Source organism: Pinus tabuliformis, chromosome 4_1 (genome assembly GCF_031772625.1).
Source record: "Pinus tabuliformis cultivar Carrire ecotype Pingquan chromosome 4_1, CPIR1, whole genome shotgun sequence".
Lineage (NCBI taxonomy): Eukaryota > Viridiplantae > Streptophyta > Pinopsida > Pinales > Pinaceae > Pinus > Pinus tabuliformis.
The window spans coordinates 890,597,609-890,741,787 of record NC_142303.1 but is presented as its reverse complement, the minus strand read 5'-3'; positions in this window follow the sequence as shown (position 1 = coordinate 890,741,787).

Sequence of the window (144,179 nt, the reverse complement as noted above, 5' to 3'; positions counted from 1 at the left end):
TTTATATCCTACCTTCTGTTCATAAGAACTTATCTTTCACGGTCATCAAGTATTCCTCTTGCTGTTTATTGCCGATATTACTTTTCTTTGCATTTAGTGCTTGTGATGACTTGATTATGTTTTCTTGATGATGACTAAGTCTTGTTGATAACAACCAAACAAATTCTAAACATGAGCTAACTTCAGCCTTGATTTTGCACCAACTACTGATCTTCCCTATAGGAATTGCGCAATCCCCTATCAATAGAGGATGCACAAGCCCTTGATAATTTCAACTGAATAGTCCCTTGAGGATAAGAATAGCACAACCCTAATGATAGTAATTTAGTGAGAACACAAACTCTGCAATCTCTCCCTCAGAGTTAAGACTGCACAATCCACTGAGTTAGTAAATTGCACAATCCCTTATTGTTGGGAATTGTGCAGTTCCTTCTGCTAGTAAGACTATGCAGTTTCCCAGAGTAAGCTAATGTGAATCCCTAGAAGGTAGGGAGTGAAAAATAGTTGTTTTAAAAGTGGCACAAAGTTTCTATTTTTGATCTTAGGACAAGTGTCAATTTCTCCTCGATTTTAGGCATGCATGTCATAAACCCTAACTTAACCCTGTGGGGGCTAAATCTATATAATATATGCTCGTAGGGCTCATTTACACACTTGAAATTGGAGCTATAGCATTCCAAACGAGATTAAGGAGCTTTTGAATTGGTTTGTAGTGCTTTTCTGAGTAAGTTTCTCATGCATCGCTTTTTGTTTCTTATTTAGTCGCTTTTGTCACTTTTGTCTCTATGAGTGTTATTTTCCCCATTTCTTTTCATGGTGGTTGGAATTTGTATTATTATTATCTTGTAATTATTTATTTATTTTTTCGTTTGATGGTTCAATTTTTATAAGTGTTGCATCACCTTCTTTCTTTTTTGCCTACTAGCAGTTGCGGTTGTTGGGTCTTATTGTGCATGCATGTTTTTCCTTTTGCATGATCTCTTTCTGGTCCATGATGAATTTGAATGAGATTCACAGGAAAATTGTGCAAGTAAGAAAGAAGCATTTCCCAAATGACCTCACACACCCTGCTTTCATCAATACAGAAAGGGTGATTGTCATGGATACCAGAAAGAATCCTAAAACCATTATCACAACTAATTTGGCCTTTGCATGAGCTTCAAAGGAAAATACAAAATATTTGATGGCATAAAATAAACAAATGGAAAAATATTTGGAAGTCGCAAGAAAAAAATAGAACAACTCCAAGCGTAAATTTAGAAGTTCGCTCCCTAACATGTGTACTTGAACGAGCTTCAGGCGACTATATTTAGTGAAGTGCAAGCATTGGGAGACACTATGATGACTATTTATGAGGAGTTGGTCACGTGCATCAAGTAGTTGTCCCCTTGCATGATATGTAGAAGAAATTACGAGAGAATGAAAATGATATAAAGGTCATTCACATAGCTATCACTGTAGTTCATGGATGGGGAATGAAGTACAAAGGTGCATTTCCAGAATTGGTTAAGAATATAAGAAAATAATATGAGTTTAAGAAAGCTAAAGTTAGAATTTTTATACAAAGTAATAAACAACTTAACACTTTTCATAGTCAACATCTTATCTTCATATGCACGATTGTATAATAGTGTGGACTCCTTGTTAAAATCTCATAAGATCCCTTTAGTGGGGACATTGACAGAGGCAAAGGGAAGAAATGTATTCATGCTAAGTTTTAAAGTACTTGGACCAGTTGAAGTAGATTGCTACCAAAGAAGACCTGGAGATAAATATACACATCATGCGAAAGTATATTGGTAACCCTACTAAGATAAATTCTATGTTGTTCTTGTTAAAGAAGGAGACACAAACTAGTTCCAAAATTGTCTACCTAGATGCAGTGGAAGCTAGAGTCTACTTTCAAACTAATATTCTTGCAAAGTTTGAGGAGACCATCACATAGTACAAATCATGGCACCACTACCTAACTGAAGATCTACAAATTGAAACTGATGAGGTATAGTTTCCTCAAACTCAAGCTTGATATGTATAGTTTGTCTTATTAGGATCTACCCATTTTTGTATCATATGGGTTTTTGTAATATTGTATTTGAAATAAATATGTAAGTGGAAGTCCAAGTGTCAATTATGGGATATACAAATTCATAAGTTAAGAAAAGACAAAGGAAGACAAAGAGTCACGAGGGTAGCTCAAAGGTCACAAAGGGAGATGAAGATTCATCTCATTTGTTATAAATAAACCCTCATAACTCAAGCAAAGGGCTTGGAACCAAAGGCTTGGAAGATTTTTCTGTAGCCTTGGCCTCTCTAATTTAACATATAAGGAATATCATTCTTTGGAGAAGAAAGTGTTGGATTCATGTTCCACTATTGGGGCTAGTGTCTTGTCAATTATAATGGCATGTTTAGAAATTTCACTCTATAATAAAATCTTAGAGTCGACACAATTTCATGCATATATCATGAATGTAGTAAGACTATTCCTTTTATATCTGCCATATGTGTTGTTTCATTTATGCTCATGCTTATGAACTAATTCATTTTCTTTAGTATGAATCTTGTTGAATGTGTGTTTTTATGTTACTATGATTTTTATTATCTTGTTAACTATTTTGCAGGTTAACTAATGTTTCTCTTGTATTGCTTATGTGTCTCTTCTATGCTAGTACTATTACATGCTTCTAAGGGGCTCACTTCTTTCCCTTCGATGTGATGGAACCTTTCATGCATTACGTTTGATGCTTCACAAAGCTTCTACACTTATTTTGGCCAAATTTATGTTTATATCATTCTATGTGTTTATCACAGCCAAGGCACATCTTTGAATGACCACTTTGGCAACCAACCACTTTCTAGTTGGGGCTCCTACTCCAAACAATGTAGGGTCTAATTGGGACTCCACAACGGGAAGACCCTCTTCCCTGTTGGTAGCTTCCAACACCATAAACATGTTTTTGCAATAGAAGGAGGGCCAGATGATAAGGTAAGTCCATGAAGTATGTTTAAACCTTTCTTATCTTATAATGGCTTCTTCCCAAATATTAACCTCAACATATTTTTCTATAGTTGCAAATCTGAAAGTTCCCTTGGGGATAATTCATGACTTTTCGAATCTAAAATTTTGTAGTGAGTGTGGAACAACCATTCTTGAGCACACCTTCCACTTTATGGAAATTTTGACTTATCATGAAATTAATTGTGAGGATATTTCTTGCAGGTCATTTGTCCTTAATTTCAAAGCACATGTTAAACAATGGTGTTACACATTATTGATCTATAGCTGAATGTTAGTTTTTCTGTGCTAATTTCAACTTCAAATTTCTAAACAAATTCTTGTCAATTTCTTCATGTGCACATGTTCCCTTATGGTGTTTGTGAACAAAAACAGGTAAATTTTATCAAGTTTTGTGTTAGAATCATGAGAAAAATAGCATGAAAGACAAGTGTTGAACAATAAAAGTAAATGAACACCAAACCATCAAGAACTTGGGCCTTTATATTTGCTCAAAATGGAAAAAAGTATAGTTTACAATGCTCTACACCTCCTGAAATCTTCTTCAATGGACTCAGAGCGTCTAAAAACCCCAAGGATTACTCTTCAAGCTCTACAATTGGACTATAACTGATCTAGGCTTGGCCCCTCTCTTGGTGGCCCTTGGCTTCCTTAAACTTCAACCTGGAAAAATCACATACATAAGTGCCTCTCTGCCTCTACAACCTATGCCATTGTGTTCAGAATGTTGAAATTAACTAGGAACACCTTTTCCTGAGCTCAATTTGGTCGAAAAATGCTCCAGTTATGACTCAAACTATTTTTCCTTAGAAAACCTGCTCCAAAACTGGAGGAACTCCAGTTAAGCCCACTAAATCTAAAGAAACCTCTGAATTTGGTGGTATCATCAAAGCTTCCACCGAATTAAACTCAAGTTTAATTAATGTTAAACTGGGGATTAATTAAAAATTAATTATGGGTTAGCGCATTAAGCATGGTTCCATTAACCATTACCCCGACAGTCTTTATGGAGGCGGTCACATGCTTTACATTAAATGTTAGCGGTTGTTGTGTCACACTGTCCACATGAATTAACATTAACCATTTTTTAACCATGGGTTGGTGTGTTCACATCGAGAGGGCTAGCCCTCCTAACGCCAACTCTAACCATATTAAACCATAAATATGTGTGGAATGCTATAATGGTTAAGTAACATGTGATAGCAGAGATGGTTAAGTGATTTGGTCTGTGGAGAGGAGATCACGGGGTTGAACCCTAGTGCCTCCATAAAAAAATTTATGCACATCCTAGCCCATCCTTTGGGGAGGGACACTTGGCAGCCTCCGGGCTTGCCACTTGTCCCCTCCTCATTGGACCACCTTCAACCAATCAAAGCTTGCCAATGCACCACACTTGCAAACCAATAATAACTTGATACTTGTCATAACCTGGTTGAGAATTGACTAACGTTGATGCTTCCTAGTCAACTGCCACATTAGTAGTTCTGACTGTTGACTCTGCAGTGACAGGGCATTTTTTTTGCAAAATTTCTTTTGTTTGGAAAAGTGGTCAGCGGGCTCTATCTTCCTCATATGAACTCAGTTTTGAAAGAAATGAGTTGTGTTAGGATCATTTTGAGGAGATGGACACGGTCGTTCAGGTACTTTTATTTTTGAGCTAATTTTTGCCCCTAATCTAGATTCTGATCACTCCTTCCCACTAACAGGATTTTGGCCCACAAAAGATGGTTATCTGAAGAGAGCTGAATACTCTTCTCTTTCCCAAGTTCTATCAAATGATTATACTTGAAAAGTCTCCATGACAACCACTTGGATTCACTAACATGCCTTGCCTTGTAAATGGCTTGACACTTCAACCACTGTTCTCCTTTTGTTATAGACCCAATCTAACACTTGTTGGACACTTTCTGGTTGCAAAATACCTTTGATGTACCACATTGATCCCTCAGTGTTTGGAAAAATGATACAATCTGATAGCCTTCCCACTAATAATCTTGGCATCAACACATACAACGGTCTTCAATGGCTGCAAATTTTTGGCATATCGTCCACTTTCACTTCTTGCCTCTATCATCCTCCAGTTCAACATGCTACTCATGTCATGATTTGTGAATGAAGGCTAAGCATGAGAATATTGCTCAAGAATGGACCTTCCAAACCCTGCGACATCTTGTCACAAATACAACCATTAAATGGAAAAACACATTATGCAAGAAATGCAAAATGACGACCTCTTATTTTGCTCCTTCAAAGCAACAACTGTCACATCATGTAACATTGCCATGTACTCTTGCATCTTGGTGTACAAACCATCAACTAACACAAGTCGAAAAAACATCATCGACTAAACATAAGTCGACAAAACATACTTCTTCAAGCAATTGACTTGACTTGAGAGCCAAACATAAGAATGTACAACAACTTGATGATTATTTGCATAAACAACAAGAATTTCACCTCTCATGCAATAATCTGTTAACATCTCCCTTTCATCTTTGGAGATAAAATCAACTCTTCGAGGTCGATATGACATACATGTGACAACAATCGACACAAGTCGAAAATCATGCATGTATCCAAACATAATGAAACTAACAACAATTCCATTGTTCACACACATAAAAACTCTCATGTATGTGTACAATTCTTCAACTCTCCCTCAAGTTAAAACACAAGTACAATAAGCCCAAAAAGCATGTATGGGTACATAAAGAGCTGAATTGACAATTTTTCTACAAATGAAGTGAGTAACATACCCCACTTTCACACACCTTCATAGAAAAAATATGCAACATCAAGAATGCATTCAAAAGTAATGAATTCACATATAAATTTGTAACAACAAATTTCCTTCTTTGTTGAATTTAAGTGAGTCAAACAGAACTCCACTTTCAACATCTTGCATCATACAAGTTGTAGCATACTTTCAACAGAAATGTATTGCATTTAAATAACAATAAGTGCATCATCAAGGAAATGCATCAATCAGGAAATGCAAATCTTATTTGGTTAATAATTCTAACCATCTCTTTCCAAACCATTTCAATTGCACTTCTTTCAGCTGCACTTCATCATGTGTATCATCCTTACCCACATCAATTATGGAATCCTCTTTTCCATTCTTGCCAAACTCTCTTTCCACCTTCTTCAAATTTTGTGGATGACTTGTTGGATGCAAAGTCCAATAATTGTCTACAATATGACCTTGCTTATGGCAATGAGTGCAAAATAATTGCATCTTCTTTGCAACATGGTTTCCATTATCCAATGGACCTATGGTTTTTTGTCTCTTTTGTTTTGAAAGTTTTTTGTGTATGGCTATCCTCTTCCAACACCATGAAATATTATGGTTATTCAAACCACAAAAATAAGATGTAATACATCTCCTAATCTTATGTGAAGATTTACCATGTTTATCATAATCAAAAGAAACTTTATTAAAGGCAGATTTATACCTTGCACATTCACCTTTTTCGCCTTCTTGAGGAGGTGGATTTGATGATGTAGTGGCTCTCTTTGGAATGCCAACAATGGTTTCAATGTCCTTAGAGTTTTCATCATCCTCTTGTTTTCCATTTCCACTAGTTGCATGCTTATGAGCATATTCTTGCAAAGCGGGTATAAAACTTTTGCATTCCTCATGAACACAAACTTCGCAAGCTTGAGGTAATGAATATGTAATGAAATTCCTTCTTGGAACACCTTCATGTGCCTCCTTGGATTTGGAGTATTCTCCATCATGTTGTCCATAACCAAGACTTTCCTCAACAAGAATTGGCTCAACTATGCCTTGTGCATGTTTTCCTAACCCTTCACCTTCATAGCCCATCTTCATCAATAATTCAGACCCTATTCCTCTAGTGTGTCTTTCAAAAGCACCAAAACATTAATTTTGAGAGGAAATTGAAGATAAACTTGAATTGCATACCTCATTTTCATGCACATACTTGGTTAGGGTATCCTTGGCATCATGGAGTAAAATCTCCATCTCATGCATCTTTTCAAGAAGCTCTTGCTTCTCCTCCTTCATCGTCACCAACTGCTCTTGAAGTATAGTGTTTTCCTTCCTATCTTCATACAACTCTTGCACCATATCTCTCATGATGATAAACTCTTGAAACATCTCTTCATGAAAGAGTCTTGCTAAGGAAGATAAATTAGAAACATCACTTGTTGAAGCTACCATCACACTTGTAATGCATTAAAAGCTTCACAAATGTGAAACTATTAAAACCCTAATTGCACAAAACTCAAGAAATCAAGCAAATAACCTTTTAGTCTGATACCAAATTGCTCTGTAGCTGAATGTTAGTTTTGTTGTGCTAATTTCAACTTCAGATTTCTAAACAAATACTTGTCAATTGCTTCATGTGCATAAGTTCCCTTATGGTGTTTTTGAACAGAAACAGGTAAATTTTATCAAGTTTTATGTTAGAATCATGATCATAATAGCATGAAAGACAAGCGTTGAACAACAACAAGTAAATGAACACCAAACCATTAAGAACTTGGGCCTCTATATTTGCTCAAAACGGAAAAAAGTACAGTTTACAATGCTTTACACCTCCTAATATCTTCTTCAATGGACTTAGAGCATCCAAAAACCCCAAATATGACTCTCCAAGCTCTGCAATTGGACTACAATTGATCTAGGCTTGACCCCCTCTCCTGGTGGCCCTAGGCTTCCTTAAAATTCAACGTGGAAAAATCACATACAAAAGTGCTTCTTTGCCTTTGTACATATTCCATTGTGTTCAAAATGTCAAAATTAGCTAGGAACACCTTTTCCTGAGCTCAATTTGGTCAAAAAATGCTCCAGTTATGACTCAAACTATTTTTCCCTAGAAAACCTCCTCCAAAAATGGGGGAACTCTAGTTAAGCCCGCTAAATCTGGAGAAACCCCCGAATTTGGTGGTACCGCCAAAAATTCCGCCAAATTAAACTCAAATTTAATTAATGTTAAACTGGGAATTAATTAAAAATTAATTATGGGTTAGCACATGAAGCATAGTTCCATTAACCGTTATCCCAATGGTCTTTGTGGAGGATGTCACATGCTTTACATTAAATGTTAGCGGTTGTTGTGTCGTGCTATCTGTCGGAATTAACATTAACCCTTTTTAACCGTGGGTTGGTGTGTTCACATGGGAGGGCTGGCCCTCCTAACTACCAACTCTAACCATATTAAACCATAACTATGCGTGGAATGCTATAACGGTTAAGTAACATGTGATAGCGGAGATGGTTAAGTGCTTTGGTCTTTGGAGAGGAGGTCACGGGGTCAAACCGTAATGCCTCCATAAAAATTTTTATGTGCACCCTATCCTGTCCTTTGGGGAGGGACATGTGGCGACCTCCGGGCTTGCGACTTGTCCCCTCCTCATTGGATCACCTTCGACCAATTAAAGCTTGCCAACGCACCACACTTGCATACCAATAATAAGTTGATGCTTTTCATAACCTGATTAAGCGTTGACTGACGTTGACCCTTCCCAGTCACCTACCACGTCAGCAATATGGATTGCCGACTGTGCAGTGACTGGGCTTTTTTTGTGCAAAATTTCATCTATTTGGCAAAGTGGCCAGTGAGCTCTATCTTCCTCATACGAACTCCATTTTGAATGGAACAAGTTGCATTGGGATCATTTTGACGAGATGGACGTGGTCATTTAGGTTTTGAACGATTCTGAGCACTTTGAGTTTTGGGCTAATTTTTGCCCCTAATCTAGATTCCAATCAATTACCGACCACCTCTATTCATTCCTTCAAACATCTTGTCAAGGAGATTCATTATGCCTTTGAAAGGTATGCTTATGAAAGCATTTATAAGAAAATCATTCATCTCAAAAAAGAACCTGATGAATCTGTCGAAGATTTTCATGATCGTTTTGTTCATTTATGTTATGAGTTTTCTAAGGATGATATAGACTAGAATTGTATGAAAGAGAAATTTGAATATATTGTTTATATTTCTTTGAATCCATCTGAATCTAAATCCTTTGAAAGTCTCCTGAAATTTATTCATTATGGAGCTCTTAAATCTTCAAAAGGATGAAGTGTTGTTCCATGTGACTCTTCATATTCTTCTCATTCTTTGTGAAATCAAACAACTCCATGCACACAAGTTGAGGTTGGAGAACATGAAAGTCAATCCGTCGATCTAAAACCATCTCCTCCCTCCCATCATATTCAATATTTTAACTCAAGTTTTAATTTTGAATCTGATTTAGTCAGTGACATCATTTTCTCTCATTCTCCGTTAGTTATTTCCTTTGATCCTCATGAGTTTAAGTTATCACACTAATTAGTTAAACTGTTTTTTTTTTATTCTCAAGAGGATCACCTTCGAGATAGAGTTAGTGGAGACGAAGAACCTTGCAATATATTTTACAATGATTATGTGTGGGATTTGATTATGAATAAGAATTTTTGATTAAATATGATCCTTCATCTGATCTTTCAATTTTTTCTTCCCCTTTCACTCCTTGTATTGATCTTTTCACTGATTCCATCGCACTTGTCACATCTTTCGATGTTACAATTTTCAATGGTATTGAATTCTATTATAGTCAGGAATGACGGATGGTAAATTTTGAATCAAAGGAAAATGAGGAATAATTCACTCATTAAAATGTATCTCATTACTCGTCTTTTCGGAGTGAAGAAGCAGAGAATGGATCTTCATGTTTTCAATCAACCCCTCTCTTTGATTCATTAGATCATGATGCTTCCCTTATTTTTGAAAAATCAAATTCTGATCATGGTTGTCCTAATATATTCATTGATTCATCCAGTAATGACCATGTCTTTAACTATCGATTATTCCAAGCCATTGGTTTTTGATGATATACCTTTAGATACCTTAGAACCATGTCAAGGTGTCAAGATGCTTCAATTGACATTGCTGGTTATTTCAGGATCTTGCAATCTTGATGGTTGTTCCAAGCATGATCAGGTTGACAGTCTTCCTCAAAAGAACCCTCATGAGTTGATTGCAAAATTTGAAAGTAAACCTCAATATCCTTCATCTTCTTAGTGTGATCCCATTACTAAATGGTTGGAGAATCCTACTTGGCAAGCCCCTTTACTAAGAACAAGTTTTTATCTTTCTTCATTTTTTCCAAGATTGAAAGTCAAAATGGATGATTTGAGATGAGAGTCTGTCGCGATGTGCGTAAACATCATGATGCATCAACAAAATGTTTAGAACACCCTTTCTTGTTGTACTTTTATGCTCATGTTTTGTACCTTTAGATTCTTGAGCATCTTGCATTTAATCTTTCTTGCCATGTGCTTTTCTTGATCATCTTTCTTATTATTGATTCCCTCACCGATACAGATAAGGTAATGCTCTATTGGTTACACTGGAAATTTCATTTTATGTAAGTTTGGCCTATCCTTTGTTAGTTTAGGAGTAGGGTTAGTTTAGTTCAATTTTTTTTCTTTTCTTCTTTTTCTTTTGTTTTTCTCTTTCCTTTCAATTCCATCATAATAAGCATTGTATGAAATCATGTTCTACTTCTTAAATGAGCATGGAAACGTTTAAGAGGACATTATACAACTATCAATGTTGGGATTTCTATCTATTCCTTCTCTTTGCATGGGCTTTTTATCTTTTAGTTGATGATGATTAGACAAAAATACATTCTTTCTGGGAGAAATCCTTAGTGGATCTACGATGCTCGAAACTATAACTAGTACCCTCTTATTTTATCATATTTTTATGTTTGATCGGTTTTAACTTGTAAAATTATTTGAGTAGAGTAAGGAAGGGAGGAAATTTAAACAAGTGGACTATATTTCAGAGGTATGTAAATATCCTTCTCTGAAGGGAGAACCTCTTCTTCTCTCAATAAGTCAGGATCCCCCTTCCGCGGGCCTATGAAATAATAATTTTCGAAGCACAATTCTATAAAATAAATCAATAAAGTGTGAAAGAAGGAAATTCTTCCTGCCCAGGGAGGTGAAGCAAGCAACTTCGTTGGGGTATTGTCCAGGCTCACTAGTAGTGAAGTAATGATTTTGTTCATGAAGTGACTTTGCCAAGGTACTATACAGGCCTACTGGCAGCAGAGCAACACCAGAGATGAAAACTAAGATTCTGATAATCCTTTTCACTTACATATCTAAAGTACTCCTTATCCCCAATTGAAGTAACTGGGTTTTGACTTTCTTTTGTCAGTTTGTTTCCAATGAAGAGAATGAAGGAATGATATCTCTAACTTGAGCTAAGTAAAGAAGCTATCATAATCGACGAAATGGACAATATTTCTTGAAGAGCTAGACCTAGTTTACAAAGTTAGACACATACAAAGAGATAGAGCTCTACCAATGTGGCACCGTGTGTTGTAGCTGCTACACCCCCCCCTCCAAAGTTTTTCCTATGCCTTGATTTTGGAGCCTATCTTCTGTTCATAAGAACTTATCTTTCATGGTCTCAAGTATTCTTCTTGTTGTTTACTATCAATATTACTTTCACTTGCATGAAGTGATTGTGATGAATTAATTATGTTGTCTTGATGATGACTAAATCTTGCCAATGAAAACTAAACAACTTCTAAACACAAACTAACTTTCGCCTTTATCTTGCACCAACTGCCAATCTTCCCTCTAGGAATTGTGCAACCCCCTACTAATGGAGGCTACACAATCCCTTCAAGATTTGAACTACACAATACATTGATGATCAGAACCATGCAACCTTGAAGACAGACAATGACTGAGGATGTAAACTGTGAAATATCTCCCTTAGAGTCAAGACTACATAATGCACGGAGCCAGTAAACTGCACAATCCCTTGTTGCTGGGAATTACGTAGTTTCCCAGAGTAAGCTAATGTGCATCCCTAGAAAATAGGGAGTGCACAATCATTGTTTGAAAGGTTGCACAAAGTTTCTATTTTCGATCTTAGGATGTGTGTTGCTTTCTCCTTGATTTTAGGCATGCATGTCATAAACCCTAACCTAACCCTGTGTGGGCTAGATCTATATAATATATTTTTGTGTAGCTAATTTACACACTCGAAATTGGATCTCTATCCTTCCCCATGAGATCAAGGAGCTTTGGAATTGGTTTGTAACGCTTTTCCAGGTAAGTTTATCATACATTGCTTTTTGTTGCTTTTTATATTGATTTTGTCACTTTTATCTCTATGAGTGTTATTTTTCCCATTTATTTTCATGCTAGCTAGAATTTCTATTATTATTAGCTTCTACAAGTGTTTTTTCCGTCTAATGTTCAGTTTTTGTAAGTGTCACACCACCTTCTTGCTTTTCTTCGTACAAGAAGTTGTTGTTGTTGGGCCTTTTTATGCATGCAATTTTCCCCTTTTGAATGAACTTTTTTGGCCCATGATGTTGATCTATCTAACTTATCCTAAGGTTTATCTACACTTTTTCCTACCCCAACATCTTATCTTGAAGTTTTTTTTCTCTCTCTCTCCCGGGTAGAACTCCACAATCCTTGAGTAGTTGTTGCCTCTCCAACTACCCATTTCTCAACTCCAAGGCTCAAGCTCATTCCTTGACCTACAAGACTACCCAGTGCGTAATCATTGGCTTGCCTAGTTGTGCATTTCACAGTTCTCGACCTCAATCATCAGCCTTGGCCTTTGAGACTGCGCATTGCACAGTCCCTTCTCTCTCCTGCCCAGCTGAGACCACACATTGCATAGTCTCAAGCCTCAAACTCCATCCCTGCCTACTAATATTGTGAAATGCACAATTCCACTTTCCTAACTTACCCCCAAAACCCAACAACTGCGCGATCCTCTTCCTCAAATAATATGTTGCTGCTTTAAGTTTGATTCATGAATTGATCTGCTTAAGCTAACTTATTTTTCCATGAGTGCATCTTTTGGTTATAGGTACTGCAGGTTTTGAACTCATCTCTTTCTCATTAGTAGTGATCATGATTCTTCTTAAGGGACCAGCCTCAAAAGAAAAAATAGAGAGTAGTACCGATGAAGCGGTTGAGATCACCCCAACTACCATTCCTATTCTAGATGATACTCAACTCTTAATTGAAAAGGACTCAGATATTAAATGGCATATGGTCAAAGATGCATTCACACCTATGAAATTCAAGGCATATCTAGAGGAAAAAGAGGTGTACATTAACATCTAGAGGTCATGTTTTCACAAAGTTGTTTGCAGGTTCCTAGTCCTACCTTGTGCAGATGTCATTAAATGGATTATGAAACACTTGGATACTAAGATCATGACCCTCAGTAGTGTCTTTGGGTAGTAACTTACTTCCTAGTTATCCCATGATATTCACTTGATGTATCACTTTCCTAAGCTAGAGGGATGCATAGATTCACACTTCTATGTAGTCACCAACTATTTAAACACAAAGGTTGTTATCTATAAATGGGTAAAAGAGCCAGCTAAGTTTTGCTAGACATCCAGTAATGCTTATATGACTAGATCTATCAGAAAGGTGTTCCAGTACTTGATTGTCTTATGCTTCTAGATATATGGAAATACGAGTAGTAAAACCTTCTTTGAAGGACAGGTTCACATGTTGCATCAAAATATCAGCAAGGGGAATATATTTAACTGAATGGATATTTTGTTTCAATAGCTCAAGATTAATGTAAACAATGCAAATAACCCATCTATGGGAAATCAAGCTAAACTATAAATGTTTTCATACTTCTTGGATGGTATATGTGCTCAGAATGTTTTTACCAACTTCGACTAGAAATGGACACCCAAGGAGCCTCTTGTTCACATTCATTATAAAATTGTTTCAAAGTGAAGTTATAGAGGATTCATGGAAAAGACGGCTAATCACTTCCTCAATGTCTTGTACCAGATGATTTTTGAATAGGAACTCTCTTGCATGTTATGTGAGGTAATGGAATCAATATTAGAAGTTGTCGATTGGTTTTCCACACCAAATGGTACTTACCTTAGGGTGTTCGGCTATGAGAAACCATCACCTTTGTTATCGAGGTATGCCACATATAATTTGGTCATGCAAGAGGTTACATATCGTCTTGTCATAGGCTTATTAACAATATTACAGAGGAAAAAGAAACCACCCTAGCCTACTTTTCCTTTGCAGGTGGGATCCTATGAAATCAAAACCTAAAGGTTGCATAAGCTAAAGGAAAAGAGTTGGAGAAATTTAGGTTTGGCATGATGGAGTATCATCAGTATGATCCTAGAGGCATTTGCAAGGAGCATTGTGCCAAGTTTCATTTCAACATGCCATGTGGGACCTACTCTAGACCAAAGGAGGAGAAGATCAAGAAATGTTATAATTACTCTAGACCCTGCACATTAGGTATCTAGGAAGGTCGTTCTCATGTGACTCCAAAATATGACACTACTCCAGAAGCAAGGAAACTACAAAAGTGTAACCCAGTGTGCATTAAATATAAAAGGAAGGTTAATCATAGTCCAACATAGGAGTAAAGCCACAAGTTCAAAGTGGATCCAGTTATTCTGAAAGTGTCTATATAGAAGATGAAAAAAAGAGGAAGCAAAAGAAAGAATAGAAGAAGAGGCAGGAAGAAGAGAAAAAATGGAAGGAAGAATAGGAAGAAATGTGGATGCAAGAAGAATAATGAAAGAGGAAGGAGGAAGAAAAACAATGCTGAAGCAAATGGAGGAAGAAAGACAAAATCAATTACAGGAAGAAGAGAATAAACAAAAATAGGATCAAGAACTTTCCCAAGAGATTGAAGAGCTAATGGTTATTCAAGACATGGAGGTATAACAAGAGCAGTAGAATCAAGATGTTTATCTTATTCCCAATACATAATAAATCATCATTCAGTCTCCACCTCCTCCTACATATGGGAAATCTTTGGGTGATGAAGAAGAAATCACTCCTTTAGATGATAGCGCAGCCATGGATATTTGCAACTTGAATTTCAATGACCTTCAGAGGAAAATTGTGCAAGAAAGAAAGAAGCATTTCCCAAATGACCTCATGCACCCTGCTTTCATCAATACATAAAAGGTGATTGTCATGGATACCATAAATAATCTTGAAACCATTACCACAACTAATTTAGCATTTATAGGAGCTTCAAAGGAAAATACAAAATATCTGATGGAAGAAAATAAACAAATGGAACAGGATTTGGAAGCTGCGAGACAACATATAAAACAACTATAGGAAGAAACTCATAAGTTGGATCTTGGGCGTGTGCTTGAAAGATATTTAGGCGACTATATTTGGTTAAGTGCAACCGTTGGGAGACACTATGATGAATCGTTATGAGGAGTTGGTCACTGTGCATAAAGAAGTTGTCCCCTTGCATCATATGCAGAATAAATCATGGGAGAATGAAAAATACCTAAAGGTCATTCACGTAGCTATCACTACAATTCATGAATGGGGAATGAAGTACAGAGGTGCACTGCCATAATTGGTTAAGAAAACAAGACAAAAAGTTGAGTTAGGGAAAGCTAAAGTCAGAATGCTTATACAAAGTAGTAAACAACTCAACACTTTCACAGCCAACATCTTATTAACAGTGTGGACTCCCTCATAAAATCTCATAAGATCCCTTCAATCAGGACATTAATAGAGGAAAAGGGTAGAAATGCGATCAAGAAGGAAGTTTCAAAGTACTTGGACCAGCTGGAGCAAATTTCTACCAAAGAGGAACTAGATATCAATAGGCACATCATGCAAAAATATATTGATGGCCCTACTAAGATCAATACGATTTTTTTCTTATTAAAGAAGGAGACACAAACTAGTTCCAAATTTGTCTACCTAGATTCAATGGAAGCTAGAGTATGCTTTTAACCTAATATTATTGCAAAGTTTGAGGAGACCATCACACAATACAAATCATGGCACCACTGTGTGACCAAAGATCTACAAATTGAAGCTGATGAGCTAGAGTTTCCTCAAAACTCAATCTTGATATGTATAGTTTGTCTTATTAGGCTTGTCTTATGAGAATACCCATTTTTGTCTCATATGGGTTTTTGCAATATTGTATTTGAAATAAATATGTAAGTGGAAGTCCAAGTGTCAATTGTGGTATATGAAAATTCATTTGTTAGGAAAAGAAAAAGGAAGTCAAAGAGTTGTGAAGGTAGCTCAAGGTCATAAAGGGAGATGAAGAGTCAACTCATTTCTTGTAACTAAACCCTCATAACTCAAGAAAAGGGGTTGGAACCAAAGGCTTGGAAGCTTTGTTAGGAGACTTGGCGTCTCTAGTTTAGCATAGAAGGAATATCATTATTTGGATAAGCAAGTGTTGGCTTCATGTTCCACTATTGGGGTTAGTGTCTTGTCAATTGTAATTGCATGTCTGAAACTTTCACTCTATAATAAAATATCGGAGTGGGAACGTCTTCATGCATATGTCGTGAATGTAGTAACACTATTATTTTTATATTTTCAATAAGTGTTGTTTCATTTACGCTATTTCTTATGAACTAATTCATTTTCTTTAGTATGAATATTTTTATTGCGTGTTGTTATGTTATTATGATCATTGTTATCTTTTGAACTATTTTGTAGGTCAACTAATGATTCTCTTGTATTTCTCATGCATCTCTTCTAAGCTAGTATTATTACATGCTTCTAAGGGGCTCACTTATTTCCCTTCGATGTGATGGAACCTTTCATGAGTTATGTTTGATACTTCACAAAGCTTATACACTTGCTTTTACCAAATTTATGTTTATATCCCTCTATGCGTTTATCATAGCCAAGGCAACCTTTGAAACAAACACTTTGGCAACCGACCATTTTCCATTTAGGACTCCTACTCCAAATTGTGTGGGGTATAATTGGGACTTCACACTAGGGATACCCCCTTCCCTATTCATGGCTTCTAACACCATCAAAAGGACCCCAATGATGGGACACATTCGAGAGAAATGCTTCTTGTTATGGATAAAGGTATGGTTGAAGGTTTTCTCATTGCTCTTTGGAGGTTGATTTTTATGAACATTGTGTTTATGGGAAACATAATCGTGTGAGGTTCCCATTTGGTGCTATAAGAGAAAAATGGATTCTTGGAATTGATACATATCAATGTGTTTGGGCCTATACAAATTCAGTCACTAAGAGGATCTATGTATTATGTCTCCTTAATAGAATATTTCTTTAGGATGACATGGATGTATTTCATAAGGAAAATTTTTAGGTTTAAAATAAGTTCAAAGAGTTTAAATATCTTGTGGAAAACAAAAACTATAGGAAGATAAAGGTGTTGAGAATTCACTTCAGAGGTGAATTATGTAGTAAACAGCTTGAACAGTTCCATAAACAACATGGTATATTATTTCAAAGAAATACTACCTACACACCTCAACAAAATGGAGTTGTTAAAAGTATGAACATGACACTAATGGAAAAAAAAGAGCATGCTCAGTTGTGCAATACTAGCATAAGAATTCTGGGAGGAGGTCATTAACACTTCATGTTATCTAGTAAATATATATCCTTCATCAATGCTGGTCAATAAGACTCCACCTGAAGTATTGCTTGGTAAAATACCATCACTCGCACATCTAATTTTTTTTAGCTACGAGGCCTTGGTTCAAGTTCCCCAGTTGAAGAGGAAAAAGCTAGAAAATGAGACAATCAATGATAAGGATGTTATGAAAGGATATAATTTGTGGGATCTAATGACAAGGAAAACAACTTATATTCAAGACATGATATTTAGGGAAGTTGGGTGTACTTCCAAACTAAAGATGCTCCAAAGGAGGAATAACCACAAAATATGGTGTTCAACTTTAAGAATTGGGAAAGTGATTCAAATAAGTCAACTAAATCATATGAAGAGGTGGAACTATAGACTCTAGTCTTAATGAGGTATGGTTGAATAAGGAAGTAAGATGAAAGGTGTAGTCCACATGATGTTTGTTCTAATTTTATGTTATATTCCACTAATGATGATCCTAGGTCAGTCAAATAGGTAGTTGACTCAACATATGGTAGTCTATCGAAGAAGGGCATGGTCGCAGAAATGAAATCTTTGCACAAGAATGAAACATGGAGTTTAGTCCAATTTCCTAATGGAAAGAAACTCACTAGTTACAGGTAGGTATTTGAGAAGAAGTTTAACATAGAAAGTCAAGTCAGTAAGTACAATGCTTGACTAGTAGAGCAAGGTTATTCCCAAGTCAAGGGAGTCAAATTCGATGAGATATTTATCTCATATTGAAAAATTAACTTCCTTTAGGTCACTAATGTATTTGACTGCAACATATGGTAGAGAGATAGAGAAAATGGATGTGAAGACAACATTTTCACATGGGGACATAGAAGAAGAAATCTACATGAAACATCATGAAGGATTTTTGGTAAAGGGTAAGGGGGAGTTGGTCTATAAGCTGAAGAAGTCCCTTTATGATTTGAGGAAATGATCTAAGATGTGATACTGGAAGTTGGACACATACATCTAAGAATTGGGATTTGTGATAAGAAAAGTTGATCATTATGTGTATTCCAAGTTGGAGGGTGATTATTTCATATATGTAGTGTTGTATGTCAATGAGATCCTACTAGTTAGAAAAAACATTATGTTATCGGAGAGGTGAAGATGTTACTATCATCAAATTTTGATATGAAGGATCCTGGTGCTCAATAATTCATTCTAGTAAAGGATATGAAGAGAGATCAAGAAGTCAGAAAACTCTAGGTAAATCAAAAGGAGTATATTGAAATAATCCTAAAAAAATTAAACATGTAAGATTTCAAATTGGTGAAGGCACTTATTCATGTAGGGGTAATATGAAGTATGGAACAATGTATAAATACAAGAAGAAATAAGGTACATGGTATGTGTTCCCTATGCTAATCTTGTTGGTAGGATGTATGCAATGACATACACTTGACCAAACATTTAATATATAATGGGAGTATTGAGCGGCATACATATGAACAACTAAAAAAGAGGATTAGATGTATGTCAAGAGAGTATTTAGGTACTTGCGTAGAAAAATTAGTCATGAGATATTTCTGGAACTGATAGGGAAGAGGATGTATATGGTTTTGTCAATGCCAATTATGATAGTGATTTGGATCTAAGAAGGTCGACTAGCATGTATGAGTTCAAATTGCTCACTAGAGTTATCAACTAGATGAGTAAGTGGTAGTAAATCGTGGAACTATCAATCATGAAATTTGAATACATGGTAGCAACCTATGCAAGTAAGGAAGCATACTTGCTATAAGGGTTTTGTTCAAAGACTGGGTTAATATAAAAAGTGATAAGGATAGGTTGTGATAGTCATAGTGAAATCTTCTAGGAAAAGAACTTGACTTACCATTTGAAGATGAAGAATATTGATGTACAATACCATTTTATTAGGGATATGGTGGAAAACAAGAAAGTGCTTCGAGAGAAAGTTGACACTTTGGAAAATGTTGCAAATGCTTTAACAAAGCCTATGAGTGATGTGAATTTCTCTTGGTGTAGAGAGGAAATGGCCATTACTACCGTGGTTGACTAATGCAAATTATCTCTTATTCCTACAAAGAAGACAAAGATTTTGAGAATGTTAAGTTGTTATATTCTTTGTAGAGGAAGCTTAATTGAAAAGGGTGTATTCTGTCAGAAGTACTGACTAAACTTGTTGGCCGAGGTGGATCAACTAGGATGAAACTCAACTATCTAGTCAAGGGTTAACCGATTAGATTTTGAATCAACAATATGGTCAATTCGAGTTGATGGTCGATGAAGAAGTTGAAAAAAACCGATGGTTGATGGATCAATTAAAAGTAGCTATACTCAGTGATGTGCATGGTCAATGGAGACTAATGGCTGGATGATGATTGACTACAATAAAATTATGTCAGAAATTATTAGAATCTCAAGATTCCTAAGATATTACCCAATGAGATTTAACCTTCTATAACTTATTTGGGTGTTATTAATTAGGGTTTCTTACACAAGAATATGCCTATAAATAGAGCATGATGTAAGGCTATAATAATAGGATGAAATGAATTGATTAGTTGAGATCAAGTGATGTAATGAGTTCACTAGTCTTCATTGTGGACGAAGGTTTACATTCATTGTAATATAATTACATATTCGATGGAGAATATAATGATTTTTCCTTATCAAGGGTTTCCAAGATAAAATCTTGGAGTACTATGAATATCTGTATGTGTTTTCCAATGTCTATTTTTTTCTTTATTATTATTCTATAAAGGTTTATGGTAATTAAGTCTAGATTTTGTATATAGCTCAATTGACTCAAGTTTTAGTATAAGAGTGGTATAATTGGTCTCCAAGAACACAAGAAGTTGGTATCAAAGCATAATAGGACTAACAATAATATAGTCCTTAGATGTAATTAACTTTCAAGTGTATTTCCACAAATTGATATTGTAACATAGGCTTTTGTGATTAGGTGACAACAAATTTTTGAGTGCATGCCCTAAGTTGTTGTGATAACATAATCCTTGATGGGGCTAAGAGGCACTCTACAATCCATTATGTGGGAAATGTTGTAGTGAAGTAGTGTAACATTAAATACAAATAATAATAATAATAAAAATAATAAGTCTCTTCAATTCATCTTTTTTTTTTGTTTATATATATATATATTTCTTCGATTTAATTCAATTCAACTCAATTTCTTTTGGAAAATATTCTTAATATGCACATCACATTAAAAAATCATTAAATAATGATAATTTATATTTGTAAGTTCCAATTTCAACACTTCATGTTCAAATTTAGTTGATAACCATATAAAGGCTTAAAATGACACACACACACACACATAGATATATATTAAAATATTGATGATTCATATTCTTAACCATGATATTTTGGAACTTAATGTTTAAATTTAGTTAATAAACATATAAAGGCTTAATACTTGTAATCAACTCTCTTTCTATCTATATATGTAATCATTGCTATGCATATCACAATAAAAAGTTAATTATAAATAATTATAAAAGATGTCAAAGAAAATGTCATGCACATATATACGTAACTATATGTATTATGATGATATTAATAGAATTAAAAATAAGAATATTTCTATATATAGAGATGTGAAGTTTATATATAATATAAATAGTATTACAAAGAACCAACATATATACATCTTAACTCTAAATCTATGGTGTTGAGAAGGATCAAAGCTCTCGAGCTACAAACCTTTCTTGAAGTTTTTCACTCCAAAAGAATTTTGCATCTTAAGAGATTTGATCCCTCTTGATACTTGGTAGATCTAGGGTTAATATGGATCTATGTTGGTAGTGTTCCTAAGTTGAACTGTTAACATAGTCCCTAGAAGAAATTCTTGTTTTTGTTCACCTCCTTTGCTTTATGTTATATAATATCACCTAAAGAAAAAACAGTTTCAATGGAAATTCCCCAAGCTGATGAGATAACATAGTCCCCAACCACATATGACTTTTAAATGGAATTTTTTATGTCATTGTGATAACATCCTCCCTAGTCATTGTCTTTTGAGTGCGATTCCCTAACATACATGTGAAAGTATCCTCCATAGTAGTGAATAACTGAATGTAAGAACTAAGATTTATGTGATAGTGTACTCCCAAATTTTCAACTTCGTATTGCAAGTACCGAGGTGTTGTAGCCCAATTTGACCCTCTTTAATTTGGGCTATCTCTACAAATTATATTTCACTTGGACCCTCATCTCGTAATCATTAGACTTATTGTGTCTCATAAAACTCATCTTCACCATGTTAATATACTCCTTACTATTAGCCCCTACATCACTGATTTGAATTAAATAATCATAATCACAACCCCCTTAAATCAATACTTTAATTTTTTATCATATCAATTTTACTAAGTAGGTCTTCAATCATATATGAATTTGATTATTCTAAGGCCCTAACACTTAGGCTCATTAACTTTATCATCATCATCATATATATATCCTAACATTATTAAAATTTAATCCTAAAGCATCTCCATATAATATTATGTTATTATTATACCCCACAACACGCCATTTATCTAAAAAAATCAAACTCTATGGTGATTTTGTTATTTTTATTCCTACACTATAGGTTTGAGTCAAATTAAAATTATTCCTATTGAACCTAAAATGCTAATTTTAACTCCATAATCCATAAAATTATTTTCCTACAAAATTCATAAAACTTAAGTTTTAACATTTATTTAGAAAAGGGAAAATATGATAAAAGATACATTATAATAAAATATTTCTCAGAAACCTAATTAAAATATAGATATGATAACACATAGTTTAAATATATTCACATTTCTTTAAATAACATAATATATTACATATGTTATATGATACATATAAAATCATAGTATTATAATATACATTTATATAAAACCATAATCTTATTGATATAAATACAGGTCAAAATCATGTCAATTTTTATAAACTAAATTTACGTTCATACCCAATTTGAGATAAGACATGTAAGTGCAATTTAAATTATTTCGGGTCAAACAAAGTGTAAAAGTGGAGACAAGTTTTTTACCCAATGTAAAATTCCATCGTCGATCTCAACGCTTGATCATTCCCTGTTGGATCCCATCAGGATATTACAACTCTCTGTAATATCCTTTGAAATTCATATACTTTTGTAATGAGGTTTATAAAATAGGGTTGAAAGTTTTGGCTATGGATTCATTTTACTATTCGTTTTCTCTGAATTTGAAACATAAAATTCACTTACATGAAATACATTTTATATTTTAAGGTTTTTTTGGGGGTTTTATTGTAGAGTTGGGAGAAACGTTTATCAATATTCACTGAAGGAGATCAAATTAGAAAATAATAATAATTTCACATGAAACATAAGGTTGGATTTAACTTCCTCGTAAATGAATATTTGTTCAGTAGAAAAATATCTTATCAATCAAGTTTATAAATGAATAACTCCACGAAATCATTCAATAAAATGACAATGGAGATGGTCATAATTTTTATCAAGTGTGAATTTTTTTTAATTTTTGTATATTATCAAAATTATAGGATTATAAATTATAAATTAGTGTAAAAAGGAGATATAAGTCGAATTAATAACTTCATTAAAATTTAAACACCAACATATTTAAAAGGTTGGTTATATAACAAGAAATTTATTAACTAATTTTTGAAAGGGATAAAAGAAAGAACCAAAGTTTGTTTAGGAGCTTTGATGCAGGTGGTTGGCATTGTTATTTTGAAGACTGATGTTTTAATTTGAAGCAAAATCACAAAATGATCCTAACTTTCTCATCTTAATGGTGTGAGAATTCCTGTGTGTTTTCTCTTGTGATGCATTTATATTTTCTTTTTTCATTTATTGATTTATGTGAAATTTGATATCAATGGAATCTTCATGACATTGAGGCATTTAATCACTTAGATTTTCATTGTTTTAATATCTAGTTAGAAATATTTTTGAATACATGCTATTTAGAAGAAAATATTGGATACTTATTCATTTACTGTGTTTATATTAAACCATATTTGCATTCACATTATCGTATGGTTCATTGAATGCACTAAATGGGTACAATTTAAGTATCTGGCTAATTTTTCTTTTCTCATATTGTATTTTCTTTATTTTTCATTATGTTAATATCCAGTTAGAATATTCTTGAATGTGTGCTATTTGGAAGAAAATATTGGATATTTATTCATTTTTGTGTTTATATGTAATCATATTTGCATACACATTGTGATATGGTTAGTTGAATGCATTAAATGAGCATGTTTAAATTTCATGCTATTTTTTCCTTTCTTGTATTGTATTTCATTTATTTTCTTTTCTTTTAAATGTGTAACTAACTTGATATGTTTTTTTCTCATGAAGAGAGATTCAAATATGAGTTATTTATGAGTTTGAATTCAAACATCCTTCTTATAATATATGTCTCACCACATCGTCTTTCCTTTACAAATTTAAGAATTAACATGACCTACAACCAATTAAATGTTATTATCATTGTAAGACTTTTTATTCCTTCATAGATAATATCAAATACAAGGAATACCCCTAGTGTTTGGAGAAGGCCATTCATCAACCTAAAGTGAAGGGATCGTTTGATCCTCATTAGATGCCTTTATAATTGTTTCTTGTCTCCATAAATAATCTGAGGGACAACACAAAGTTGATATAATAACATCCTCCCAATAAACATTTTTGGGTTAAAGTCCTTAGGGTAAAGTTTTATTTAGTGTACAAGTCCAAAAATTGAAATCAGATTAGGGTGTAAGTGTGAATCAAGTTAGTGTCATAACATACACCCTTGTCATTGGATTTGGGGTGCAAGTCCCCTTATTGAATCTATATTTCAAGTGCAAGGCCCCAATATTATGTGATAACATCCTCCTTAGGGATAATAGGCTTTATGGTGCATATAAAGCCTTGAAGGTAATATGATAACATCCTCTTCAATAACCACTACATTTAGGGTGAAAGTCCTAGTAATCAAATAGGATCCTCCCAAATGCATAGTGCTAACTTTAGGGTGCAAGTTTTGATGTTGATGTAATAAGATCTCCCTCAACCACTTGATAATAGTGGGTACAATGTCTCAAGATGATGTGATAACATAGTTCTTACCAATAATTAGCTTTCTATTATTAGTCATTAGGTTTATGCGATGACCTTCCTCCCCAATAGTTAGATTTTTAGGTAAATTTCCTTTAGTTAATATGATGACATAGTCCATAACAACAACTAGATATGGGATGCATTGATGTGATAGGAAATTCCTTGATAATAAATGACTTTGGGATACAAATCCCAAGGTTTATGTGATTATATTGTCCCTAGACATTAGTTTTTTGGGTCAATATTATTGGTAATAGTGTGTAAGTGCCTAGGTCAATGATAACATCCTCCCCAATAATTAGGATTTAGGCTATAAGTCCCCAAGATGATGTGATAACATCATTCCCAACTATAAATTTTTAGCGATAAGTATTCATGTTTATGTCATAACAATTATCATAAGGAACTGGATTTGGTGTAAATATCCTCAAGTTGACATGATATTATGATCCATAACATCATCTAGATTTTTGGTGCAAATCCACAAGTTGATGTGATAGCATCCTCCCTAGTGGTTGACTTTCAAGGGAAAGTTTCTATATGAATTGAATATGTAGCACCCCTAGTCTTTCCTCCATAAATAATGTAATTGTAAGTAATTATGTTAATGATACTTGCATGGGAATGTAAATATAAATAGGTTAAATGACTTGGAATAATGGTAATTATATTTTAATAACAATTGATGAAGAGGTGGAGCCTTGGTACAAACCATGAGAAGCCATGAGAGGGTAAGGAAGCCAACAAAAGAGATTCATGGAATTAATCCTTTTTAATAAATTATTTGATTAAGACATATATTCATAAAGTCTAAGATTATTAACATTCCCAAGAAAATATCTAATGGGAAGGATATGGTAATAAATTCCATATTTATTAAAGTAGTGTTGAATTTGTAACTAGAGTCAATCCTCATAATGTAATATAAATATATCATTGATGTATTTATTATTATTATTATTATTATTATTATTGGTCAAAACATGTTCTTCATGCTTAAATAGTAAAAAAGAGTCAAGAAGTATTTATTATGAGGCAAAAGAAAATATATTTGAGTCATGTCCCATTTGGGAATTTGAAAGAAAAAAAAAATCAAATTTGATTTTTGTGGTATAAGCCCACAAGATCTTGAAGTCGGCCTCCCTTCAAACAAGTCAGCCCAGTCCTCTTAGAGACATCTATTTGACCTCCTGGAAAACTGTATATAAGAGGGTAGTTTGACCTACTTGGGAGATCATTCAAGCACACAACAAGAAGCATTTTTCTAAACCAATGAAGGAGAGAAGAAGCCTAATCAAAGGAGAAATATAAGCCAAAGAAAGTTGAAGAATATTCCTCTTGTTTTACTGAATATTTGAATATTAAATCTTGCACATGTGAGGTCTGATTTTTTTTGGATATGCCAAAATTTCTGAGGCACTACATGCATCTATTCCAGGTCCGAATTTTAGATTGTTGACTAGAATTAGAGTAGTTTGGCCTGCGTTGACTCTGATTATTAAAGAAGACTTGGAGGAGGGTTTTTCAAGGAATATTTATGGCAGAATTGGTCTAGGTATAGGTCTTGGTCTTGGTCTTGGATATCTCATTTTGATACAATTCTATAAGAGAGGGGCTGTTGTGTTTTCCCCATTGTGGGGTTTTTCCCCCTAGCTTGGAGCCTAATTTTGGTGTATTTTGTTCCTTTGTTTCTCTTGAAAGACTAAAAGTTTGTATAACTGCTTGATGAAGAACACATAAGAAGAAATGAGAATAGATTTAACATTCACAAGTAATTATCAAGAAGAGAAATCATGTATTGAACTTTATGCACCAGGTTTCTTAACATGGTATCAAAGCTAGGAACAAGGTCCAAATTCATCTCTGAAACTAATCTACGATTATGAAGGACATATTCACCAGAAGTTGAGTTTGTAAAATGACCTTTTATATGGTTGGCAGTAGAATTCCTATTGAATAAAAAAGACCTTGAACATACCCAAATGTTATTTAATTTATAAAAATTATGTTAGAAATTAAATAATTGAGAAATGGAACACATAAAATATTGTAGAAAAACAAACATGGAAAAATATAAAACAAGAGAGACACAAATATATGTGGTTCACCCAATTTGGGCTACGTCCATGGAGAAAGAACTAGTCCTTCCTTTTATAGTATCTAGCAAAATGAAGGGATGCAACCTACAACAAATTTGTTGTAACTTACTCTTCACTCTCACATAGTCTCATTTATTTTTCTTACACAAAATAATACATAATCACAATACAATTCATTCATATAAAATAAGGATTTCCTTCCAGGGAAAAAAACCCTAAATTAACATAATTTCTACCATCAAATCTTCTGCCTAATGAACAATCCAGATTGACTACAAAATTACAATATTGATCTTCTACCACCATCCCCCTTGCATCCCCCGAGCAGAACTAGTAAGGGAAATCCCCCCACACCCCCCCGTCAGGTGCTGGGATATAGTCACAGCTAAAACAAAAACCTCTTAATCAAGAAGATAACCAGGGTCCACACCTAACAATCTGCCATTTGGAGACTCATTATATCAACTCCATTGTTGCTTCACTTGCTGCACAATGCTTCCACTTGGACTTGGTTGTTTCTCATCTTCACCATCATACTTGAAAACTAATAGAAACTAAGTAGAAACTTAGTTTCTCCTTGGTTATAATCTTTTTTAACATACTTGCGGGATTTTTGCTAGTGTTTATCTTTTCCAGATTCAACTATCCATGTTCCAAAACTGACTGTATGAAATGGTACCTGAGATGTATATGTTTAGTATTAGAATTAAATATTGATTCCTTTGCAAGATGAATGTCACTTTGGTTTCATTGTATAACCTATTAATCTCTTGCTTCTTTCCCAATTCATCCATAAACCTTTGTAAACAAATCATTTCTTTACTAGCCTCTGTAGCAACAACATACTCCACTTCCATTGTTGAAAGTGTAATAATCCCTTACATTTTAGAAACCCAACTTATTCTTGTTCCATCTACATTAAACACATACCCTATGGTTATCCTCCTTTTATCTCTAACAGCTTCCATATATGCATCGACATATCCCTGTAGAATAGTGTTTGAACCTCAAAAACATAATGCTTAGTTAGTGTCACGTCTTAAATACTTAAGAATCCACTTCACTACCATCTAATGCTCATTTCTTGGATTTTTCATAGACATGCTCACAACACCCACTGCATGTGCAATATCAGGCCTTGCGCACACCATTGCATACATTAAGCTTCCAACTGTTGATGCATATGGAAATTCAGACATATAATCCATCTCATCTTGGGTCTTGGGACACATCTCCTTACTTAGTTTGAAATGGATAGCCAAAGGTGTACTAATTGGTTTTTCATTCTACATATTAAATCTTTCAAACACCTTTTCTATGTACTCACCCTAAGACAATGTTAATTTACAATTTTTCATGTCTCTAGTTATTCTCATACAAAGGATTTGCTTTGCATCACCAAAATCCTTCATTGCAAATGAATTAGCCAATTTTCCATTGAGTACATTTATTTCCTACATGTTAGACCCTGCAACAAGCATGTCATCTAAATACAATAGAAATATAATATAGCTGCAATAATTTGGCTTCTTAGTATGAATACAATGGTCAAAGTGGCATCTAGTGTAATTTTATTCAGACATAAACTTGTCCAATTTTAGATACCATTGCCTTGGAGCTTGCTTTAATCCGTACAAGCTCTTCTTCAAATTGCAAACTAATTTCTCCTTCCTTTTTACCTCATTGTTAGGTCCCTATACTACTAGTGTAAACCCTTATTGTTATTAGTGCAACCCCCTTATTATATTGTTGTGCCCATGTAGTCCCCATATTGTTATTATTGTGCCCAATAGAAGCCCATTATTATTATTGTTGTGCCCTTATATGATTATTGTTATGTCAGTTCTAATTATATTATGACCCCTTAGACTCCTATATATAGAAATGAGGTCTTGTCATTTGTATCATCCAACATTTGTTCATTTTTGTAATTTAAAGGAGGTTTCCCCCTTGAAGAGGCTGATTTCTAAGGCGTTGATGTTTATTTTCTATCTTTTTGTGAGCTGGTTTCATAACATTTGGTATCAAAGCTTTGGATTTTAGGGTTTCACTGCTCCAAACAGGCCATTGTGGCATTTTCAATATAATTTTTTTTCTACAAAGTTTTAGAAGCTAAAAAAAAACCCATTTGATCTGAAATCATTCTAAACCTCGGGTCCAAATTTCAGATCTTGTCTCACTATAGTTTCGGAGATATGATCTGAGGAAGTTAGGGTTTTTGCAAGCCCCAGAATTCCATCTCAAACAAGTCATCGTGACATGTTCTCTATAATTTATTTTCTATGAAGGTTTAGATCTGAAATTAAAACCCATTTGAGAAGAAATATTGGTGAAGCTTGAGCCCAACTTTTAGATCTTGTTTCGCTATATTTTCAAAGATACGGTCCAAGATATTTAGGGTTTTTGTAGATTCCCGAATTACATTCCAAACAGGTGAGATTGGGAAGATCGTCATAACTCTCTCTTTGAGCATAAGATTGAAATTTCATAAGAAGTTATAGAAATAGGAAGGACTGTACTTTTTTTTGTATTCGTTTAAGGTGTGAAGGTCCAAACAGTGACACATGGCAGGTCATACAAGTTCGCTCTCCTGAACCATTCTATAATCAGGTAATCATAGGAGTTTTGGCATAAATCTTTATTCAAGAATCCAATATTGATCAGACTGGTGCCATTGGAAAGAGGACACATAGGGCTACCATAGGATATAATTTTAGACCCTGGAGATCTGAAATTTCAGAGATAAAATGGATTCAATATCGAGATCCTAAAAGCACGAAAAAGAATGACTTGAATTAAGAAAATAGAACACCTAGTAATCAAAATTGGATGGATGATTTGAAAAATGCGATTGAAGCTAAGATAAATAGTTTTATCTATGCCATGGAAGCTGATATCGATGGTATGAAAGCATACTGGAAGAAAGACATGGAAGATTGAAGAAAGACATGGAAGGTTTGAAGGAAGGTGGGATAAAGCTGCTACAAGAAAGGCCTTCTAATGGCGAAAAGGTAGTAGAGGAAACTCATGATGAGAACAAAAGTAATATTAATCATGATTTCATAGAATCTAATGTTGGATTGAAGACCCAACATATTCCAAAGGTAGATATGAGGAATTTTGATGGCAAGGATCCCGTAACATGGATACTAAAGATGGAGAAATATTTTGATCTACATAATGTGAAAAACACACAAAAGGTATGAATTGCATCTTTATATTTAGAACCAAATTAGTGTGTATGGTATAGAAGAATTTGTTCTCATAAACAACTTGTCACTTGGTCAATTTTCACGGAGGAAACGATAGCACATTATGAGGATACAAAGAGAAACACATTCTTTAGCCAATTGATAAATATCAAACAAAAGGTTTCAATGGCAGAGCACTTTGAGGACTTCCAAAAATTGAATATAAGGGTAAATTATATTCCAGAGAAGCATAGGATTGAATTCTTCATAGGGAATTTAAATGATGACATCCAAAATGAGGTTCGCCTTTGGGAACCTAATTCATTGGAGAAGGCATATAGGTTGGCAAGAAAAATTAAAAGCAAAATTATGGCAACAAGGAAGCCTACCACTCATAACTATAAAGATAGAACTGTTGTTGCTCCTAGCCTTTCACCACCTACAAGGTTGACACCAAAACAATTGGAAGAAAAAAGAGCAAAAGGGCTTTGTTACAATTGTGATAGAAAATACACTAAAGGTCATAAGTGTGCTGAGAAGAAATTAATTTACATAGATGGGGAAGAGGATCAAGAAATGTTAAAAGAAGAGGATATACAACAAGAACCAACCCTAGAGAAAGAAGAAATGAATCTGATCATATCTTGTACTACATTGGCAGGAATTACAACTCCTCAAACTCTTAAGATAGAAGGACATATCAAGAATAAGAAGGTTCAAGCAGTGAAATATAAGGAAGAAAAGGATCAAGAAACATCAAATGAAAAGAATACTCACCAGGAACCAACCCCAGAGAAAGAAGAAATGAATTTGACCATATCTTGTAATGCATTGGCAGGAATTACCACTCCTCAAACTCTCAAGATAGAAGGACATATCAAGAAGAAAAAAGTTCAAGCAGTGAAAGATCACATCGAGCATCAACAACAAGTTCTCCAAATTTTAAAGGATAACCTCACTTTGGCGCAAAATCAAATGAAACAACATAAAGATCAACATCCCAGTGAAAGAAGTTTTGACATAGGCAACTGTGCATTTTTACGACTACAACCATACAAACAAATGTCCCTCAAGCAAGCTAACAAGGATAATAAATTATCACCAAAGTAATATGGTCCTTATAAAGTCTGCAAAATATTGGTACTATGGCATACAAATTGGAGCTTCCTACATCTTCCCAAGTGCCCCCAGTTTTCCATGTTTCATGCTTAAAGAAGGTTATAGGTGACAATGTCCTAGTTCAAACAATATTGTCGAAACTTGACGTGGAAGGAAAAATCATATTTGAACCTAAAGCAGTCATGGAAACAAGAACCCGACAGCTATGAAATCAATCAATTTCAGAGTATCTCATCAAGTGGAAGAACTTACCCACTAAAGATTCCACATGTGAGGACGAGAATTTTATAAAGAAGCATCCAAAATTACTTAAGCATTGAGGACAACACTTTTTGTAGGAGAGGGGCATGTTAGGTCCCTATACTATTAGTGTAAACCCTTATTGTTATTAGTGCAACCCCCTTATTGTATTATTGTGTCCATATAGTCCCCATGTTGTTATTATTGTACCCCATAGAAGCCCACTATTGTCATTGTTGTGCTCCAACAATGTTATTTTTATGTAGGCTATGATTGTATTGGGACCGCTTAGACTCCTATATATAGAAAGAAGGTCTTGTCATTTGTATCATCCAAGATTTGTTCATTTGTGTAATGTAAAGGAGGTTGCCCCCTCGAAGAGGCTGATTTGTAGCGTTGATCTATCTTTTTCTATCTTTTTGTGACTTGGTTTCATAACACATACCCTTGTAGCTACTCCATATAGATCTCTTCCTCCAAATCCCCATGGAGAAAGGTTGTCTTTACATTTAACTGTTCAAGATGCAAGTCATCTACTACCACTAGACTAAAAATAGTTCTGATTGAATCCATTTTAAAAATGGGAGAAAATATTTCATCAAAGTCTATACCTTTCTTGTGTGCAAACCCCTTCACAACAAGTCTAGCTTTATACCTCTTTTTCCCTCCATCTTCTTCCATTGTAAGCCCATTTATTCTGTAATGTTGTTTTTCCTATGGGAAACCTGACTAAGTCCCAAGTTTGGTTATGTACCAAGGATTCCATCTCCCTTTTCATGGCTTGTTCCCACTTCTTCCTGGCTTCTACCTACATTTCTTCTTCATATCCTTCTAGTTTACCAGAATCAGTGAACAATACATAGCATAATGAAGGAGAATATCATTCAAGGGGTCTACTTAACCTAGTAGATATTGTAACAACACTAGCAAAAGTTTGAGGTCTTTGTGGTTGTTGTTGTTTTTATTGATCATTATAATTTCCTGGCACCTTTGACTTTATGTTTCCTGTGATCTCATCAAGAACTGTGTATTCTTCGTTTTCTTTTTCCTGTTTCTTTGTCTACAACTAATCTTTGTACAAGACCCTTTCATTGAATACCACATCTCTACTCCTAATGATTTTATGGTTTTCATAATCATATAAGAAATAACCAAAGCCATTACCTACATATCCAATAAAGGTATACTTCTTTTATTTTGCCTCAAGATTTGTTTTGTTTTCTTTATTAATGTGGAAAAATGCTTCACAACCAAAAGTCTTTAGAAATGAATAGTTTACCTTCTTACATGTCCATGCCTTCTCTGGAATACCACCATCCAAGGAACTTGAAGGCCCTATTTTTATTTGATAAATAACATTATCGATAACATCTGCCCAAAATTGTAAGGGTAATCTTACATGTAATATCATACACCTTGCACACTCCATGATTGTCATGTTCATCCTTTTTTACACACCATTTACTTGTGGTATTCCTAGAATTGTCTTTTCTTTATTAATTCCATAATATGAAGAGTAGTTATACAACTCCTTGTTGTAGTATTCACCTCCATTATATGATCTGAGACACTTCAACTTATTTCCCATCTAATTATTTACCAAATCTTTCCATTTCTTAAAAGTATCAAATACATCAGATTTATTTCGAATATAATAAACCCAGGTTTTCATTGTTGAATCATCAATAAAAATAACATAATAGCTAGATACAACAAGAGATGACACCTGAGCAGGTCCCCATACATCTATATGCACAAGCTCTAATTTTTCACTCTTCTTTTCTTTGCCAGCTCTGAGAAATCTAACTCTCTTCTATTTTCCATAAACACAATTCTCACAAAAAATCCAAAACAACATGCTTAAAACCTGGCAATAAATTTCTTGAATGAAGCATCTGAATCCCCTTCTCACTCATGTGCCAAAACCTATGATGTCATAGTGTTGTGTCTTCTTTTGTGGAGGTTAAATCATTAACAAAATTGGAAATACCATTGCATAAATATAATGTAACAACATTTTCTCCTTTTGCTATTACCAGGCTCCTTCACCTCCCAACTACCCTATTAAAATTAGATTTTTCTTTAGATATGTAACATTCCTTACCTCCTTTAGTAGCCATTGGTTTCCATTTTTTTTATAGGTACCTTACTCATTCCAATAATTTTACAGGGTTTATCATCACCCAGATGAACCTATCCAAAACTCCTTGAACATAGTCATGAAAATGTTTCCTATTAGGTGTAGCATGAAATGAAGCCCCTGAATCTGCCACAAAGGAATTAATAATATTTTATAATGAAAGAACCAAAGAATCTTGCAACACATCACCTGTTACATTCAGTTCTTTCTTTTTCCCTTCAAGTCCATTTCCTTCTTTTCTCTTCTTAGATTTGCAGTCTTTCTTCAAATGTCCTCTCTTCCCACATTTCCAGCATACTATCCCCAATATGGATTTCGATATGCCTTTCCTTGACTTACTGCGATGTCCTGGGATCTTTCCTCTCTCTAGTTTTTTTCCCTTGTTTATGCAAACAAAAGCATCACTTGTTGTCTCACTTGAGATTTTCCAACAAATTTCCTTGCTAAGGATAACACCAACAACATCATCAAACATTAAAGTAGTAGATCCAAAGACAAAATTACTAATGGCCATGACTAATCCATTCCAACTTTCTGGGATTGAGCACAAAAACAAAAGAGCCCTAACTTCATCATCAAAATTTACCCCTACATAATTTAACTAATTGGTAACTGTGTTAAATTCATTTAAATGATCACCAACAAATCCACCTTCTGACATCTTCATATTAAATAAATTCTTTATAAGAAATACCTTGTTTGAGGCCAAGGGTTTTTCATGTACTTTGGCCAATGCCATCATTGGACCTTCATTGTTGTTTCCTTTGAAATGTTGAAGGCTGCCAACACTGCTAGGCATAACCATATTGTCTCTATTTTCTTTTTGTCGAGAATCTCACATTCTTCGTCCATCATACTTTTCAGCTTCTTTCTTTATCACTTAATGGTAGGTAAATATATTTCTGATACAAATAATCCTCTATTTTCATCTTCCATAGTTGGTAGTTTTTTCCATTGAATTTCTCAACCCTAAACCTACCATCTACTGCCATTGCTCCCAAAAAAACCAAGAACCCTTCTTTCTTGCAAGTTTATAATCCAAATAGACCTTTGAATATGATACCAGTTGTTAGAAATTAAATAACAAAGCAATGGAACACATAAAATATTGTAGAAAAACAAACACAAAAAAACATAAAACAAGAGAGACACAAATATACGTGGTTCACCTAATTTGGGCTATGTCCACAGAGAAACAACATGTACTTCCTTTTATATTATCCATCAAAATGAAGGGATGCAACCTACAACAAATTCATTATAACTACCTCTTCACTCTCACACAATCACCTCTATTTTTCTCACACAGAATAATACATAGTTGCAATACAATTCCCTCATATAAAATGATGGTTACCTTTTAAAACCATAATTAACATAACTTCTACCATAAGATATTCCACCTAATGAACGACCCAAATTGACAGCAAAATTACAATATTGATCTTCTGCACCCCCCGGCCCCTCCCCCACTCTAGACCCCCTTGGTTGCACTAATGGGGTGGCAAGCCCCTCCACACCCTCTATTGGGGATTGGGACCCAACCATGACCGAAAAAAAAAACCTCTGAATCAGGAGCTCCACAACCAAAACCAACATTATCTCTACCATAGGGGTCGAAATATATTTGTTGCAAGAGAAGGACCGAGGGTCCTAGATTGTTGCTATAGAACAGGCCGAGATTAAGAAAGTCTTAATTTTGAGCTTAATCTAATATGGTCCATGTTCCATGTTCATAGATAATTGTACCAATTGCCACATCTTCTACAGTGCAACAAAATTATTCTTCATACACTTCCCAACAATTAGTAGTATATCTACTCATCATTATCACTGCCAACCCAAACAATGTATCCTCAAGTATCAAGTTGTAGTGTATGTCAGCTTCTACTTCCAACTCCCTCTAAAGTCAATATTTATTGGATGAGACTTGGAGGAGGTTTTGACTTGGAATATTTGTGGAAGACTTGGTCTAGGTATTGGTCTTGGTCTTGGATATCTCATTCTTATTTGATTATATAAGACAAGGATTGTTAGGTTTTCCCCATTATGTGGTTTTTCCCTGATTTGGAGCCAAATTTTGGCATCTTTTGTTCCTTTGTTTTTCTTGAAAGATTGAACATTTGTATAATTGCTTGATGAAGAACACATAAGAAGTAATAAGAAGAGATTTAACATTCACAAGTAATTATCAAGAAGTGAAATCAAGTATTAAACTCTATGCACTTGGTTTCTCAACAAGTGGTTGGGTTGTATCCCAACCATCTCATCCAAATTATTGGCACATTTCTATTAAAAAAAAATTGGTGTCTGACCAAAACTTTTGATTTGACCATAATGGGAGGATCTGAAATGAAATACACCAAAGAAGAAACTCATAATTGAGATGAGCACTAGTAGGGGGTGCGAGCGATAGAGAAGAGAAGTCTTGTAAGAGACTAAAGAGTGTGTGAATACAAGAGCATGCACATAGGAGACTACCATGTGGAAAGGAAATAGATTGCATCGAGGTTTTGAAACACAACAAGCTATGTGAGACTATAATCCACTTGATTCATTCAAAGAGGTCAATGTTAGAGTCTTTAACTAGAGCTAGAGGATGAAAAATTGTTGAGGAATTTGTATGAATTAAGCATGAAAAGTACTAAGAAATGGGAAGTATTAAGGGATTGCTAGATTATATAAGGACTCTATTTGTGTTGTGCAAGCCCATGGTGGCCACACTATGAATGGAAATAGGCCCTCGCTCAATAGATTTAAAGATTATACACCGATTTCTGTGTGCGTGAAGGAGAATGGCCTTCATCCTTATACCACTAATAAGCTGAGAGAATTTTCCTCTAGTCTATGCTTGTTGTGTAGAACAACTAAGAAACTGCCCATAGTAGTTTGGAAAAATTTGGGCTTAATGGGATTTCAAGAGAACTAATGACTTTGACTAGATGAAGGATATTGGTCTTCATGACTCAACTCTATAATCGTATGTGAGAACTCCCTTTATGGCTTCTTGGTTTGGCTCAAGGGTGGCCAATTAAAAAATATAGAATAGATAGTTGAGCCAATGGTGAGGTAGAATGCGAATCACCCTTCATTATTTTCAGGGATCATTTAATCTTGATCGGAAAAGTGCTATCATATAATATAACTTAATTCATTTATTTATTAAAAATTACATAATTTTTATTAATGTGCAACTCTTCCATTATGGTGAATTCAATGCTACAAAAACATGTTAGATGTGTGATAGCTTATATCTTTAAATGATTATTATTTTTTTAATAAATGATGATGTAAAATATTAATTTATTTAATATAAATTTATACCGAAATAGATAGATATTTAAAAAAATTAGAAATTATAACCAAGTTTTTGAAATAAATTACAATAATAAAATATAAAAAATTGAAATATTTAGAAATAAATCAAATAATAAATAAGATGAATCTATTTTAAGTTGAAATCTCCTAACTAAATAGGAAAATAATTATACATTTTTCTTGTAAATAAAAAAATATTTATTAGTAATATATAATTTTATTTTTATTTTTAATTATTTTATATATTTAAATAATAAAATTAATATAAAAATATTTTAATTGATGTTTTTTAGTAGAAAGATATTTTATTTAAAAATAATATTAATATTTTTTTATCTTTAATGATATTGAATTTTTGGTTTATTTGGTTAGTTGCGAAAGGAATTGTATTCTTTTCATAATGAGGTATAAAATACACCTCTCAGCGTAATAATTTAATAATTATTAATAAAATATATTTTATTTTTCAATTATTAAAACTTGATATATAATTTATTATGTAATATTTGAATTATTAAAAGTAATATCTTTTCACTAACCAAAGTATAAATAATAAAATATAATTTTGTAAAATATTTAATTTTTAATGAAATTATTTATAGTTAAAAAAAAATTTGTTTTTTCATATTTTGGTTTTATTTAATGATATTTGTTTTATTAACTAATGATTTCTATATTATTTAAGATGTATTTTTAAATATATAAATATATTTTAAGTCTAGAAAATTCTTTACAATAGTATGATTATGTAGATTAAATCAAATTTATAATATCGTAATTTTTTATCAGATTTTAAACTTAATGGATAAGAAAATATATTTAAAAAATACCAAAGTTGGAAAATTAAAAAAAAAATCTAATTAATAATATTAAATCTCACATATTTTTAAAATAAAATAAAACTATATGATAATAATAAAATGATTAAAAATTAGTTGAATTCCCCCTGCCAAGTTTTTGGCCCTCTCTCATGAGGTGTGGGTTCAATTCTATTTGGGTCCATGCGAGCCAACCTGTGGCCCCTTCCCTTAGGAAAAACAAAAAATTGTAATTATGGATTCAATTCTACTTGGGTCCATGCATGTCAATGTCAATGTTATTTAACGTAAACAAGTCAAATTACATAAAATAAATTAATAAAACTAATGATTATCATTATTAAGTAAAATGTTTTTAGTTGCTCAAATTATATTTAAAATATAAAATTAATAAACTAGAAAACATATATATAATAAAAATAAAATAAAAAATTACACCTTAAAAAATTGATTTCTATACTTTATAAATCCAAAACTAAATAAATATAAACTAATTTATATATTTTATAAATTTTAATTTTAATAAAAAAAATTTCAATTTAATATATTTAAAAATAAAAATAAAATTATTAAACAATATTCTTAATCTCTATATTAAAATTAGTTAATAAACTAACTTTAACCACTTAAATTTATTGGAAATTAAAGATAAACATAATTTCTTTACAACGTGTTTTACTTTTAATAATATAAAATATAACTTTACTTTTAATGATTTCCTCATTTTTCAAAGCTTTTTCTTAGGTTTGTTTTTAAGTTAAATAAATTTGATATATTTCTACCATATTTATGTATACAAATAACATTATTGACCATATTTAATTTAACCTTATTTATTTTATAATTTTTATTAAATAGTAATATATCTATATAAATACGCACACGGAAAAACGTAATTTTATTATCAGAAAGATATAAAATTTCTTTTTTGTGATATATAGCTCACATGTCTTTAGAAAAAGGTCTAATAGTGGTAGATATTACATATGTAAGGATGAGCCTTTATAGAGATAATGACCCAAAGAGACCATATAAAAAGCTGCAAAGTCTAAAACACCCATAAATAATCTAGAGGAGAACCAAGTAGTACCCGAACATCCCAGAGAGCCCACATAGAAACAAAAGAGCCCAACAATGAGTGACCAACATTTAACAAACAAATGGACTATGAACAATCCTAAAAACACTGTAATATCGCACAAGCAACCCTAATAGCCAAAAAAGAAAGCCCATAGTCAGGCATAAAAAATAGAGCCGCAAGGCCTAGAAAAAACGAACAACATCCTTTATGCAAGAAACCACAGATAAATCAACAAAAGGTCCATAGTTTGCAGTAGCATTAAAATCTGGGTGGCGACATAAAGAAATCCAATCATAAACAAGTCTCAAAGCTAAAGGAGCACTTGTGATAGCTGAGGGGGGACCTTGGCGAGGCCACACAGACCCAAAACACCACAGAAAGGGCACCCATGAACTAGCATCGATGACAACACCAACAAAGAGAATGCCATGACATCACAATAAAATAAGGCACGAACTAGGGGTTGAGGTAGCTAGGGTTCTGACCGCCCCACCAATAGCTCCCTCATCTCCCTTCCAATTTTATGAATATATATTTACTAATATTTATAAATATATACAAATATATAGATAATATTATCAACATATTTAATATATAATAAATAAAATATAAAATATATTATAATTTAGTCACATTTAGTTTTGGGTGGAGTTGATAAACAAAGCAAAAGGGAGGTGATGATTTTCACCTCATGCTTCCCTCAAGAAATTGATGAGGGAAGTGTAGTGGCCACCCACGCTCATTATGGTTTACATGGGAGTCACATAGCTCATTACTTATCCATGATATAATGCGTTGTGAGATTAATGAAGGTCGAATAACCTAGAGAGAAGTTTTTGGGCACTCAATGTTTTGGGTTATGATGGTTTCAAATGGTTACAATCAATTGTTGATTTTGGAAATGATTATCTCCATTAGGCTTTACTCCTCCATCTCTATGTTTTTGGCTCAACAACTAGCTCTTCTTGCAATCTTTTCATATCTTTCTTCTCCCCTTTCTGAGCTTTTAGCCTTTTCACTAAGGAAATGACCAGGCCCTCCTAGCCTATCCTCCCCCACTTAGCCCATAAGATTCCTCTCAATCCCTGAAAGATGTTTTCACTCCATGCTCTCATCTTAATTAAATCTCAATTCTCCGTTGGTGAGTAGCTCAACCCATGCTAGTATCCAGAATAGGCAAAATCTAATCTCACTTCTTTAAAACAAAGGAAAATTTAGGTATTTGAGGTTCTAAGCTAGTCTTACACTGCTTTCTATGGTATAAAATTGTGGTTTTAGGATATATTCTCAGCTATGAAATATTATCATAGATCAAAGTTCTATTAGTAGTTACAAGGAGAAAGAAGCTTCATTTACCTTTTTGTTGGTCTCAATTTATTCTTCTTTTATGGAGGTGGATGAGGGGCTTGTAAATATTCTGGGCAATTTGTCTCTCCCCTCTTTGAGGTCATTGCTAGCTGAGACCATATGTGTGTATGGTATTAATTCTAGTTTTATTTATACTTCTCTGAGCTTGGGTCACTCTCCCCTGTCATATCTCTCATTCTCAAGCAACCTCAGGTGTAAGATAGGCCATTGACTATGTTATGGTTTTGAAGCGAATTTAGTGGATGTTGTAAATAATATATTGAAAGGAATTTACACATGAGAAATAACATTGTTTGGATAAGTGTATACATTACATGTAGAATTCCTTGGGTATGGCATGAAATGTAAGCCCTTGATGAAGGTTAAGATTATTATCACCTGTAAGGAACTAACATTTATGATGAGAGTCTCACATTTGAGAGACCTAGCTTCTCTATGAAGTAAGCTTGGAAAAAAAAATCCAATTGAAAATTTTTAGGATGTATCTCATGAGAACCATATTTTGTGATATAGGAGAAATGATGAATCTATACAATATGGATAAATAAAGGCTATGAAAGAAAAAACCTATGAACAAGGACACTATAGTGACATTGGAACCCTACGACATGTCTTGATTTCTATTATTAATAACATGTAAACTATGTTAGAGAAAGCCAAATGGATTCCTTCACTATAAGAATCTATGATCATTTTTGGTCTTCTTATGCAAGAAATCCTTGGTCAGATATATCATATAAGGAACTGTGTAGCAGAGAATATAATTATCTAAACCTAAAGGGTGAGTGATTGTAGGGAAAATGAGACTTGAATGAAATTGCCATGAAAACCTTTACGTCACACACTCATTGGTGTAGGGGTTTTACCAATGCAAGAAATGAGCTAAACTAGTTACCCTTGGAAGACTTGTGGAATGAAGGACATTCATACAAATAAGTATTGAGTTGAATTTGTCATTTGTTGAAATGCACGCTTCTTTGTGGAATTAGTATGTGCTATGGAGAAATTAATGGATGTATATGAAAATGGTCATAACACATGTTTATTTGGTTTTCTTATGTATGTACTAGATGGAATACCATAAGTATGGAATTGAATGGACTATGAAAACAAATTCCATTGCTAATGTAGAGGGAAAGAAAAAGGGCATGAAATATGATTCTCTTATGCAAGATCAATAGTGTTGATGTAGCTAAAAGGAAGTAGTCTAGATACTGCTACAACAATTAAAAGACATTTGGAATGGTGTGCTACTAAGGATAACACTTGCAATGGTGTGAACACCAGTACAATGTTACCTTAAGTGGGAGAGAATTATCACACCCCAAACCTTTAAGCCCCTATAAATTGTAATTAATTATATTAATTATGCCTTTATTATCATTAAATATAGATAGGTTAAAAGACCTAGAATAATTGTAATTATTTTTAATAACAATTGATGAGGGGTGGTGCCCTGATATTGATCCAAATGGATATTGGTGGCAACCCGCCTATTCCAATTGGACCCCCAACAATCAACTTTCCTTTTAGTTTCCTACTTCGACAAGTTTCTATTTTTGGGATTTTTTTGGGTCCTGAACTTTCAGAGCTGTTTTGAGGCCCTAAGCGACGTTTTTTGGGGAAATGGGCAAATGTCAATCAAACTCGAAAGTTTTTCCCTTGGATAATCCTTTCTAACAGGCTATAATATGCACCAAACATAGATTGTATGCCAAATTTACGACCTTGAGAAGTTGACGTTCCAACTAACCCCATCAGGTCCCATACCTTTTGGCACTTCATCCCATAGGGTTAGGTTTTTGAATGTTTAGGGTTTCTCAATGCTTCTTCATGATAAAAATGCATTGGAGCCTCATTGCAACACAATTTAGAAGGCATGTATCCATCAATATCTTCTTAGATATAAGATCCTATCACCCGAGCTAGTTTGTTTCCTTTCTGCATGTAAAAAGTTTTCAACATATGCTATTTAATAATTGAGGTTTTTTATGTGTTCAAGCTTCTGTGATCCATAATGAATTAAACAAAGTCTTTCAGTAGAAATCACATGAGAGAATTTTTTTGGCCGACACGTTTCAAACCAACAAATGTGGTTCATCATCAGGACCAGATGATGAACCACACTTGTTGGTTTGAAACGCGTCGGCCAAAACAATTCTCTCATGTGATTTCTACCGAAAGACTTTGTTTAATTGAAGTTTTGTTTCATTGTATCTCTATGTTTTTTTTCTTTAATCTATATTTCATTTCATTCCTTCATAAATTTGGATCAGATATGGACCATGAGAATCCATGAGAGAGGAGGGAGGTCAATAAAATTGATTTATGCAATTAACCCTTGCAATAAATTATTCGATTGAGCTAAATATTCATATAGTATGAGATTCTCAAATTTATGAGGAAGAAAATATAATGGGAATGATGTTGTAGTAAGTTACATATTTATGGAATTGGTTGGATTGTTCTGCAACTCTCCCATCCAAAGTATGGGGATAGTGTCTTAGGGGTGGTCATTTGAAAAGGATAAAATAAATAGTTAAGCCTATGGTGGGGTGGAACATGGGCCACCCTTTGTGAGATACAACCAACATTTGATCTTGATCAGATAAGTTCCCTTGTGGACATTAAACATATAATTCAATTCATAGTTAATGAAATGGAAAAATTGTTGATAAATTGTGTATATTTATGTGCTTTCCTCCCAAATGGATATTCTAGTCTATGTGATACATATTTATGATATGAAATGGTAAATTGGTTTTGAAGGTTGTGTAATATTCACATGTCTAGTTGTTGATGTATTAATGTTATCTTATGACATTTTCACATGATTTTGAGCATGGGATTGAGAGATACTTAGTCTTGGTTATTTTTAATGCTTATGGTTTTAAAAGGCATTTTTATAGTAAGATGTTATGGCTGAAAAGACAGGGGAGGTTAACCCTTTAGCCTATTGGAAAGTAGTGGATTCTTTGTCATGTAAGATCATTAGTGTCTCTCAACCAAGGGAGATTGGTCTACTCTAGATATATCATAGAAGATTTGGATATGTTGATTATCATTCTATGGTCCTATTAGCGATATGTAACTAGAAACAAGAGTGATAGCCTTTCTTATGAAGATAGGAATCAAAATATAGAGACTTCATAGAACATATGAGGAAAAAGTGTTAAAGAGTTCACTAAAGAAATTTTGAATAGGTTTTATAGAGAAAAACTTGCACGTGGAAAATATATCCCTCCCTTGAGTTCTCCCAGAACGCGAGGTAGATGGGGGGCGAAACACTATGCAAAAATATAGAAAGTTAAAGAAAACAATTAATCGAAGCATACAAAGAATTAGAAATTGATTTGTGTGTACCATTTTATCAATGGTTTTCCTATGATTTCCTTAGATGGCGCAAATCCTAACATCTGATATCTAGCTCCCATGACTCACTTCCTGCATGCAAGGAGATGGAAAATAGTCCCAAATACTCATGAGGAACCAACTATTAGAAACATGAAATTCCCAAGCTACTTGATATTATCAAATGAACATTAGCATATATGTGAATACTAAAGAATGAAACTATGAACGTAAGATGCATGAAATTAAAAAGAATAAATGGAGGGGGAACTACATAAATCAAGTATATTAATAAGATGAAAAATGCAATGCATGTATCAAATTTACCTTGATTAAGAAGAGGTATTCTCTAGCTCCTTGCCCTAGTACTTCCTTGAGTCTCTCTCTGAATTCCAATAACATAAACTTAATTTATTTCTTCCTCATCTTTCCCTTGTATGACCTTCATTATATAAATAAAGTATGGGATATTTTAGGATTAATAGATAAACCTAAAAGATTGATTGAAATGGATGAAGTTGAATTAGGAGGCTAATTCAAAGTGATGCACATGAAGCATGAGTTTGACCACATGTAGATTCTTTTAAGGATTATCAATTATGAAGGCTGAGAGGGTGGTCACCATTTGGTTGTGGTGCAACCCATGAATATCACATACTGCACGTGGCATAACCTGTGACTAATCATGCTCTTCTTGTGCTCAAAATTCAATTTGTCTAAGGGAAACATTGTGATGTTTCAATGACCTTTTGAGTGAATCATGAAAGGATCATAGGCGAGGTTTTTAAGGATCTAATATCATATAGATTGGATCATTATATTTTTTTCATCCATCTGAATGCATTTAGAGTGGAAAAATTATAGGAATCAACTCACGGGATCATTTTTACCGACAAGACCTAGTTTGGAAAACTGGGGTCTTAAACCTTCTAGGAGCATTTTGAGGCATCAACCAAATTTTTTTAGGGGTCAAAACTTTTCCAATTTAGCACAACACCATTTCATGCTATTCTAAACACAAATATCTTTCCAATGATGCAAGAAGTTTGCCAACCAAAGTATGTATGAAAAAGTTATGCCACTGAGAAGTTGACCTTTCTGTTTTCACACCTATAATTCGGGAGGATGCCACATCAGCCCCCATTATTCATGGAAAAGGGGATATCCACGTGTTTATGATGTAAAAGACTCCATAATAGTCTATATTGTAATTCTAGTTAAGAGTTAATATAGTCAAAATTAACCACTAGTAGGCTATCGGGCTATGTTATAATCAGGCCACTAGGAGGAAGAGACATTCCATTCTTTTGAGAGAATTTTGTTCCATAGCTGAGCAAAGATATCCAGGAGGGATAGGAGGTAGAACACATAGAGAGGATTTGTGCACTATAGTATCCCATGGGCCACAAGCCTTACTTCTTTATAACTGGAGCCATATTTCCAGACAGAGAAAGAGAGTGAAGCAAACTCACCTTCCAGCTAGGTTTTCTCTCAAAAGGGTTTCCCAGAGCATACTTTGTGTCTTCTGTGTGTGTGTGTGATCTTCATTTTCCGTTTTCTATTTTTCTACATAATTTCCATTCACATTCATCCACTAATTACAATTAAATCTACAGATCTTAATGTTTAATAAAACTGTAATAACCTAGAATCTCATGTTTTTTTAATATAATATTATTAGATATCTATTGTGACAAGCTGTATAATGGAATATCCACGGATAGTTTATGGATCATAATAGATGCCGCATAATATTTGATTTCAGAAGAGGACCTGATGGCTGAAATACATTATGAATAATATATCTATAGGTAGCACAAGGAAGGAACCAAGAGTCTAGAACCAGAGAGTACTTGCAACTGGTCATGCATCAATATAATATGTATCATCCCTAAGGGATGCATATCCATACTTAAAGGAATGAGAAAGCATGGTTTCAAAAAATTCATTGTGGATTTATAGAAAGAAGTGCCACATGATGCCTACAAATAATTACATGCTGGGACCATGAAAAAATTAGAGAAGGTGGTGATCATACCATGGATTGAATGGTACAATATGCATCATGAAGGTAGAAAGTGTGAGGATGTCTATGTAGTCTTCATAGAAAAAATCCATCACAACTTGGAGATTAAGGAATCCATAAGTGGTGAGTCTTGATGATGCCCCCAAGGTATTCATATTAACCTCAATGGTATGATACTGACCCATATGAATAGATGTGCTAAAGTCGAACATGGGTGAAATCATCGAATTATCTGTCAATGATGAAAATTATTAGCAAATGCAAGGGAGGATACTAACATGGAAGATGGATCGCAAGTTACTAAGTACAAGATAGTGAGTGTGAATGAATGATATGATGTCAAACACTCATAACATTGACCAATCAGGGGTCAACGAGAAAAAACACTATCATTTGTAATGAATCTTGCAATTGATATCTACAAATCCCAAGGTACTATCCATTTTCTAAACAAAATTCCTAGATAAATATTTTTTATCAATGGGAATATGTTTTTGAAAGGAGGGAATTGAGGTATGGTATGCTTCATTAATTGACACAAACCATGAAATAAAAGTGTTTGTGAAGGGATAGATTTTCAGTAATCAATTGTAACAGGGATGTCCGACATGGAATGTTAGTGAACAATAAGACGTCTAACACAGGTTTAACTTCCCTTGAAAAAATAACATGACATACAAATGACATGATATCAATACTAAAGAAAATGAATGACATAGTGTAGCAATGCGGGAGGCAAAGAAGCACTCTCCATAATGACTAGAAGGAAAACCAACAAGGAAGAGTAACGAGGCTCATGAAACATCTTTGAGGAAATAAATGACCCAATTATGAGATAGATGCAAACAAGTGCTATGTTCAAGAGTGACATGAATGACTACTACCTTGATATATAAAAATAAATGAGTGTTTCCCCCCAATATTTTTTATTTTTGGGCATAAGTTTCCTTCATGTGAGCACAAACAAGAGTTGGAAAGTAAGCTCGAACATGTCTTTTTCATTTGGTTTTAATAAGATCGAAAACAGATAAAAATATATTCAATTGTTTATTTTTCATGAGTTTTTAGAGGGTATGAAAAATTAATAAAATGAAGCTTGACGAAATATTTTTCATAATATTTTAACGAGCATGAAAAAGAGGTAAATTGAGGTTTGTTGGAGAGAACAAGTGGCATCGTGGAATGCATCGAATTACTAGGATGATGGGGCAAACATATATAGGATAAAGTTGGCAAACCTATACAGGATAAAGTCCAATATGGTACTAGCGAGGCAAGGCCACTCATCATGATGATTCTCTCCAAAAGTTGGAAACAAAGGCCAAAAAAGCAAGTGAAACTGCAAAGTTGGTAAGTAAGATGACAACAAATTGTAGTTGCAAAGTGAGCATCAGCGTTTGATCAATGCAAAGCTTACAAATAATAATGTATATGTGCTAGGAAATTATAAGGACATGGCCATAAAATATACGACAAAGATATATAAGGCTAAAAAATAATTCATGGAAAGTTTGTTACAGTTCTTGGTCCTATAGAAATATGTTACGACATGGACAATAATGAATGGAATAGTTGCTAGTCTAGGATGTCCATGGGGGTAGGATACTATTTATAACATGTAATTTGAAAGTAAGAGTGGAATATGTTGCAAATTAATGGGAGTGAACCTATGGCATGAATAGAGCAAGTGGCGGTTGATAATGCAAATAGCAAGTAAAACCTAGCACTATATGTTGGTGCATGAAACTATTGTGTGGTTTAGATAAGGTTGTGTTGATAGTGTTGGACCCGCCAACATGTCAGGGGATCTCCCCGGTAAGAAGTCCCAACTAGACCTCAGACCGTTTGGTGTAGGAGTCCCAACAAGTGGTCGTACGGCATCACCTTGGTCGCGGTTGCGCACAGAGGTAAGTATGATGTCCTTGTTGGTAGCAAGGGTGTGACATGCGCAACAAGCCGAGGAAGGTGCATGAATGGTTCTAACACACGGAAAGTGGGGTGAGTGCGCCCCTTGGAAACCTGTGGAAACACGCAGCTTGGAAGGGAACACATGAGAAAAGATGTATCACAAACTGGAAGGAAGGTGAACTAACAATCCAAAGTGATGGTTAAACCAACAATGCATCTCAACAAGATTCATACATGCATATACAGAAAGAGTCTATACATACATGTGTAAGCAAACAACTACATATATCATTAAAGTAACTAAGATAACTAAAATACAATAACAACATATGCATGAAACGTGTTGTCTTTGTTATATTAAGAAGTGAAAGTTCCAAACATATAGTACAACCATGACTAACCACTAGTCCCGATAACGGAACGTTACAGTCACTGATGCCTGCTCCTCCAAAGAGATGTACTAGTTCTACACTATGGAGAAGTCAAGGCTCGTTACAATACACTCCAATCTTTCTCTAAGATACTCCTATTGGAAGCTTGACTGCCCAAAATCCCTTACAATGAGTTATGAGGTTCTATAAATAGAAAAGGGTGGAGTGATCCTGGACATTCCCCTTTGTGCCTCTTCACCTACCCTCATGACTCTTCAACTAGTACATGACTATTAAATTCAACTATCGACACTTGGACTTTCACTTTACAAGATGTTACATACAATTTGCACATGTACCCATGTGAGACAAAATAAGCTTGAGCAAGCCATGCAAGCTATCACTAAGAATTAGAAAGTTGTGGGAAGACCAACTCTTCGACATCCTCATGATGATCGACGACGGCTAACTGATGCCAAGCTTGGTCGTCCATGATGGTGTCTGCGTGCTCAATGGTGACATCTTGTTGTAAGCGAACTCTTGCCTCCATTGCATCTGGGTACACTTATATGGCTCCTCTGTCCAACTCATCTGATAACATACGCGTCATATTCTTGAGTGCAGCTGGACCAACAACATACTGATGCATAGTGTCTATGCTAACCTTCAAGTGTGTGTTGGTGACTATATGCATCAACCTGTCGAAATACATGTTTAGCTCCGATCAAACATGGTTATTGTCTTCGCCTCAGTGAGTGTGCCAATGGGTGGCATTGCATGCGGGCGCATAATGACATCCGTGCTCCTAAACACCCTTGCATGAGATCGATGACACTACTCACCTTGCCTGCTCCGTGCTAGCTATTGGGCTCAATCTATAACCTACATGGGTGCAGTTTCATCAGTCTGTGCATGTTGCACCTCTTGTTATACCTATTCCTGCTGCAACTCATCTCTCGTCTGTGAAACTCCTATTTTTCCTTGAGTTGCCACTTCAGTACTTGAAACTCCTTCTATTTTTCTCTCTCTACCTTCACGTGATCTTCTTGTCATGTTGTCACCTCATAGCCCCAAAATTCAAAGCTTCTTTCATCACAAGTGGATCTGCTTGAACTTGTAACTTTTCTCCACCTCTGTGCTGTCAACAACCTTCCAATTGCATTTTCCACATGCAGGTGTGCTACATTTTTATGTTGTTAATGGTGTTGCTCATTGTGATGTTGCTACTATTTCATCTTGATATCCTTGTCCATGAACAGCTTGATGTCTTCATAGGTAGGCGATTTTATAGACACTTGATCGACTGCATCCCTAGTTTCGCTCTCAACGATGTCTTTGACTATGCTCTCCTGGAAGTTATTGTACTTGTGATGCTAAGAGGAAAATGAACACCTGTGATACCTGGAGACATATCAACACTCATGAAAAGAAATATGTCAGTTGAAAACCAAAAGAAACTCAAGGATCAACATGCCACATACTTGTGTGACTATCTGTGAAGATTGCGCAATTTTCATGGGGAGGCTGGGAGACTCACTGCAAAAGCTACGCGAGGCATAGTTCGGGTTGTCAGGAGGCTAAATGATTACTAAAACTGCATAATGCAAAGTCTACCCTAGCCTGCTAAGGACTGAAACAATGCAATGCACACTTTCAGTCAGTAGTGACAAGCAAACCAGCAAACTACATTGCGTAGTTTCTGGGGCCAACAAGGCACTGCCTCCCAGAATTGCACAATGCAATCCTGGAGGTCAGTGTTGGGCAAGCTTTGCGCAATTTCTAGAGGGAAGGCAGAGCCTTCACTTCCAGAAATGCGCAATGTTATCTGGGTAAGGCAAGGTCTGGGCTATTCAGCCCAGACCCGCCATTGGGTGACTGAAAACATGAGAAGTCTGAATGCATGGTGATACTGAGTGTAAACAAGAGTGAATGATCATGCATGCAAACAGTAAGTGCAGGATTCAAAGAATGGGAAAACATGCATGTGTGTGAAGCGAGTCGCAGCAATGACGACCCTTGGTGCAAAAAGAGTTTCATGCATGCGACAATGGTGAGTTGCAAACGAAAATTGAAACTGTGCTTCTACAAGCTAACATAATCAAAACGAAAAAAAGTGCTCATTGAAATCAAGCAGACAACACTTACACAAAGTGAAACACAGAAAGCGACAGAAACGTAGTGTAAGACATGAGAAGCAGAATCACGCTGAAACAGCTAAGTTGGAAGTGTCGAAGACTCCTGGATGTGATGTGGGATGCCAGAGCTGTAAGATCAATGTGAGGAATGAGCTTTGCAGTGTTCGGTTCATAAGATTTTATAAGATCGAGGTTACGACGCGCATGCCACAAATCTAGGAAGAAGCGACACTTGATGAGAAGTTTCTAAAATGATCTATGCATGTAACCTCCAGATGATAAAAATAGATCCCTCAAATGTAAGGATGCCTCTTTCATGCTACCTTTTTCTATTTCGGGAAAAACAACCTATGCATGAAAATTAGTTTTTCTCGGTCCCGGAGGGAACCGGTCAACCTGAAGGCACATGCATTAGTCTGTGAGCCTGGGATGAAAATTTTGTAGTTTCTGGGTTGAGTTGGGTTGGTTGTCCCTGAGGGATTACACAATTTCTAGGGTCAACAGGTGACTGTCTCCTAGAATTGCGCAATTTCTGGACTGAAATGCAGTGGCGGGCTAGATTGCACAGTTTTATAAAGGAGGACTAACTGATTGTTCTACGCAATTCTAGAGCCCAGTAGGTTTCCCAACTTATTTGTGCAATTTTTGGAGGGAAGGTTAGTTCCTCTCCAGAATTGCACAATTTTCTGGGGGAGTGTCTCAGCCAGCAAATAGTCTAAGTCTAGAATTCCAACCTGCGGGAGGGAGACAAACAAGCTGACATACATAGGCTGGCAGGCCACTGAAACTAAGTTGAAGCCTATGTACTTGACAATGTAATACATGTTGGTAAGGATGGTTGGTAGGGAGGATCCAAAACGAAGCTAAGGAAAAATTTTGGAGGGTGGTTATAGCCGCTACAACACTTGGCGACACACTGGTAGATCTCCAGCTCTCTGCATGGACCTTGTTCATGAAAAGCAAGTCTAACACCCTCGGAAGTATTGTTCAGTTCTCTGATCATCTTGGCTTCCACACTTGCTTGATTGTAATATGTAACATGCCAAGATCTTGATCTGTCGGCACACATTCCAAGCCAAGCCAACCTAGTTGTTTCAATTGGGATGAGAGGTATATTGGTGCACAAGCGATATGATCATCAGAGTTTTAGTTTCATCTCTGGTGTTGCTCCGCTGCCAGTAGGCCTCGACAGTACCCCAACGAAGTCACGTAGGAAAAATAGCATCGCTCCACTACCAGCGAGCCTGGTTAGTACCCCGATGGAGTTACTTGCATCACCTCTCTATGCAGGAAGTCTTCCTCTTCTTTTTCCTTATTCATTTTTCATTTTTGGAAAATTTTTCACATTTTCATTTTCATAACTGTGCATAGCACTTATTCATTTCAGAGGTGGAAGAGGGATCTCGACTTATTGAGAGCAGAAGAGGCTTTTCCTTTAGATAAGTAGTTTTCATATACTTCTAACATGCTTTTTAAGGTTTTCCCCCTCACGTTACTCTACTTGACTGAGCTGACAAGGGTTAACCCAAATCAACCGACTAGAGTAGGTGACACTAGTTAGCGCGCAAGCATTGTTTTTTCACCAAGGCTCACTTTGATCAGAGCATATTTTCCATTGATGTATCATGGAATGAAGACAAAAAGTTCTTCATACAGAGGCAAGGTGACTAATAACCAAGTATTGATAATTGCACAAGTCCTCTTGTACTTTACCCAGCTTGTTTCAAGAGTCGCACACAATTTCATGCGAAACTAACCTACAAACATAAACAAGAAAACAAATGACAAAACAAAGCAAAAGCATAAGTAAATGCGTAAGAAAAGCGAGTAAGAAAACAAGCAGGCAAACAAACAAACATGCAAAGTAAGAAGCAAATATTCATGCAAGAAAAAAAAACCAAAAGCGAACACTACCATTACTGCTAAGCTAATGGTGCATGGGTCTGCTTATGTAAAGTGATACTTCCAATGCAGCCACCGGTGCATTGGTGGACTCATGTTGGTGAAGGCATGGTTCGCAAATAGTACAACTATGTAAACTAGCAAACATGAAAGATATAACAGTGAAGTCAAACACACTCCAAGTTTAAATGTGTCCACAAAACATAAGTGAGTGCAAACGCGTGACATGCAATCTGTGGACTTACCTTGGTGTTGTGCTACACTGCGTGTAGACGTTAAGTGTACACATTCTCTTAACTATGACATGCAAACAAACATGAGAAAGGTAGACCACTTATCTTGCGCAAGTGTGCTTTCTGTGTAAGATTCCTTGAATGCATGAGCGATGGGATCGTGGATTTTGAGTGGAGGAAGTGAAATATGAGTGTTAGATTGATCTTCAGTGCATACAAATGAGTGATGAGGAGCATTGAGTGTTTGAACAATTTCCTGATCAGAAGTGAAACCAACCTCAGGACAGTGAGGGCCTGACATAATCATCAGCTCCGGCTGAAGTGCCTCGACAGTCTGAGGGGTTTCGACTTCGTCGACAGATAGATCATCATAGACCAATGCCTTAGACAAATTAACAATGATTGAATCAACATCGTGATCAGATGAAGAAATAGAGAGATCATGACAACCAAGATCAGAAATTTAGGATGTTTTTGGGTATCCTCATGATTTTATGAATCACACAGAGGGGTAGATGAGAAGAAAGAATGTTCACCCTCTGCATTTTCGGAAAAAGTAGATGAAGAATCAAGTGGATTTTCAAAGAATTATTTGTCCTCTCCATTGTCAGTTGATGGACTAACATCTGGTGTGTTCTACAAATGATAAAAAATGGGTGCATCCGTAGACGGAGATACACATGCGAAGTCAGGGATGGCAGAATCACCAAATATATCAGGGAAAAATGGAGGAGGCACAAACAGAAGGGAATTGTCCTTTAACGCGGGTTGATGTTTAGGCTCCCATTCATACTTTTCATGAATGATAACACTGGTTGGTTGTGCAACACTAACTCTGTCGATGGCTTCATCCTCGTTCAAAACAGGTGTAGAGTCTGGAATGGAAGAACACAAGATAGTGCAATCTGAAGGATCAACAGAACGTGAAGACGGAGGTTGAGGTAAGACATGCATGTGACAACCCATGGGCTTCACAACCAAATCTATGTGAAAATTGAGAGAAGTGATGTTGGGAGGATGTGACAGTTGAACAGATGCATGTGCATGTTCTCACACATCACTCTACAGTGGTGAAGCTATTTGATGAGGGGACGGTAGATAGTCACTTGTGAGAGCGACTGTGTTTGTTTGTGATTGTGCAGCTTCATCACCAAAGTATACTAAGAGGGGTTTCAAATTCAACTTCATCTTGGGATGGATTGATTTGTTAAGGCAATATTCAAATCTGTTCATGAGATACTGGAATTTCATCTAACTTTTCGGAGCTTCAAACATGAATAGACGGAAGCGCTCTGAAAAATCCATAGGTGATTCATACGGGGCCTTCCATTGCTTTCACATTTATCAAGTGCTTCAGGATCAAAATGGTGAAAAACAGATTCAATTAGATCGTTGAACTGCTTGAATGAGTGCACGAAGTTATGAGGCAGCGTGCCACACCATCGCAATGGGTGGTCACAAAGTGTGTGTGCGAGCAACGAATAAACCTCTGTTTCATTAAAATATTCCACGTTCTCCATTAGCACATGGAAGTCTTCTAAGTGTTTGGGCCAGGCCACCTCGCCTTCACCATCATATGTGATTCGTGACAAGTGATCCCAGAACTCCCTCTCAATGTGAAAGATATGTCCGTTGGACAAACATTTTAGAGGGTGAACTATAACAAACTCCATGATAGATGTATGAATATTCAAAACAGATTGTGAGGAACCAACATGTCATCTGTCCCTCCTTCTAGCGCCAAAATGTTGATGGTGTTGGACCTGCCAATATGTCAGGGAATCACCCCGGTAAGAAGTCCCAACTAGACCTCAGACCGTTTAGTGTAAGAATCCCATTAGTGAGTCGTATGGTATTGCCTTGACCGTGGCTGCGCATAGAGGTAAGTAGGATGTCCTTATTGGTAGCAAGGGTATGACATGCACATCAAGCCAAGGAGGGTGCATGAATGGTTCTAACACACGGAAAATGGGGTGAGTGCCCCCCTTGGAAACCTATGGAAACACGCAGCTTGGAAGGGAACTAACACAAGAAAAGTTGCATCACAAACTGGAAGGTAGGTGAACCAACAATCCAAAGTGGTGGTTAAACCAAAAACACATCTCAGCAAGATTCATACATGCATATACAGAAAGAGTCTACACAGACATGTGTAAGCAAAAACTACATATATCATTAAAGTAACCAAGATAACTGAAATACAATAACAACATATGCATGAAACGTGCTGGCTTTGTTATATTAAGAAGTGAAAGTTACAATCATATAGTACAACCATGACCAACCACTAGTCCCATCAATGGAACATTACAGTCACTGCCGCTTGCTCCTCAAAAGAGATTTACTAGCTCTTCACCATGGAGAAGTCAAGGCTCGTTACAATACACTCCAAGCTTTCTCTAATATACACCTATCAGAATCTTGGCTACCCAAAACCCTTACAATGAGTTATGAGGTTCTATAAATAGCAAAGGGTGGGGTGACCCTTGACATTCCCCTTTGTGATTCTTCACCTACCCTCATGACCTTCAACTACTACATGACTGTTACATTCAACTACAGACACTTGGAATTTCACTTTACAAGATGTTACATACAATCTGCACATGTACCCATGTGAGACAAAATAAGCTTGAGCAAGCCATGCAAGCTATCACTAAGAATCAGGCAGTTGTGGGAAGACCAACTCTTCGACATGCTTGCGATGATCAACGGTGTTGAAACGACACCAAGCTTGGTAGTCCGTGATGGTGTCTGCGCGCTCAATGGTGACATCCTGCTGTAAGCGAATTCTTTCATCCATTGCATCGGGTACACTGATATGGCTCCTCTATCCAACTCATATGATAACATGTGCATCATCATCTTGAGTGAAACTGGAGTAGAAACATACTAATGCATAGTGTCTACACTGACCTTCAAGTGTGCGCTGGTGACTATGCACATCAACCTGTCAAAATACATGTTCATCTCCGGTCGGACTTGGTTCTTGTCTTCACCTCGGTGAGTGTGCCAATGGGTGGGATCGCATATGAGCACATAATGACATCCATGCTTTTGAACACCCTTTTAGGCAATCGATGACACTGCTCACCCTTCCTACTCCATGCTAGCTGTTGGGCTGGGTCTATAACCTACATGGGCATAGTTTCATCAGTCTTTGCATGTTGCACCTCATGCCGTACTCGTTCCTGCTGCAACACCTTCTCTCATCTGTGCAACTCTTGTTCTTCCTTGAGTTGCCACTTCAACACCTACAACTCCTTCTCTTTTTCTCTCTCTTCCTTCGCGCGATCTTCTTGTCGCGATGTCACCTCATAGCCTCAGAATTCAAAGCTACTTTCATCACAAGTGGATCTGCTTGAACTTGCAACTTTTCTCTGCCTCTGTGTTGTTAACAACCTTCCTCTTGCATTTTCCACACGTAGGTTTACTACCTTCTGCTACTGGTGATGGTGCTGCGCGTTGTAATGTTGCTACCATTTCATCTGGATATCCTTGTCCATGAACAACTAGATGTCTTCATAGATAGGCAAGTGTATAGACACTTGATCGACTACATCCCCAATTGCGTTCTCAATAGTGCCTTTGACTCTTCTCTCCTAGAAGCTATTGTACCTATGCTACTGAGAGGCATACGAACACCTATGATACCTATAGACATAGAAACACTCATGACAAGCAATCTGACACTTGAAAACCAAAAAAAGCTGGAGGACCGAAATGCAACATACCTGTGTGACTGTCTATGAAGATTGTGTAATTTTCACCAGGAGGCTAGGAGATTGATTGCCAAAACTGTGCAAGGCACAGGCCGAGCTGTCGGGAGGTTGACTGACTACTGGAACTACGTAATGCATAGTCTAGCCTGGCCTACTAAGGACTGAAACTACGCAATGCGGAATTTCAATCAGCAGTGACAAGCAAACCAGCAAACTACATTACACAGGTTTTAGGGCCAACAAGGCACTGCCTCCCAGAATTGTGTAATGCAAGCCTGGAGGTCAACGTTGGGCCATACTTGTGTAATTTCTAGAGGGAAGGTAGAGCCTTCACTTCCATAAATGTGCAATGCTAGCTGAGCAAGGCAAGGTTTTGGCTAAGGCAGCCTAGACCCGCCGATTGGAGGATGAAAACATGAGAAGTCTTAATGCATGGTGATACTCAGTGTAAACAAGAGTGATTGGTCATGCATGCAAACAATAAGTGTAGGATTTAGAGAATGGGAAAACATGCATGTGTGTGAAGCGGGTCGCTGCAACGACAACTGTTGGTACAAAAAAAGTGTTATGCATGTGACAGCGGTGAGATGCAAACGAAAATTGAAACGGTGCTTCTACAAGCTAACATACATCAAAACGATAGCAAATGCTCATAGAAATCAAGCAGGCAACACTTAAACAAAGAGAAACACAAAAAGCGATAGAAATGTAGCGCAAGACATGAGAAGCAGACTCACTTTGAAACAACTAAGTTGAAAGTGCTAAATAATCCTAGATGTGATGTGGGATGTCAGAGTTGTAAGATTGATGTAATGAATGGGCTCTACAGTGTCTGGTTCATAAGATTTGATAACATCGAGGTTACGACGTGCATGCAACAAATCTAGGAAAAAACGACACTTGGCGAGAGGTTTCTAAATGATCTCTGCATGTAACCTCTAGCTTCTAAAAATAGATCCCTCAAATCTAGGGATGCCTCTTGGATGCTGCCTTTCACTATTTTGGCAAAAAAACCTATGCATGAAAATCAATTTTTCTCGGTCCCAAAGGAACCGATCAAACTGAAGGCACATCCATCAGTCTGCGAGCTTGGGATGAAAATTTGTACAATTTCTAGGATGAGCTAGTCTAGTTGTCCCTGAGGGATTGCACAATTTATGGGGTCAGTAGGCGACTATCTCCCAGAATTGTTCAATTTCTGTGTTGAGCTGTAGTGTCGGGCCAGATTGCGCAGTTTTATGAAGGAGGAGTACCTGACTGTTCTACGCAATTCTGGAGCCCAACAAGCTACCCAGATGATTGCGTTATTTCTAGAGGGAAGGCTGGTTCCCTGTTACACAGTAATTTGTCACCATTTGTCACCGTCCCTGTCACCCCTCTCCCGCACTTTGGAGGACTCATTCCAGGACCTGTGAGAAGTGACATAACTTGAAAACACTTGCATTATATTCCTCTAAGTATGGACTTCATATGCCCTGAAGACATCTCCTGCAGAATATCTTTAAAAAGTTCCCTTTTTCCATTAGCGCGGATCCACAGTGTATTACTCACGCCAATAGGGGAAATCCTCCAAAGAGGACGTGCTAGTTGGCGCTCTATCTCAGAGATATACTCGCGCCAACCGAGTTGGGAAAGCTTTTTAACAAATGCACACGCGAAGGTTCTTTCCTTTCGACTCATGAAGCTTTTTAAGGATAATGCCAATCCCATGGATGTCGTGATTAATCTTATCTCCCTTTCCTCTATCCATAATAGCTTTTTGAGGATAAACCCAATCCCATAGATGGTGTGATTGATCTTATCTCCTTCTCCTCCATCTATAAAAGCTTGTTCCGTTGCCTTTGACAAGCTAGTTTGAGCATAGGGAGAATTATACTTTCAGAAGTCTAAGAGATTGTTGTAAGAGTCTTCTTTGCATTCATAATCAAAGAGAGAGAGGCTTGTTCCCAATCCCAACAAGCTTTGCAAGGCATATGTAGTCCATACATAGAGGAATATAATGCAAGTGTTTTCAAGTTATGTCACTTCTCACAGGTCCCGGAATGAGTCCTCCAAAGTGCGGGAGAGGGGTGACAGGGACGGTGACAAATGGTGACAAATTACTGTGTAACATTCCCCTCCAGAATTGCACAATTTTCTGGGGGAGTGTCTTAGCCAGCAAATAGTCTAAGTCCAGAATGCCAACCTATGGGAGGGAGACAAACAATATGACATGGATAGGACAACAGGCCACTGAAACTCAGTTGAAGCATATGTACTTGACAGTGTAAGACATGCTGATAAGGATGGTTGGTAGGGAGGCTCCAAAACAAGGCTAAGGAAAAATTTGGAGGGTGGTTGTAACTGCTACAACAAGTTGAAAATGCAAGACCATATCTTACAAGAAAAATCGAAGGTGCTAGTAGCATGAGTTAGTTCTCATAGAAAATCTAAAAAAAATAACATTAAAACATGTGAGCCACAACTATTGGGGTAAAAAAGGGTAAAATTGGTCAGGTAAATGGGTCATTTTTTCTCATTGTGAGGTGTAGAAATAATGAAAACCCCCTAATGTGCCCAAAATTCATTTGTTGATTCTGGAAGATCTAGAGCATGATTGTTCCAAGTAAGAGAATAATCCCTTTTTATGTTTTTTATTCATTTAGTTTTTTATTTTAGTGCTAGTAAATAGTAGGGAAAACCTCGCAACAGTGGCCTTTGGGTGGTCATGATAACAATGTGGTAACAATCATGATCAATCATCCTTATCTCTTTTTGAGGGGTTACCGTGGCACGACTAGTTGTGATCATAATTGTCCAGATATGGTTACACTAGTGCTTAAGTGTTAGTTATGACCAATCACTGTTTTGAGGAAAGGTTTTTGGATTTTCACAAAGGAGCACTGCGTAGAAGGATATTTACTAGGAAAGTTAGCTAAGGGTTAATGTGTTGAATGAAAAAATAAGGAAAACCTTTAGTCTTAGGTTGGATTTTTCCCATGGTAATATTTACCACCCACAGTAAAAATAGGTTGTTTGTTGGCTTTGTGTTGAAATGTGTATATATATATATATATATATATATATATATGTAGATAGATATATACAACCATAATGTAAAATGTATACTTTTGTGTGCATGTGTGTATTTGATGATGTGTTTTGATGTTCTATAAGAGTTTCACGCTATAAAAGTGGATCTAGTAGGTTGGTTACCTGCAACTATGGAATGTGATGGAGACTTCACAATAATAATAAAAGATCTATTTTGAATGATTTTCTAGGTTCACCCATAATGTGATGAACTATCTATTTTATATTTTATGTTTATGTTGAATATAATGGATTTAATTCAAATAATAGGGGTATACCTAATATTTATGTTATGAATTACTAAGGTGTTGAATAAAGACTAATGACAAGTGTAGAATCCACCAATCGCCTTCATCATTGCATAATTGTCTAGGTTCATGCCGTCCCTAATATATGGTTTGGGTGAGACTTCACCTTCTTGCAATTAATGCCAAAAGGGCCAGTGTTTGAGGGGTTTTGTTGGCTAATTCACTCTAAACATAGGTCTTTCCTCTATGCACCAAAAAATGGTTCTATTTTTAGGACCATGATTTTCAATTGAAGGGCATGTGGAGGCTAACTAAGGAGGAAATACAATAGTGGATATAGATGAAGGAACGTGAATTTGTGGTGGTTACAAAGGTACATTTTCATAGATTTCCATGAAATTTTCTTCATTGTCCCGATTAATTTGGCTAAATTGTTGTAAAGGCTATAAGAGGAAGTCAGGAATTAGTGCCTGTGATATCGCATCATTGGAATCCTAGAATGATCTGAAGAATAAATTATGTAAACAAAAAGGTCTCATGTGTAGTAGATTTCTAGCTAAATAGTGTATTAGAGGGTTACATTATTGAATTTGTGATAGAAGGCACTTAATCATAAAGTGCAACCAAAAGGGAATTTTTCAAAGGACTGTGAGAAAAATTCTTGAGGTCACTATCTACCTAGATAAGGGCGCTATTGTGTGACAAGGGAGTGATGTCAATAGAATTTGATACCATGAGTGGTTTGATTTCTTTGCGTGTGATGGGGAGACTTGGGATGACCAGTGGATGGCATGAGGGAATAAAGGTGAGGGATATAGTAAAATGATTAAAAGAAATGATGGAATTAGGATGTCGAGACATCAGAGAGATAAAATCATAAAATATAAAAGAATGGTTAGACCATGTTATATAGAATTTTCACGATTGTGGACAAAGGTGAATTCTCTAGATCTAGTGGCCTAACCTAAAACAACAAAAGAAAAAAAGATTCAAGTTTTCCTTAGAGAAATTAGAGAATGGGAAAGAATCCTACCTAGAATCTATAACAAGCCTTCCTTTCCTCCTTGCTTATAAGATCCAACTCTAGCTTCGAGTGCTTTAATGAGAACCTTCATACATGACTAAAACAAGCAAATGAACCACAATCCATGTAGCATAATCTAAAATATCTATTCAATGAATCAACATGGCATTGAAATGCATGAGTGCAAACATAACAAAACAATATAGGAAAACAAGATACTTTTTGTACTGACAAATATAGTAGAAAATTTACAACCATAAATAAAATCTGACTTTGTAGATGTCTACCCAAGTTGACTTGTCCTTCCTTGTCATAATGCACACCTCAACATCAACCCTATTGCATGAATATGGAGACTCCTTTAGGTTCAAAGCAACAACATGAGGGCACTATCAATCGCCAAAATCCAATCCAAACCTTATGGGAGGAAATACATTTAGAGGACGAGTGTGGTAGTTTACGAATTCTTATCCAATTACCAATCTAGGCTTGAGATCCACATGTGATGGGAGGATGAACTCAAGGGATAAGAGATAAAGTCTCCAAGATAGGGTTCGAGCTTTGCATCCATGGTAAATAGTTAAAACTACCTTGGAAGATTTTGGAAGAGGAAGCTTCAGAGATATTTTTAATTTTTCCTGAATTTCTAGAATCAGTGCACCTGCAGATGGGATCAACATGTACTGACCAGTGTTGGTTCTTAGGTATGCAACATGCACTGAGTGCAGGTGGCCAAGCATGCAAGGTGTTTTAGGGCTAAAAACAATGTTTTTGGGATAATTTTCCTAGAAAATATGACTTTTTAGAGAAGTGATGCTTAGCGATTTGTGAAGGGATTATGAGAAAGTGTTCAAGGATGTTTAATTGATTTGATTTGTAGGCTTATTGAACAAATGTGAAAAAATGGCCTGTAAGAATTTTCCCCTAAAGTACAAATTCATAATCAGTGGCTGAGGACTTAAGTGCTTTACCTTGTGGCATGTCTAGGTCAATAACAATTGGTCGAGATCATCATCTTTTACAATAAATTTTTCATTACGATATCACTGTTGATGGAGGCATACCTGTGCTCTACATATAATCCAATATTACACATACAATGATCAAAACATCTCGTCAACTAATGACAAAGTGTGGACCCATGCTTGGATGATAGTTTGAATGACCATACCTATCATACTTTATGATTTTGTATGAATCCTAAAATGCAACCTAGATGGACGAAAATAGATATGGGGTCTTATATCTCATTCACATGATCCCCTGATGTACGAGTATAACTATGTGAATAAATGAGTTGAATTTGAACATGGTGGACACCATCTAATTACTAACTAATGATTTAAGTTGTTAACTGATGCAAGATAAACCACTGATGATGATAATGGCTCTCAACATATTATAGTACAATCTATGTGGTGTGAATGGATGAGTTGAAGTCGAACACCACAAAAAATCTTTTGGTCCAAGGCCCATGATGAAAACTTGCTGCCAAAAGCAAGGAAACTTTCCATTGATGTATGTTAGCTTCAATGTACAAAAGGGAGTTTCTAAGTCAACTTCCTAGATAATGAGCTGATGTCGACAGGAAGCAACCTATCACAAGAGGGACTTGATGTATCTCCCATTAATCAAACGGAATAGGTATCAATATTTGAGATGGAATAATGATGTGAAACTAGTTCAGGGATGGAAGACATGAATGAAGGCTTAAAGGTATTGCAGAAGATGTCAAATGAGAGACTTCTCTTGAAAATATCAATGACACTTAATGGAGTTGGTATGGTATGATGAACCAAAGAGACAAGAATATTTCCCAACCCAACAGTCACAGAGATGAAGTGAAAGAGTATCATGTTCAAGGGTGACTTGTTGCCAATAATAGGTCAAGTACCTTGTTTTCCCAATTTCCCCAACCATTTCTAGTCAGTACCTCTTTATTTTTGACAAGATTGAGGAGGATAACATATGTTTGATCTATAAGTTCATCCTTTGGATGAATCCATTTGAGTATTTTTAACAAAACCTGAGAAGGAGTAGTTTGGTATCATCATGTTTGATGAGTCCAACACTATTTGATGTTTTTATGAGTCCATCAATGGCATAACTCAGATCCTTTTTCATGTTTACAGAGTTTGAAAAGAGGAGAAAAATAAAACTCCAAAGGTTCCTTTTCATAAAATTGTCTATTGAGTCCAAAAAGGCATAAAACAATACTATGGAGAGCATCTTAGCAATGTTTGACTAAGCTATTACTTCTTCATAATAGTCTATCCCAGTTTGAAAAAGGGTTAAACTTATACTAGGCATATGTCTTTTCATTTACTTTAACGAGTTTGAAAAGACAAGTGCTTGGAAATCTTTTCATGTTTACGGAGTCTGAAAAGAGATGAAAGAGGACTCCAGCTAGAGGAACAAGTGGTATAAAGGGTAACAAATAGTTTTGGTCATGGTGGAACTACTCAAAATATACAAAGGTCAAGAAGCTAGCTAATAAGACCACTCATCACAGTGGTTCCATAGGAAATGGTAAAAAAACCAAGTGAAAGTGTATAGCAATCATGAGGGATAGGATGAGAATGGTTTCATTTTTACACAAGCTTGAAACATGTGGAAACTATTCTTGAGAGTGGCTTCATTTTTACATAAGCTTGAAATAAAGAAAAACTATGCTTGAAATAAGTTTGCATGCCCCCAACATAATGACTCAATTCTAGGCACATGCATCCCAAGCTTCATTTCATTCACCTAAGTAGACTACTGGTTACTAGGTGGATGGAATGAAGGTTTATTTATGATATTAAGTGCCAGAATAGACTAGGAATTTACGAGATCTAATCGAAGACTTGAATTGAAAGGGGATCTATTTCATTTTTTAATGAGCTTGACACAAGAAAAGAACTATGCTTATGACACCTTGTCTCATTTTTTAATGAGCTTGACACAAGAAAATGAACTTTGCTCATGACACCTTGTTTCATTTTTTAAGGAGCTTGACACAAGAAAAGGATCTCAAGGATCTCTGCTCCGGGAACCTTGTTTCATTTTCTAAGGAGCTTGACACAAGAAAAGTAACTCTACTCTAGGAACATTGTTTCATTTTTTAAAGTGCTTGAAACAAGAAAATGAACTCTGCTCCAAGATCTATGGTTATATTAATCATGGCTCCCAAGAGACCATGGCTTCCATGAGGCTCTCGTAATATGGGAGAACAATTTTTTGGAATTTTTGCATAGGAAGAAAGCACGATAGAAGAGGTTGGTAGAGTGCTACATAATGGAGCGAGAATTCAGTGTAGTAGTGAGGTAAGAGACAGATCTACATTAGAGCTTGAGATAGAAAAAAGGACAATGAGAAATATTAGAGAAGGAATAATAAGGTAGCACAATTGTGGAGATTGGAAAGTTAGTGATCATGAATAAGAGATCATCACTGATCACCTATGTGATGGAGTGCCACACCTAAAGGATAGTGATTGTGCATTGAAAAAGGAAGGAAAAGCAAGGAAGCCCTTAGTTAATATTAGAACGAGAAGAAATAGTGTATCCTAGTGACACCACTTAGGCCATATCTTATGTTCAACCCAAGACGCTTTGTACATCCCCAATATAAGAAGTAAGATCACCCAATAATTTGCTACAATTCGTTTCAGTTAGTGATGAGCGTAAGGATAAAATTAAATATAGTCAAGGTAGTGGAATTAGTCAAATAGGAGCAAAGGTACCATTGAATCAACCAAACGTATCACACCTAGAACTGCATAGAGCATGATGATGAATGTTGATTCCACTATGAGAATGTTGGTCTTTTATTGAGCAAGATCAGAGGACCCCGAACAACATCTTTTTGCCTATGAAGTAGTATGGACTGTTAAGCAAGTCCAAGACAAATGAACAAAGGTGGTGCAATTGGAAACCACCTTCATAGATCATGCATTAACCTAATATATGAAATATAAGGCTACTACACTAAGAAGGAAAGGTATATCATTGGGAGAAATTAGACAGGTGTTGCTAAAGGATTTCCAGAAACCAAAATTAGAATCAGAGTGTATCATAGAGATTAAGAAGATTAAACCGCATGTTGGTGAGATATTATGGGACTTTGAGTTTAGGCTTAAAGTTTTGTTAGGTTAGCTTTCATTTCCAATTCTATTTTTGCATCATAGAGAATGGTTTATTACATGTCTATTGCCACATATATGTATCCCGTTAACTCAATATAAGTTTTCTTCGTAGTTTGATGCTTTGGAAATTACCATGAAGTTGGAAGCATATCTTGTTAGTAGTGAAAGTACCACAAGGATGGCGTACATCCAGTCACATCTAGTAACCTTAACAATATAGTTGCGGTACCTACCAAAATGTAAGGAAAAACATGAACAATTTTGGTGTATGATGTAGGAAGGAAGGCCGTGATAGGAACAAATGCCCAATTGTGACAACATGCATGGCTATTGGAGTTGTGAATCCATTGGTGCAAGGTAGGGGACTAAGGTAGGAGGTTTGTAGAGTTTTTGGTCATATACCAACATCTTGTCATATGATGCAGGAGTATCAAAGCAAAGTAAAAAATCTATTCTTTGACCTTTGCATTGGGTTTAATGAGAGAGAACACTAACAATAAATATAAGGTATAAAATATATAAGGATATGAATCTAGAATGTCGATATATAACATACCCAAAGTATATAATTAAGGAAGAGGTCAAGGAATGTAGGGAAGTGGACAAGGATTTCAAGGTAGAGGAAAGGGAGGATTTGGAAGAGGTAGGGGCCTAATATTTTTTTAAAAAGTGGGAAACTAGGACATATTGTGAGGGATTTCCCTAACCCCTACACCACATGTACCTATTGTTAACAATTGGACCTTGATACCAAAAAATGGCCTCAACTTATTGTTAAATGGCAGGAGAAAAGGGGATAGAATGTGAAATGATAATTGCTAAAGTGTGGGCAGATAATTGAAAATTAAGAGAAAGTACACGCAGAGAAATGAGGACTAGAGCATATGCAAGTGGAAAAAGGAGCCAACCATACTAATGGGTAGGAAAAGCGACAGAGCCACCACCTAGTTTTTATCCATTAAAGGAAAAAGAAACACCTAAGGAAGCTACAATGGAGTATGTGGAACTAGTGAGGGATGGGTTTGTTATAGACAATTTTGTTCCTTGCAACATCAGTTATGAATTGTCAATAATCCAAGGGATCCAAAGTCCCTAAACATGATGTTCTTACCCCTAGAGGAACAAGGTCAGCAAACCAACAGCTCTCAGATCAGTTCTCCACCTAAAAACACTCAAAAACAAGCAATCCTGAAATCAAAGCAGGTGCTCCACTAGGCTTCTGCACTGAAACTCAACTCCTCCATGGTGTACCTGCGTTGCAAAGCAGTTAGAACAAAGGCCACCTGCGCTGAGCGAGATGGGACAAGTGGCACACTGAGTCATTGCTCTGGAATCTTCCAAAAATGACACTTGGATCAGGGATTTCGCCTTGTGATGAGTCAGAGGCTCTGTTTCTCCAAGTGGAAGCAAAGTTCTCCAAGTGGACTCAAGAACTGAAGATCAACTGAAGAGAGAGAGGACACAAGGCAGCTACACATCAGTTGCAAGCTGACTCATCCTTTCTCAATTCATCTATATATTGAGCTCTCTCCTATGAGCTCAGGGGGCTGGAATTTTGTGCAAAGTAATGATATGCTGTTGGTTTCACTATAGAAGCTATTGGGTGATTGCTTGAAGGAGGTGAAGAGGAGAAATTCTTTCTGCTGGGAGGTGTTGCTGGATTGGGGCCTTCAATGGTTGTAACTCTCTCAGAACTTTACTTCTTCATTAATAAAAGCTATTGAGGTTCTTCTATATGCACTTGTTTCAATGATATATTGTGATAATTGTATATTTGATTTATGCTAATCCTTGAATCAGTTATGATTGCATGCTTCTTGTAGTTTCCTTCTTTGTTATTTTGCAGGATCTCATTGTAGCTGGGCCAGCAAAAGAGCAAGGACCTAGCAGCAAGCAGCCGAAGAGAAGAGTTTGGATTCGACATTAAGCGCAAGGCAACGGTTAGTGCATTTCCTCATTCTCTCTTGCTTTCGTAAAGAAGTAAACCTTAAGTAGTTTTCTTTACAGTTGTTGCTGAGGTACTATCACCCTTAGAGTGGGATAGGGTCATCCGAATCGGATACTTTTCCCTACAACAAACTGGCGACTCCGCTGGGGATCGTATCTGTTTGATTGTTTGTAGTATTTTGCTATTCATTTCCTGAACAAAAGAGTACCAAATCGAAAAGCTTTTGACTATATCAAAAGCGAAGTAGAGGGCAGCTACTCTAGCTCATTTCTGAGCTTGTTCATGATTTGAAGAGCTGATCTACAAGGATCCTTGTAAGCTCTTAGTGATAGCTTTTCATCTTCCTTGTCATCCCTTAGTGTGTACTTGACTGATAGCTTCTGATTTGAGCAAAAACTGTGAATTTTTGAGAAAATTGTGACCCGGAAACTGTGAAAACGCAACTTTCGTTTTCCAAAGCAGGTAGTACACAGGCTACCTGCTTTGCAACGCAGGTCCCGAAGGGGCTACCTGCGCTGAGAGCCAGACTGGCTGTGCAGCACCTGCGTTGGCCCAATTTTGCCTTATGCATGTGGGGTTTCCTCCCTTTTTCTTGCTTGTTTTCACTATAGATTTTGCAGCCAGTTACCAGTCTTGTACCTGTTCTGAAACCAACCTTACTTGCCATCATTCCGCCTCTGTTATATAACGAAATTGTACTTGTTCTTTTGTATTTCTTACATCATTTACAATTTCCCATAACGAAAGTGAACTAGTCTTGCTTTGGCCTCTTAGATCTGAACCTGTGTTAGGCATTTTGCTGGTCTAAAGAGTTAGCTTGTTTGCTGTCCATAGCTGATTAGTATTTTTACTTTCATCATTACGGTTTGATTTCATGTATTTCCAGTGATTAAACAAGTAAATCTTAAGGTGTCTTTTGATTTTGGACAAGCTTGTTTGTTTTCGCTTTAAATCGAAATCAAAGTTATATAACAACTTTCTTTTTGTAATACATCAACATTAAGAAAGGGAAAAGAAAATTCATGCATTGTGCATTTTGCATTTGACTGTTTGCATGCTGATTTAGGAAATTTTGCATTAGTGTGTGCTCTATGATCTGTGTGAAAAGATTTGCCTTTCTTCTCCTCAGTAGTTAAGATTTTCAAAGTTGAAAGATTGAAAAGTTTGCTTCTCATCTTAGACTGCATTCAGGAATTTGTTACATACATCTCGTGGTGATCCTTAAAGGCAAACTGCTAAGCAAGATCAACATTAAAATAAATTCAATTTACATAACAACGCTTTGTAACATAACGCAAACACATAGAGGTCTAGGTAGAGACGTGTTCCGGCGTCGTTAAACGTAGTGACTGTCGATCTCTACGAAGGTGGGTGATTCCTCCTGAGAGTCGGTGGCACTAATACGGACTTGTGCTCCCACGTACCGTCGCGTATATATTGGGAGACCCCTATAGGAACAAAGCCTTTATCCCTAGGAAGCCGTGTCGGCCGCCCTACTGATCGCGATGCAGTGAACACAGCATTCACGAATATCGACCACCCGTACCGTAAAACGTATTCTGTGGTTTCGCGAAAAGTTTGGCACACCCTCTGCCTAGAACTCCAGAGCAGTTTCTTTTGGCCTTTTTCAAACTCTATAACTGAAAAAGTCCATCCGAGCATTTGTCACTTCGGGCTCGTTAAAACATCGAAGGGGACTAGAGTCATCTTTAGCTTTTTCTCGACTCTTAAAACATGAAAAAGCAAAGTTGTGTCTAAAGCGTCGTTAATAAAATTTATTTTAAACGGAACATAATCACCTCTTATTCCCGCGTTGATCTTTCAGTTGAAAAGTATGGAGCCCACCAACCAAGGAAGTCACCTTGGTGGAAGTCCCAGTCCCTTCTCCTCTTGGGGAGATGTTGGTGCGCCCCATATGGCCACATTGTCACTTCCAGGATTGACAATTGGCCTACCTGTATGGCTCTTTTCAACTAATGTAGTTCAGACCACCGCAAATCCTGAGCAGTCGAATCAACAGTCAGACCAGTCTAGAGCTGCCCACCAGCCTTCCACTTCTTACAATTCTTCCTCTGATCCTTCATCTTCACAAGGTAGAGCCGGCAGAAGTCAGCCTCCCATGGAGAAGAAGGAAAAGAAGAAGAGAGAAAAGAAGCAGAAGGGGCCTATGGCGAAGGCGACTGGGGGCAAGCAAAAGACATCTGACAAAAATCCACACACTGCACCGACCGGGCCTAAATCTCCATGTGTCATTTGCAAAGGGACCCACTTCCACCGTGATTGTCCTTTTATTCCCCGGATACTAAGGGACTGGTCCCCCAGGTTGCACAATCCGGTAGCATCAACCTCTGGTAGTCATGTTGATTGCAGTCCGTCAACTAGCGAGAGTGAAGGACGAAAAGGGAGACCAAGATCACCCTGCATGCTGTGTGAAGGCGATCACGCCATCCACCGTTGTCCATTCTTAGATGAGGCAAAGAGAGTTTTGGAAGATCGTCCGGTTTCACCGTTACGACTTCCTCCTGGATACCAAAAACTCGCGCCAAGTCCCTCGATAGTTGAAAATCCAGCTGGCCCGCTCAAGTGGTCAGCTGAAGTGTCAGTCATTGAGAATGAACCTGCTGAATCTAGACCAGACGAAAGTCTAAAGGTCGATACGGCAGTTGACCCGGTTCTTCCTTCAGAGGTTTCATCCTCAAATGACACCGTCGTTGAAGATTCATCTTCAAATGACACCCTCACTGAAGAGAATAAGGATGACACCGTCCAGATTCTTTTCATCAACACAGACTCTGATGAGCATCAGGGCAATGCGCCCATTCCTTTATCGCAGGAAGGAACATCGTCAGGGTCGTATCCGGCCGTGTATTCGGTCCCACCACCAAGCAACCTGGTTGTGTCCTTTGATTGGAACCAACTAGGCAAGCCCCGGTTACCAGCCAATATACCATTCAGAATCATTGTCCAAATCTATAGGATGGTAATGGCTGGAACTATCATTGATGAAGGGGCATCTATGAGTATCCTTTCCTCTATTGCTTGGAAAGCACTGGGTTCCCCGGCGCTTTTACCTGAGATGAGAAATCTATCAGGTTTTGATAAAGGAACCAGTCGCCCTTTAGGGATCCTCCCCAATGTTCCGATTACATTGAGGAAGAAGACAGTTCATATGAACGTCATGGTCATCCAAGGACCCTTGGATTATAACCTACTCCTTGGACGAGACTATATATATTGCATGGGAGCTATAGTCTCCTCACTCTTTAGAGTAATGTGTTTTCCACACGAAGGAAAGATGGTCAAGCTCGTAGACCAACTTTCATTTCCAGGATCTCGCATCGCAAATAGTCAAATACCAACCCTAAACGGCTTATTCACTCAAGAAATGCCTCCACCCCCGGTTCTACTTCCCGATGAATGCGAGTGATTCGGAAGAAAGAACTGGGACCCAGGGGGCATGCACCCTGGCCTGCCTTGGGCAGAGGAAACCTTGGGTATAAAGTTAATTTCCGCAGAAGAATATGACTAGTCCGTACCCCGTCCGGCATGGAAGGGAGGGTTGTTCTAGAATAAGATTCTTTTGTCAAAGTTATGAGAGTGGGATAATCTGTTTCTCGCTCCCCTTGTCTAGATAATTAGGATACCGAGGAAGGGGACCATTTGCGGTAGCAAGTAGTAACCATCTTTGAAGACAAGCCTCACCCATTAAAACATATGTTTTGAAGGATAAGTAGGGGCAGCCTCCAAAGAAAGAGATTCTATTGCTGCAACAAGTGGTCACCATCTTTAGTAACCTAATGGTAGACATCGCCGGGAAAAAGAGTTTAGTTTGCGGCAGCAAACAAAACCATTTTTCGGATAATAAGTAAGAGGCAAACCTCCCTCCGTAACACCAATGTTTTATCTGTGGTGTCCTTCTCTTGCGATCTTGCGAAAATATAAAAGTGAACTGACGAGAAGACAAGTACCGTCGGCACCGAAAAATAACGAGAAGACAAGTATCGTTAAAAATATAGCAAGACGACAAGTAGCTGTGAACATCCAAAGAAAAACAAAGGTGAGACAGAAGAGGGGTAGCCTTGAAATTATACTTTATACCTGGGGGCATGCAAACCTTTTGGAGTGCAAGCACGGGACGACTATTTATTTTTTAAATTTTTAGGTCCTCCCTTTAAACCTGTAGGTCTAACCCTTTAAACTCGTAGGATTAGCCATTTCCAGCTTGCATAAAGAAAGGGTGTGGGGCAAAAGTCAAAACTTGCCAAATTGGAGTAACTTGTGAGGTATAGCTCCTTAAATATGACTACCTCGCATGAGGCGTTCCTTGTATCATGACTGGTATAATTGAGCAAGGTTTGGTCGCATTCAAGCTCATTAAAAAATGAATCCATCATCGAGCAGTTTTAGCACACAGTTCATGCTCGTTAAAAAATAAACGCAAGATCCGAGCAGTTTTAGCACATAGTTCATGCTCGTTAAAAAATAAACATAAGTTGTGAGCAATCTTCCCCTAGAGTTCAAGCTCACCCAGAAAAAATGAACCGGTAAATAACCTTGGTAAATGTAACCTTTGACAGCCATATTAAAACCCTTGGTCGTGTTCTTGCAGTCTCACCTCCATCCGTTCATTTGGCCAATCGTTCATCTCCATATGATTGTTTACCCATTTTGAGGAACAGCTGCGAAGAGTGATTTCACTAAGCCATCCTTGTGACACTGCCGTGATTGGAATATTCCAACCTGTACCTGGAATCTGCTGCTGCCCTGTTCATCACTCGTTCCTCGAAAGACGAGTCGTCTTTAAGCTCTTTTCACTGACTCGTAAAATATGAAAATATTGCCGATTTTTGGCCTTCCAGCTCGTTAAAGCGACCGGAAAGCTATCCCTCCTCTAGATTTTAATCTTTTTGGACCTGAGGGATTATTGCACAAAAAGATCGAGCGCTTGTTTTGTTCGGCTCGTTAAAGCAATCGAAAATTCATCCCTTCTGTATTGTTTTATACTTTTTCGGACTTAAGGGATTAGATGACGAAAAAGGAATTTTGGAGTTGACTTTATGTACCTTTTCAGACTCTCTAAAAATGAAAAGGACCGAGTTATCCTTGTCGTTAGACTCGTTAAATTCATTAAATAGCGACAAAATTGTCTTTAGACGAGAACGAGTTTCCCTATCGCTAGGCTCGTTAAAACATAGCGATGGGCTTGCCCGAAGGGCAGGTTATAGAACAAGCATATGTTATCCTCCTCAAGCTTGACAAAAATAAAGAGGTACTGGTCAGCAATGACTGGGGAAAAATTGGGAGAACCTCACAGCTTTAATGGTAGCAAGTCGCTCTTGAACATGACACTTTGTCCTCCGTATCACATCGGGTTGGGTTGTTTCATTCACCGGTCTCATCACCATGGTCCTCGCCACACCATCCACATTTGGGGTAATGCTACCGATCCATCACATCAGTGTCGTTATATGTTCAAGAGATGTTGTTCTGCAAAGAGTCAACCGTGTCCCATCCACTGCCATACATTATCCTTCATCCATTTCATGACCGCCACCCTGAATCATACATCACAGTTTGTTTTCACCTCATCACAATCACTAGCTCCATTCCGTGTCACTGATGTGGGATTCATTAAGGCCCTCCTTTGACAGATCGCTCCTTGTCGACATCAGCTCATTATCCAAGGAGTTGATCTAGGAACACCCCCTTCAGTACTTTGAAGCTTGCATGCCTCAATGGCAAGTTTCTCACTTCCGGCGACAGGTATACATCAATGACCTTCGACCAGAGGATTTTGCATGGTGGTCGACGCCAAGTCCTTTATTCCCACCATGTGAATTGTACTGCTGTACCTTGAGGGTCATCATCCTTATCGGTGATTCCTCTCGCGCTTGTTAACGGTTTACATCATTGACCGGTAATCAAGCGATGTCTTTCCATGTTCGACTTCAAGAAATTCTCACATGGATCGACTTGTACATCGAGTGAAGATCGGAAGAGATTGAAGACCCCGGATCTAGTTTCATCCATCCGGGCTGCAATATATATTCAGGATATAAAGACATTTGATGTGTACATCATTGCAGCAGATGATCATCCTTCTCAAAGGATGATAATTTCAGCAGAAAATTATCAGTCTACCATCAGACGATCGTCTGTTCTATGTACCAAAATGAATTTATAAAGCTGAGCATGGGAATGCCCGCCTCAGCTAGATCATGAAAAAGTATGAAAAATAATGTATTGTATTGTATCTTATTACAGGACACTTCTCAGCAGATTGAATGAACTTCGGATCCTCCTAATAAAGCATTTCACCCGATAAACGACCTCATACTTTAGGGGGCATCTGTTATAGACAATTTTGTGCCTTGCAACATCAGGTATGAATTGTCAATAATCCAAGGGATCCAAAGTCCCTAAACATGATGTTCTTACCCCTAGAGGAACAAGGTCAGCAAACCAACAGCTCTCAGATCAGTTCTCCACCTAAAAACACTCAAAAACAAGCAATCCTGAAATCAAAGCAGGTGCTCCACTAGGCTTCTGCGCTGAAACTCAACTCCTCCATGGTGTACCTGCGTTGCAAAGCAGGTAGAACAAAGGCCACCTGCACTGAGCGAGATGGGACAAGTGGTACACTGAGTCATTGCTCTGGAATCTTCCAAAAATGACACTTGGATCAGGGATTTCGCCTTGTGATGAGTCAGAGGCTCTGTTTCTCCAAGTGGAAGCAAAGTTCTCCAAGTGGACTCAAGAACTGAAGATCAACTGAAGAGAGAGAGGACACAAGGCAGCTACACATCAGTTGCAAGCTGACTCATCCTTTCTCAATTCATCTATATATTGAGCTCTATCCTATGAGCTCAGGGGGCTGGAATTTTGTGCAAAGTAATGATATGCTGTTGGTTTCACTATAGAAGCTATTGGGTGATTGCTTGAAGGAGGTGAAGAGGAGAAATTCTTTCTGCTGGGAGGTGTTGCTGGATTGGGGCCTTCAATGGTTGTAACTCTCTCAGAACTTTACTTCTTCATTAATAAAAGCTATTGAGGTTCTTCTATATGCACTTCTTTCAATGATATATTGTGATAATTGTATATTTGATTTATGCTAATCCTTGAATCAGTTATGATTGCATGCTTCTTGTAGTTTCCTTTGTTATTTTGCAGGATCTCATTGTAGCCGGGCCAGCAAAAGAGCAAGGAGCTAGGAGCAAGCAGCCGAAGAGAAGAGTTTGGATTCGACATTAAGCGCAAGGCAACGGTTAGTGCATTTCCTCATTCTCTCTTGCTTTCGTAAAGAAGTAAACCTTAAGTAGTTTTCTTTACAGTTGTTGCTGAGGTACTATCACCCTTAGAGTGGGATAGGGTCATCCGAATCAGATACTTTTCCCTACAACAGGGTTCAATGCAGTAGATATTAATAACATTTACAACATGACTACATGTGGGGATGACTATGTTAATCCAACTTTTGATGGGGTGTTAAGTTGGAAAAGTGTTGATTCATACACATAGATTTAGATGAAGCACTTGAAAACTGACATCATAGGTGGCATGAAGTATCCATAATAATATGCATTGATATTACCTGTGTAGTGCACTAGATTAGAGAAAAGGTATGTGATCCCTCGAAGTATGATATAATGATGGATGTATGTGCCTTTGTGAAATAATTTGAGTTAGAGGTACCAAATCAAATCAGATTTCTAGCCATAGATGTAGTTCTAAAAATGACTCCTACATGATGCTGGGTTGCAAACTCAGCAAGGTGCATATATTTATTTCAAATCGCGCATAGAATATAGGAAGGAGAATGCAGTGAAATTTCACAAACTTGAAAAAGTGGGAGCCAGGTATTAGGCACTAACAGATGAAATAACTAGGAAGGAAGGAAAGTAAATAAATGTTGAAAAATGTGAGTATCAATAAAAAATCAAAATCCACTTCAATAATGATCGGTCATATGCAATTTAATGACAAAATCCTTGGCGATTGGTGGATAGAGTAGAAGAAACCATTGTAAGGACCTTCACTAAGGAAGAATCAATCTAGAGGACTAAATGTGAAAGGATATTAGATCACATTTTACATATTTGCAATTATGACAACCAAAAAATCACACGATAAGGCAAGGGCGCATAAATGGTTTAACCATCATTAGAGAAACTCATCTTTCATATGACATTTGAAGAGCAAAGAAAGATTCAAAGCTGTGAAACAAACCCCAGTTGTAGTTCCAAAAGTCATGATAGTTACAAGAGGAGGATCCTCTACCCCAACACAGAAAGCAAGGACAAAGACACTAGGGGTTCCTTCGACCCCTACACAAACAACAACAACAAAAACAACATAACTAACATCAATTTAGCCAATAATAGGGAAGTTTCTGAGAGTATATATACCACCAATAAAAACCACCACACCACTAATACATCTCAATAAGGACACTAAGTATCAAATGGTGATACCTTTGATTCTTCCTATGGTGATCTTTGAGGGGAATATGATCATTGTGGTGGAAAACATAAAGTATTATAACCATGATATAAGGGACACAAAGAAATTTCTAGAGCTTGCATTGGACAATCACCTCCAGACAATCACGAGTCCACATGACTCGGTCATCTCAGTTGATCCAAAGGAATGGGTCTATGACCTGAAACAATAGGATATCCTAAACTTGTTAGAAATCTCGTATTTTGGAAGAAGCACAAAAAATAATATATGTGTGAAATATTTATTAAGATGTGTCCATTGAGGATTCCTATGGTTAGATAAATCGGTGTCCATTAACAACAACATTATTGCTAGGATTATAGGGTTTCCTATAGTAGGAGAAGACTGATAATTGTGCTTCATGGACAAAGGAAGAGAAAAAGAACTCTCCGAGGAAGCCAAGGTGAAGTATGGCACATACAGGGGTGTGTTTTGATTTGATATTTCAAGTATAAATGAAGATGAAGTTAGGTTTGCGACACAAGTGAAGGCATGTAAGTTACTACAAAAATGTTGTAAGGATCATGTTCCTACAAGTGTAATAGTGATAGTAGCAAAGTATCCAATAGGAGTTCAAATGAGTTAGGCCATGTTTTTACTTAACCAAACTTTAATTAATTATCAAGAAGCACAAGATAAAAATGTAGAGTTCCACCATTGCATCGCTCCTAATGTCAATCGCACTCACCACATGGAGGGAATGGAAGGAGATGTAGTTCCCAAATATGAAGGAAAATCCATTCATAGTGCTTCGATATCCCTCCTTATGGCATACTATAAAAAAAGAATAAAAAAATACAACAATATCATATTTTATGCATACAAGGAAGTGGTCCAGAAAATAATAGAAATTGTCCTGCACATATCACCCTAGATCTTTGAAGTATATAGTAGGATTACATTCTTTAAAGCAACCCTGCACTTCATGAGTATACGACCACAAAGGGATTCAACAAAGCAATGGTTATCGAGTCATTATAGGCTAAATAAGGCCAACTTTAGAAATATAATTAATGATTGGGACGTAGAGTGGAAGGTCTTAGTGATATAAGGAGAGGAACCAAAAAACATAAAGGTAGCATGGAATAGTTAGTTCACGAGTCTGGATAGTTAGTTCATGAGTCTACACAATAGACATTCATGAAGAAGATACTACATAGGTTGGAGAAAAGAGGAAGCATAAGAAGACAAAATAAGAAGGGACCTCATGTGCACGACAAAAATGAAAATCAACTAATCCAATAGATACTCAGGTCTAGTGGTTGACTAAGGATGAATTACAAAAAATTGGGAACCAGGTGAAAGAAAACACTGAAGAAGTATTAGAAAAAGTCGATGAGAATCAAGAATAACTGGGCCAACTATGAAAACTATTTGAATCTAGCAGACTGAGTACAAAGTAGCTGGGAGGGATGGAGCATAAAACAACACAAAGTGCCCCAGTATAATGACAGTTGGAACAATCACACTCATCAACAATATCATGATAATGTTGTGCTCTTCAAATATCACTAAGGATGATGATATTTCCTTTTGCGGAGATGCAAAAACAAGTAGAATATTTAAGCCATGTAGAATTTATTTTGTCATAGTTGTCATAGGACAACCTTAGTCAGTTACAATGTTGTATTTCCAAAGAGATATAACTATGCTTAGAAATAATAACAATAGAATTGGCACAGTTGTCAACAACATATAATGCATTGAAGGAAGAGAAAATGTAATCGTTGACAAAGAAAGAACAAGTAGAATAGAGAGAACAAAAGCTAAGAAAAGAAGTTGAGGAGGTCTTTAAAAACCTCCCAAAAGCACCGATGGATATAGACACACTGGTATAAGGGAAAGGAAAAAAGATTAGATAGGCCATATTGGGCCTTAAGGACAAACTTGTAGAGCTTGAATCGCAGACGAATCCAACTACTATACGTGAAGTGCGGGAGTGATAAGAAAAGGAACATTTAGTCACATTGACTGTCGAACAACTAAAATAATTAGATGAAGAATGCAACAAGATGTATGAGAAAGGCCTACGAATATGGAAAATGTTGATGGAAAGTAAAGAACTAAAAGAAGCAGTGCAAAAATTTCAAGTTGCACAAGAGAAAATAGAAAAACTCACAAGTAATTTAATTACTCTACCACTAAATGAGCGAAGAAAAATAATGATGGAGAGTGCGTAGCTGACAAAAAAAATCAATTAGATGAGAGAAGATCAATAGATGTTAGAACAAAATAATGAAAATGTGTAGGAAGAGACAGTACAAGTCATAGATAAGATTGAATCCATGCATCAATTGATCAAGCAATTAGTCCAAGAAAACGTATAAAAGTTGAAGACCCCCATGACAATTGAGGTAGTATATCCTATTCTAGGGAAAGCAAAGGAAGCAAAGAAAAAGGTCACTACAATCAAGTAAACATTGTGTTATGAAACCAGCTCAAGAAAAGATAGAAAAGACAGATCAACGCCTTAGAATTCAGCCTCTTCGAGGGGGCAACCTCCTTTACATTACATAAATGAACAATTCTTGGATGATACAAATGACAAAACTTCCTTTCTATATATAGGAGTCTAAGGAGTCACAATATAATCCAGCCGACCTAACAATAATAATATAAAGCCACAAAAATAACAATAGAGGGATTCTATGGGGCACAGAAATAACAATATGGGGGTAATAGGGGCACAACAATATAAATAAGGGGTATAACTACAATAGTAATGGGGTAATCACTAGTATTATAGGGACCCAACATGCCCCTCTCCTTCCAATAAGTGTTGTCCTCAACGCTTGAGTAGTTCTGGATACTTCTGCATAAAATTCTCATCCTCCCATGTGGAATCTTCAGCGGATAAGTTCTTCCACTTGATAACATACTCTGAAATTGATCGATTTCGTAGCTGTCGAGTTCTTGTTTCTGTGACTGCTTCCGGTTCCAATATAATTTTTCCTTCCTCATCAAGTTCTGGCAATATTGTTTGAATTGGGAGCTTGTCACCTATAACCTTCTTTAAACATGAAACATGGAAGACTGGGTGCAATCGAGAAGCTGCAGGAAGCTCCAATTTGTATGCCATAGTACCAATCTTTTGCAACACCTTGTACGGACCATAATACTTTGGTGATAATTTATTATCCTTCTTAGCTTGCTTTAGGGACATTTTCTTATATGGTTGTAGCCGTAGGAATACCCAATCACCTACATCAAAACTTCTTTCACTGCGATGTTGATCTGCCTGTTGTTTCATTCTATTTTGTGCCAACACGAGGTTACCCTTTAAGAGTTGGAGGACTTGTTGTTGATGTTCGATGTGATGTTCCACTTCCTGAACCTTAGAATTTTCTCTTAAATATGATGTGATGGATGGTGGTTGATACCCATAAAGTGCCATAAATGGGGTCATTTTTGTTGCTGTATGGAAGGAAGTGTTATACCACCATTCAGCCAGAGGCAACCATTTGACCCATTGTGTCTGTTTATCAGATACAAAGAAACAAAGATATCCTTCCAAACATTTGTTTACTATCTCAGTTTGCCCATCAGATTGAGGATGATAAGATGAGCTATGAGCTAACTGAGTACCAAGACAAGAAAATAATTCCGTCCAAAAATTTCCAGTGAAAATGGGATCTCTGTCACTTACAATAATCTTTGGGTTTCCATGTAGCTTTTGAACTGTTTCCATAAATGCAGGAGAAACTGTACTGGCTTTAAATGGATGTGATAATGCACAAAAGTGTGCATACTTGGTAAGTCTGTCAACTACCACCATGATGACACTCTTTCCCTCAGACTTGGGTAAACCTGTGATAAAATCCATTGAAACCTCCTCCCAACGTTGGCTTGGAATGGATAAAGGTTGTAATAGACCCGGTGTCTTAATTGTTTCAACTTTATTTTGCTGGCAAACCAAACATTCCGCCACAAACTTTTGAATATCTGATTTAAGGCCATCCCAAAAAAATTCCTTCTTAACCCTGTGGTAAGTTTTTAAAAATCCTGAGTGCCCTCCTAAGGGAGAAGTGTGCAATTCCATAAGAATATTTTGTTTTAGCTGGGACTTCTTACAAAGGTATGAGCAATCTTTGTACCATAACGAATCATTTTGCCAGCTAAATGTATCAGGAGTACTGGAATCTTGTTGTAGCTTTCGAATAAGTGCCCATACTTCTTCGTCATTCTTCCATTCCTCCCTTGCTTCGTTTATCCAATCTGGTTGGATAATAGAAATGGCACACAACAATGCTTCCACATCCTCATCCTTTCTTGAGAGTGCATCTGCCACCACATTTTGCTTCCCTTTTTTGTAGATGATTTCAAAGTCATAACCCAACATCTTTGTGACCCACTTTTGTTGCTCTTCAGAGGATAATCTTTGTTCTAAAAAGTATTTAAGGCTATCATGATCAGTTTTTACCTTGAAGTGTCTTCCCATTAGGTAGGGTCGCCATTTCTTAAGTGCATAGAGTATTGCCAACATTTCCTTCTCATAAATAGCTTTGCTTAAAAACTTTCCCTTGATTGGACGACTTTCAAAAGCAATGGGTCTTTCATCTTGCATTAGAACAGCACCAATTCCATTTCCTGAAGCATCACATTCCACAATAAAGGTTTTTGTGAAGTCCGGTGTAGCTAAGACCGGTGCTTGGCACATTGCCTCTTTAAGATGTTCAAAGGCCTTTGTTGCTTTCGGAGTCCATGAAAATGAATCTTTCTTCAATAATGTTGTTAGAGGTGCTGCTATTCTCCCATAATTCTTAACAAACTTGCGATAATACCCTGTAACCCAAGAAATCCTCGCAGATGCTTTATGGATGTGGGGATTTTCCATTCCTTAATGGCTTTAATTTTGCTAAGGTCTACCTTAACTCCTTCATGAGATACAATATGACCCAAATATTCCACCTCCTGGACTCCAAAGAAACATTTGGATCTTTTTGCATATAATTGTTTCTCCTCCAATAGTTGTAGCACCCTGTCAACATGTTCAACATGATCCTTCCAAGACTTGTTGTAGATTAGTATATCATCAAAAAATACTAACACAAATTTTCTAAGGAATGGTTTGAAAATTGAATTCATCAAACCTTGAAATGTTGAAGGTGCATTGGTAAGGCCAAAAGGCATGACCAAAAATTCATAATGACCCTCACGAGTTCTAAATGTCGTTTTTGGAATGTCTTCAATCTTCATTCTGATTTGATGATATCCCGAACGAAGATCCAACTTGGTGAAGTAAATTGATCCATGCAATTCATCCAGTAATTCATCAATAACAGGAATGGGGAACTTATCTTTAATAGTGAGCTTGTTGAGCTCCCTATAATCTGGACACATGCGCCATGATCCATCCTTCTTGTGCACCAATACTACTGGAGCTGAGAAAGAACTTTGACTCGGTTGAATTATACCAGCCTCTAGCATTTCTGCAACCATACGTTCAATTTCACTTTTTTGGACATAGGGATATCTGTACGGCCTGATGTTTGGAGGAACACTTCCTGGAATCAGATGAATAGCATGATCATGATCACGCATAGGTGGGAGACCTTGGGAATCTCAAATACCTTGGAATGATTGTCCAAGACTTTTTGGAGATCTGGAGAAATAGATGATTCCAATGTGGAAACATCTAGCGAGCATAATTGTGCAATTACACCTCTTTGCTCCTTTTTTAGAAGCTTTGTCATACCATTAGAGCTGATTATCTTTCCTGGTTTCCCTTGCAATACCCCTTAATTCAACTTCCTTTCCTTCCGTAGAAAATTTGATGAAAAGTTCTTGAAAATTAAAAGCTATTGTACCCAAGGATTGTAGCCATTGGACTCCTAGTACAACATCCGCACCTCCCATTGGAATGGAAAGCATTGGGCTAGTCAATACATATTCTCCCATGGATAGCTTGATATTATGGCACTTTCCAGAGCAATTTATTGTTCCTCCATTTGCAATCATCACTTGACACTCTGGTGCTGGATATAGGAAGCAATTCAATTCTTTTGCTACCCTACAATGAATAAAATTGTGGGTGCTTCCTGAATCAATCAACACTATTACCTTTTTCTTCTTGATTTGTCCTTCTATCTTGATGGTTTGAGGAGTGGTAATTCCCGCCAATGCATTACAAGATATGGTCGGATTTATTTGTTCTTCATCTAAGCTTTGTTCCTGGAGTATATCTTCTTCTTTTGACCTTTCTTGCTCCTTTTCTTCTTCCTCTTCACAATCTATGTAGAATAATTTCTTCTCAGCACACTTATGACCTTTAGTGTATTTGCTATCACAATTGTAACAAAGCCCTTTTGCTCTTTTTTCTTCCAATTGTTGTGGTGTCAACCTTATAGGTTTTGGAAGACTAGGGGCAACAACACTTCCATCTTTATAGTTGTGAGTGGTATGCTTCCTGGTTGCCATAATTTTGCTTTCCATTTTTCTTGCTAACTTGAATGCCTTCTCTAATGAATCGGTTCCCAAAGGCGAACATCATGTTGGATATTATCCTTTAAAGACCCTATGAACACATCAATCCTATGCTCCTCTGGAATATCTTTTACCCTTATGTTCAATTTTTGGAACTCCTCAATGTGCTCCATTACTGAACCCTTTTGTTTGAGACTTATCAATTGGCTAAAAAAAGTGTTGCTTTTTGTATCTTCATAATGTGTTATCAATTCTTTCGTAAAAATTGCCCAAGTGATAAATTGTTTACGAGAGCAAAGCCATTGATACCATACAAACTGATTTGGTTCCAAATATACAGTTGCCATACGTACCTTTTGTGCATTTTGCACATTATTGAGATCGAAGAATTGCTCCATCTGTAATATCCATGTAGCGGGATCCTTGCCATCAAACTTCCTCATATCGATTTTTGGAATATGGTGATTCTTCGATCCAACATTAGCGTCTATGGAATCATGATTAACATTTCTTTTGTTCTCATCATGAGTTTCCTTTACTACCTTTTCACCATTAGTGACCCTTTCTTGTAGCAACTTCTTCGATTCTTCCATATCTGTCTTCAAATCTATCTTCAAATTTGCCATGTCTCTATTCAAATCTGTCTTCGAATCATCCATCTTAGCTTCCATGCCCTTTATCTTAGATTCCACGCCACTTATCTTAGCTTCTGTTAGCTTTTGTGAGCGTGACATTTGTTGCAATTGTTTTTGTAATTTTGATATATCATGTAGCATTTCTTCTTCTTCTTCATGAGTCATGCTAGAGCTTTCAGGTTCCTTACTATGTGTTTGCATTTTCTTTCCTTGGGGCATCAGTTACCGATAATAATGCTTTACTATGCCCTTTGAATTCCGTTAAACCAAGCTTACACAAAAATTTAAAAAAAACTACACACCTTTTTTCACTTTATAGAAGCCTGATATTGAATCTGATGTATCTCTGTAATTTCGGATCATCCAGTTCTGAAACTGCTACCTGTAGTAGCCTTCTGTGTCCTCTTTCCAATTCCACAAGTCTGAGCCAATTTGGATTCTCCAAGGAAGCGTTATGTGAAATCTCCCACAGTGACTTGCTTTTAGACTAGTTCAGTAGAGCGAACTTGTACGACGTGCCACGAGTCACTGTATCAACCTTTGAATCTGAAACACACATACAAGAAACTACAGTCCATCCTCTTTCTTTACCTTTTTACGAAATTTCAATCCGATCCTCAGAGAGAGAGTTATGACGATTTTCCCCAGGTCACCTGTTTTGAATGTAATTCAGGAGTCTGCAAAAAGGCCAACTTCCTCAGATCATATCTCCGAAAATATCGCGCGAAAAGCTCTGAAATTCTGACCCAAGGTTCAGCGCCAATTCTTCTCAAATGGGTTTTTTTTTGCGAGTTCTGAAACGTCATAGAAAAAAAGTTATAGCAAAAATTCCACGATGACCTTTTTGGAGCAGCGAAACCCTAGAATCCAAAGCTCTGATACCAAATGTTATGAAACCAGCTCAAGAAAAGATAGAAAAGATAGATCAACGCCTTAGAATTCAGCCTCTCCGAGGGGGCAACCTCCTTTACATTACATAAATGAACAATTCTTGGATGATACAAATGACAAAACCTCCTTTCTATATATAGATGTCTAAGGAGTCACAATATAATCCAGCCGACCTAACAATAATAATATAAAGCCACAAAAATAACAATAGAGGGATTCTATGGGGCACAGAAATAACAATATGGGGGTAATAGGGGCACAACAATATAAATAAGGGGTATAACTACAATAGTAATAGGGTAATCACTAGTATTATAGGGACCCAACACATTGGCAACATTCATCACAATAGAAAAGAAAACAATGCCCTCAGTCAAACAACAAAAGGACTAAGTGGCTTGATATGAGCCATAGGTGAGTGTTGGGGCCCTGTTGGAGCAACATTTTGAGGAAATGTTTTAGGATTTTCACAGAGGAGCACTACGAAAAGGATATCGCTCAAGAAACTAGGCTAAGGGCTAGCACTTGAAATGTGGAAATAGAGAAAGTCGTTAGGATTAGGTTGTGGGTTTTTGTGGATGGTAATAGTTACCACCCATAGTAAAAATAGGATGTTTGGTAGCTTTGTGCCCAAATGTAAATCTATAAATAGATAAAGTTGTGATGTAAAATATAGACTTGCATGCATCCGTGTGTGATTTTTGATGTTTTGTAAGAGTTTCACACTATAACAGTGGATCGATTAGGCTGTTCATTAGGGGACTTTTGAGGTCTAAAATGGGCCTCTTAAGGAAATTATAAAATAATAGTGGAAATAATAAAATAAGATTAGATTACATCATCAAATTTTAGAGGGAAAAAAGAAAAAGCTATTTTTTCGACTCATATTTTTAACTTATCTCCCTATGGGGTTACTCAAATTTCAAGCGACAACACTCATTGGATGAAAAATTTGATTCCTCATCCAAGGAGTACCCATGTTGCATACTTTCGATGGACCATACTACATGAAAAATGAGAAATACATGAAAAACATGATTGCAATCACGTTTTTTCCTATATTTCTCATTTTTTGTGGAGCAAAGTCCATCAAAAGTGTGCAATATGGGTACTCCTTGGATGAGGAATTAAATTTTGCATCCAACGAGTACTACTGATCGAAATTTGAGTAAAACCTTAGAGAGATAAGTTGAAAATACGAGTTGAAAAAGTAGTTTTATTATTTTATTATTTTATAATCTTTTTACTTTCTTACTCCAAAAATGGTGAATCATCCCCCATGGTTGACATCATCATTTTGAATCCTATTAGTTCTTATAAAGTTTATTTTGGTTTATACATTTTTCTTAGGAGGCCCATTTTAGACCTCAAAATTCCCCTAATGGAACAACACAACAATGGAATGTAATGGAGACTTCAAAATAATAATAAAATATATGTTTTGGACAACTTTCTATGTCCATGCATAATGTGATGAACTATATGTTTTCTATTTTATGTTTCTATTAAGTATAATGGATTTAATGTTTAGAGTAGGGGAATACCTGATTTTTCTATTATGAATGACTAAGGTGTTGAATCAAGACTAATGGCAAGTGTAGAATATAGATCTCCTTCATCATTATAGAACTATCCAAGTTCCTATAGTTCCTCATATATTCCTTGGGTGAGACTTCACCTACTTGTAGGTGATAACAAAAGGGACAATGCCTAAGGGTTTTTTTTGGCTAATTCACTCTAAACCTAGGTTTTCCCTCTACACTCCAACAACCACTTTGTTATGAACTCTAAGTAAACAAATAGAATTTTTTATTATTATGATGAAATAATGTTTGATGTGTGTTATGTTTTATAGGACTAGATTTACATCATGATTGTATGGAAGGAATGATAAGATGAGATGGAGGATATGGCTATGGTGCATGATGATGCTACCAATGATGTGATCCACAAATGTGAGATACTAAAGTACTTCATGTCATAGAACATGCATGCACAACTAGTGTTGTTCATGAGGCTGGTTGACATGTGGGTGTTAGGTGAGCAACTTTTTTGATGTGCAAGGCCATGCGTTGACTTTTAAGAGGGAACATATATAATTTGTGATCACATTGTTTAGTCATGGTGTTATACCCTCGCTGGTAGGAGGAAGCGGGGGGATATATAGATGAGTATGCTAAACAACATTTCTAGTGGGGTTCCAAAAAACTAACAATATACTCCATATATCCCAAGTAGAGGATCTGACTCTGTGAATAATATTATTCACCATCACTTGAGTTGTAGGCAATATGGCCCCTCACTTAGCCTTAAAGGGAAATATCCGGTTAGTTCAAGAGTGTTTAAGCCCAACAATATTCAACTAGAGCACAACTATGGAAACAAACATAAGTTATCAATTTACCATGTGTAAGACAGGTTGCTTAAACAGTTTGGATACAAGACAATTTTACTGTCATTTTTATATAGTGAGTACTAGTTATGGTATTTTGAGTCTCATATCCTTTTACAAGGCTTAGAGAGCGATGAATGAGGTGATGGAAAGATTTGATGACTTAGCTAGGTGGTGGGGCCCTTTTACAAGCATTTGGTTCCAACTTGTTTGATTTTATGAGGAGAAGATTGTCATGGTGGAGGACTATGCTTGTGTCAGACTAACTTGTGTCATGATCCAAAGTTGGTTGTTCCCAAGGAAGATGAATGACATGATCATTATGAGACACCAACTATATATATATATATATATATATATTGTGTTTTGAGTGATATATGGTTTTTTTTATGCAAGAGTGATAATCATGATGTGTGTATCAAAAATGTGGCATAAACTCACGCAATAACGACATCCCGATGGCATCGTAGTGTAAAATATGATGAGGTAGAGGAGGAAAGTGACATGGAGGAAGGACCAGAGCTATGAGAGGTTCATTAGAACTTGGAAGGGCTAACCATGGAGGTGAACCCCATGTATATGGGTGATATTGTGGTGCATCTATAACACCATACTATAGGGGTATTGGGTCAGTTTAATCGAATCCTCAAGCGAGTGGTTGGGCCTATACTTTTCTATCATGTGCATATAACTCCACAAGAGGAGTATATGTAGTGATAATGTGATGCATTGCTAAGTGCCTTGCGATATGTATCAACCTAAGTGCCCAATTTTGAAACTTGCATCTATTTTGTTGTTTTTCGCTATGCAAAAGCTCATATATATAGTGATATTTTTGGTGTTCAGATATATAAAATGTTTGTTCTTATGTACATATGTATGTATGTTACATTTGGTGTTCATTGTTGTGTTGAAGATGTTCCAAATGCTAATGAAGAACATAATTAGCTAAAGAGTCTAATGGTGCATTAGATTCTTGTGGAAGATGTTCATATCTAACAAACTAAAAAAAACGTTCAATTAGGAATACCCTAAGATATTTTTGGTATAGGAAGGTGTTGCGGGTGAAGTAGGCAATCATAATTTGTGATGCCATGAGTTGAGAATTGATTTGTACAACCAATCAATGGATTCCAAGAGAAAGGGCTTTAGTGAGGAGTTCTATGACAATGTTATACTATGCAACATTATTAGTTGCATCTATGAGATAGAATCCTCCTAAATCAAAAAGTGAGTCAATAGTTTTGAAGATAATCTAAGAAGTTGTGACCAAATATCAAGAACTATGGCTAGCACCATCCTTGTATCCTACTTAAAAATGGATGTATGATGACATATCGATAAAAAAATACCATAATAAGAAATTATCCAAAAAATATGGAGGCTAGAAAAGGAATAAGGAAAGTACAATAAAACACATACTCTGCAGAGCATCATGTAGCCAAATACCTTTAACATAATACCTTTTTAGATAGTGCCCATTGCGGGGCTCGAAAAGAGGACTGCCATCAATATATCTTACATCATGTGCCCCCTTTTGGAGTACTTGTTTGATGATGTAAGGTCCACTATAGAGGGATTATAGCCTACGATCTCCTTACTTTTCATAGTCTTAACCATAGATCAAAACCATATCGCCTTTTGAAAAAATATGAGGTTCAAAGAACTTATGGTAGTGTGATTAGATGCATTTCTTATGAGCTTTATTTGCAAGTGTAATATTGTAGCAAGTCTCATCAAGGTGCGATAGGTATAAAAAGAATTCCTACTTTGAGAAGGTGTCAGGTAGAAGTTGAAAAACTAATCAAAGGATGGTATATTGCATTCAACTGGTAGTACGACTTTGACTCCAAAAACTAGTTTGAAAGGTGTGATCCTAGTGGATGCCTTAACAAATGTCTAATATTCCTAAAGTGTAGAAAAGAGCTTGATGTGCTAGTTCATTTTGTGATCCCCCACTAATTTATGATTCACATTTCTGAGGACACAATTGATGGCCTTAATATGTCCATTACCCTAGGGGTACTAGGGTGTTGAGTTCTCCTAACAAAAACCCAGGTTGGTATTGAGTTTAGTTAACATCATATTTTTAGAGAATGATATGGTGATCTATGATGATATATTTGGGTATGCAAAAGCATGTGATGATGTGGTTGAATACAAAAGTGTGGAAATGGCTCCATTATTGTAAAAGATTGGTAGGATTTGGCACATATCATAAGGAAGTTAGTGGCTACAACGATGTAGTGATGAGCACGGGAAGATGGTGGTTGACATGTGATGAAATTATATCCCCATTTGGAAAAGGGGTTGTTGGTAACCATGAGGTGAAGATGGGATGGGTGGGAGTCCATATTCTTGGAGAAGATTTGTTAGGGATAGGACTTATATGATGTGTTCATAAATTATTTGAATATGGATGGTCATAAGTAGTTGGAGCATAAGATATTTTGTGAAATGGCAAGCCCAAATACATGAATTCCATACATCCCTATGTGATATTGATTAAGAATTTTCTTGGCATAGAAATGAGTGAGCAAACAACGAAGGATATAATAAAATATACAATGTTGTAAAATTTCATCAACTATTATGTAATGTTTGGGATTATGGTGTAATTGATGATGTTCATCATAAACAAAAGGAGTTGGTGTACGCCGGGCCTAAAGGTGGATAAGGAGGTCACCATACCAAGAATCATATGAATCAATGAGGAATCATGACTCATCCACTAACATGTCATCAGCCATGGGTTCATCATTGACTTGAGGGAATTTTGACAATGACTTAAGTTAAATTATTAAAGGATTGAAATTCCTTTTTAATATTTACCTCCAAAAACTTATTTCCCAATTAGATAACACATTGTTGAGAAGTGCAACAAGAAAGCCTCAATTTGAGTTTGCCTTGGTCAAATTGAGAAAATTCAAATTTCCACATCAGCACACAGCTTGGATGCAGTTAACATGTGTGACATCATTCTTGTCACTCAGTTAGCTCAGTAAATTCGAGTTAGAGGGGTTGGAGTTCAATTAAGCATGTGTGATTGCTAAATTTTAGTAATCTAGTTATGTTATATCTAGTTGAGTTCAGCTAAAATAGTTCTACCAGTTGGAGGAATTAGTGGAAGGTCAGTTGTGCATTGGGACATCTTTCTAACTCAGTGATCATCTAGTTAACTAATCAATCAACCTAAAATAACTAGTGCATTCAAAGAATTTGAGTTCCAAACTATGATGGAGATTCCAAGGAAGTGTAACAAGCAGTTGTAAATGAGTTTGAGTGTACAAGTGTTGCATTCAGTCAAATGATCAAACCTTGTGAATTACACAATCAATTGAAGGAAAATTCCTAAAACAATAGAGGCTAATTCTCTAGGAATTGTGCAAGGAAATATGGGCTCAAGCAGAGGTAGAAATCAACTAAGTCTAGGTCAGAGCTTCTCATTGAGTAGAGAGATATATTATTCACTTGCAAGTTGTGCTCAGAGGAGGAAAGAAATTTTAATACATCTTTATTCATCTGATTAATGCAAAGATTCTTGAGAGGTTTTTCCTAGTTGGGTTCCCCTAGAAAAAATATTGTGCATGTGTGTTATTTCTTATTGCATATCTTAGATTGTTGTTCTAAATTGTGATTTGAATTCTGCATATCAGTAGAGTAGAATTGTGTCTACTGATTTAGATTAAATTTCTTGAGCGGATGAAATTCTATCGCTAAATTTCTACATGGTATTAGAGCAAGAATTTGGAAGTTGTTCCTTAGGAGGTTCGAATTTACAGCTTCAGCGTAGGAGGATCTCTTCAGAGTTGGGAAAATTACCTTCAATAAATTGAGATTAGAGTATGCCTTGGAATGCAACTAAAAATTCATTACATGGAAGGATTTTATGAAGGCAGTGCTTGATGACAACAAATTGCTAGCATATGTCAAGACAGAACTTTACAAAACTAGGATCATCTAATGCCCAAAACCTAGCTCAATGTTAGAAAGATGTAGCCAAGGAGAGGGAGTGTGAGACCACATTATCTTAGAGGGAGTGCGAGACCACATTATCTTAAATATCCATGGGCAAGAAACTCCTTTCACAATGTGGAAGGAACTAATAGAGCTGTTCGAGAATAACAATGATCATAGAAAATTGGCCCTGAAAGAAAAACTTCGAAACATCAAGATGCAAAAGAATGATACTACTCCACAATATCTCAATAGATTTACCCAAGTTCGTGATGAGCTTGGAGGGGTTGTTGTGAATGTTGCAGAAGATGACCTAGTGAGCCTAACTCTTCTAAGACTTCCCAAGAGTTGGCATAGCTACGAGGACTCGGTGAATGGGAGGGAGAAATTACTGAATTTGGAATGCTAGTTGTCCGATTTGGTTCAAGAGGAGATCAGGCGGAATACCAGAGATGGAACATCATCCAAGGGAGAGGATGAAGAAAATTTTACATTGGTTGGAAAGGGAAAGAAGGGAAACGGGAAGATATCTCAAACCAAACCAAAATCTAGCCAAGGGGGAAAGAATCGAGACTTGTTCAAAATAAAATGCTTCAATTGTCATGAATCCAAGCACTATGCTACAAAGTGTCCACACAAAAAGTTTGGCAAGAAGAACCCAAGAGGAGCAATAAGCGAGGCATTGGTTTCATAGTTTGAGCTAGACTTCACCCTTATTGCATGCATGACCAACATTGTGATGGGGAGTGTGTGATACTTGGACTCTGGTGCCTCATTCCATATGACGAGGTGTAGAGTTTTTGATGACTTGTAGGAGAAATATTCTTAGATGCATATTGAGCTTGGGAACGATGGAAGGTACAGTGCTATCAAGATTGGTATATTAACCTTTAAGAGGGAGTCGAGGTCCCCTATTCACCTCAAAGATGTCATGTTTATTCCAGGCCGAAAAAGAATATCACCTATGTAATATTTTTATAATACCAGGTTATGATGTAATCTTCAACAAAGGGAAAGCATTTTGGAGACACATAGCCACTAGACAAGTGAATAATATCGAGGTTCGGGTGAAGAACCTGTACAATTTTGATGTGGAATATTGTGTTGCATTAAGAAGTAAGGAAGAGAAATTGTAAGCCACAATGTTAGTGAAATTTGGCATATAATATTTTTCCATTTACATCACGATGCCCTAAAAATTATGCAACAAATAACCATTGGCCTCCCTAAAGGAGAACTAGAGTAGCAAGATGTCTATAAAGGTTGCACCTTGGGGGAGTATGTGAAATCCACATTCCATGAATGATACAACAAAGCAAATGTAGTCTTGGAAAGATTCCACTCTGATGTTTGTGGACCTTTCTCAACAGGCTCCACTGCCAGACACAAATATTTTGTTATTTTTATTGATGATTTTTCAAGGAAGTGTTTGATATTATTCATGCAAAATAAGGATGACACATTTTTAAAGTTTATATAATTCAAGGCACTAGTTGAGAAAGAGATCAGAAATAATGTGAAGGATCTTATGAGAGAAAATGGAGGTGAGTATTTTTCGAATGAATTCAAGGCATTATGTGCAAAAGAAGGCATTTGAAGAGAGCTAATAGCACCCCACAACCCATTGCATAATGGGGTAGCTGAGAGAAAGGATCATAGCATTGTTGGAGTTGTGAGAGCTATGCTACATGACCAAGGCCTACCACTACATTTGTGGATAGAGGCATGTAACACAACAGTCTACTTATAGAATCGAAGTCCTCATCGGATTCTTGGTATGATTACACCATAGGAGAATTTTTTGGGGAGAAAGCTAGATGTGTCTCACATAAAAAAAATTGGAGCCTCTATTTACTTCCATGTATCCAAATATTCAAGGAAGAAGCTTGAGCCGACAATAGAGTTGGGAGTTTTTGTGGGTTACACTGAAACTCCACAGATTACTATGTTTACTTACCTTCCCTTAGAATGGCAGTTATGTGAAGGGATGTAAAGTTTGATGAGGAGAAAGTGATGCAATGCTCTCTTAAGATGGAGCTTCATATCCCACTAGAAGATGAGCCTTTGACTCCAAAGGAGGAGCCTCAGGAAGTTGTGGAGCAGCCACAAATATAGGAGTAGAGTGTGGGGAGATCTACTTAAGCATAACCATCTAGAGAAGGCAGAAAAAAAACCATGGAAGATGGTAGATTAATGCAGGATGTAAGGGAGTGCTATAGGCCATTTTGTAACATCCAATTGATAGACATCCTAATGAGATCAATAAACATTCTATTCCCCCTTGTCATCATCTTGCACAAATCCCTAAGCATGCCTCTTTCATTCCCCCTATTGTTTTCCTGAAACTACATCATCTGAGCCAATTTGAGGACCAACGATCCTTGGCCTATTGTTGGAAAACGTTCACCTATAGGTTGCTCCATATTGGCTTGCATTGATCACCTACAAGATACTCCCCTTTTACACCTACATTGGTTCTAGAAATTCAGAAAAAAGAGAGAAATTCTAGAAGCTTCCTCTTCCAAAAGCTTTCAGAATTTGTTACAACCATTTACCTCAAATAAAACATTTGGATCCTATCGTACCATACTTTGGAGTTTCCATCCCTTATCCTTTGATCCCATCCTCCCATCAAAGGTGGATCTAAAACCTTAGACTGGTAATTGGATAAGAATTCCCAACTTACCCCACTTCTCTATATATTTACAACCTTCCATATGCAAGGAATTGGATTTTGGAGAGTGATTCTACCCTTATGTTTTTGTGTTGATATGTTTTGTTTCATGCATTTAGGGTGATTAGAGGTGAACGTTGTGACAAGGAAAGGACAAGTCAACCTTGGAGGAGCTCTTCTACAAGATCAACATCTATTTATGGTTATAACTCCTTCCACTTATATTAATGCAAAGAATTATTTTTTTCCTATATGAAATGTTGGTATTTGATGAATTTAAATACCATTTTGATCTATTGAATAGAGTATATAGATGATATTGCATAGGTCACATAGTTTCTTGGCTTGTGTTATCTGACTATGCAATTTCTAATTTTGGCAATTGAAACTGGAATTGGAAAATTCAAGCTAAAGAAGGAGTGAAGCACGCAATAGATTCTAGGTAGGATTCATTATGTCATCTATTTACTTTATGGAAAGCACTAGGTTCCTTGTTTCTTTGTTGTTCTATGTTAGCGACCAAACCTAGTGGAGATATTTTTTTATGCAATCATAAATCCCGTATAACAAATTGGTGACTCAACTGGGGAACGGTGTATTCCCTTGGTGGTTCCTTTTTCCATTGTGTTTGATTACCTCTTTGATAGACCTTTGTTGCTTTACCCAACCAAGAAAAGACATAGGAATTCATTTCATTGAGTCTCTTTTTTATTTTTTGTGTCAAAATACTCTATCCCTAGACCAACGCTCCCCGAGTGTCTCAGCCAAAGTGTTGCACCTCACCTGGGCCCACTATGTACAAGTGTTTCAAAGCACTCGTGCCTCTTCTACACTAGTGTTAGCCCCTGTTTTTACACAAAACTTGCCCTTTTCTTGAGTATCTCTTTGATCAACCTACCTCCAGATGACCTTCCTTGAGTCTTGAGTGCCTTGTGGTCTCTCTAAAGCCTCCATTTGGTTTGCATTTGTGTTTATTTCCTTTGGTAAGATTTGGTTTTGATTTTTTTTGTTCTTATCCTTTGGTCTCTTGCAAAATGATTTTGTTTAGTCATTGGTCACTTGGATGAATTTTTGTTTCAATCCTCATTCTGGAAAATTGCATTTGAATAAGTGATTAAACATTTGCATCTTAGTTTTCCTCATTTTGAAAATTAAGTGTTTTGAAAAGAAAAATATTTGCATTTGCATCTAGGGTTTTTTTGTGTGAAATTGGAATTCCCTAGTGTGAAATTGTGTGTTTTTTCTTTCATTTTTGCAAAACAAATTCCCCCTCAATCGTCAAGGGGTGGGGGGTGGGGGGGTGATTGTTTATGAGTGCTAATCACCTTTGAGTGTCACCTCTTTTGATTTTTGAAAATTTCACCCAATTTTAGTTTGAGTCCTCTACTAAGGAAGTCTCAGATTACGTTTGATTTCATTGGAATCCTCTTGTGTTTGCTTTGAGGAATTCTCTTGCATAGATTACATTTGCATAGTTAGAATTCTCATTTTCGCAGTAGGAAAGGAAATTGTGTATAGGTTACATTTGCATAGTTTTCAGGGGAATCACGCATAGATTACATTTCATGGTTTGGTATCTTTTAAAGCTTTGAATTGAATGGAAATAGTGAAATTGAAATATCTAGTTAGGAAGCTCTTGTTTGTTGCATATTTGATTGTTGCATAAATGTTTTCACCTCTTCCCTAAACTAGATAGCTTTCATCAAAATTGAAAAGTGTTATTTTTCTCATATTGGTTGCATCATAGGTGTGTTCAGATGACATCAAATTTTGAGCCCTGGAATTGAAATCTAATTCAAGATAAACTTTAAAATTCGCCTCAATTAACCTAAGGAGCATTTGGAACTTAACACAAACACCTATAGGTCTAGGCTAGAGATGTGTTCCAACGTCGTCAAACATAGGAGATGTCATTATGTTCCAGCGTTACATCTCGAGGGTGATATCCCATTCCATGTATGTGTATAGAATCATACTCCGCATACCTTCGGGTATATTGGATGGCGCTCCATGCATGAAAATTATATGGGAACACTCTCATCGAATGGTTACACATCAGACAATACTACTACAGACTGCACTACCATGTACCGTTGAGTATATTTTGGTATTCCCCTATAGGTTGCTATCCATCCATAGGTAGCTGATTCAACCGCCTTGTATACCGTGATAAATCGAACACAACATTCAGGGAGATTGATTGCATGTACATTAAGTCCTTGGTTTGCCAAGGTGTATATTGCATTTCATGGTTGATTGGTAAAAATTTATGCCTTGTTACCTGTTTTTTATCGTGTCTTTAATTTCTAAAATAAATTAATTGACCGTCGAACAACATCCTCCCCATGGAACAACTCCTTAGTGGATCCTGGGTTGAGACTAATGGCAATAGTTCTGAAGTCTACCAATCAAGGGAACCCCTATGGTAGGAATCCTGGTCCTTTTCCTTCTTTTTAAAATATCGGTGCTCCTTATATGGAAACATTGTCCTTTTCCAGATTTACCATTAGTTTTCCAGTTTGGTTATTTTTGACTCCTATGGTTCTAAATGTCCAAACTACTTCTCAACTGAGTTCTCCTCCACTTGAAAAATATCAACCTCATGTTGATCCTAAAGTTTGCCCTTTTCCTTCTTCACCTATTGTTTCTTCGCCTAGTGAAAGTCTTGATTCTAGTAACCAGGAAGCTAAGAAGAAGAAGAAGCAAAATAAGTAGAGGTCAACCAAGCAACCATTGCTACAGACGAAACTAGTATGGACAAATATTCCAATCAGCCCCATAAAGTTAGATTCCCTTTCATGTTTTGTAAGCATAACCACCTTCTTTTATATTTTTATGGTATTCCCAAGGTATCAGAAGTGCGGTCCACGAGCTCACATCGACCTTTGTCATCAGCTTCTGGAGATCATGATAGTGACAAAACCTCAACTAGCGATAGTAAGGTCCATGGGAAAAAGGGTAAATTCAAGTTTCCTTATAAGTTATGTGAAGGGAATCATCCTATTCACCTTTGTACTTATATGGATGAAGCCTCAAAAGTGTTGGAAAACCTTACATCTTCTTAGCCACGACTTTGGACTGGTTACCAGAAGCTTTCTCCTAATCCTCCTCTAGTTGATGAAGTGATTGATCAGAATCCAAATCTAGTCAATCTTGCTCTCTCTGAACATGAATCCCATGAGTCTGTTCCCGTCCAACCATTGGTTGAGAAAATAATTGACTCAATTCCACCTTCATTTGAACATACCTTTTCTGTAGAGAGTGAACTTCATACTGCTCAGGTTCTTCTTGTTTCTTCAGATTCCAATGAAGTAGGGGCAGTTCTACCATTCCCATGGCATTATCTCCAAGTAGTATGGTTGATTCCTTTGATTAGAGTGTACTGGAGATATATAGTCTTCCACCTTACGTGCCCTTCCAGATCATAGTACAGTCTTATAATTTGGTCGTACCTAGCACAAATGTAGATGAAGGCGCATCTATTAGTATTCAGTCGTCAACTACTTGGCAAGCTTTAGGTTCTCCACAACTTGTGCTCATTACCCAAAATTTGTTGGCTTTTAACAAAGGAACTAGTCAACCATTAGGGATCCTTCCTTAGTTACCTATTACTTTGGGATGAAAGTTTTTCTATATCAATGTGATGGTAGTCCAAGGCCCTTTGGATTTTAATTTTCTCCTTGGGCGTGACTATGTTTATTTCATGGGAGCTCTTGTCTCTTCACTCTTTCGTATGATGTGTTTCCCGCATGAAGGAAGAATCATTACCATTGACCAACTTGTGTTCATTTCTCCTAATCTTATTCCAATCAACCATATTGCCTAAATGGTCCTATATGCAAGTGGTATCTCCCCCACCATAAATTAATTATGTGGAAACCTGTTCCATGCTTGCGTGTACTGATAATCGAATAGGTGATATAGTACATCATTTACTGGGGGCTTTAGAGTCTAAACTGTCCATTGGATCCCTTGATATATATTCCTTCTAGAGTGTTGTTCTCCCATCTAATTGAAGCCTCTTGGAAGTCATGGCCTTTGGGGGTCATGATCAAGGCACTGGAGAAAATTTCCTTAACTTATGTAAAGCTTGTTAAAAAATGAAACAAGTTTCTTGGAGTAGAGCTCCTAGCCTTGTGTCAAGCTTGTTAAAAAATGAATAAATGTCCTTAGAGAAGATTTCCCTTTATTGTGTCAAGCTCCTTAAAAAATGAAACAAGGTCCCTAGAGCAAAGTTCCTTTTCTTGTGTCAAGATCCTTAAAAAATTTAACAAGGTCCATTGAGTAGAGTTCCTTTTCTTGTGTCAAGCTTGTTAAAAAATGAAACAAGCTCTTATGAGGATAGTTCTTTTGATATGTCTTATCCTCCACAATGTCCCAAGGTTGAGAAAGGAGATCGATGGAGGTAACCTCAAACCACTTAGGGTTCAGCAGCTAGCCCTACTAAACCAGAGAGGGATCTCTCTATGAGCTCACAACCAATGATGACTGGAGTGGGAAAATATGTTAGGCTAGTTATTACAACACTAGGGTTTTGCAGATTTAGGGTTTGCTGGATCAGAGGTACAAATCAGGGAACTAGGTCAGGTCTTCAAAGGTTCAGTTGCATGAGATATAAAGGAGCAAGGTAGGCATGCTTTTGTGATAGCTTAGGAGTTGGTCGATGTAGTGTAGGGTTGAATAGGTAAGAAAATCAAGATGATCATGTGAACCATGAATTCATCTATCAGAAGACTGAGCACATAAAATGAGATTCCTAACAAAACAGAGCTTAATTACAAGAATTTTGTTTAATACCTCTTAGGAAAATCATTGAAAAGCATAGATATGGAAAGGAAACTAATTTATCATTCATATAAATTTTTAATAGGAGAAAAACAATACCACAAACTCACACCACAAGAATTCCTGAATAATAGCTGCAACTTGGCCTTTGATTTCTTGTAAAAATATGATGAACTATAAGCTACAAGGTTTCCATACTCTAATTTCCAGCCTTTTTTTTGACTCAATGAGGGATACATATAGGTGTTAAACAACTTTTACCACTCTCAGGGGTTGAATCCCTCAGTGTAGGAACCGATCACAATAATATCTCCAACAAGACCTAATGACTAGGGAGGTTAACAAACTCTACTAAAAATAGAAAAATTGATACATTTGACTTTTAACCACCATTAATGATGATGAATCTACATTAAAATGAATCTAACAAGACAAATTTACCATCATTACATTAATTCAACTCACAAAATGAGGATTTACATCATAAAAAACAAGTTTAACTGAAGAAAACTCGAAATTTGGAGTATCAGGAAAAAGTGTAGCACCACCTGCAAAAGCGCAACGCCACCTACAAAATCGCAGCGCCATCAAGCATAAGCACAATGCCATCAGGCGTAAGCACATCACCAACTTTGAGGAGGTTTTTGAAGGCCTTCCACTGCTCCAAATTCAGCTCTGAATATACCAATGGAAATCTTGGGATGTCTAGTTGTCATTAGATACCTCAAGAAAGAAAAATGGACACTCCAAGACCAATAAAAACTCATTCTCCCACAACTACTTCAAAGGCACAACGCCTAGTCTAGAAAGGTGGCAAAGAGTGGTTTTTTGACCTATTTTTGGGCATTTTTTCCCAACATGTTTGCTGATAAGACACAAAAATTAGATACCTGGAATGTATAGGTCATTATCTATCCATCTATATAAATTTTTTGGCATTTGGATGTCTGAGGAAAAAGCACAATGCCAAGGTGCTGCGCTTATAGCATATAGTAGTGAGACATTTCAAAAGTCCAAAAAAAATTCAAATTTTGCTCAAGATTTTTGCAAACATAGGGTTCAAAGGCAGAGAAATATATCACTAACCATAATGGTTTTTTCGGAACTGAGAGAGGTTTTTCTTATTTATCATCCTATGAACAAAAAAATCCTCCATTTTTCAAAAATACGTTCCCATTTGTTCAGAATCCAAGTTTTAAGTTGGTCACTAAAAACGCATCGCCATCTGGGAAAAGCGCAATGCCAACTTGGAGGAGAGATTTGACTACCTTCCTGTGCTCCAAATTTTTATCTGAAGGTACCATTGGAAATATTAGGATGTCTAGTACACAATAGAGTCATCAAGACACCTAAAAATTCAATCTCCCAAGACTACTCCAGAAGTGCAGCAACTCTCCTGTAGCAACTATATTTTTGGCATTTTTCCCAAATAATAATACCTGTGTATAAACTGAAGGAGGTTTTTGTTATTTATTCTATTATTTCCAGTCTATTATTGACAAAAAACCCTTTCACTTTTGTCAAATTCATCTTCCTTACTTCAGAAACCAATTTTGAAGTAAGATTGTCCCTATATGTGGCAAATGATTTGTCTCTTGGAATGATTTCTTGAGAAATGGTGAAGACATGATCTCATGTGCTAAAGTGGGATCATACCTATTGATCTGACCTCCCTTATTCCTCTTCTACTCAGTAGTCTCTGACTCCATAGTAAACCCTAGCTCAATGGGAGGGGAAATTAGGGTTTAGTGTAGGGAAAAATAGGGGATTTGGGCAGTTTTAGAAATGAAGGGAGATGAAAGGGTTAGGGGGCTTCTAAATTTTTAGGAAAAATTGGGGAGGTAGGGATGGATTTTAGGAAGTGGGGGAAAGTGGAATTTCAGGAAAATCATGAGGGGAAGGGGTCCAAAATGTCAAAACACAATCCTAGCCTAAGAAAATATAGTCTAGGCTAGGATTTGTGGGAAAATGATGATTTTGAGGGATAGGAGTGAGGGAAAATGTCTATGGAGGTATATGGAAGGTGGGGGAGGGTAATTGAGCTTATTTTTGAGGGTTTTTCTCAATAATTCCACCAAAGAGACTATGAAACCAAGCAAACCCTAGGAGAGGGAAATTTGATCTTTCCAAGCATGAACTGATGGTGGCAAGGAATCACTTGTGTGAGAGTGAAACTGAGTTTTCTTTATGGAAAGATGTCTTATAAAATTGGAATAAGCAAATGAGAAACTCTTTTTGGTCTTTATAGCTTGGAAATCAATTTTCTCCTTTGGTGATGTAGTGGCCCCACCATGTCCTTTCACATTTTGATTTGATTTGCTAATGAACTGCAACCTTAGAATTTTTTTGCATATATTACATCTTGATGAAGATAAAAACACACTTTAGAAACCTTTATTGAAGATTTTTCACTATTACTACTCCTTCAAAAGATGACTTTGATGGTGAAATGACCCATTTTCATGATTTTGACCCTATGACCTAATGATGACACAACATGGAAGAATGAATGATGACCATGATGACCATGATACTCTTTCAAAAAGGAATGACCTAACCATGTTGATGTTTGTTGACCATGAAGGATGAAAGGGGTAGTAATAAACCTAGAAAACTAACCAGTGACCAAATTTTTATTGAAAACCTATTTGAAACCATAAAAATTTGACCTAGGACCCTAACAAAAACTTTAAAAGAGAATAATTTGATCACTGGTGACTGACAAGACTGATAGACACTAACACTATGTAAACCTTGTTAAAAAATGAAATAGGTTCCTATGAGCATTGTTATTTTCCTATGTCAAGCTCGTTAAAAAATAAAACAAATCCCCTTTCAATTTGAGTCTTTGATTATATCTCGTAAATTCCCAGTCGATTATTTCACTTGATCTCATAAATGAACCTTCATTCCATCCACCTGTTAGTACCCAGTAGTCTACTTAGGTGCATGAAATGAAGCTTGGGGGGCATGTACCTCGAATTGAATCATTATGTTGGGGGCATGCAAACTTATTCCAAGCATATTTTTTCTCTGTTTCAAGCTTGTGTAAAAATGAAACCAATTTCAAGCAAAGTTTCTCATGTTTTGAGCTTCTATAAAAATGAAACCATTCCTATTTTATCTCTCATGATTTCCATTTTTTATTAACCTATTTTTTCCAGATGAGCCTTGTTTTTTTCATTCCATCGTCACCATCTGCTTGGCCGATCATACACTTTCCCTTGGTTTTTTTTACCCTTTCCTGAGTAACAACTATTATGAGTGATCTTGTTAGCCTGCCTCTTGACCTCTACATGTTTTGAGAATTTCCATCATGATCGGAACCAATTGCCACCCTCTATACCACTCATTCCTCCATGAGGATTCCTCTTTCAGCTCTTTTCAAACTCCCAAAATATGAAAATATCATCAAGCACTGGCCTTTTTGAACTCTTAAAAGTAAATGAAAAGACATCTAGTCAGTATAAGTTTAACCCTTTTATGAACTGAGACAGACTATCTACGAAAAATGAATACCTTAGTTGAAAATGGATAAGAGGTTCTCTTGAGTATTTTTTTCTACCTTTTCAGACTTGAGAGACTATCTACAAAAAAGAACATATGGAGTTTTATTTTCGGCTCTTTTTCAAACTCTCTAAACATGAAAAATATGTCAAGTTTTACCTTCATTAGACTTGTTAAAACATCAAACAACGATGGACTTGTTGAACATGACAAGGCCGAACCTCTCCTTCTTAGGGTTCATTAAATATACTTTGAGGGATTCATCTGAAGGGTGAACTTACAGATCAAGCATATGTTATCCTCCTCAAGCTTGTTAAAAAATAAAGAGGTACTGACCAGTATGGTTGGGAAAATTGGGAAAATAGGGTGTTCCATTTGCTAATGGTAGTGAGCCACTCTTTAACACAACACTCTTTCACTTCATCTCAATGGTTGTTGGGCTGGGTAATATGCTGGTCTTTTGGTATCATACCATTTTCAAAGCCTCCATTTCGGTTTTGGGTCAATGATGCCAACTCCATTCAATGTCATCGGTGTGTTCAAGAGAAGTCATTCAATTAATATCTGTGACAATACTCTTAATCCTTTATTCCATGTTTGCCTTTCCTGATCCAATTCCATATCAACATCATTTTGTCTCATTCATGATACCCATTTTGTGTTGTTGATGGGGGATATATCAAGGCCCTCCTGCGATGGGTCACTTCTTGTGGACATCAAGACATTACCCATGAAGTTGACTTAGAAACAATTACTTGGTACCTTGGTGCTTCCATACATCAATGGAAAGTTTCCTCACTCTCGGCGATAGGTTTACATCAATGGCCTTTGACCAAAAGACTTTGTGTGGTGTTCGACATCAAATCATTTATTCACACCATACAAATTGTACTATAGTACCTTGAGAGCCATTAACATCATCGATGGTTTCTCTCACATTTGTTAATGAATTACATCATCAGTCGGTAATCAGATGGTGTCTACCATGTTCGACCTCATCTCATTGATTCACATGGTTAGACTTGTACGTTGGTTGGTCATGTGAAGGAGATAGAAGACCCCAAATCTAGTTTCATCCATCCGGGCTGTGATTTTAGGAGTTATACAAAGATCACAATGTATGATGGCCATGATCATACAGACAATCATCCAGTCATGGGTCCACCAATTGTCATCTATTTACACATATTTTTATCATTGTACATGCTATGTTAGCTAATGTGTTGAGTATGGGTATGCCTCCCTCGACAATAAAGATGTCATGATGAAAATGTATTGTAACAGATGAAGCTCATCGATTTTTCTTGATCCCGACTTGTCACAAGTTAAAGCACATCAGTCATCAGTCACCATTTCTACCTTTTCACATTAGGGGGAATTATGTTATAGGCCATTTTATCACATTCGATTTATAGACCTCATAATGGGATCAATAAACATCCTATTCCCCCTTGTCATCATCTTGCACAAATCCCTAAGCATGCCTCTTGCATTCCCCACAGTTTTTACCTGAAAATGCATCATCTAAGCCAGTTTTAGGACCAATGCTCCCTAGCCTATTATTGGACAACATTCACCTACACGTTGTGCCACTGTGGCTTGCATTGATCACCTACAGGTTGCTCCCCTTTTCACCTGTGTTGGTTCTAGAAATTCGGGAAAAATAGAGAAATTATGGAAGCTTCCTCTTCTAGAAGCTTCCAGAATTTGTTAAAAGCATTTATCTTAGATAAAACATTCTTATCCTATCCTACCCTAATTTGGATTTTACATCCCTTTTCCTTTGATCCCATCCTCCCATCAAAGGTAGATTCAAAACCTTATATTGGTAATTGGATATGAATTCCCAACTTACCCCACTTCTCCATATATTTACAGCCTTTTATATGCAAAGGGTTGGCTTTTGGAGAGTGATTCTACCCTTATGTTATTTTTGTGAGAGGTTTCATTTCATGCATTTAGGGTGATTGTAAGTGCACATTGTGACAAGGAAAGGACAAGTCAGCCTTGGAGAATCTCTTCTACAATATCAACATCTATTTATGGTTGTTTTGTAGCATCCACAACCACCCTCCAAAATTTTTCCTTAGCTTCTTTTTGGAACCTCCTTACCAACCTTTTCACAGTAGCATGTCTTGCTTCATTAAGTACACAAGATTCAGTGATTTTCTTGTAGAAAGACCGCTTGTCCATCAAATCTTGTTGCATTCCCCTCACAGGTTGCTTCTTCGGACTTGGCCCAACTGTAAGTTGAGCATCTACCTTAAGAAATTGCACAATTTTGTCTGACAACCTGCTAGGATCTATAATTGTGAAAATCTACCAGTCAAGCTTCATCTAGAAAATTGCACAATTCCTCCCAGCAAGGTTGCTCATCCTAGGAATCGCGCAATCCTAGGTAGCAATTAGCTTCCACCCAAAAATTGCGCAAATTTCTTAGGCAGCCAGCCCAACTCCCTCTTAGAAATGCACATTTTTTCCCAACAGTTGAGAAAGCTCTTGCATGTGCAATTGGTTTGACTGATTCAACCCGAGACCAAGGAAACTTGACTTGCATGCATAGGCTGCTTTTTCCAGGAATAGAAAAAGCAACGTGAAAAAAGAATACCTAGATTTTAGGGAGTTATTTTTAGTAGCTAGTGGTTACATGCAAAGTTCGTTTTAGAATCTTTCCTCCAAGTGTCACTTTTTCCTAGATTTATGGCATGTGCATCATGAGGTTCAAACTTATTTATTCGACACTTCAGAGCTCATTTCTTCACATTGAACTTGGAGATTTGACATCCCACAACACATCCAGGACTTCGAGATATCCAACTCAGCTATTCACAGTAAGTGGTCTCAACTTGTCTTTTGCAACATTTTTGTCGCTTTTTGTGTTTTTGCTTGTGTGAGTCTTGTTTGCTTGATTTCTTTGAATGCTTGCTGTCGTTTACATGCATACTAGCTTGTACTAGCATTGTTTTAGTTTTCATTAGCATCTCACTGTTTTCGCCTACATGAAACTGTTTTTCACGAACGGTCGCCGATTTAGCGACCTGCTTCACCCACATGCATGATGTTCCATTTTATGAATCGTTCATTTATTATTTTCATGCACGATCGTTTGCTTCTTCTTACACTTAGTATCACCATGCATTCACAATCAAATTTTCTTTCAATTTCCCATTAGCGGGTCTAGGCAGCCTTGGCCCAGACTCTGCCTCACCAAGATAGCATTGCACAATCCTAAGAAGGGAGGCTTTTTCCTCTTCTCAGGAAATGCCCATTTCTACCCAAGATTTGTCCTCCAATCTTGCATTGTGAAATTTTAAGGGACAGTGATTGCTAGCCTAGAAAAATGTGCAATGCAGTCACTCGGCCTACAACCATTTCCAGCTAAAATTGTGCATTGCGTAATTCCATCATCCAGTCAGCTAGCCTCAATTGTTCATTGTGCAATTCCAGCAGTCAGTCAGCCTCCTCAGACAACCCAGACTACCTTTTGCATAGTTCTAGCATCCAGTCAGCAAGCCTCCCCCAAGAAATTGTGTAATCCTTGCCTATCAATCCCTAGGTATGTTGCATGTCTTTCCTCGAGTTTGATTTGGTTTTCGCTAACAGATTTCTTTCCATGCATGTCACTTTTTCTCCAGATCTAGCAAGTATTCATCCGCCTCTTTGCAGTTCAAGATCAATGGCCTCCAAGAGAGTAGGATCAAAAGACACTGATCAAAGTGCAATTGGAGTAGTAGTTGAGCGAGTGTCTACAAGTATACCAATCTATGAAGATACCAAGCTGATTCCAGACAAGGACATCAAGCTGAAATGGCAAGAGGTCAATGATGCATTTGCAGCCACATTTTGGGAAGACCTCAAAGATTGCCAGGTGTATGAGAACATCCACAAGTCCGACTTGTACCAAATTGCAGGTAAATACCCCTCGTTCCCATTCACAGACATGATACATTGGATCATCTCGCACAATGATCCTGAGATGATGACATTGAGCAGTGTCAGTGGGGTGGAGATCGCTACCTTCAGGGCACAATATTATGATGAGATGTATTAGATGGTGAAGCCTGTGACCATCATGGAGACACCCTTCAGCGTACCCATCAGCAATGCCAACTCCAGAGACATTTTTAAGAACTGGGTGAAGGAGCCGGCTAAATTTAGGATGACACCCAACTAGGTCTACAAGATGAAGATACTGCAGAAGGAGTATGAATACTTGGTCACCTTTTCATGCCGCCTGTATGGCCAAGAAAGCACGGAAACCTTGCCACAGAATTGGGTGATCGCACTGGACCAATTGGCTAGAGAGGGAAAAGCATGTAATTGGTCCAGCATTTTGGCTCATCAGCTGAAGGAACAGGTAAGAAGGGCTCGACAGCCACCCAAAAGTATGCAAGCAAAAATCTACATGTCTGCCTACATCTTGGATGCAATCTGTGCCCGATAGGAGTTCCCGGGCTTGAAGTGTGTATGGACACCGGCGGAGACTATTGTGAACACTTATTGTAAGATGTTGTCTGAATGCAACTTCAGAGTTATCACATGGTTGTCCGATCATTTTGTCACCCCGATTTACAAGATGATATTTGAGCAGGATCCACCCTGCATGCCGGAGGCAACAATGGAGGCACTGATAGATATTGTTGATTGGTATGCCTCACCATCTAGCACCTTCATATGGATGTACAGTGCGGAGAAGCCTCTGCATGTTCTACCGAAGTTTTCCTTGTACATACTCGTCATGCAAGAGGTAGCATATCACATCTCGGCAAGATTGACAGTTAGGTTGCACCAAAAGAAGAATGCACCTTGGCCCACTCTTCCGATGCGCATTGGGTTATATGAGATCCAGAGTTTCAAGCATGCAAATGTCAAAGTAGAGTAGATGAAGAATTATCCATTCAACCTCTGAAGTTACAATCTGTATGACCCGCATAGTATTGTGAAAGATCACTCCGTGAGAATACAGTTCAACTGGATCCACGGGACATGTCATTGGGCGGAGGAGGACCCATGGAGATATTTTTACAAATCCTCCAAACTCAATGAACTGGTCAGATTCATTGTGGAATGGTTAGTGAAGCAACATGAAGCAGCATCTCGGAGAGCACCAGAAGCAGCAAGAGCAGTAGAGGTGAACGTACCAGTGCGCGAAAAGGGCAAGAGGAAGATTGTCAATCACATGGAGGAAGAGAAAAGCTGTAAGTTATGAGCAGATCCAATTATGGAGAAATAAGTTATGGCTATAGAGGTGAAGAGGAAACATCATGATAAGCGAAACGCGCAAAGGCAGAGAGAGGAACAAAGAATGGAGGAAACAGAGAAGGAGTTGCATGAGTTGAAGGAGCAACTCTGGAAGGAACATGAACTACGTAGACAGGAGAAGGAAGCGCAACAAGAACAGGTACAGCAGGGGGCACAACATGTGTAGACGGATGAAACAACGCCCATACAGGTAGTGGATTCATTAGAATAGCTGGCATCAGGCAAACAGGGTGAGCCATCAAAGGAGCAGGACTTTGCTCAGGAGATAGAGCAAGAACTTGAACATATGGATACGGATATGGAGTGGTAGGGATTAGAGCAAGACACCGACCTCATGCCTCACGACCAAGAGGTCGACCCACCAGGTTCACTGCATCCATAACACAAGCAAGTCCTAAGTGACCAAGGAGACACTGAGATCCTTGGAGATCAACCAAAAGGAGAGATGCACAACATCCCATTCAATGAGTCTCAACATAGAGTTGTGAAATGTCCTAGAGTGTCGACTCTAGAAGATCACACATCTCCTGTGTAGTATGAGGAACAAGTGATCATGTTTGACATGCACAAACATCTAGCAACATTGGCCGATGATACCAAAGCTTACGCCGAAGCCACTAGCTCGAGTGTTCGCTTTCTGATAGCTGAGAACGAGCGAATGGCGAAGGAACTATAAACGGCCAAGAAGGGAGGAGAATTGGTTACAGCATCTACCCGAGCAGACTTGAAGAAGGAAATACTAGATGAAGTGTTGTCCCTTGACACAGTCATGCAGGCATTGTATTCCAAGTTTGGTACCATGCATAAGGCAATTGTCCATCTCAATGGATGGCAACATCGATGTGCTAGAAGAGAACATATCTTGTTGAACGTGCATACTGTTGTTGATTACATGAAAACATGGACAATGAGATACAAGGGAGCCCTGCTTCACTTGCCTAAGATGATGAAGCCCATAGTGGTCGTGTTGAAGGCATGCATCCGAAGTCAGATCCTAAACTATGAAGAGCTCCTGTAACTCATTACTAGTCTACAGGCTTCCCATGCACATATATTTAAGAGTATGGATGTTATGGTGTGCGCACATGCGATCCCATCTTTTGGGACTCTCACATTGGCGTTGAAAAAGGAATAGGTCCGACTAGAGCTTGACTCGTACTTTGACGAGTTGATGTGCATAGCCACCAGCCCATACTTGCCCATCAATGCAGACATCATGCACAAGTATGTTGGTTGTTCATTTGCGCTGAAGACAGTGATGCACATGCTATCATATAAGTTGGAAAGAGTAGCCCCAGAAGTGTACTCAGATTCTATGGAGGCAAGAGTTAGGTTCCAGAAAGATGTCACCTTGGAGTACATAGACACCATCGCAGACTACCGATCTTGGCATCAATATGCTATTGTCGATCATCGCTAGGATGTTGAAGAGTTGGACTTCCCACGGTTGTCCGAGTCATAGTGATGTCTTGCATGGATTGCTCAAGCCATTTGTCTCACATGGGTACATGTGAATTGTAATGTAACATCTTGTCAATTGTAAGCTCAAGTGTCAATAGTTGGATGTAATAATCATAGAGTAGATGAAGAGTCATGAGGGTAGATGAACTGTCACAAAGGGGAATGTCAAGGGCCACCCCACCATTTGCTATAAATAGTCCCTCATAACTGGTTGTAGAGGATTTTGGTTATCCAATCTTCAATAGGACTATCTTAGAGAAAGCCTGGACAATATTGTAACATGCCTTGGCTTCTCCACTTCGTAGAGCTAGTATATCTCTTTGGAAGAGCAGGCGCTGTACATGGATGTATTGTATGACTGGAACTTACACTTATTAATATTATTAATAACAGAGCCATGTTTTCATGCATATGTTGTTATTGTAGTTGGACTATTCTGGTCGCTATAGCAATGTATGTTATTTAACTGATGCATTTGTGTATGAACTATTTTGTATGCAATTGTATGAATCTTGTTGCAGATGTGCTGTTGGTTTGACCATCACTTTGGATTGCTCGCTATCTTGTTTTCCAATTGGTGATGCATCTTTGCTTGTGTGTTCTCTTATAAGTCAAGTACTATTGCAAGTTTCCAAGGGGTGCACTCACCTCACTCCCCATGTGTTAGAACCTCTCATTCACCCTCCTTGACTCGCCGCAATTGTCACACCCTTGCTAACAACAGGGACATCTTACTTGCCTCTATGCGAAATCACAGTCAAGTCATTACCATACGACCCACTACTGGGACTCCTACACCAAATGGTCTAAGGTCTAATTGGTACTTCTTACCAGGGAGATCCCCTGACATGTTGGCAGGTCCAGCACCATAAATAGGTTGTAAACTCCTTCCATTTATATTAATGCAAAGAATTCTTTTTTTCCTATATGCAATGTTTTTATTTCATGTATTTAAATACCATGTTGATCTATTGAATAGATTATCTAGATGATATTGCATAGGTCTCGTAGTTTCTTGGCTTGTGTTATCTGACTGTGCAGGTTCTAATTTTGGAAATCAGAGTTGGAATTGGAAGAATCAAGCTAAAGAAAGAGTGAAGAGCGTGACAAATTCCAGGTAGGCTTCATTCTATCATATATTTACTTTAAGGAAAGCATTGGGTTCCTTGTTTCTCTATTGTTCTAGGTTAACATATTTTGGTATAACATATTCGATCTATTATTCCTTGTTTCTCTATTCTATATTATTCTATTCTTCTTGGGAAATGTGTTATAGGCCAAAAGTGAAGTGGATGAGAACCTCTATCATATTTTGGTATAAGGTAAATTTCTTATAATTTTTTTGTATGTTGATGATTTAATATTAATGGGTGATGATGAGTTGATCAACTCGTGCAAGGAGGACCTTGCAAGGGAATTTGAGATGAAGGACATGTGTTTCATGCACTACTTCCTTGCGTTGGAATTATCGAAAGGAGATGGGGATTCGTTTGTGCCTCAAGGAAAGTATTCTAATGAGATACTATAGAGATTCTACATGGATATGTGTAAACCCATGGAGACACCTCTATCGACCAATTAGACGAAGGAGACTACCACTTCAAGTGAAGAGGTGGGTGCGACCATTTATTAACAGTTAGTGGGTTCACTGACGTATCTTGTGAACACACGACTAGATATGTGCTATGTAGTCAATTAGCTGAGCCAAGCTATGGCTAATCCAACCAAATTATATTGGAAGGAAACTAAGGATGTTTTAAGGTACCTCACATATGGATTATGGTATAGATGGATAGAGGGAGTGAAGCTATGTGGCTTCACAGATGTTGCATTGGATAAGGATTCCATCCAACCTAAAGAGTACACCAAGTGGAATTTTTAGTGTTGGGTCCACAATAGTTTCCTAGTACAGCAGGAAGCAGCTATCTATGGCGCTCAACTTGGCAAAAGCATAATACATGGCGACAAGTCAAGCAACATGTGAGGCAATCTCGATGAGAAAGATACATGTAGGATTGTTTGGTCAGATGATGGATCCAACTATGATCTATTGTAATAATCAGAGTTTCATTAATCTCTCTAAGAATCATGTATTTCATGATTGATCCAAAAATTTATATATCTAGTATCATAATATACGAAATTGTGTGCAGATGCGGATAATGTTGCTACAATACATTCTAATAAAGGAACAAGATGATAACATCTTGACAAAGGCTTTGTTAAGAGGGAAGTTTGGGTTCCATAAGTGCATGATACGGGTGGTTGATAATACCTTTCTTTCTAAAAGAGAGTGTTGATAAGTGTAGCAAGAAAGTCTCAATTTGACTTTGCCTTGTTTAAATTGAGAAAGTTTGAATTTCCACATCAGCAGACAACTTGGATGCAGTTAACTTGTGTGACATGGCTCTTGTAACTCAGTTAGCTCAGTAAATTTCAGTTAGAGGGCTTGTATTTTAGTTAAGCACGTGTGATTTCTAAATTTTAGTAATCTAGTTTAGTTATATCCAGTTGAGTTTAGTTAAACTAGTTCTAACAGTTGAAGGAACTAGTGGAAGGTTAGTTGTGCAATGGGACAATAGTCTAACTGAACGATCATCCAGTTAACTAATCAATCAACCTAAGATAACTAGTGCATGCAGAGAATTCGAGTTCTCAGATGTTGTGGAGATTCCAGGGCAGTGTAACAAGAAGTTGTAGACTAGTTTGAGTGTACAAATGTTGTATGCAGTCAAGTGATCAAACCTTGGGAATTGTGTAATCAATTGGAGGAAAATTCCTAAAAAAATAGTGGTTAATTCTTTAGGAATTGCGCAACGAAGTAGGGGATCAAGAAGAGGTAGAAATTAATTAATTATGGGTCAGATATTCTCATTGAGTAGAGAGATATCTTATTCACTTGCAGGTTGTGCTTAGAGCGGGCAAGCAATTGTAATATAGCTCTATTCATCTGATTAATGAAAAGAGGCTTGAGGGGTTTTTTCTCAGTTGGGTTCCCCTGGAAAAAATATTTTGCATGTTTGTTATTTATTATTTCATGTCTGAGATTGTTGTCATAAATTATGAATTTAATTCCACATATTAATAGTGTATAATTGTGTTGCTTGATTTAGATTAAAATTTCTTGAGTAGTTTAAATTCTATCACCAAATTTCTACACACATTGGGTTTAAGTTTTCAATTATTATTGTTTTACACATGAATATGTAATGATAGAGATGTTGGATAGCATTAATAACTACCAAGGCTAGCTTATCGACATGGATGTATCAGAGATTTGGCCTAATGAGGCCTTTGTTGAGGTAGTATATGTTGTTTTTGTATTGTGAATCATCTTCGTAAATAAACATCATGCCGATAGTAGAGGAAGATGCAAATAGGGACCATAAGAAGTCATGGGTATAGTCCAGAGGGCTGAAAATAGGTATTGAGACAAAAGATTTCTTGAGTGCATCAAATAATCATTTATTTTGGTCATGCTAGATAAAAGGGACATCTTTCTTTAGGAGACCTGTGAAACCTTTCATGTTTTATATGTAATTGTATTGGAAAATGTAGCTAGTTTCATTCTTCATAATTTTAAATGTACTGAAATCATTTTGTATATCTTATGTTACAAGAAAGAGTAGAAAGAAAAACATTATTTTTAAGCATGGGTTTCATGCTCTATTTTGATGGCCTTCTAGGTAAAGCATGTTCTTCATGCTCCTAGGGTTTTTCATGTCAAAATAATATTTTTTCTTGAGTCAAGAGAGTCATTATTATTTGTATAAAACCCTATCGGGTAAGTGGTAACATGTAAAATATATTGATTTTGACTCTAGAAAATCCTAAAAATCTCCAAGCACAAGTCGACCTAGGAAATCAGAAGTTGTTCTAAAAGAAGGAATTCAAACTGCTATAATTAGAAGCAACATTAACCTCATTTGATCACCTATTCAATCTCTCATCAAGAAGTTAAATCTGAATCAAGAAGCATCAAGGAAGGAAGATGAAGGTTTAGAAGGAAAGAAGAGCTCACGAAGAAAGAATACATTTTGTTTTTGGGCCTTGTTATCTCACACATGTGAAATTTAGGGTTTTTGTAGCTTCAAAGAAGGTTGAAAATTGCAAGAAGACAAATTGCAGATCCAAGTTGTAGGAGAGTCGAATACTCTGATTTGGTAGAGTTTAAATTTGGAGATATTGACTTGTTTGAAGGAAGACTTCTTGAAGAGTTGAGACGTGCTAGAATTAGGGTCTTCTACAGCTACTACAAGGTCGAAGTTGAAGATGGAAGCTAGTTGGAGCTGAATTGATCTTTGATATCTAACCTAGTTGGAAGGGCTTCTTGGAGGGCTGAATTTGTGCTTGGAGTAGCACTTGGTCTAGGATTTGGGTCTTGGTTTTCTCATTTGAAGCAAATTCTATAAGAAGAGAAAATATTTTATGGGTTTTCCCCTTGGAGGGGTTGTTCCATGGCTTGGAGCCTAATTTCTATGTCCATTGTATTTACTATTTTTGTTCCTAATAATTTTTTGATGTAAAGATCTAACAAAGAAACATAAGAAGATAAATAAATTTCACAAGCAATTATTAATGATAATGAGGAAATGAATTAATATTTTCCCTATTGCATTCTCCAACATGCTATCAGAGCTAAGGTGAACAAGTGAAGGCAATTGAAGGATAATTTTGAAAGGTCTGTCAAGGGGAATTATTTGTAGAAGGACACAGGGAAAAAGGAAAGAAGACCCATTAATATAGAAGGATGTTTACTACATCAAGAATACCTCACCATCAAGCTCTCATTGAAGGAACGAAGGACAAGTAGTTGTTGAATATTATCTAGTATATCATCTTGAAAAATAAGGAAGAAACAAGGAGTCTTATGTTAGGATATTCCGACACATAGGAAATAGTTAAGTATAACTTGGTCTAGTGTAGAGTTAGGTAAAGTGTTTTTCTTTACTATGTACTTTTGTGACTTACAATCTGGCTGTCACGATATGTAGTGATCTGAAGGTTCATTCTCTCATCGGTATTACCGACACTTGAACTGTGGCTTAACACTCGATTGGTCCATGATCTCTATTTAAAGAGCATGGAGGGTCATTTGTAGTGTAACCATTCATGAGAGAAGTTTATGTAAATTTTCATTCTTTTATTAATAAATTGCCTGAAGTGGCCGCATTAGCTCAGGCTGTGGATTGTTTCCCTCTTTGAGGGTTTTAACCACATCAAGAATACTAGTGTATTGATTTGTGATCTATTTGTGAGTGGTGTCCTTTGGTGTTCTGTCTGAGGAACTCACCCTGTAAATTCCTACATGGTATCAGAGCTATTTGAGGGTTGCATCTATTGGTGATCCAAATTTAAAGCCGGTAGAACTGCATCCGACTGTGGTTTCCTAGATCTACTGTTTTTGACTGCTCTCGGGCCGAGAACACTGCTCTATTGTGTTAGGAGCATCTATTCCAGTGAGGATCCCCTTTCATTTCACACGAGAAGGTTTTCGGTAGCCCTAGCTACGTCATTTTTAAGATCTAGAGGTATACAGTGTTCATTTGCAGTTTTTAGTTATTTTCTCTCTATTTATTTCAGTTTATTTATCTCTTTGTTCTTTATTACCGAATCTATACCTCTCATTTTTGTGTATGCTCTTTTCCCCATGACTCTGTGCGATATGGGCAAATTAGAAACAGAAAGGAAGGATTTTTCTCATGCGTATGCTCTTTTCCGTTATCTCGAGAAATTAGAAACATTGAGGAATTTTTAGTTTCCGGGTAAAGCTAAATTCAAACCATAAGGGTTTTTGTTTTTGTTTTTGTTTGTTTTTTTTTTTGGGTTTTGTGGTTTTTGTTTTGCAGACAAAAAAAGAGCTACACCCCAAAGCTTCAATGACTAAAAAAAAAAAAAAAACCTTCCTCTTTTCCAAGAATTACTAACCTTTTAAACTAGCTCACTTGATCCAAAGTTACTTTATGAAAATAGAGGTCTTGGGTTCAAGTCTTTATTTTTGTTGAGTTAATTTTTCAAAAAGCACATGTAGCTTATGTTTTAAAGTTACTTTATGTAAAAGTGTTCTCACCCATTATAAAAAGTGAGTCACTTATAATTCTAAAGTCTCTTTATCTTTTATTTAAGTTACAATTTAGTGGGTAGCTCATAAAGTACCATTGTAAAAGTGACTTTCACTTATTTATAAAAGTGAGTCACATAATTTTTTTTTAAAAGTGAGCTAATTAGATTTATGTTTGGCGGGGGGGTTTAAATATAACATTATCATTCATTTTCACACATTCACGCACTTCATCAACATCTTCAACAACTTTTCTTCAAAAAGCCATAACTTCTTCATCCGGAAGCCGTTTTCAGAGCCGTTTTTTTTTAATCAGCCTAATTTTTCAAGATCTTTCCATTAGAACACTTAGTTTCAGCATCTACAGCTTCAGTTTATGTTAAAATAGAAATTCCATGCCAAGTTATTCTTGACAGCACCAACTACTTCCAATGGTGGTCCTACATTGTGGATTTACTTAGAAGTAATGGTCTTTACAAAATAGCCTCAAGCCAAGAAACCAAACCTCAAGATGAAGATAAGGCAGCCAAATGGAAAAATAGGCAAGATCAAGCACGTGAGTTGATAGGGATGTATATTTCTCTAGATCCTAGATTCCATATCGCAAAACTTGATACTCCTAATGAAGCAATGAAACAACTCACTAAAGTTTTTTGAATTAAAAATGAAATTAGAGCCCATCAACTTGAAAATGAGTTGCTTACATTGGACCTCAATAATTTTTCTTCCATTGAAGATTTTTTTTCCAAGTTCAAGACCCTTAGACTTCTCTTGGAAGGTGTTAAGGTTAAGAAATAAGATGGTAGCCTTATCTATTCCATTCTTACTAAGTTGGGACCAACATACTCTGTGTTTGTTTCCACCTTCCATTCTATTAGACAAGCCTTTATTTCTCAAGGACAAGACTACAAGTCCCCCTCTTTTGATGCCTTTTGTGATTCTTTAATAAGAGAACAAGAAAAGCTCTTATATCTTGGTCTTCTTAATCTTGGAAACTCTTTCAAGAAAGCCTTAGCCGCCCAGCAGCAACCAAATTCAAAGAATCCTAAGAAGCAGTATCCTAAAAAGAATGGTCCTAAACCAAACAAGGGTCCTAAGCAATTTTAGCTTCAAAATGAAAAATCATTTCAACAAAATGATGAGGAAAATAAAAACAAAGGGAATAAGACTAATAGACATTGCCACTTTTGTAATTGAAATGGCCACTTATAATCCAAATGCTTTAAAAAGATGGAAGCCTTGGAAGTAGCAATGAAGAAGCATAACATCCATTTGGAGCACTCTTCTACTTCAACTTCATCTTCAGGAATAACACTTTTTGCATGTGGTTGTCAAGCATGTCAGTCCGGTTATGCACTAAATGTATCTTCTTCTTCTCATTCTCATGAGTGGCTCATTGATTATGGAGCTTCTTATCACATGGCCAAAAACAAAGCCATGTTTTCTTATTTAAATGATTGTAACACCAAAAATATATATGTTGGTGATGATAGATCTCTTAGTGTTGTAGGGACTGGAACTGTTCATCTAGATAATGGTCAATTTAATGATGTATTATGTGTTCCAAGTTTATCCTGCAACCTTCTATCTGTATATCAGATAACTCATTCAAGTGAAGGTAAAATCATTGAATTTTCACCTCACGATGTTGTAATTAAGGACCTAAGAGATCCTAGACAGATTTTAGCTACTGGCATTGTTGATGATTCTACAAGGTTGTATAAGTTTAACAACTTTGGCTCATCAAATCTTCCCTCAGTATTTGTTGCTCATAATGATGAAGTGAGCAAACTTTGACATGAGTGATTTGGGCACTTAAACTATTGCTCCCTTCAGAATCTATGTAAAGAAAATATGGTGACAGGTCTTCCAATGGTATCTTGCAGAGATGGTGTTTTTTCCGGATGTGTACTTGGAAAACATCACCAGGATAGTTTTGAAAAACGTACCTCTTGGCACGCCTCAGCCTCTTTACAGCTTGTTGCATAGTGATTTATGTGGTCCACTTCTAGTTGTTTCATTCTCTCGCTACAAGTATTTCTTAACTTTCATTGATGATTTCTCTAAACGCACTTGGGTATACTTCTTAAAACTCAAGAGTGAAGTATTTAACATGTTCTTGGCCTTTAAGGCCTTTGTTGAAAAAAAATCTGGACATCAAATTCTTAAGCTAAGATCTGATAATGGTGGAGAATATGTTAACAACAAATTCATCAACTTTTTCACTGAGAATGGAATTCAAATGCAACACACTGCTCCATACACGCCACAACAAAATGGTGTAGCTGAAAGGAAGAATCGCACCTTAAAGGAAATGGTTAATAATTGTATGCTTCAATCTAGATGACTTAGTCTTAATTTTTGGGTAGAAGCAATTAACTGTGCAAATTTAAAGAATATCACCCCAGAAGAAGCATGGAGCTCAATTAAACCATATGTAAGTTACTTTTGTGTTTTTGGAAGTGAAGCATGGGCCCATATTCTAGATGAGAAACATAAAACTTTAGAACATAAGAGTGAAAAATGCATTTTTGTTGGATATTCTAAAGATGTCAAAGGATATAGACTTATTCCACTTAAGTCCAAAAATTTTATCATTAGAAGAGATGTAAAGTTTGCTGAAAATATATTGGACTATGAGCCTTGTTCGGCGGATGTGCCACCTCCCTCTATCCCTTCTACTTCTGAAAATATTTCTTCTTCAAATGATAACAGTGAGGATGACAATCCTCCCCCACCTTCTCAGGATCCTCCTTCAGCTCCTCAACTTCAAAAATGGGTCTGTGCTACTCGAGGTGCAGCAGGTGCTCTTGTGAGTGATCCTGCAGATCAACGATGTACACGTTCTCAGTTCAATAGAGCCTCTTCTTTACTGGCTCAAGCTTCAGCGAATTATGATCCTGACACCTTTGTAGAAGCTTCAGGCCATCCAGATTAGGACACAACTATGAATGAATAATATCGTTCATTATTGGCAAATGATACATGAGATTTTGTTCCTCTTCCAAAAGGACGAAAACTTATTAGATGCAAATGGGTTTATAGAACCAAGTATGGACCAGATGGAAAAGTTGATAAACATAAAGCTTGTCTTGTTGCTAAGGGTTTTTCACAAGTTGAAGGCATTGACTATAATGAAACCTTCTCCCTCGTTACCAAAATGAACTCTATCCGCCTTGTTCTTTCCCTTGCTGCCTCTTTCAAATGGGAAGTCCATCATATGGATGTTAAATCTATCTTCTTTCATGGGGACTTGCATGCATAAATCTATATGGAACAACCTACTGTTAGGTCCCTATAATACTAGTGATTACCCCATTACTATTGTAGTTGTATCCCTTATTAATATTTTTGTGCCCCTATTATCCCCATATTGTTATTACTGTGCCCCATAAAATCCCTCTATTGTTATTTTTGTGGCTTTATATTATTATTGTTAGGTCAGTTGGGTTATATTGTGACTCCTTAAAATACTATATAAGAAAGGAGGTTTTGTCATTTGAATCATCCAAGAATTGTTCATTTGTTTAATGTAAAGGAGGTTTCCCCCTCGAAGAGGCTGAATTCTAAGGTGTTGATCTATCTTTTCTATCTTTTTGTGAGCTGGTTTCATAACATTTGGTATCAGAGCTTTGGATTTTAGGATTTCGCTACTCCAAATAGGTCAATGTGGCATTTTCGCTATAACTTTTTTCCTGTGACTTTTCAAAAGCTAAAAAAAACACCCATTTGAGACAAAATCACACTGAACCTCAGTTCTGAATTTCAGAGCTTTTCGCACTATATTTGCGAAGATATGATCTAAGGAAGTTGGTCTTTTTGCAAACTCCTAAATTACATTCCAAACAAGTGACCTGGGGAAAATCGTCATAACTTTCTCTCTGAGCATCAGATTGAAATTTCGTATGAAGGTACAAAAAGAGGATGGACTGTAGTTTCTTGTATATATTTTTCAGAGCCAAAGGTCGAAATAGTGATTCATGGCACGTCGTACAAGTTCACTCTACTGAACTAGTCTATAATGAGGTCATTGTGGGAGATCTGGCATAACTCTTCCCTGGAGAATCCAATTTGGATAAGACTGGTGGCATTGGAAAGAGGACGCAGAGGGCTACTGCAGGTTGTATTTTCAAAATTGGATGATCCGAAATTACAGAGATACATCAAATTCAATATCAAGCTCCTACAAAGTGAAAAAAGGTGTGTAGTTTTTATTTTATTTTTGCATAAGCTTGGTTTGAAAAATTAGTTTGAAGGAATTCAAAAAGGGCATAGTAAAGCATTATTATCGGTAATTGATGTCCCGAGGAAAGAAAATGCAAACACCTAGTAAGCAACCTGAAATCTCTAGCATGACTCATGAAGAAGAGGAAGAACTGCAACATGATATATCAAAATTATGAGACTAAGTGCAACAAGTGTCACTTGCACAAAAAGCAACGGAATCTAAGATGGATGGTTTAAAGCAAGATGTAGAAGCTAAGATGGATGGTTTAAAGAAAGGCATAGAAGCTAAGACGGATTGTTTAAAGAAAGGCGTAGAAGCTAAGATGAATGACGTGGAAGCTAAGATGGATGATTTGAAGATAGATTTGAAGACAGATTTGAAGACGGGCATGGAAGATTTGAAGACAGATTTGAAGGCAGATTTGACAAAGTTTCTACAAGAAATGCTTACTAATGGTGAAAGGGTAGTAAAGGAAACTCGTGATGAGAACAAAAGAAATGTTAATCATGATTTCATAGACTCTAATGTTGGCCCGAAGACCCACCATATTCCAAAAATCGATATGAGGAAGTTTGATGGCAAGGATCCCGCAACATGGATATTACAGATGGAGCAATTTTTCGATCTCAATAATGTGCAAAACACACAAAAGGTACGTATTGCAACTTTATATTTGGAACCAAATCAGTTTGTATGGTATCAATGGCTTTGTTCTCGTAAACAAATTATCACTTGGGAAATTTTTACGGAAGAATTGACAGCACATTATGAGGATAAAAAAAGCAACACTTTTTTTAGCCAATTGATAAGTCTCAAACAAAAGGGTTCAATAATGGAAAACATTGAGGAGTTCCAAAAATTGAACATAATAACCAACATGATGTTTTCCTTTGGGAACCTTATTCATTAGGGAAGGCATTCAGGTTAGCAAGAAAAATGGAAAGCAAAATTATGGCAACCTAGAAGCATACCACTCACAACTATAAAGATGGAAGTGTTGTTGCCCCTAGTCTTCCACAACCTATAAGGTTGACACCACAACAATTGGAAGAAAAAAGAGCAAAAGGGCTTTGTTATAGTTGTGATAGAAAATACACTAAAGGTCATAAGTGTGCTGAGAAGAAAATATTCTACATATATTGTGAAGAGGAAAAAGAAAAGGAGCAAGAAATGTCAAAATAAGAGGATATACTCCAGGAATAAAGCCTAGATAAAGAAGAAATGAATCCGACCATATCTTGTAATGCATTGGCCACTCCTCAAACCATCAAGATAGAAGGACAAATCAAGAAGAAAAAGGTAATAATGTTGATTGATTTAGGAAGTACCCACAATTTTATTCATTGTAAGATAGCAAAAGAATTGAATTGCTTCCTATATCCAGCACCAAAGTGTCAAGTGATGGTTGCAAATGGAGGAACGATAAATTGCTCTAGAAAGTGCCATAATATCAAGCTATCCATGGGAGAATATGTATTGACTAGCCCAATGTTTTCCATTACAATGGGAGGTGCTGATGTTGTACTAAGAGTCCAATGGCTACAATCCTTAGGTACAATAGCTTTTAATTTTCAAGAACTTTTCATGAAATTTTCTGCGGAAGGAAAGGAAGTTGTATTAAAGGGTATTGCAAGGAAACGGGGAAAGATAATCAAATCTAACGGTATGACAAAGCTTCTAAAAAAGGAACAAAGAGGTGTAATTGCACAATTATGTTCGCTAGATGTTTCCACATCGGAATCCTCTAATTCTCTAGATCTCCAAAAAGTCTTAGACAATCATTCCAAGGTATTTGAGACTTCCAAAGGTCTCCCACCTATTCGTGATCATGATCATGCTATTCATTTGATTCCAAGAAGTGTTCCTCCAAACATCAAGCCGTATAGATATCCATATGCCCAAAAGAGTGAAATTGAACGTATGGTTGCAAAAATGCTAGAGGCTGGTATAATTCAACCTAGTCAAAGTTCTTTCTCTGCTCCATTGGTATTGGTGCACAAGAATGATGAATCATGGTGCATGTGTCCGGATTATAGGGAGCTCAACAAGCTCACTATTAAAGATAAGTTTCCCATTCCTGTCATTGATGAATTACTGGATGAATTGCATGGATCAATTTACTTCACCAAGTTGGATCTTCATTCAGGATATCATCTAATCAGAATGAAGACTGAAGACATTCTGTAAACAACATTTAGAACTCATGAGGGTCATTATGAATTTTTGGTCATGCCTTTTGGCCTTACCAATGCACCTTCTACATTTCAAGGTTTCATGAATTCCATTTTCAAACCCTTCCTTAGAAAATTTGTGTTAGTATTTTTTGATGATATACTAATCTACAACAAGACTTGGAAGGATCATGTTGAACATGTTGACAGGGTGCTACAACTATTGGATGAGAAACAATTATATGCAAAAGGATCCAAATGTTTCTTTGGAGTACAAGAGGTGGAATATCTAGGTCATATTTTATCTCATGAAGGAGTTAACGTATACCCTAGCAAAATTAAAGCCATTAAGGAATGTAAAATCCCCACATCCATAAAGCATCTACGAGGATTTCTCGGGTTAACAGGGTATTATCACAAGTTTGTTAAGAATTATGGGAGAATAGCAGCACCTCTAACAACATTATTGAAGAAAGATGCATTTTCATGGACTTCAGAAGCAACAAAGGCCTTCGAACATCTTAAAGAGGCAATGTGCCAAGCACCGGCCTTAGCTACACTGGACTTCACAAAACCCTTTATTGTGGAATGTGATGCTTTAGGAAATGGAATTGGTGTTGTTTTAATGCAAGATGAAAGACCCATTGCTTTTGAAAGTCGGCCAATCAAGGGAAAGTTTTACAAAAAGCTATTTATGAGAAGGAAATGTTGGCAATACTACATGCACTTAAGAAATGGTGACCCTACCTAATGGGAAGACACTTCAAGGTAAAAATGGATCATGATAGCCTAAATTGATTTTTAGAACAAAGATTATCCTCCGAAGAGCAACAAAAGTGGGTCACAAAGATGTTGGGTTATGACTTTGAAATCATCTACAAAAAAGGGAAGCAAAATGTGGTGGCAAATGTATTCTCAAGAAAGGATGAGGATGTGGAAGCATTGTTGTGCACCATTTCTATTATCCAACCAGATTGGATAAACGAAGCAAGGGAGGAATGGAAGAATGATGAAGAAGTGTGGGCACTTATTCGAAATTTACAACAAGATTCCAGTACATCTGATACATTTAGCTAGCAAAATGATTCATTATGGTACAAAGATCGCTTATACCTTTGTAAGAATTCCCAACTCAAACAAAGGATTCTTATGGAATTGCACACTTCTCCCTTAGGAGGGCACTCAGGATTTTAAAAAACTTACCACATGGTTAAGAAGGAATTTTTTTGGGATAGCCTTAAATCAGATATTCAAAAGTTTGTGGCGGAATGTTTGGTTTGCCAACAAAATAAAGTTGAAACAATTAAGACCCCAGGTCTATTACAACCTTTATCCATTCCAAGCCAATGTTGGGAGGAGGTTTCAATGGATTTTATCACAGGTTTACCCAAGTCTGAGGGAAAGAGTGTCATCATGGTGGTAGTTAACAAACTTACTAAGTATGCACACTTTTGTGCATTATCACATCCATTTAAAGCCAATATAGTTTCTACTGCATTTATGGAAACAATTCAAAAGCTACATGGAAACCCAAAGATTATTGTAAGTGATAGAGATCCCATTTTCACTGGAAATTTTTGGACAGAATTATTTTCTTGTCTTGGTACTTAGTTAGCTCATAGTTCATCTTATCATCCTCGATCTAATGGGCAAACTAAGATAGTAAAAAAATGTTTGGAATGATATCTTCATTGCTTTGTATCTGATAAACAGATACAATGGGTCAAATGGTTGCCTCTGGCTGAATGGTGGTATAACACTTCCTTCCATACAGCAACAAAAATGACCCCATTTATGGCAGTTTATGGATATCAGCCAACATCCATCACATCATATTTAAGAGAAAATTGTAAGGTTCAAGCGGTGGAACATCACATCGAACATCAACAACAAGTCCTCCAACTCTTAAAGGATAACCTCATGTTGGCACAGAATAGAATGAAACAACAGGCAGATCAACATCGCAGCGAAAGAAGTTTTGATGTAGGTGATCGGGTATTCCTATGGCTACAACCATATAAACAAATGTCCCTCAAGCAAGCTAAGAAGGATAATAAATTATCACCAAAGTATTATGGTCTGTACAAGGTGTTGCAAAATATTGGTACTATGGCATACAAATTGGAGCTCCCTGCAGCTTCTCGAGTGCACCCAATTTTCCATGTTTCATGTTTAAAGAAGATTATAGGTGACAAGCTCCCAGTTCAAACAATATTGCTAGAAATTAACGAGGAAGGAAAAATTATATTGGAATCGAAAGCAATCATAGAAACAAGAACTCGACAGCTACGAAATCAATCAATTTTAGAGTATCTCATAAAGTGGAAGAACTTATCTGCTGAAGATTCCACATGGGAGGATGAGAATTTTATATAGAAGAATCCAAAACTACTCAAGCGTTGAGGACAACACTTTTTTGAAGGATAGGGGCATGTTAGGTCCCTATAATACTAGTGATTACCCCATTACTATTGTAGTTGTATCCCTTATTAATATTGTTGTGCCCCTATTGTCCCCATATTGTTATTACTGTGCCCCATAGAATCCCTCTATTGTTATTTTTGTGGCTTTATACTATTATTGTTAGGTCGGCTGGGTTATATTGTTGTAGAGCTTTGAAATTACACCTCTCCTACACATTTTCCCAGACTTTTTCCCCTCACCAGCACTCCATAAGCTATCAGAGATCATTACATATTGATTCTAAAAGAGCATTTAAGTGGTTTTCTGACTATGTTTTTGTGTTTGCTGTTTGAACTAGATTTTGCTCATTAGCTGCAGAATCCAGTCACTTTCTGCAGTTGATTCAACTTTCCACAGTTGTTTTTGTTAAACTCTAGGTTGTAGGTGTCATCAGGAAAAACAAGCCACATGGGCAAGTTAGAAATGACTTGGACATGGATCAGGTCCTATTGGTTCAGTCGAATTCATCAAGGGAAGCTGTGGTCAACGGTGATCAAATGGTGGTCCAACGTAAGAGTCCTACGACAACCAGACTCTGTTTTCAAACATGTGAAGGATTCTAAAGGATGTGTGGCCATTCCTAAATCTCTGGGTTCATGTTGCCACTTGTAGACTGCCCCACGATGCGAATCCAACAGCCACAGTTGATAGATTTAATGGTCTCGGCAACCATTACGCTAAATCCATGGACTTTGTCTTTTACGTGTCTCTTGTTCACGTAGTTTTACAAGAAAACAGTTATGTAACCTTTGTTATAAATAACGTGTTTCTATAACGCATAGAGTTAGTCTTTTGTTAATGTAATTTTGCTATCCAAAGTTCACTGTGCCGTGACACTAGTTTTATTGTTATAATTGTGTTTTGAAATATATGAGAAGACTCTGTTTCTACATGATTGCGTGAACGTAATTTTGGATTGATAGCCTGTTGATCAAGGCTGTGTAGAGGGCCCTTGTACGCTGATGTTTCGTTCCCCTTGTTGCTGTAAAGTTTTATGCATTGGTTTCTTATTTCCATTGCATATATTCCATAGTTGTCCACCTGTGTATATTTCAATTGTTATGGTATTTCACTTCTATTCATGATTTTACAAGTTTGTATGACACTGATAAGTGCATGTATGTTTCAGGATAGAGTAGGCAGCCCGGGCATCTGCATATAATTTTCACAATGACTAGTAACATGGGATTAATTCTCTGCTGGCTTTGCTTTTCTTAGTTTTTTTTTTTTAATTCCAGTTCTGATTTGTTGATTTCAGTCTTGTTCATTTTCTTTGTTAGAAATCAACTTGCTCGTGTCATTGACGATTACCTTCGAAAGCCATAGCTAGACTAACTAGCGAGGAATTAGATTATGAATGTTGTGAATTGATTTTAGTTTTACTTTTCTGCAATTAGATATCAGATTGCTCATGTCATTAACGATTACCTCCGAAAGCCATAGCTAGACTAACTGGCGAGGAATAGGATTATGAATGTTGTGATTTGATTTAGTTTTACTTTTCTGCAATTAGATATCAGATTGCTCATGTTATTGACGATTATCTCCGAAAGCCATAGCTAGACTAACTGGCAAGAGGTCGAACTATGAATGATGTAATTTGATTTTAGTTTTACTTTCTTTGCAATTTTTTATTTCTTTGAGTGCAGTAGCTTAAATCACTTTTCTGTATTTAGACAACAACAGAGATAATAGTTTCATGATGAGTAGTTCATTATTTACTTGTTTTAAATAGCAGCACATTTTCCATTCTTGTTCAAGCATTACTGTCATCACTAGTATATTCTAAGATCTTCTGAAGTGTTAAGTGTTGGAAACCATTATAGAGGACATAATTGCCTAAAATCCATATCCATGCTTGCCTTCTAAAGACTCGGGAATAGCCATTCACATTAGGAGGTAAACGAAGATAAAAACCCCCCAAAAACAAAATAGAAATTGAAAAATGACAAAATATAAGAAAGAGGCTATCTTGCACATATAGTGCACCACACTTCATCAGTTTATGACTCCTGGATTGATAATTAATGTAGCAATTTAGGACACACTAAATTGACCAAACATTTTGGCATCGTTGCTGGGGAAGTGTAACTAGGTATCCAATCTCTTCTAAAAGAAAAGAAGGGGAAATTGATAACTTCTTGAAGTATGCTCTCCTCTTGCACCTAGTGTGATCTGGAGGATCAGAAAAGAGAGTTGTTAGTTCAATAATTTCTTGATTATGCTCTGTTCTTGCACCTAGTGTGACCTGGAAGATCAGAAAGAGAATTATTAGTGCGAATTGAAAAAAAAAAAAATGACATGCATAGAGCAAGAGATTCTAGGGGAAGGTTTATAGCTAGGGCCAAAAGTTCGATTTTCACAACTCCAGCTACTTCAAGGCATAGAAAAGATACACCTCCATCATCTCCGACTCACACTCCCAGCCTTAGGATTCCTGGAATTCAAGGGGCAACAGTTGAATTAGGAGACTCTCCCACACTATCCATCAAATCTGTCCTAGGAGAAGAACCTTTCTTCATTTTTACAGGGGAACACATTGTAATCAAAGAAGTAGAATCACCTGAAGAAGAGGAGGGAGAAATTCTTCCTCGTTCGCCAATAATAGAAGAAGCAGAGGACTCTGAGAACTCTGAGGAAACTATCATGATAGAGGAAGTAGTAAATGGATTTGGAGGAGGGGGTAGAGGTAGAGGTAGAGGAGGAGGAAACAATGGAGGAGGTAGAGGTAACAATGGGGGAAATAGGGATGGAGATAACTCATTTGGATTCCCAATAGCCGATGAGGAGACCCATACAACCATGAAAAACATTTCACCATCTGTCCTCCCAAACTTTTATGGGTTGCGAAGTGAGGGTCCTGAAACATTTCTATTTGAGTTTGAAGTCTTGTGTCGAACCTATGACTATATGGAAGACTCTCAAAAACTCAAACTGTTTCCTTCAACATTGAAAGGAGCTGCTTTGAAATGGTTCATGGGATTAGTTACCCAATCTATTAGGACTTGGAATGATATGAAACAAACATTTTTGGATAGATACATGGATTATTGCATGCCCACCAATCATAAGGATGAGGTATTCAAGATGATGCAAAAAGAAGATGAAAACTTGGAGGATTTACTTAAAAGATTTCAATACAAATTAAAGAGAGTAAAAATGAGAAATTTAGATGAGGAAACCTTGAAAGCCCTTCTATTAAAAGCCATTAGAGATGAATGGATAGATATTTTAAACATGATGGGGAAGGGAGATATTTCTCAACTTCCACTCCATGACATAGCAGAACTATGTGTCCATCTCTCCAGGGGAAAATCTAAAACTGGAAAAGGGCCTAGAGATCCTTCTCTTATTAGAGCAAACAAATATGCAACTGGATTAGTAAGTAGGGCAGAGATTGGCAATATGCTTGATGAGTTCAAAACTGATATTCTAGGGAGCCTTAGTGAACAACTAGACACCCTTAAAATAAAAAACAAGCAGAAAGCAGAAGCCGAAGCCTTAGCCATCTTTTGTCCAAAATGTAGAAAGAAACATGATTTAATGGAATGTCCCTTGGATGCAAAAGTTGTAGAGACATGTGTGATTTGCTCAGAAAGCCATGAGACCAAGGATTGTCCTTCAATTCCTGGGCTCAAAACTGTCTTTCAGGAAGATCCAAATTCAATAGAATCCATTTGTTTTGTTTCAAGAAGACCATGGCAGGGGCCAAAAAATCAAGGATTTAACAATCCTATGAACTTTCAGCTTCCACCAAATTGGAATTCATGGCAACAAGCTTGTCCCCAATCTCAAAATCCATACCAATCATGGGCACAAGGGATGCAAAATACTTATGGGAGATTTGCTCAATTTTATCAATATCCTCCATCTTTTCAAAATCAACAAAATCCACAAATTCCAAATCAAAACCCACAACTTTCATTACCATTTCCGCAACAAAAACCTTCTCAACAAAATCCAAATTCTCAACTCTTGCTTCCATTTCAACAAAACACAAACCAACTACCAGCCCAGCCATTGCCAAATCCAAATAACAAAAATCCTCAGAATGCTTACATGGTAGAAGGACAACAATTTCCTACCTAGATGATTGTTCCTCTCAACAATGTACAACTCAGGTCTAGTAGAGTTTCAGAAAAACCTTTTATAGATGTTCAAAAGCAAGATACCTCTAAGGAGGATTCTCTTAAAGCCAATAAAGGTTTTGAGGAAGCATCTCTTCATAACCCAAACATTCAGAAAGAAAAAGAAAAAGAGTCAACCCACACAACTCCTGTAGTTGAGCAACCCACATCTTCATCCACACCTCCTTTCCCTGAAAGATTACAAATTGACAAAGGGGTGGAAAAAAAAATCTTGTTGCCTGACTATGATTTCCTAGATGAATTAAAAAATGTCTGTATCAAGATTCCCTTGCTACATGCCATTAAAGAGATTCCTATTCTAGCAAAAACAATAAAGGAGTTGATTCTCAAAAGACCATGAAGGAAACCAAGAGATACAAGAAGAATCCACCTGCTAGGAAAAATTGCAGATATCATGATGGGAAAAATTACCATGCAGAAATATGTAGATCCAGGAAGTCCAGTTGTCAAGACATATATAAATGGGATAGAAATTCCAAATACTTTGATTGACTTAGGGGCTTCTATCAACATTATGAGTAGATAGACTATGGAACAGCTTAAACTTCCTAATCTTCTTTTTACACCTACCTTACTACAACTTCCAGATAGATCAATAATCAAACCAGATGGTGTATTAGAAGATATTTCAGTCTCCTTAGATTCTTGGGAATATCCAGTAGATTTCATGATTTTGACTCCCAAGAGTAATTTAGGAGGGCATCCACTCATCTTAGGAAGACCTTGGCTAGCCACAGCTGATGCTTTCATTAGTTGTAGATCTGGAGATATGTACATTTCTAATGGTAGTTCGACAAAGAAATTCAATTTGTATCCTCCAGCAAAAGCAGTTACAGAAGTAGGAGACAATGAATGGGTCAATGATGAAGACAGTCTACAACCTGTCTTTCCATTTCTGAAATTAGTGAAGATAGTCAAATTCTGAACACATTAGAAAATTTTGGAACATCTTCAGAATATGATCACACACAATTTCAGTTAGACTTTGACATTGAGTATTTATCATCAAGACAAATGTCTCTTTACTCTATGGAAGAGTTTGGTAGTTCTACCATTGAGATTTTTCCAGGTAAAACATTGAATATCAACAAAAATTTGGAAAAATCACAACAAGAAGAGCTAACCAAAATCTTGCAAAAACATTCTACTGCATTTGCATGGGAGTATACTGATATGAAAGGTATTGATCCTAAGACTTGCATCCATCATATCTATATTGAGGAAAACAGTAAACCAATCAGACAACCTCAGAGAAGGATGAATCCAAATCTTAGGGAGATAGTGAAAGAAGAGCTCCAAAAACTACTCAATGTAAACTTCATTTATCCAATTTTAGATAGCTGATGGGTTTCTCCTTTGGCTATAGTACCCAAAAAGAATGGTAAATGGAGGGTATGCATTGATTACAGGGAATTGAACGAAGCAACTTTGAAGGATCACTTTCCTTTGCCATTTATCGATCAAGTATTAGATACATTAGCAGGCAAAAAGTACTTTTCATTTCTGGATGGTTTTAGTGGTTATAATCAAATTCAGGTAGCACCTGAGGATCAGGATAAGACCACATTTACCTGTCCATGGGGAACTTTTTCTTATCAAGTGCTTCCTTTTGGATTATGTAATGCACCTGCGACATTCCAAAGAGCAATACTAGGAATTTTTTCTGATCTAATCCATGACTGTGTAGAGGTTTATATGGACGATTTTACAGTTTATGGTGATTCATTTGAAGAGGCATTAGAAAATTTGGAAAAAGTCCTTATAATATGTAAAGAGACAAACCTTTCGTTAAGCCATGAAAAATTCTTTATGATGTTTACTGAAGGTATTGTTTTAGGACATCATATTTCAGGGGATGGGATTAAAGTTGATAGATCAAAAGGTGAAGTCATCTCCAAATTGCCTATTCCAAATTGTCAAAAAGATGTTAGAAGTTTTCTAGGATTTACTGGATACTATAGAAGATTTACAGAAAACTTCACCCAAATAACCTCTCCACTCTTCAAACTGCTTACAAAAGACTGTGAATTCAAATGGGATCCTGATTGTCAATCAACATTTGAAACTTTGAAAACAAGAATATCTGAAGCGCCTATCTTGAGAGGACCAAATTGGAAACTTCCTTTCCATATTTCTACAGATGCTTCAGATACAACTTTAGGAGTTGTGTTGGGTCAAAAAGATTTAGTTCCTTATGCCATTTACTATACCAGTAAAAATTTGACTCCCACTAAGTTGAACTATACTGTAACTGAAAAAGAGTTCTTAGCTGTTGTTCATGCAATCAATAAGTTTAGACATTATATAACAGGCTATGAAACTTTTATTCATACTGATCATTCTGCAATTAGATATCTAATGAAAAAACTTGTTTCTAATGGCAGAGTTACAAGGTGGCTCCTACTTTTACAAGAATTCAATATTACTGTGTTAGATAGACCAGGGAAACAAAATACAGTAGCTGATTTCTTGTCTAGGATCAAAACACTAAAGAGGATTCTCCGGCAGAGGATAAGTTTCTTGATGAATATTTATTTGCAGTAACTACTAAGACCCCTTGGTATGCAGATATAGCCAACTATTCAGTTACAGCGAAACTACCTCCACATTTATTTCCTGGTGAAAGAAGAAATATTATTCAGGAGAGTTCAAAATATTCATGGATTTCTAATGAATTGTTTAAAACAGGGCCAGATCTTGTGATCAGAAGATGTGTTAGGGAAGATGAAATGCCTGATATTATTAAAGCATGTCATGATGAACCATGCGGTGGACATTTTGCTGACAAAAGGACAGCCTATAAAATCCTCTCTTTAGGATATCATTGGTCATCCCTCTTCAAAGATGCAAAACAATATGTCAAAAGGTGTGACAGCTGCCAAAGAGTAGGGAAACCTAACATTTCAAATGAAATGCCATTACAGCCACAGGTACTCATCAAACCCTTTGAAAAATGGGCTTTAGATTTCATTGGACCTATTAACCCACCATCTAAACAAAGAAAGTATATATTGGTATGTACTGATTATGTCACTAAATGGGTAGAAGCCAAAGCATTATTTTCTGCTACTGAAAATTCAGTTGTTAGTTTTCTTTATGATGATATTTTTACTCGCTTTGGTGTTCCAAGAGAAATTGTGACATATTAGGGAAGTCAATTCACATCCAACCTGGTGGAGAAGCTGATGGAAGAATACAAAATCAAGCACAGAAAATCTACTCCTTACCATCCGCAAGCAAATGGTTAAGTGGAGTCTACAAACAAAGTTATTGAAGGCATCATCACCAAAACTGTTCATCTACACGGAAGAGATTGGGCAGAAAGGCTTCCTGAAGCCTTGTGGGCCTACAGAACTACATGCAGAAATACAACAAGAGATTCTCCCTATGAACTTGTTTATGGGAAAGAAGTCCAGCTCCCCATTGAGTTCCAAGTCAAAACTTTCAAGATGGCAGTTCAGTTCGGAATGGATCTATTAGAAGCCCAAAGGCATAGAATGGAGCAGTTGAATGAGCTAGATGAGATCAGACAAGAGGAAATCCTAAGAACTGATCTAGTTCAATATCAAAGAGCTAAGTGGCATGAGAAATACATCAAGAAGAAAAAGTTTCAAGAAGGAGATTGGGCATTGATATTTGATTCCAAGTTTAAATATTTTAAAGGAAAATTTTAGACTCATTGGCTTGGGCCATATGAGATTGACAGAATCTTTAGCAATGGAGCAGTAAGAATCAAAACCATTGATGAACATCAAACTCCTGTTATTGTGAATGGCCACAGATTAAAGATCTATCATAAGCCACTCTCAAAAGAGGAATTTGTCAAAATATTTCAAGATAGTTCTGCAATAAGGTTGGCAAAGAAGAATCCTTCTTCTCCACCAACCTAGCCTTTGTTCTTTTCTGTAGAAAATAAATAAATAAATAAAAATAAAAAATAAAAAATTTGTATAAGCCTGAAAACCAATCGCTGATTGGCAGTCTTATACAGAAAATACAGGGCAAGAATCAGGAACTCCTGACCCCCTATATTTTCCAAAAAAAAAAAAAATCTCCTCTCATTGTATTCATAGTTTCATGACATCTCACTTCACTTCATTTCACCTCATTTCACTTCACTTCAGTTCATTTTCATTTCATCATCTCATTCCGCCAATAAAATTCCTTTTATGACCATTTTCATTCATTCAGTCATCATTTATCCATCTCCATTCATTCATATGATTACTGTGTCAGTTTCCGCAGCTGAACCCAGTTTCCGTAGCTGAACCCAGTTTCCGTAGCCAGAGGCTGATTCCGTAGCCATCACTCTGGTTTTCAACACTGACAGTCAGATGTTAGTTAAGTGATCATGAAAATCAAATGTAGGTATTACCCAGCACATATTTTGAAGATAAGAGGCACCTAAAAGCGTCAACAAGGAGCAGCTGATCAAAGGTTAATGGACGAAAAGTGGCAAAAATTCCAAGGTATGAGTAAGATTTATTTCAAATAGCATCTAGAGCACATTTGATATAGTTTTGAAACCACGGCTCCATTATATGCAATGATTGGAATTGATAGCGCATAATCGTTCCACGACCTATGATTCCTCCACGAACCTTGTATTTATTTTTCAAACGGCCTTATGATCAAGCCTCCAGATTTAAATCGTGTTTGGTTATACTTTGAAACTCCACTTGTAATTATGGGGACATGGTTGATTTGATCACGGCTCTTCTCTGCCGCACAAATTCCATAGCCATTTCTTGAGCATGTTTACGTCTACTTCGTAGATATCCAGTTTAAAACTCTACCGGGCTCACTTTACTTCCCTACTGTTCTATTGAAGTCACGTTTGCATTCCTACCCTGTTCACATAAGCCTCTGCTCCACTGCATAAACTCACTCCCGCTACTTGTTCACTATTTTCCATCTACAGTCACTAGTTTTTCTCCATAAATCTTGTCCATTTCACGCTAACCCAGTCATCTCACTTCCGTTCATCCAATACCCATGTAGATGTGTTTAAAACAGGAGGAAAGAATGGGTCCTCTATTGAGAGTAGAACCAGAAGGGCCCAAATTTATGGAAGGATATTCGCAAGTGAAAAGCATGCTAAGGAAGGCCTGATGGTTACAATTTATTCAGAAATTCAGAGGCTACAACAAGGAAGTTACAAAGACTTTTGTGAGGTCCTTTGACGACGTAGAAGTGGATGTTGGAGACCTTAAATTCACAATCACAGAGGTGTCCATGGCAGCTGCAACTGAACTCCCACAGGAGGGAGAACGGTGGTTCAAAAATAAGAGCTTTGATGAGAGAGCATGGAGGGTTATCCTACGAAATCCAGGTATGGATGTAACCATATTTAATCGAGGAATCCCTGTCTCTACTTTACAAGAAAAATGGGCTAGTTTACTATTAATAATCCAGAAATTCATTACCTGTGAGGGACAATTTGAGTCAATGTGCATGTACCACACCTGGTTGCCGATGAATTTTCTAGAAAACCAAACTCTTAATTTTCCCTATTTCTTGCTAAATAGCCTGAAGAGAATGTCCATCACCGTCCAAAAGAATATGGGGGACGTAGAACCCCTCTTGTATCACCACGACCTTGTGAAAATCTTGATTGAAAGACAATTAAAGGAAAAGAAGGATACCTGGGAGCATTTTTTAGTTAGAAATTTCTTTACAGATCCACAAGAAACCCCTAAAAGCAGTACATCAAGGAGAAGCAAAAGAAATAAAACAAGTGATAGAATTCAGGACACTCCTACTAACATAGTTGAAGAAACTAGTAGGGAAGAAAAAATGTCTGAAAGTAGGAAGGAAAAGACTGAGGGTAAGAAGCCAAGAAAATCAAAAAGGAAAAGAAATATTGAGGCTGTCCATCAAACCCCAAAACCTTCCTCAGAAGAGGACCACAAAATAATGTCTGAAAGACTAGTTTACCTTCAAGAACAGTTAGCTGCAGCAAAGAAGAAAGGGAAAGAAAAACAGAGTGGGGAGAAAGAGGATACTAGCCCACAAAATTTAAGGAGAAGTTCCAGACTAAAAGGGAAATGGAGGAAAATACAAATTTAGGGGCCCCCCTTTATTGATTTAGGAGGGGAAACACCGGAACAACCTTCAGCAATCCCTCCTGGCCATGGTCCCCACCATACTCCTATTTCTCAGCCAGATTTTGACATGAGTCCTTCTCGGCCAGATTTTGAAATCAGTGCTTCTCAACAGGATTTTGGGGTTAGCCCAAGAAAGACCACACTTGAGATAGACTCGAACCAGCAAGAAATATATGATTATATAGAGTCCTTGGAGAAAACAGCCACAGATCCAGGCACTTCATCTGCCCAGCCTAATACAGCTCAAGAAGCTCAAATCCAATCATTAAAACATGAAGTTTTTGAGCTGGAGGTCTTAAATAGACACATCAAAAGAGAAAATGAAACATTGAAGGACCATGGTAGATTAGATAAGATTATTCATGACAACACCATGTTGCATCTTGGGCTATGGCAGAAGAAAAATAGAAAATTAAAGAAAAAGAACAGAAGGTTGAATAGGGTTCTCATCAACCTCAAGTTCAAGTGTCTAATGAGTAAGCCGAGGATGGTAGTGGTCCCAAGAAAGAAGAAAAGAAGGGTGGATGTATTGGCAGAGGTCTCAGAACACATGAACTGAAAGTAGGATGATCAAAGTTTTGGTTGCATGGGGACATGCAACACCTTCACAGTGAGGGTATGTAGAGCTTTGAAATTACACCTCTCCTACACATTTTCCCAGAATTTTTCCCCTCACCAGCACTGTATAAGCTATCAGAGATCATTTCATATTGATTCTAAAAGAGCATTTAAGTGGTTTTCTAACTATGTTTTTGTGTTTGCTGTTTGAACTAGATTTTTCTCATTAGCTACGGAATCCAGTCACTTTCCGCAGTTGTTTTTGTTAAACTATAGGTTGTAGGTGTCATCAGGAAAAAAAAGCCACATGGGCAAGTTAGAAATGACCTGGACATGGATCAGGTCCTATTGGTTCAGCCGAACTCATCAAGGGAATCTGTGGTCAATGGTGGTCAAACAGTGGTCCAACATAAGAGTCCTACGGCAGCCGGACTCTGTTTTCAAACACGTGAAGGGTTATGAAGGATGTGTGGCCATTCCTAAATATATGGGGTCATGTTGCCACCTGTAGACTGCCCCACGATGTGAATCCAATAGCCACAGTTGATCGATTTAATGGTCTCGGCAACCATTATGCTAAATCCATGGACGTTGTCTTTTACGTGTCTCCTGTTCACGTAGTTTTACAAGAAAACAGTTATGTAACCTTTGTTATAAATAACGCATTTCTATAACGCATAGAGTTAGTCTTTTGTTAATGTAATTTTGCTGTTCAAAGTTCACTATGCTGTGACACTAGTTTTATTTTTGTAACTGTGTTTTGAAATATATGAGAAGACTCTGTTTCTACATGATTGCGTGAACGTAATTTTGGATTGATAGCCTGCTGACTGAGGCTGTGCAGAGGGCCCCTGTAAATTGAGGTTTTGTTTCCCTTGTTGCTGTAAAGTTTTATGCATTGTTTTCTTATTTCCATTGCATATATTCCATAGTTGTCCACCTGTGTATATTTCAATTGTTATGGTATTTCACTTCTGTTCATGATTTTACAAGTTTGTATGACACTGATCAGTGCATGTATGCTTCACGATAGAGTAGGAAGCCCGGGCATTTGCATATAATTTTCACAATGACTAGTGACATGGGATTAATTCTCTGCTGACTTTGCTTTTCTTATTTTATTTTTTTTAATTCCAGTTCTGATTTGTTGATTTCAGTCTTGTTCATTTGCTTTGTTAGAAATCAACTTGCTCATGTCATTGATGATTACCTCTGAAAGCCATAGCTAGACTAACTGGCGAGGACTCAGATTACAAATGTTGTGAATTGATTTTAGTTTTACTTTTATGCAATTAGATATCAGATTGCTCATGTCATTGATGATTACCTCCGAAAGCCATAGCTAGACTAACTGGCGAGGAATCGGATTATGAATGTTGTGATTTGATTTTAGTTTTACTTTTCTGCAATTAGATATCAGATTGCTCATGTTATTGACGATTATCTCCGAAAGCCATAGCTAGACTAACTGGTGAGAGGTCGAACTACGGATGATGTAATTTGATTTTAGTTTTACTTTCTTTGCAATTTTTTATTTCTTTGAGTGCAGTAGCTTAAATCACTTTTCTGTATTTAGACAACAGCAGAGATAATAGTTTCATGATCAGTAGTTCATTATTTACTTGTTTTAAATAGCAACACATTTTCCACTCTTGTTCAAGCATTACTGTCATCACTAGTATATTCTAAGATCTTCTGAAGTGTTAAGTGCTAGAAACCATTATAGAGGACATAATTGCCTAAAATCCATATCCATGCTTTCCTTCTAAAGACTCAGGAATAGCCATTCACATTAGGAGATAAACGAAGCTAAAAACCCCCCAAAAACAAAATAAAAATTTAAAAACGACAAAAATATAAGAAAGAGGCTATCTTGCACATATAGTGCACCACACTTCATCAGTTTACGACTCCAGATTGATAATTAATGTAGCAATTTAGGACACACTAAATTGACCAAAAAATTGTGACTCCTTAGACTCCTATATATAGAAAGGAGGTTTTGTCATTTGAATCATCCAAGAATTGTTCATTTATGTAATGTAAAGGAGGTTTCCCCCTCGAAGAGGCTGAATTCTAAGGCGTTGATCTATCTTTTCTATCTTTTTGTGAGCTGGTTTCATAACACCTACTATCTTTATACAAATAGACTCTAGTCTCGTATGTCAGTTTAAGAAATCCCTTTATGGTCTCAAGCAAGCCCCTCAAGCTTGGTATGCCAAAATGGATAGCTTTCTTTTAGAAGCTGGCTTTCCTAGGTGTCATTCTGACAATACTGTCTACACCAAGAAAGTGGGAAAGTCTCTTATCATTCTTGTTCTTTATGTTGATGATATTATCCTTACTAGTAGTGATCCCAACCTTATAAACCATGTGAAGTCCAGCCTTAAAAAAAAGTTTGAAATGACAAACTTAGGACACTTGCATTATTTTCTTGGTCTTCAAGTCTTGAATCCAAGGAAGGTATTTCCCTTTCCCAGTCCAAGTATGCCTGTGATATTCTACGCCATTTTCACATGGAAGACTGTAAGCCATCCCCTTCTCCCTTTCAATCTGGAGCCAAACTTTCAATCACTTGTACTTCCCAAGAAGTCGATGCTACCTTATACCATCAACTTGTACGAAAACTTTTGTATCTGACCCATACTCGTCCTAACCTTTCCTTTGTTGTTGGCCTTATTGCTTGGTTTATGCAAAACACACATGAAAGTCATTGGAAAGCAACTAAAAGAATGCTTCATTATGTTCGAGGTATAGGTCAGTTTGGGATTCATTATAGTGCAGAAGCATCACCTCTATTGGTTGGTTTCACTGATTCTGATTGGGCTGGTGACCCTGATGATCGGAAGTCTACTACAGGTTATGTGTTCACTCCTAGTTCAGGATATATTACATGGGCTTGTAAGAAACAAAGTGCCATTTCTCTTTCTTCAGTAGAAGCAGAGTATCGTGGTGCCATAGAATATAGTAAGGAAGTCCTGTGGCTTCGTCAGATCCTATGAGAGTTCGACTTTCAGCAGTAGCATCTGACTACACTTTGGTGTGATAATCAAAGTGCCATTCAACTATGAAAAGATCCAGTCCAACATCAACACAGCAAACACATTGAATTGCACATGTGCTTCATCAGAAAGCTCATTCATGACCATGTTCTTGAAGTGCAATATTTATCAACAGATGATCAAGTTGCAGACATCTTTACAAAGGCTCTCACAGAGGCAAAGTTTACTAAACTTCAATTTATGGTTGGAGTTCAGAAAGTTGTCACTAAGGGGGGATAGGCTCTAATGCCTCCTTCCTTCTCCTATTGTGTCATATTTGTACATCCTTCAATCCCATCCCAATTTTTTCTTAAGGGGGGATGTTAGGATATTCCGACACATAGGAAATAGTAAAGTATAGCTTGGTCTAGTGTAGAGTTAGGTAAAGTGTGTTTATTTACTATGTACTTTTGTAACTTACAATCCGACGGTCACGATATGTAGTGATCTGAGGGTTCATTCTCTCCTTGGTATTACCAACACTTGATCCGTGGCTTAACACCTGATTGGTCCATGATCTCTATTTAAAGAGCATGGAGGGTCATTTGTAGTGTAACCGTTCATGAGAGAAGCTTATGTAAATTTTCATTCTTTTATTAATAAATTGCCTGAAGTGACTACGTTGGCTCAAGCCAAGGACTATTTCCCTCTTTGAGGGTTTTAACCACATCAAGTATACTGGTGTATTGATCCGTGATTTGTTTGTGAGCGGTGTACTTTGGTGTTCTGTCTGAGGAACTTACCCTGTAAATTCCTACATCTTGGGATCATCATTCACTATTTGGAGTTGTTTTGAAGACATCATTGTTGAAGGCATTCTAGAAGTCATCATTCTAGGGCATATTTTGAAGTCTCTATGTAGAAAACATCAAGATAATTGGAGAAATCATCAAGAAGGAGGACTCTTCGTTAAAAATGTAGGTAGTATTTTGTCTACAGATAACATGGTTATGTTTTGCAAGGAAAGAAACAAACTTGTTGGATAAAAAAACTTCCTAGCATGGAAGAAGAGGATTTACTTGACACTCACAAAAAATGAATTCATGGAGTATGTCCTTGGAGAAGTAGTTGTACCAGATAAAGAGAAGACTGAAGAGTTAGCAAAGTAGAAGAAGGGAGAAGTAAGGACACAAAGGATCATTTTTCAATCCATTAAATATCATCTTATTCCCTTTGTTTCTAATTTGAATACATCTAAGGCCATGTATGATAAGTTAGTAAAGCTATACTCTAAAAGCACATCAGGCCAAAATATATTCTTGAGGAATCAACTTTATAAAATAAGGAAATCGAAGGATGAAGACATAGCCAACTATCTCATGAAGATCTCAAAAGTAAGGGATCTTTTGCAAGGGCTTGGGGAAACTGTTTCTAACTCTGAAATGACCATCTTTGTATTAAATGCTTTTCCACTTTATTGGAGTAGTTTTGTAACAAGTATATGTTAAAATAGGAAAATATGGTCAAATTCCATATTGGAAAACTAATTTGATGGAGATTATGATTGCATTTAATTCCTCTTTTTGAGAGGACCAAGATCAACCTAAAGGTCATCTAATTTGGATAAGGGAAAGTATATTTTTGAATTATGATCCCACATGTGCATATTTGATGAGGTCGACCCTAAAATAAATTGGACACTCTTGGAAGGCTATAAATACAATTGACCTCTACTTCATTTGGAAATCATCATGCATCATTATTCTATTATCTTTCTTATTTGTGGCTTGCACAGGTCCGAGGCAAATCCGCAGAGGATTAGGTTCGCCCGAAGATGAAATTGCAAGGTTCAGAGCTTGCAGCTTTGTTTTAGGGTTTTGGGCCTCAATCGCGAGCATGACATAATAAGAAATTGATCATAGTCACTCGCTAACCGTCTCATCTGTGCACCCAAATCATCTCAGTCACATGCACAACTCGTCCTCCATGCGAATGGAATCTAGGGTTTTAGAATCACAGTTGCAAGCTCTCCAAAGATTGAATTCGACCACAGTCGTTGGCTTACAGGATCAAGGGAGAAACTGGACCTTTCCAGTCGCATGCATGACTCATCCATGAGTCTAGGACATAAATATTGGTTCCTCAGTTGTCTAAAGTTTTCACTCGTTGACTACAGGGTTTGATAGTTGACCGCAAACAGTGAAAATTCATTACAGGCTTCTGAATCAGGGTTTTGAGTATAAGAATTGATGGGTTCATTTTATGGATATTGTTTAGTTGATTATTGCTGGATAGGTTTGTGGTTGAAGACATGGATTATTGTATTCTAATTTATTGAATCATTCAATGATGATCCAATAAGAAGAATAATTTGAAAGGGCTTTCCCCATAATGGGTTTACCATTGGTCTCCGACCAATCCTGGTGTTTGTATGTGTGAATGTTTTCTTCTATTGTTGCTTTATGTTCCATTGTGTTGATGATGATGATATTTTTCTTTCTAGATAGTGGCATATGTTGATGAATAATGATATTATGATGTTATGGGGTGAATTTAATGTGTAAATGAACAAATGCAATTATCAAAGAGAAGAACAATATATCCCTAACAAAAATTAACGTGGTATCAAATTAGTTGGGCTGAAGAAAATTCATGAAGATCACCCCCATGATGACACCATTGATGGAAGCAAGAGAGGATGGAGGAGACCTAAAATAATTCTAGTGTATGAAGGAAACCCTAGCCAATTTGTGTATTAGGGTTTGATGGATATTATGAGGGTTTGAGAGAATCCCTAGTTTATGGCAAAGATGTGAGATACAAAATCCAGAAACCCTAGCATGGTCAATGTGATAGATTTGATGAAGCCCTAAATGGGATAGTTTATATTAGGCCTGGTTGATGATGAAGTTGATGAATATATATTGAAGGCAACAAGTGGACTATGAATAGTGATGGGAGATGATCACCTCTTATTGAAGAAAATTATTTCCTGATTTATGATGCTCCTTTATGTCTTTAATTTTGTTTAGACTTATAGATTTGATTATTGTTTTGATTATTACCTATACTTCCTGCATGTATATTTGGATGCTTCTAACCTCTTGATGAGTTGTGATAAGTGGATCCTTCTTGAGGATCATGGCTAATGCAGGAAGAGAGGAGCTAGTAAAGGTAACAAAGTGCTACAAGATGCCTATGCAATATAAGAAGGTGCACAGGTATTTTAATACTACAAGGTATGCATGGTATATTGTTTCAATGTTATGTTTCAACTGCAATATTTATGGAAAGGTAATCCCTAAGGTATGATGAGAATTCCCCCTTCACAAATGGCTCATGCATATTAAATTAAGTTTAATTCATGGTACTTATGATGAGATGGTTCTATTGGTAGTGAAAAAGTATCTTACCTTTTAGACATAATGAACTTCTTGATTCTATTTAATATTGATCTATGATATATTGGTATACTTGATGGAGGTTAGAAACTTGATTATAATAGACAATAACTTGATATTATGGATCTCTTGTTGACCATGATTATGTTTTGATGTGCTTAGTAATTATGGGATATGGACAAATTAAATGCCATGACTTGATGGATTGAGTTATGTAACAAAGAAGTAAAGTTCTGATCATGATTCTTTAAGTATACACCTATTAGCTATTTGACACTAACCCTTGATATAAATATGCTAACATATATGACCATGATGAATATGTGATATAGTTTGACTTTATCTGCTGATGCATGACAATATTATAGACAAGTTGATGACTTGAATGAAGATGACTAAAGTGGCTTCTCATTCAGAGGGAGATTCTCTCAATAAGATCCCTTACTCCTATTATCATCTGCATTACTTGTATTCTTTACTATTGAAATATGATTTATGGGCATGAATAGACAAATATTTGATATTGTTGGTCTGCAGCAAAATTCTGACCTGAGAAGAGAGAGTTTTCCTTTACTCTAAACTTTAGCCACACAAAAGTGAGCTCAAGGGTGCGACTATAGCCTCCCAACTGCACGCAAGAAGGTCTATAGTTGTGATTATGCCCGCAGGTCAGAAAAGTGAATCTTTTTGCATAAAATCAGAAGTTCACCTGAAGGATGCCACTCCTACAGACATGTAGCAGACAACAAGTTCTATGAGTATGGAAGTTTGAATGTTTGACTTACTATAATGTGAATATGTTGACTAAACTTGTGTTTGCAAGTGACCAGGATATGCATACAAATATATTATTGTGATTTAGCCATTGAGGCTTGTATATGACAATATTTGATAACAGTTGTGAGGGTTTGATTATATTTGGTTTATTAATATAGATAAGAAGTGTTTGGAGTTTTGACGTGATGCTTGATAATGATTTAGAACTTTGACTTGATCATTGAGATATGTTTTGGGCTATAGATCTCACTATTTGGGATTTGGCCTGATAACTAATGATTTGATTTGACAACTAATTACTTTCCATAATAACAATGTTATATAGGCATAGGTACTTTTAGATAACTTGTAATTGTATTCTGTGTTGACATCATTAGCTTTGACACAAAGGTTGAAATATTAACAATTATGATTCAGTATGAAGTAATGTCATAATAAATGGATGGAACCTGCATGAATTATTCTTGGTGTATGCATTTGCATCTGGTGACTTATATTATGATCGCGAGGATGAATTGATGAAGTTTGGATTAATATTTCTTGGTAGATGACAACGTTTTGGCATGATAAAGTCATACTTTGATATTTGGATGTGAGCTCTACCTGTCACTTGGTACAAATAATTTGTTACAGTAATATTGATGATTTTGATATTAGTTCTAATTTGGCATATAAACTTTGAGAAGATGACTTAGTTGATTTGATTGCATAATATTGAATTATGTAACGCTGGGCATATTGGTTTCGTAAAGTGTTATGTTTGCATAAAACATTGTATGAAGCAAGCTCTCTGATCCAAGTATGTCTGCATTGACAATTACTTGGTGAAGACAAGAAGATGTGTTGATCTAAACCTCTACTTTAAAATGGGTCCAAGGTATGTCTTTGGTTTTGGTTTTTAAATATGCTGATGATCTACTCTTTACAGGTAATGAGCCTCTGATGATCAAAGTAAGAGGGAGATGGCCTCTGAAGTTTGAAATGAAGAATCATGGCATGATGTATCTCATCCTGAAGTTTGGAAAAGAAAATATGCATTGCAAAGCTATTGAAGAGTTTTTGGAAAATGGAAATGAAAATCCTTGGACACTCCGATTGAATTTCAAGAATTTGTGAAGAGATATTGTTGAACATGACCTGGACACCAACACTTGATTGAAACATTGATGTTCCAACACTCGTTCATATATATATGTTATGCATAATCTGAGTGAATTCATAATTGAGTCACTTCATACACATTGAGTTTTCGCTAAGCACCCTTTAAGATATTTTCATGGGATGATCTATCTTTGACATTCTTCTTATGATATGTGATTGCATGGATGTACTGATGATGTTTGGATCATTATTGACGAGCACATTTGGGTGTGCCTTAGTATGAGATCTACCATTATGTTTTGAATTAGAAGTCTGTAGCTTTAAGCACAACTGAGGTTGAGTACAATGGTTTCTAGAATGAATAGCTATGAGGCAGAATAAAGAATCTTTTTGGACATATGTTTGAGCATATTTGGGATATAACATGGATACATTATGATGACAAAGAGTGGGAACTGACCTTCATTCCTATGTATCAATTGGATCTTCTTTGATTGCAGATGGTGTGCAACCAGATTGTTTTCTGTGTTTCTGTTCCAAGATATTCTTTTCCGATTTTGAAACCATGAGTACTAGTTCTTTTCGATGCTTCTCGCTTGCTAAGAGTCTTGGCTTGAGTGTTGGAAAAGAATCCTGTATATAGCTAGGAATGAGATACCTTCATTGAGATAGTGATGTTGTATGAAACAAGCTTAGGCTTGTAGTTGACACCTCCTCGAGAGGGAGGATGACTATGATATTCTTTTTGTGATATGTATTTTGTTCTAATATGATATTTGATTTGATGTCTTGTATGAATAGCAGATAACTACTATTAAGACATGATTATTACCATATATGAGCATGATGATATGTTTCTGATTTATAGAGAACATTGTTGATCGAAGACACTGAGCCAACATTTCCCCCCCTATTTGTGCTCCCAGGGTGTGGAACTGAGATAGAGGGCTCCTAGGTTTAAGGGATCTATAGACAATAGGGTATCACCCCTATCTATTATGCATAGGGTTGGAGATGTTTCTCCTCTATATTGTCTTTGCATAGTATACCCAAATTAGCATCATACCCAAAAGTCGGGCTTGTTGGTATTGTCCCTACCTATCTAGCCAATGGGTTGAGGAGGCTTGGGGGCATGTGGTCCTTACCTTTTGGTAAGTTAGGTATCTCACCCAAGCTTAGATTATGACGTATGTGTTCTACAACATGACTCTTGAGGGTCATTGTTGGGAAGATTAGTAGGAAATAAGATGGGTTGAGATGTGCTCCCCTATATCACCTATTTCCTGATATGGGGTCTGTTAGTGTTTGTCATTCCTGCCAGTCACCAGTGATCAAATGTTCTCTTTCAAACTTTTTTTAGGGTCCTTGGTCAAATTTTTATGTTTTAGTAGGTCTTCAAATAAAAAATTTGGTCACTGGTTAAGTTAGATAGGGCATCAGTACTCCTTTCACCTTCATGATCAATGGACATCATCATGGTTAGTCATTCCTTATTGTAAGGGTGTCGTAGTCATTATTGTCATCATTCTGCTCATTTTGTCCATGTTAACTCATCATTATGTCATAGCATCAAAAATCATAAAATACTAGTCACTTCACTAACAATGTCATCATCATGGGAGTAGTAATAGGGGAAAATGATGCTTAAGGAGATTTCCGCTTGTTTCAAAATCTTTATTCATATTTCATATACTTCCCTCAAATTCCCTCATAAATACCCTCATTCCCTTTAAAACCCCTTTTTCCTTGGGAAAATCCTTAAATCCTAGCTAAAACCCATTTCTTCCCTTGGAAACACTCATATCTCATATTAATTCCCAAACTCTACCCTTATCCCAAAGTCACTTTGTATATTCATTTCACCGCATTTCCATTGTTATACATAGAAACTATATTGAAATTCCTTTAAAGGCCAGAGCCCACAATCAACACACATCACATGAACTATAAATAACGCTCCTCCCCCTTTCCTGAGTGCGATTGCAATATCCTATAATCGGCCCGCCCGCAGCGATAAGTCCCACAATGATTAAGTCTCGCAGCGTTAAGTTCTGCAACAATAAGTCCAACAATGATTAAGTCCCGCAAGAATTTAATCCTGCAACGATAAGTCTTGGCCCTCGGCAATAAGTCCCAGCCCCCGGCGATAAGTCCTGGCCCCCGATTACATTAAGTCTTGGCCCTCGACAATCACACCAATCTAGAGTCTCTCCCCAGTAAGACCCTTCTCCCGGTTACAATTGCAATATGGTGAAAGGCCCCTTTTTGGACCTGCCCAGATATTTAATTATATTTTGAAAAACTTCGGGTCCAGGTTTGTGGTTAAGTACCGTCGGATGCAATATTTTATATATTGCGACTTGATGGGCTATTCGGTCCGGTCCATCGGCAAAACAATATGGACCATGGTTAAGTGCCCCTCTCCCTGTTGCAATTGCGGTATATAATCGGCATGGATCAACAACCCAAATATAATTGGTCTAGATCAGACAGCTCAGATCGATGGCTCATATGTTTTCCCGATGGTCAATATCAAATCAGTTTTTCACGCCCTCGATTGTGATTTCTCTCTATCTTTCATGTAATTTTTCAATTGAAAGACCACGACCTCCATTCATAAAGCACCATATCACTCATTTTTCCATCACTCGAAGGACAATGAAGACCTTTTCAACATGTTTTAGGTAGCAAAGGGAGCAAGCATTGCACATTCACTACAATAGTTTTCAAAACCCAATGCAGAAAAAGTGGAACAACGATGCAATTCATCAGTCAGAGGGACTAATAGAAGTGTTTATTCGAGGCCTCAATTACACCAGAATGCCCAGAACAACACCAGAGCTCAGCCAAATGATATTTTTAGTAGTTTTGATCTATTTTTATGAATTTTTGTAACAAATCTTGAATTCTATTTCAAGATATTTTTCTGTAAACCATTGTATAAATACTTCAGATTTCGAAGTATTAGGGGTTGGACATCAAAGAGTGAAAGGCTTGGAGCTTGTATTCATCATCTTTCTAAAAGAAATCAAAGTCCAGTTGCAGCTATTATCTAGGAATTCTTGTGGAATGAGTTTGTGATAATGTTTTTCTTTTGTTAATAGCTTATATGAATGATAATTTCATCTCCTTTCCATATCTATTATTTTCAGTGATTTTCCTAAGAGGTTTTAAACATAATCCTTAAATTTAAGCTCCGTTTTGTTAGGAATTTCATGTTTATGTTACATATATTTTGATAAATGAATTCATGCTTGCCATGCTCATTTTGAATCTTTGCTTTTCCACCCTACACTACATCAACAAAGCCGCAAAATATCACAAAAACATACCTACCCTACTCCTCTTTATCTCTTACAACTGAACCCTTGAGACCTAATGTAGTTCCTTGATTTTAACTCCTAATCCAGCAAAACCTTAAATTTCAAAACCCTAGAGCTGAAACATACCTAGCCTAATATCATTTTCCCTCTCCAGTCATACTTGTCTATGATTTTTATAGAGAGAGCCCTCTCTAGTTTAGTAGGTCTAGCTGCTGAACCCTAAGAGGTTTGAGGTTACCTCCATCGATCTCCTTTCTCAGCCTTGGGATATTGTGGAGGATAACATTTTGGCGCTGTTTCTGGGGACACGAGTGATACATGGGATTAGTTTTGCAAGTGCATTCAAGACTGGTCTTGTGGGTGACAGGTTCCAGTACTCGAAGAAGGTTGATCTAAATCACA